Source organism: Andrographis paniculata, unplaced genomic scaffold (assembly GCF_009805555.1).
Source record: "Andrographis paniculata isolate CXL003 unplaced genomic scaffold, ASM980555v1 Contig70END, whole genome shotgun sequence".
In the NCBI taxonomy this organism is placed as follows: Eukaryota; Viridiplantae; Streptophyta; class Magnoliopsida; order Lamiales; family Acanthaceae; genus Andrographis; species Andrographis paniculata.
Genome location: NW_026137607.1, coordinates 928,159 through 1,068,703, shown reverse-complemented (window position 1 = coordinate 1,068,703; position 140,545 = coordinate 928,159). Strand labels below are relative to the sequence as shown.

The 140,545-nt window shown below is 33.8% G+C and overlaps 19 protein-coding genes and 1 non-coding gene across 29 annotated transcripts in view; 10 read left to right on the top strand and 10 right to left on the bottom strand.

Moving 5' to 3' along the window:
- LOC127264409 (histone H3.3) overlaps positions 1-943 on the bottom strand; it is a 1,390-nt gene extending 447 nt beyond the window's left edge. The window contains exons 1-4 of the mRNA XM_051293932.1: positions 789-943; positions 393-494; positions 170-246; positions 1-72 (exon numbers count right to left, since the gene is read on the bottom strand). The exon at positions 1-72 is cut by the window's left edge and continues 447 nt beyond it. Coding sequence (XP_051149889.1) covers positions 1-72; positions 170-246; positions 393-464 — 221 coding nt within the window. The 5' untranslated portion in view covers positions 465-494; positions 789-943. The remainder of the gene's footprint in view (positions 73-169; positions 247-392; positions 495-788) is intronic.
- Positions 944-13,680: 12,737 nt separating this feature from the next.
- Positions 13,681-15,036, top strand: LOC127264448 (B-box zinc finger protein 20-like). Its single transcript, XM_051293984.1, has 3 exons — positions 13,681-13,981; positions 14,114-14,542; positions 14,629-15,036. Exons 1-3 carry the CDS (start codon positions 13,796-13,798, stop codon positions 14,890-14,892), a joined length of 879 nt encoding a protein of 292 aa, XP_051149941.1. The 5' UTR covers positions 13,681-13,795; the 3' UTR covers positions 14,893-15,036.
- Positions 15,037-28,040: 13,004 nt separating this feature from the next.
- Positions 28,041-33,385, top strand: LOC127264487 (coatomer subunit alpha-1-like). The gene is made up of 3 exons (XM_051294037.1): positions 28,041-28,476; positions 29,272-29,766; positions 30,140-33,385. Exons 1-3 carry the CDS (start codon positions 28,269-28,271, stop codon positions 33,085-33,087), a joined length of 3,651 nt encoding a protein of 1,216 aa, XP_051149994.1. The 5' UTR covers positions 28,041-28,268; the 3' UTR covers positions 33,088-33,385.
- Positions 33,386-44,973: 11,588 nt separating this feature from the next.
- Positions 44,974-49,249, top strand: LOC127264486 (protein WALLS ARE THIN 1-like). Of its 2 annotated transcripts, XM_051294036.1 has the most exons (6): positions 44,976-45,454; positions 46,659-46,721; positions 46,818-46,934; positions 47,992-48,433; positions 48,500-48,651; positions 48,828-49,246. In XM_051294036.1, the coding sequence occupies exons 1-6, from the start codon at positions 45,219-45,221 to the stop codon at positions 49,009-49,011; spliced, it is 1,194 nt and encodes a 397-aa protein (XP_051149993.1). In that variant the 5' UTR covers positions 44,976-45,218; the 3' UTR covers positions 49,012-49,246. The 2 variants fall into 2 exon arrangements, with proteins under 2 accessions (XP_051149992.1, XP_051149993.1); XM_051294035.1 differs by having other exon boundaries at positions 44,974-45,454; positions 47,992-48,651; positions 48,828-49,249.
- Positions 49,250-49,398: 149 nt separating this feature from the next.
- Positions 49,399-54,597, top strand: LOC127264485 (coatomer subunit alpha-1-like). Its single transcript, XM_051294034.1, has 3 exons — positions 49,399-49,766; positions 50,677-51,171; positions 51,452-54,597. The coding sequence occupies exons 1-3, from the start codon at positions 49,559-49,561 to the stop codon at positions 54,391-54,393; spliced, it is 3,645 nt and encodes a 1,214-aa protein (XP_051149991.1). The 5' UTR covers positions 49,399-49,558; the 3' UTR covers positions 54,394-54,597.
- Positions 54,598-57,109: 2,512 nt separating this feature from the next.
- LOC127264415 (zingipain-2) lies at positions 57,110-59,974 on the top strand. Its single transcript, XM_051293944.1, has 5 exons — positions 57,110-57,660; positions 58,519-58,754; positions 58,836-58,976; positions 59,158-59,595; positions 59,696-59,974. The coding sequence occupies exons 1-5, from the start codon at positions 57,231-57,233 to the stop codon at positions 59,759-59,761; spliced, it is 1,311 nt and encodes a 436-aa protein (XP_051149901.1). The 5' UTR covers positions 57,110-57,230; the 3' UTR covers positions 59,762-59,974.
- A 544-nt stretch (positions 59,975-60,518) lies between these two features.
- On the bottom strand, positions 60,519-61,911 carry LOC127264416 (uncharacterized). Its single transcript, XM_051293945.1, has one exon. It carries the CDS (start codon positions 61,559-61,561, stop codon positions 60,701-60,703), a length of 861 nt encoding a protein of 286 aa, XP_051149902.1. The 5' UTR covers positions 61,562-61,911; the 3' UTR covers positions 60,519-60,700.
- A 4,546-nt stretch (positions 61,912-66,457) lies between these two features.
- On the top strand, positions 66,458-67,787 carry LOC127264328 (thioredoxin H-type 1-like). The gene is made up of 3 exons (XM_051293803.1): positions 66,458-66,609; positions 67,234-67,356; positions 67,446-67,787. The coding sequence occupies exons 1-3, from the start codon at positions 66,529-66,531 to the stop codon at positions 67,575-67,577; spliced, it is 336 nt and encodes a 111-aa protein (XP_051149760.1). The 5' UTR covers positions 66,458-66,528; the 3' UTR covers positions 67,578-67,787.
- Positions 67,788-73,027: 5,240 nt separating this feature from the next.
- Positions 73,028-78,294, top strand: LOC127264325 (uncharacterized). Of its 2 annotated transcripts, XR_007841659.1 has the most exons (14): positions 73,028-73,511; positions 73,747-73,889; positions 73,988-74,104; positions 74,311-74,425; positions 74,509-74,646; positions 75,324-75,419; positions 75,688-75,801; positions 76,074-76,142; positions 76,266-76,336; positions 76,423-76,516; positions 77,024-77,152; positions 77,239-77,328; positions 77,852-78,017; positions 78,094-78,294. XR_007841659.1 is itself a non-coding variant. In XM_051293801.1 (13 exons), exons 1-13 carry the CDS (start codon positions 73,131-73,133, stop codon positions 77,942-77,944), a joined length of 1,650 nt encoding a protein of 549 aa, XP_051149758.1. In that variant the 5' UTR covers positions 73,029-73,130; the 3' UTR covers positions 77,945-78,294. The 2 variants fall into 2 exon arrangements, 1 of the variants encoding a protein (XP_051149758.1); XM_051293801.1 differs by having other exon boundaries at positions 73,029-73,511; positions 77,852-78,294.
- A 526-nt stretch (positions 78,295-78,820) lies between these two features.
- LOC127264327 (peroxidase 9-like) lies at positions 78,821-80,524 on the top strand. Its single transcript, XM_051293802.1, has 4 exons — positions 78,821-79,056; positions 79,126-79,317; positions 79,666-79,831; positions 79,924-80,524. Exons 1-4 carry the CDS (start codon positions 78,835-78,837, stop codon positions 80,334-80,336), a joined length of 993 nt encoding a protein of 330 aa, XP_051149759.1. The 5' UTR covers positions 78,821-78,834; the 3' UTR covers positions 80,337-80,524.
- An 833-nt stretch (positions 80,525-81,357) lies between these two features.
- Positions 81,358-84,481, bottom strand: LOC127264478 (replication protein A 70 kDa DNA-binding subunit D-like). The gene is made up of 11 exons (XM_051294028.1): positions 84,000-84,481; positions 83,497-83,767; positions 83,292-83,409; positions 82,894-83,017; positions 82,700-82,778; positions 82,572-82,587; positions 82,224-82,384; positions 82,017-82,137; positions 81,813-81,954; positions 81,593-81,721; positions 81,358-81,496 (listed from the first exon to the last, which is right to left on the bottom strand). Exons 4-11 carry the CDS (start codon positions 83,015-83,017, stop codon positions 81,372-81,374), a joined length of 897 nt encoding a protein of 298 aa, XP_051149985.1. The 5' UTR covers positions 83,292-83,409; positions 83,497-83,767; positions 84,000-84,481; the 3' UTR covers positions 81,358-81,371.
- Positions 84,482-85,523: 1,042 nt separating this feature from the next.
- Positions 85,524-86,784, bottom strand: LOC127264349 (uncharacterized). Its single transcript, XM_051293830.1, has 3 exons — positions 86,718-86,784; positions 86,234-86,645; positions 85,524-86,162 (listed from the first exon to the last, which is right to left on the bottom strand). Exons 2-3 carry the CDS (start codon positions 86,360-86,362, stop codon positions 85,524-85,526), a joined length of 768 nt encoding a protein of 255 aa, XP_051149787.1. The 5' UTR covers positions 86,363-86,645; positions 86,718-86,784.
- Positions 86,785-92,000: 5,216 nt separating this feature from the next.
- On the bottom strand, positions 92,001-94,476 carry LOC127264505 (uncharacterized). Its single transcript, XM_051294064.1, has 2 exons — positions 92,702-94,476; positions 92,001-92,286 (listed from the first exon to the last, which is right to left on the bottom strand). Exon 1 carries the CDS (start codon positions 94,400-94,402, stop codon positions 93,314-93,316), a length of 1,089 nt encoding a protein of 362 aa, XP_051150021.1. The 5' UTR covers positions 94,403-94,476; the 3' UTR covers positions 92,001-92,286; positions 92,702-93,313.
- On the bottom strand, positions 94,468-95,905 carry LOC127264348 (uncharacterized). Its single transcript, XM_051293829.1, has 2 exons — positions 94,670-95,905; positions 94,468-94,569 (listed from the first exon to the last, which is right to left on the bottom strand). The coding sequence occupies exons 1-2, from the start codon at positions 95,903-95,905 to the stop codon at positions 94,468-94,470; spliced, it is 1,338 nt and encodes a 445-aa protein (XP_051149786.1).
- A 1,813-nt stretch (positions 95,906-97,718) lies between these two features.
- On the bottom strand, positions 97,719-106,714 carry LOC127264506 (probable ribonuclease P/MRP protein subunit POP5). 5 transcript variants are annotated; one of them, XR_007841730.1, is made up of 7 exons: positions 106,442-106,706; positions 104,371-104,558; positions 104,135-104,272; positions 103,214-103,396; positions 103,047-103,130; positions 98,144-98,200; positions 97,719-97,800 (listed from the first exon to the last, which is right to left on the bottom strand). XR_007841730.1 is itself a non-coding variant. In XM_051294067.1 (5 exons), the coding sequence occupies exons 2-4, from the start codon at positions 104,546-104,548 to the stop codon at positions 103,248-103,250; spliced, it is 465 nt and encodes a 154-aa protein (XP_051150024.1). In that variant the 5' UTR covers positions 104,549-104,558; positions 106,442-106,714; the 3' UTR covers positions 102,529-103,107; positions 103,214-103,247. The 5 variants fall into 5 exon arrangements, 2 of the variants coding, with proteins under 2 accessions (XP_051150024.1, XP_051150022.1); XR_007841731.1 differs by lacking the exons at positions 97,719-97,800; positions 98,144-98,200 and adding an exon at positions 102,529-102,916 and having other exon boundaries at positions 103,047-103,107; positions 106,442-106,714; XR_007841729.1 differs by lacking the exons at positions 97,719-97,800; positions 98,144-98,200 and adding an exon at positions 102,529-102,916.
- On the bottom strand, positions 100,459-100,539 carry LOC127264609 (small nucleolar RNA Z102/R77). Its single transcript, XR_007841792.1, has one exon. It is a non-coding gene; the product is annotated as a small nucleolar RNA Z102/R77 (small nucleolar RNA).
- Positions 106,715-110,232: 3,518 nt separating the features above from the next.
- Positions 110,233-114,843, top strand: LOC127264509 (uncharacterized). Its single transcript, XM_051294075.1, has 7 exons — positions 110,233-110,681; positions 110,815-110,957; positions 111,044-111,315; positions 112,074-112,228; positions 112,822-113,084; positions 113,910-113,972; positions 114,220-114,843. Exons 1-7 carry the CDS (start codon positions 110,402-110,404, stop codon positions 114,472-114,474), a joined length of 1,431 nt encoding a protein of 476 aa, XP_051150032.1. The 5' UTR covers positions 110,233-110,401; the 3' UTR covers positions 114,475-114,843.
- Positions 114,844-115,844: 1,001 nt separating this feature from the next.
- Positions 115,845-116,755, bottom strand: LOC127264347 (bZIP transcription factor 44-like). Its single transcript, XM_051293827.1, has one exon. The coding sequence runs from the start codon at positions 116,753-116,755 to the stop codon at positions 116,282-116,284; it is 474 nt and encodes a 157-aa protein (XP_051149784.1). The 3' UTR covers positions 115,845-116,281.
- Positions 116,569-123,331, bottom strand: LOC127264323 (mitogen-activated protein kinase homolog NTF3). Of its 3 annotated transcripts, none has more exons than XM_051293798.1 (4): positions 123,046-123,331; positions 121,629-122,052; positions 120,257-120,975; positions 116,569-116,707 (listed from the first exon to the last, which is right to left on the bottom strand). In XM_051293798.1, the coding sequence occupies exons 2-3, from the start codon at positions 122,049-122,051 to the stop codon at positions 120,283-120,285; spliced, it is 1,116 nt and encodes a 371-aa protein (XP_051149755.1). In that variant the 5' UTR covers position 122,052; positions 123,046-123,331; the 3' UTR covers positions 116,569-116,707; positions 120,257-120,282. The 3 variants fall into 3 exon arrangements, with proteins under 3 accessions (XP_051149755.1, XP_051149754.1, XP_051149753.1); XM_051293797.1 differs by having other exon boundaries at positions 116,593-116,741; XM_051293796.1 differs by lacking the exon at positions 116,569-116,707 and having other exon boundaries at positions 120,003-120,975.
- A 4,424-nt stretch (positions 123,332-127,755) lies between these two features.
- On the top strand, positions 127,756-132,416 carry LOC127264324 (bifunctional nuclease 1-like). 2 transcript variants are annotated; one of them, XM_051293800.1, is made up of 11 exons: positions 127,756-128,030; positions 128,769-129,065; positions 129,409-129,579; positions 129,658-129,707; positions 129,803-129,859; positions 129,945-130,010; positions 130,116-130,190; positions 130,965-131,080; positions 131,172-131,263; positions 131,954-132,031; positions 132,125-132,416. In XM_051293800.1, exons 2-10 carry the CDS (start codon positions 128,777-128,779, stop codon positions 132,004-132,006), a joined length of 969 nt encoding a protein of 322 aa, XP_051149757.1. In that variant the 5' UTR covers positions 127,756-128,030; positions 128,769-128,776; the 3' UTR covers positions 132,007-132,031; positions 132,125-132,416. The 2 variants fall into 2 exon arrangements, with proteins under 2 accessions (XP_051149757.1, XP_051149756.1); XM_051293799.1 differs by having other exon boundaries at positions 127,756-128,041.
- Positions 132,417-140,545: the final 8,129 nt, after the last annotated feature.

Genomic DNA, 140,545 nt, shown 5'->3' with positions numbered 1-140,545 from the left:
TCACGGACGAGTCTCTGGAATGGCAGCTTGCGGATCAGAAGCTCAGTACTCTTCTGGTATTTACGGATTTCACTGTATTGATCCAGGATTCATCGTTAGTACAGTTAATAATTTGATCGACGTTCGTAAGGATACTTCGCAACTGGAACTAAAGGATGTAAGGATTTACCGAAGAGCGACGGTTCCAGGGCGGTAGCGGTGAGGTTTTTTTACTCCTCCGGTGGTCGGCGCAGATTTCCTCGCAGCCTTCAAAAATCAAACAATTGCAGACGCCATATCAGTAAATATAGAATTAAACAAATCTAACATGTACATAAACCCGAGATTTCCATGGAAACCAAAAGATAACAGAATCAAACAAAACTAGATGTTAATTCAATTGTACCACAAACCTTAGTTGCCAGCTGCTTCCTCGGTGCCTTTCCTCCGGTAGATTTGCGAGCAGTCTGCTTCGTACGCGCCATCCTTTCCGAAATTCAATTAAAGCAAATTCACTGAAAATTACAACGAAACCAAAAAATCAGATCTAAAAATTCCAGTTGAAAAACAGAGCACCGCGACGCCATCCTTTACGAAATTCAATCAAATCAAATTCACTGAAAATTTCAACGAAACCAAAAAATCAGATCTAAAAATTCCAGTTGAAAAACAGAGCACCGCGACGCCATCCTTTACGAAATTCAATCAAATCAAATTCACTGAAAATTTCAACGAAACCAAAAAATCAAATCTACAAACTCCAATTGAAAAACATAGCACCGCGACACAACGTTGACACCGATTTATACCTTATCAGAATCTCTGAGCGAAACGATAGAGACACCCAAGGCTGCGGAGAATATGTTTCCGAAAGTAGGCTAGAATGAGACGGAAGCGAGTAATATATAGGAAGGGAATCTAGGTTAAGTCGGTTTTTAAAAACGCAGACTTGGACTCCAACGGCTTCAAAAGGAATATTCGGAGACGAGGATCCAAGACTAATGCTTATAACGATTTTCATTGGTCCGTATTTCAAAATGAACGGCTGTGATTAATTGTGTCTATTTCACGCGGATCGTGACCGAGTTGTGCTTCTTCTGTGTCTGTAGTTTTTCCGTTCTGGTTTTCGATCGACTCAGCGAGTTGTGATAACTTCTGAAATATGAATTGCCCAAAATGCCCTCTTCGGTTCTAAGAAAAAAGTAATCCATTTTCATTTTGACCTGTATTTTTAAGTCTAATTACAATATGTCAATGGAACTGTTAACAAAATAATTTTTTTTAAATTTAATTAATTATTAATTATTTAATAAGTCTGATTATATTTATATAATTTAAATATCTAAATTTATGATTGTGATATCTAAATCATACTCCTTCCCTCTCTCAGAAGAAACGTCTTGTTGAAAGTTGGCACGAAAATTAAGAAATAATAGTATTTAATTGAAAGTGGGTATAAAATAGAATATAAAAGACTAAAATGTCCTTACTTTTTGAAAGATTTTAAAAAATAGATTAGAGTAATAATTATGGGTAGGTTGGAAAAGTATGAATAATTTTGTTATAAAGTGGGGACCACGATTACTAAATAAGGAAACAGGACAATTATTTTGGGACGGACGAAAATGGAAAAACAAGACAACTCTTTTGGGACGGAGGGAGTATATAAATCATATAACTAGATTTTAAGATATAATCAAACTTCATATCCTAACAATCTCTCATTTGAAGACTGATTGCATCTTTCATATAACATTTTACTTCATCGGCAACAACAACGCTAAGCCATTTTACTTCATCGGCAACAACAGCGCTAAGCCTCCTTCTTCACTCATCGAAGCCACTTAAGGTTGAATACAACTTCAATTCATCTAAGGCCACCACCTTAGATTGTCTTTCAGGATTGTTCATATATCGGCTCACTACTCCAACTGCACGTGTTTTCCACCTCCTAGAGGTTATCAAAAGCATCATATTTACACTTAAAGAAATATACCTATACCTTCTTTGTAACGTTGTCAATGACCACGGTGTAGTATTTTGAGCCTTCAAGGGTCGATACAAAAGCTAGTTCCCGCAGGTCCGTATGAACCAATTCCAACTTTTCCTTTTTCAGGTCTCTCTCACCCTTTCCCGCAGATCTCATCCAATTGTCCTATGGAAATCAGATTCCGTTTCAGACCCGAGACATGGCTCACGTCATTCAGTCTCAACTCCCCACCATTTGGTGTTCTAATTTGAATCATTATTTTACCTACAATTTTCAGTGTCATATCATCTGCAAGATAAACAACACTAAAATTACATGCGGTATAAGATTCCATGATTCCCGAGTCACTGCATGAGTGGAATGATGCTCCTGAGACCAAAATCCATAAATCCATTGGACTGCTGACGCTCATAATCAGCGCATCGAAGATTTCCTCCGCTGTGTTTTCCGAACCTTTATCCTTCTCCGGCGCCTTGCACTGTCGTTTCTTGCAGTTCCAACATACCACCTGACTTGCATATTCCTTGTCCTTGTTCTTCGACTTCAACTTTGACCATTCTTGATCATCATTATTTCCCTTTGCCTGCACTAAGGGCAGACCCATATCCAAATTCAGTCGAGACATTCTTCTAAAGGGTTAGTCGAACCGCACTTATCGTCTTCCTATCGATCTTCTTGTATTCGACTTCATCCATGTCTTCGGGTTTCTCATTCAACGCCGTCTCTAGATCTTTACCACACAGATAGTCTTCTATATGCATCTTCCAGAAACTGAAGTTCATCCCATCGAATACCTTGACAGCACGACGATCACTCATCTTGACTTCCACAAACAAACCTAAGGCTCACTTGATATGAGAGCACATCGGATATCTCCTCCGCTGCGTTTGTCGAAACCCTTATCCTTCCATGCCCACTTTGTACCGTCTATCACAAAGGGACCCACTACCTAACCTACAAGAATTGTCGGGACCGACCCAACACTGCCACCGTTATACCGCCACCGTCATGAGACTTTCGACACAAGGGACCTCTACAGGTCACAAGGGATTTCCACGGCCACAATCAATATTCGATGTCTCTCAATCCACATTACGAACGAACCAGACTCTGATATCACTTGTTACGAAAATTTCAGGAAATCAAGAAGAGAATACACAATAATACAAGAATTTGGTAACCCGGTTCGATTAGAATGATCTACATCTGGGGGCGCTACCAAGCCATAAATTTTACTATAACGCAAACACATGTTAAAGTGAGAATAAATGGATATTTATAGGCTAAACGTATGCCAATAATATTCAAATCATATCTCTAAAATCTAGAATATAATATCTAAATCATATTCCTAAATTTTAGGATATAATTAGGCTTCATATCTCAACACCATTGAAAATTAAATTAATTTTTTTTTAAAAAAAAAAAAAAAAACTTGAAACTCCAATATTTTAGAATAATTTTTCTATTTTCTTTTTCTTTCCTTTAACTTATACCATTTCTAATCTTTACTTGATAAACCACACCTTAATGTTAAAATATTTTAATTTCTATATAAATTATAAATATATTATTACATATATATATAATACAAATGACAAAAATATAAAAATTATTTTACACACTTCTACTAACTTATAAAATATTAGTATTATTTTTAAATTTATTACTACAAAAATCTGAAATAGTACAGTTGTATGGAATGAGAGAAATAACTAAAAGGAAAAAACAAATACTTCTGTTGAAAAAAAAAATACTAGTTTTGATCTCAATATAAAAAAAAAAAAAAATGATCAATTTTGGTGTTATTTATAAATAATTCTAATTAGTTTAAATCCTACTATTAAAACTCTAAAGGAAAATATTGACATGGACACATCGGAGCTGAGATGACATCTTAAGGAATACGCGTGACGGATCGGAATCAAGCCGATTTTCAAACAAGAGTTGGAGACATCGGAGTTCAATAGGAGCTTGGGGTGGTGGCAGGTATAGATGGCCGTTGTATTCCAGTAGCTCTGCTGAAGATTGATTGTCGTCATCTGAGAGAATGTCGAGGCAGTTACGTCAGCGATTCTCGGGATAAAGGAATTCAACGGTGATATCGTCCACACCAACGGCTAAGAGAACAGCAGCGCCTATGACGGGAAGAAAGTCCTCTCCGTTGGATGTGGGAATTCCGATATAGAAGTTTGCCACCTCGACATCTGCAATTATAAGGTCTGAATTTTTAACACACGATCTCACGATCACAAGTTCAATCTCACACTAGTAAATCATCCTTTTTGGACTAGACGGTAATTAAAGTTTTTTAGGTCTATCGTTGTTTGATGACTTTTTTATGCAAGAGTATCATCATTCTCCTAGCATTTGTCATGTCACCTCAACTCTTCTTTGACATTTATCCATTTATTCAGTGCGCACTTTCGAGTAGCGATTGCGGGTTCTCACATCATTAAAATAATAATAATAATAATAATAATAATCCACTTTAAAAATAAAGAAATAATTCATTTTTATCCCGTCATTTGTGACTCATGTTATAAGGCTAAGCAAAAATAGCTTAAAGTTTCTAATCATGTGAAACTTTTGATGCTCAATTTATCTTTTTCATGTTAATATTTAAGACCATTTTATCTAGAAACTATTGATGGTTATATCTTTTCACCATTGTTGATGATTTTTCCTATTTTTCTTATAGCACGTTAATGCAATCCAGACCTAATGTTAAATCATTAATTTAGGAATTTCATAACATTTAATTACTCAATTGAAGTATCACATTAAGGTCATTCAATTTAGCAATAGAGACCAATTCAATTTGACATCATTTTTCTATAAAAATGGTATTTTACATCATCCGACATGTGTTAACACCATTCAACAAAATAGTGTTGTGGAACAATACCATATACTCCTTCCGTCCCATAACAAAGTATTCATTTTGTCATTTTAGTCTGTCTCATAACAAAATATTCATATCCTTTTTTTTAGTAACTGTATAATCTATCTAATATTACAAATACTCTTGCAACTTATAATATATTACACAAATATCATTACTTTTATATCACGCATACTAATAAAGTTATTTTAGTCATTTCTACTTTATTCCTACTATATCCCAATATAATACTAATATTTTTAAAACTACGTGCAAAAAGCAAATGGATATTTACTTATGGGACGGAAGGAGTACATTAAATATTGTTTACCGGGTGTGTGTTTCTTTTGATCAGTTTGGAAAAAAAATTGTTTGAATTTGTTGGATAATCGGTTAATCGATTATTTATCTAATCGATAAAATTTAATTTATAAATTAAATTCATAATATTCGAAACCGATTATTCGCTGAGTTGAAATGCAGATAAATTATAATATGGTTATTAGGCATGTGAATGCCGGTCGACATAGGCGCGCCGCCTGCCTGAACTAGATAATATGGTTGTGGATTTGTGCTTGGACTTGAGTTTGGTAAATAAATGGATTAATATAATCCATTGTGCTCAGAAGCTTAATAAAATGACAAATATATTTTGTCAAATCTAAAACCCAAGAAATTAAATTTATATACCAATAAATAGCCCCAAATTGAATGCATGCATGCATGAATATATAATGCATTTTAAATATAATTGCATGCATAATGCATTATACAACTTATGGTTGAGTTGATACACACGATGCATGCATAGAGGGTTTTTGGAATACATGCATGGAAGTCACTATTATATGCAATGATTAATAATACATGGTGATTATGCAATTCAAATTTTAAATTACATAATGGTGATTAATGCATTATATATTATGCAAATTAAATTGTATGAAAATGTTTGTTACGTGTGCAAGTTTTTAAAATTGCTATTTATTTTTAATTTAACCATTACATCCGTGGAAGTGCCTATAAAAAGAGTGTTGTGCATCTCATTTGGAAAAACAAGAACCATAGGAAGATCTCTTCTCTTTGCACTCCTCTCCTCCCGGAAATATTTTCCGGCGGAGTTTCCGATGAGTTGTCCGGTACAAATGGTAACTCTTTCTTAAATATTAAGCCTCTCGACATAGCTCATATTCTCCTCATTTTAGTTCACCGTAGCCCCGAAATATTGGGGTGCCACTTAATTCGAAGACAAACGTAGTTTATCTTTAGGAACGTTGCGCCATGAACCGGGGGCACTACCGGAGCGTATTCATTTTTACAGAGAGAGGTTCTACCTTGACTTGACGTGATTATCGAATTTATTTCGATAAATTATTGTGATTATCAAAATTATTTTGATAAATTGCTTATCGAATTTAATAAAATTATTGTGATTATCAAAATTGTTTTGATAAATTAATTATCGAATTTATTTCGATAAAATTTTCGTGATTATCGAATTTATTTCGATAAATTTTATTGATTATTGAATTTATTCCGATAAATTATTTTGATATCGAATTTTATATTTCGATACTTATTTGATATTCTTGCGATACAATAATTCTTTCTAACATAATTTGGTATAAAAATAATGTATGATGAGATGTTTTGTGAAAGGAAAAAATGTATATTTTTTTTTAAACGCAAAGTTTAAATAGTAAAATTTGAAAAAACTTTTGCTAAAAAGACAGACCCATAGTCAAATCCGCCAACACACCACACCACACACCGCATGCCCTTTTGTATAAACAACTTCCAATCTATGAGTGTGTTTCTTTAGAGGGATTTTGGGAAATTTAAATTTGAGTTTGATTTTTATTTGAATTTTGAGGTGGATTTGAATTTATATTTTTTTTTATTTTTTTTTTTTTTGTGTTTAGATTTGGGTTGAGTGTGGAGAGTTTTGATGTGTATTGATTTGATGGTTATGAATATAATAATATAAATGTTAATTTGTATAATTTGATTATAAATTTATATTATATATGCATATATATTTCTAAATTTTATTTATTTGTACTATAAAAAAATTTATTCTCTACAAAATGACATATACATTGTATATATTTTATTAAATTATAATTATTATAAAAATTTTAATTTATATTTATAATTTAATTTTTTTTAAAAAAAAACAAACGTATGATATTAGGCTGTCACCTTGTTTCCCAAAACTGAACAGTCCAGTTTTGGCCTGATTTACTGTGCAGGCTGGGCCGAAGAAACACACCTTATATTTATCTTTATGTTTGCACAGTAAACAAATTGGGCTGAAAAAACACACCGTGTATCGATCTTCATATCTTGTCTTCTTAGCTTATGCTTCTACCATGTCTTCTTATCAAACCAAGTTCGACCCCTAAACTCAAAAGTGCGTTTTTATTGAATATCCAATTGTATTATGTTATTGTAAGAGTGCTATAATATAAATAAAAACATTGGATTTGAAATACAACAAACATAATAATATTGATCATATAATATTAAAATTCACAAACATAACAATATATGTTACAATGTAGCTATAAAATATAATATTAAAAAATAAATAAATATACCAACATAGATAATCTAAATAATTAATTAAACAATGCGTTTATTAATTTGGCATTCAATTCTTTATGTCCGCATCCAAATTTTAATATATTGCCAACAATATATTAAATGTTTCAAAATCTTTTTGTTCGGATAAGATTAGTTTTCTTTGTCATTTCTTCTTCTCTAATATCAGCAATGTAACCCAAATGTAATACTCTCTCAGATAATTTATTCTTTTTTTTTTTTCATCCCACATAATTTGTAATTTCTTTTTTAAGAAACATAATTATACACTTTAATCATATTTTAAATTTTTATAATTTTTTAAATTTTAATTAAACTATTTAATTATCTTAATATTAATTTATAATTGTTTTAAATATACAATACTTATTTTTACTAATATATTTTTTAATTACTTACTAATTATACTTTACGTAAATTCTCATATCTACATTAATAGGCTCATTACATGGGACAGGGGGAGTATAATGATGATTCCAAATATGAGTATATTCTCCACTTAAAAAACTATGTATTACTTGAATTTTGGTATAAAAATTATCACAATACCGGGTTTATGGCACACTTTATTGATTTATTCCGTTTGGATGATTCATAATTGGTTTGTTGAGATTATTAACAATTTTTGTCATTTTAAGCGGTGATTTTGGTCCAGAAAAGCTAAGGCATGAGAAGCAAGCGATAGCCGCATCCGCTCAACAAGCGAAGATCTTATCACTCATGCCAACGACTCAGACACCCACCGTAGTGAAGCGACGACAATTCACTGCAATTAATGCCTAAGTGTCCAACCCGCAGCGGATTAACCATTTCACTACCAGCCAGCATAGATGACTCCACTCAGCTGCGCTGATGCCTTCCAGCCATCTGGGTAAGCGAGGAAGATCTGCGCCTCTATAAGTCAAAGCAAGCGAAGCGAGCACCCTGGGAGTTATGGTCAGCAACTGTTTCAACAGAATAACTACCTTCAACTGTCTAACTGCTCAGCGGTTGGAACCACTTCTCAACTGCTCGCAACTGCTACGTCTATCAGATATAAATAGGGCCAGATGTCTATTGTAAAGATATACTTCGAAAGGAGTATACAAACACTTTTCATTCACGCACATTCTTAGCTGCCTTTTTGTCTTCCGAGAGCTCCAGCTTTGTAAGGGAGTTCTCAATAGGAATGGCCAGGGGAGTTGAGATTTTTCTCCTTCCTTGGCCACCACTTTACTGTTTCCTTAGTCCTAGTTCACCGCTTTGATTTACAGATTTTGTAGAAATAGAATTTTACCGTTTTGATAGTAAATAATAAAATATCAATTGTTCTTCATCATCACTCTTCCTCCATTCTCACATTTGTATAAATCTTAGTTGTAAAGAACTCCATATCGCTGAGAAAGAACGCAGAAAAATCGATTATCCAAGCCTTATTTCTTTGTCACAAACAAATTCAGGGTAGTTCAATGTAGTTAAGTACGCGAGAATCTTGTCGACCTGCTTAATTACTGATCTAAATTCGATTTTTATTAAAAAGAGATGACAGAAGGGTAAAGCCACTAATAAGATTGAAATTGGAATAATTAATGGGGCATAGGCGGTGGTCTATTAGGTCACAGAATCTCCTAGTGACAGTAGTGTTTCTTTTTTATAATATTCTAATTATGGGCATCATTGAAGTCTTGTTGTAACTCCCTTAAGGTCAAGTATCAACAATCTAAGTTCCTTATAATTTGGTTTATATGATTATCTTACTCCATCCTGCCATTTTCGTATTATACATATACATTTTGAATAACACCAACATCATTCGCTCATTTCATCCAGGATAATCTAGCCATTAAGAAACACACAAATCAGACACAACACCTCTTTATCACCCTTCTTCGCTCAATCTATATAAATATATTGTGTCTTTTCGCTCATGTCCCTATCGCTCGCTCATCGCTGGCACCACCTCCGCTCATCATTGCTCGCTCACATCCGCTTACCCTTACTGCTTTCTTTAATTTTTCTAGTTTTCTCTAGTTTTTAGATTTAGACTTGCTTTCGAGCGAGTCTCTTTACTGTTTTATCGCCATTTTCACCAGATTAATACTCGATTTGACTTCGTAACTTAAAATCCCTATGTTCGACCTGGAAACTCACCAGTTAAATAGTATAAACAATTATGATAAACGATTTGGGGTCTACAACTATAAACTTTAATTTATATCTGATCGCTCACAATAACCCATTACACCTTAATTTTCAACCAAAATTCCATGTATTTGAATATATAAAATCGTTTGTGTCATATAAATTTTGTATTTTGAACTTTAATATCTTCAAAATCCTTATAAAAAATAGAATTTGAGTCTTGCTTTTGTATTCAATTTTCCTTATTTTTGCAAGCTTTGACACTAAGGGGATGAATAGAACGTGATTCATCAAAAGTGTCACTATATGATATTGGAGGATTTGAACCTAATGAATATCCATCAGCTTTGTTGATTTTACTTCTCTTTGAACCAACATTACTATCATGAGATGTTTCACCAACAATATTAGTAGCACAATAACTCATATGTCATTTTTGTTCATGTTTCAACTTACGGCCTACATGCTTATATGTGATACTTGTCATAATCGACAAAATATATTTCGTATACTTTGTTTAAGACATCATCACTAGACTACTTATTTTGTTTTACTTTGTTAGCGCTCATAACAACCAGCAAATTTTTATATAGCTTGACTAATGTTTTGCCAACGCTCTTTACATTATCTTTAATTTCTTCGTGTACTTGTATCCAATTTGTTTTCCCTGTAATATTAAGATGTTCTCTTCCAAAATGCTGAACCCTTTTTACCAGGGTTTGTAATGGCATCATTGCTTATATTAAGCCATGCACTAACAAAAAGTATATATTCTTCATGACTCTATTTTTTTTTTTTTTTATCTCCCAGTTTGGATTAACGATCTGCACATCATCACCTTATGTGCAAAAGTCATGAATTCATTTTGTATGTGTATTTCTCATTGAATCAAGTGGTGAAGGATATGATAAAATTTCAAATGTTTGAAACTTCGGCAGGTAAAAATTTGGTGGAATAGAAAGGTAGGGTGAATTGTTGAAATTTGGAGTGTTTGATAATTGAAAGTAGGATTTTGGTTTGACGAATATGGAGGGCGGCCTCGATGGACCGAGTGGTAATAACATTTCATCTGACGCGGCATTACGAGCAGCCCCAAGGGATGAGCATTGGACATGCGCCCGGAGGAAAAAGAAGACAAGAGCACAAAGACGAAGGAAGCAACATCGATGCCAGACAACTAGTTCCGGTCAAAAGGAGATTGGCAACAAGGAAGTGAGCTCTTAGCAAGCCATACATGGATTGATCAGGATAAAAATGTGTCGGACAAGAGTGGTTTGCGACGTCCGCACCAGATCTGACAAGAGTGGAGGCCAAAACGAGTGATTTCGGACAACAAAGCTGTCCTAGATGAGCAACCTCCTCTGGAGGATCCAAAAGCTCCAGATATGGAGCACAGACCTATGATTAGGCCTTTCGAAGATGATAGAATTTCATAGGTCAGTCTCGACATCATAGCAAATGATCGAGACTTGGAGTGAGCCCTACAGTACGAAGACAACTTCAACGTCGAGGCGGTAGGATTTTTACCAAGAAAATAAAAAAGCTTTAATCCCATCCGTCACAAATCTGACTATGAGATGACCCGGACTAACTCCTTACCGCTGAACGAATATGGCCATATAAAGCTAGCGCCGAAGTACCGTCGAAACCTCGTACAAAAACATTGAGCTTCAAAGTTTCACATTTAACGCAAACTTCTCGCCCAAATATTCTTATGATGGACATTTATTAGTCCCTAATTCATTTGTTAATCCCAAATGTTTTTAGGCCTCCGAAGGTGATTGACAGCTCAATTCGGAGGAGTGGATCGACTGGCCCAAATGGCCTCAATTTGGCCCAAGATGATGTACGGATAAACACCTTGTCAAAGTCCAACTTAATGATAAATAAGTGAGTAAAGAATCTTCGTAAAAACCAATGTGGAATGCAGAGACTCCTAAAGCAAGATATGACTATTTAAGCGGAGAGAATCATATACATCCACACCAACACCACTCAAATCCAATAATTTTATTTTTCTTTTTTTATTTTTTTTATTTTCCTGCACCATTTTCTTTCTTACTTGCATTATCTTTTAAATCAACCGAGCAGCAGGTCCAGTTTCTTGTTCTTCAATTGTTTTTGTTCATTATTATTTTTTTTTTTCAGATTTATTGCTCTTATATTATGCAATTTAATTCCAACCCAATTAAAGTTAATTCCCAACTTTTATTCTTTTGTTATTCCTTAGTACGTGGGACTAGGAGGGTCAACAGACTCAAACCCTCAAAATATATATATTTTTAAATATAAAAAATAATAAAATTATGTATTTTATAATAATATATTCTTTCCTAATTTTTTATTTTATAGTATAAAAAATCATAAAAATTTTATCTGTTTGTTGATTTATTTTTAATTTTTAAATTTTATTTTTTATAGTAAAAAAATATTAAATTTTATGTAATTTTATTGAATTTTTTTTAAAAAATATTTAAAATTTTCAATTTTTCTAGTTTTTGTCCGGATGTACTATGAATAAAAAAAACAACATTGAATCAATAAAAAAAAAAAAAAAAAAAATCGATTTTGCCCCCCTGAACTTTTACCGCTGATTCCATCACTGGTTGTGTGTTAACTTTAATTGCAAAACTAAGCTCAAATGTTTTATTGAGTAAATCGAAAAATCTGATCTAAGTCGATTTTGACCGGTCTAAATTTATTAGACCATCATCGACAAAAATTTTAGCAATAGGAGTTAGTTTTGATTCTTTTTAAATTTAATTTGGGTTATACAATTTCCTCTCCAGCTACTAGTATAGTTATGTATTCATAAGACCATATTCGAAACTCTTAATTTGCGCGCATACAAAGATATTTTTTTAAAGATATACTCCCTCCGTCTATTTGTAATATATACATTTACTTTTAACATGGTGTTTAAGAAATAATAATATTTTAATTACAGCGAGTGGTTAAAAGTAGTGTAATGATATTTTTGTCCTTATTTTTTTTGTGTAAAAGTAATAATGTGATGTAAAATAAAAGTATTTGTGAAAAAAAATATTATCTCCGTCTCATAACTAAATATCTATTTACTTTTTGCGTGTTGATTTTTTAATATTAATTATTATATCAAAACGTATTACAAATCAAGAAAAAATTGTAAAAATATTTTTATTAGTGTCTTATAATACTAATATAATGACATTTGTATAAAAAATTACAAATATAAAAATATTTTTAAAGTTAATATAATGATGCAAAAGGTAAATGAATATTTTATTATGGGACGAACGAAGTAGAATATTTAATAAAATATTTATTTTTAATTAAATATCCTAAAATAAAAATATATATACTTTTTAGCGGTGAGCCGGAAATAATGTATGTGACAAATAAATACACCAATGTTGTTATTATAGTCCCTAGTGGTGCATATGTATACGATCAACCCTTTTGCTATTAATAGCCGTGACAGGGAAGCAATCCCATTATGGGATTATTAAAATATTGAATCGTGTCTCATCATAACATTTTTTCAATATATTTTAATGATTATAATAATATTAAAGATTGTTGGTGGTGCATTTTTTAAGCATTGTTTGGGGCTACGTGTCGCTGTACTATACGAAATTACTGCTAAAATAATAAACAAATGTGCTTAACTAGAATCTTCTTAGGGTGCGTTTGTTTGGAGTTTAAATTTTGAGATGGATTTGAATAATAAAAATTTTGAATTTAAATAATTGTATGATGTTATATAAAATAGGTGTTGATATGATATTTTGAATATAAAATTGATTTTTAATATAATATAAAAAATAAAAAATAAATATTTAATTTGATATTCTTTTGAAAAAAAAAAATAAAATGAATAGTGAAAATCTAATCCAATCCTCCAAACAAACACACTTTTAATCAAATAATCATAAATTTATTACCTTTTTAATAAATTAATATATATAGGCGAGATTTCTCGTTTCTAATAATAGTAAACCAAGTAATATTTTATGTCAAACAGGGCCTTACCAGTCTCTGGACTTCCCCGCTCCTGGATCTTAGGTCCCGGGAGCGGCTAATTATGCTCCTTCCTTCTCTTGTCTATGTATATACTGTTCGCCGTTTTCCTTCGTCCCTCTTCTTCCATTAATGAAGCTCCTTACGATCCATTGGTGATTGGATTGCAATTTCTAGAGAATTCTTAGCTCCATCGGCAGATTTGGTATTCCGATCGGATGAAGATTCAGTGCGATGTATGCGACGAGGAAGAGGCGTCGGTGTTCTGCGTCGCCGACGAAGCTGCGCTCTGCGCCGCCTGTGACTGCCGCGTCCACCATGCGAACAAGCTCGCCGGAAAACATCACCGCTACTCTCTCCGTCCTCCATCGCCAAATCGATTTCCAATCTGCGATATCTGTCAGGTACTGCCTTCGCCATTAAACACCAGATCGAAATCATTTCCAGTAATACGAAATGCGAATCGTATGTATAAACTTGCTCGCCATGTGCTCGACAAATTGCCTCAACGAACTACTTCGATTTTCATCGATCAGGAGAGAAGAAGCTTCGTGTTCTGCCAACAGGACAGGGCGATTATGTGCAAGGATTGCGATTCTTCAATACACGGAGCGAATGAACACACGAAGAAGCACTCCAGATTTCTCCTCACCGGCGTTGAGATTCGTTCGAGTTCATCGTCACTTCCGTCTTCTACCTCTAGCTTGAATAGCAACAATAACTCCTCTGAAGATGCTGTTCCGAAGAACAAGCCAGGAGGTACAGGTACAATTCCCGCAGCATCCGGTACACCTTCCACTGCGAATGGTACAACAACGACAGCTGAAAGCACATTAATCTCCTCCTCAGAAAGCAGCTTCTCAGAATACCTAATGGAGACGCTACCAGGATGGCACGTTAAAGAATTTCTTCATTCTCCTTCACCTTCTCCTTCCCCAGCCTCTCTCCATGGCTTCTCCTTTAAGGTAATACTCTAATTTCCACTTCCTATCATTATATATATAATTTACACACAGATTGCCATGGTTGTATATCTGCTTCGATATTGTAGAATGGAGATGAGAGTGATTTGGTTCCAACTGGACTGGGGGTTTGGGTTCCTCAATCTGGGGAGACGATGATGATGTCGTTTGGGGCAGTTACAGATGGATTCATGGCGAGGGAATTTCCCCAATCGAAAGAGCTTTTCACAATCACTGACTGCAGCAACAGAAACAGCACCAAATTGAGAAGGAAGCACCATGATCAAGGCAAGTCTCTTGCAGTTGCAATTCCTCAGATAAGTTCTTCGAATCTCGTTTCTGAAAGATTCTGATTTCATCTCTCCACCCATTAGTCACCTGGTTTAATTTATCCATCTTTCTAGGTTTAATTTCAATTTGGATTCCGATTTGCTGTTGTTGGAACATTCATTTCCATTGATTTGATCAAGAAAAAATTTAGGGTTTGTTTGATTGTATTTTGGATTTTTTTTTTTTTTTTTGTAGTGGTTTGAAAATTTTGAAGAATAGTAGTTGGTGCTATGTTTTTTTTTTATTTTTTGTTTTTAGAATATTATTATGTAAACAAATCGTGTCAGAATTTATTATATTTTTTATATTATTTAATTTATTTTTGCTAAATTAATTTGAAATAAATTTTTATTTAGATTTTTTTAAAATAATATTTTAATATAATTTTTTTATTAAAAAATGTAAAGGAAATAAATTATTTTTATAATTAAATTGATTTATATTTATTAAGTATATTTAATATATGAATAAATTTATTTAAAAATAAAAATATGAGAGGGATGAAATATCAAATAATTCCTTTCATACCAAAGTATCTATTTTTTTCATTTTAATCCATAATATAACAAAGTATCTATTTTTTTTAGTAATTGTACTATCTAACCAACGTTACAAATATCTTTAGAATATAATATACAAATAGCATAATATCATACAATACTAATAAAATTATTTTAGTCATTTTTACTTTATTTTTACTTACATTCAAATATAATATTAATATTTCTAAAATTTCGTGCAAAAAGAAAATTGATTCATAGTTATGAGACGAAGAAGTACGATTTTTTTTTAATATTAATATTTCTAAAATCTCGTATAAAAAGAAAATTGATTCATAGTTATAAGACGAAGAAGTACGATTGTTTTTTAAAAAAAATAATATGAAGTGACACAAAAATGCACATGTTTTTTTTTTTTTTAAAAAAAAATTGAATTTATTTTGAAAGTTTTAAAGTTTGTTTGCTTAATTACAATTTTATGACACGATTATTATAATATATAATACTACATATTTTATTTTTTCATAAAATAAATAAATATTACTATTTAATATAAAATATTACTTTAAATTAAAACATTAAACAACAAACCTTTAGTTTTTATTAAAATAATATTTGAGAAGTATTATATGTTGTAAAAAAAATATTTTTTCCATCAACTTGATAAATATATATATTTTTTATTGTTTATTACAAATTATCATTCAAATATAATATTTATTAAATTTTATAAAAAAAATAAAAAAAATAAAATAAAATATAGCTATAAAATGGGCCATTGGAATATATTTTCTTTAAAAACATAAAATTCAGACATGTAAAGAATTTAAAAAGGAATAAAGCCTTTGTATATATGGTAGTATTTAATTATCTTTTTATTGATCTATTAAATAATTGATCTTATGCAATAATGATTTTAGCTCTATCCAATACACATGAAACATAAAACAATACAATACATATTGTGTTAAATAAAATAATATAATTATAATATATGAATGCATTTTTTTTTTGTATTGAAAATAATTTATACATTGGGTTGTGTTCGATTATGACATATGTTGTCCATTTATATATTGCATTTGTATCATGTTAATATAGAACAAATATTATAAATAATAATAAAAAGAAAAAAGAAAAAAACAATGTAGAGTTGATTTATCACATGAAATACATTTATACAACACAACTATGTATTTTAATTTAACACTTATGTGATATTTATATTAATATCGTGTAATATTTGTCTTTAATGTGTGTTGTCAGCATATATATTATTAGTGCGTTTACTATATGAGATTACGGTGGATAATACTATTTTATTTAACTTAATTTTATATTTATTTTAATGTATTAGAGTCATATATAATTAAAGATTAGTTATAATCAAGGGTAAACTGTCTTTTTTTAGTCTGAACTCCTTGTTATTTTAAGTGGATCATGTCGCAAACTAATCCCGTAATAAGTGAAAAAATTTCGTTGTTTTAGTCCTCCAGCGTTGGAGACGCCCGCGTGGCTCGCCGGAAGTCACGTGTCCTGCCAGGTCAACGACACCTGGCAAACACGTGAATTTTATTTTTTATTTTTTATTTTTTTCAATTGGACCAAATAAAAAAATTTAAAAAGGCAAATAAATTAAAAATAAATTTAAAAAAAATTAAAATAAATAAAATATAAATAAAATAAAATCTATGTATCCGCCAGGTGTCGCTGACCTGGAGGACACGTGGCCTCCGGCGAGCCACCTGGGTGTCTCCGACGCCGGAGGACTAAAACAACGAAAAATTTTCACTTATAAGACTAGTTTGCGACAGACTCCACTTATGAGACTAAAATGACAAAAGAGTCCAGTTACGAGACTAAAAAAACAGTTTACCTTATAATTAATTATACTAATTTATAGAATTATTAATGAAATCTAACCCGCTAATATTATTTAATTATACTTACTAAATTATCCAAATTATTCTTCTCTTTAAACACTTAGAAACATTTTATATAAATATAATAATAATTTTTTTATTTAATATATTTTGATTTCATTTGAAAAGTAAGTTATATATATATATATACTCCATCCGTCTCATTGAAAGGTTGTCATTTTTCATTTTTGTCTGTCCCAAAATAAGGTTACAATTTCCTAATTTAGTAATTGTACTACCAACCTAACATAATAAATACCCTTCCAACTTACACTATATTACACAAATGTCATTACTTTTATATTAAACAATACTAATAGGGGTACTTTCGTCTTTTTCACTACAACCTATTATAATACTAAAATTAAAAAATTTATGTGCAAAAAGTAAACGACACCTTTGCACCGGGACGGAGAGAGTAATTTTTTTCTTTTAAATTTTTTATCCAATAATATAGAGTTACAAGAATGCTATAAAATTATGTTACTAAAATTTAATTTATAATTTTGAAGACAAAATTAAATATATTTAATAAATAACAAAAATATATAAATTATATATATGCGTTATCAGTGAGTTCACTCTGTCATTTTTTCCAATGGAACAATTATTCATAAATATTATTTAAAAAATAAAAATACACATGCATTAATATAATATATATCATCATTCATAAAAATTCAATCATTCAACACAATTTCTCATACCACAAAAAAAAAATCAATTCATCCTAAGTGACAGATTATGTCATGACAATAACTCAGTTAAATTTTAATATTATTATATATTATTGTTAATGTATTTTTTTAAAAAAAAAAGAAGTAAAATTCGAAAATAGAGAAATATCTTCGAATTTGATAGATGAGTGATTGAGATTACGGATCTCTAAACACTGTAGAATATATAAAATAAAATAGGAAAAATAAAAATAAAGACTGGAAAATAAAGTGGTGATCCCCAAAAGCAATTCTCTTGAATTTTTTGTCGATTGAAGATGCTTTTTCAGAACAAACCTGAATCCTTAAATAACCTCTTGAAGAAACGATTTGAACCGTCGTCTGGTCGGTTGCAGCAACCGCTGTTCAACCACCCAGAAAATCCTCCTCTATCAACACGTGTGTTAACCGACTCACCAACCGCTCGCGCCAGTTACAGCACTCAACTGCTCAGCCGACCGCCTCTGAACACTTTTTTGCCTCAAATGGGTGGCTGGCCCGACCGGTTACTCAGCCGCCCAAAATAACCCCTGACTCCTTAGACGGACCGCAGTCCAACTGACCAGTCCAGATACTAACTAGTCGCCAGACCGAACGATTCATTGTTCGCTCAATCAAGCGACCACCATCCAGTCTCTTTAATCGGTTGAACAACCATTCGTCCGGACGCTTGATTGGTCGCCCCATCAAACGACCAACAGACCGCCCTTTCAAGCGACTGAACTACTGTTTGACCAAGTGACCGACCAATTGATAAAGTGACTAACAGACGACTAATTAACAGACCTTTCTTCGCCCGTCTTCCTTTTGCCCGACCTATATGCCACCCGACCAATCCAGAGACTAACTGATCACTAGACCAAACGATTTCTTGGCCGCCTCATCAAGCGACCACCATCTGGTCTCTTGTCCGACCACGTATCGTCCGTCTCATTCTTCTTCGCCCGACCTTACTTAGTTCGAACTCCACATCAACCGACCTCCATATCAGCCGACCTCCGTGTCGTCCGACTCAACCGACTGTGGACCGCCGACCTGCTCAACCGACTTTGGACCATCCGACCTATTTAACCGACTGAGAACCAACCGACCGCAGACCAACCAAATGTGGTCCCGACCACAGAGCAACCGACTGTGGTCCCGACTGCAGACCAATCAACTGTAGTCCCGACCACAGAACAACCGACTGTGGTCCCGACCACGGTCCAACCGACCTTGGTCCCGACTGCAGATCAACCAACTGTGGTCCCGACCACAGAGCAACCGACCGGCTTATTTGCCTTATCTACTTAGATGGACAGACTGTCCTCTTGACAGACATCCGCGTCTGTCCATACTTCTTCCTTGCCCGATATTCGTCTTGACAGACCTTCGCGTCCACCGATACTGTTGCTTTGCCCGACCTTATCACGCCTGAGCTCTGTGCCCGACCTTGTCGTGTCCGACCTCCGTATCGACCGATCATCCTACCTTTTCTGACTTCTTTTTTCCCGACTTTTGGGCTGTTTGGCTTATATCCAGACCCATCCAGAATTCTATTGCCATTATTTATTATTATTATTATTTTTTGTGCTTAACAATTCTATTGCTATAACTAGAAATCAATATATATATATAATAAATTATAGTATTACAATAATATATAATAACATTATTAAAGGTATTTTGGGTAAAAAAAAAACAATATCATATTCTCAAACAAAGTAAATATAATATAATTTTATCTTATATTTAATCACGCAAAGTAAATATAATATTAATTAGTTCATTGTTATATAATTCATTAAAATAATATAAGTATTATAATGTAATTTTTCAAACTAAACGCACCTATATATTCTTTGTCCTGTATTATGTTCTATATGTGACTAATTGCGGAACTGGACTAAAATTAGAGGGAGGGAGAGGACAATTTTTTTAAAAATTATACAATATTCTAATATAATGAATTACAAAAATATTAGACTAAAATTAGAGGGAGGGGGAGGACAATTTTTTTAAAAATTATACAATATTCTAATATAATGAATTACAAAAATATCAAAATATCAATGTCTATATATTATAGCTATATGTATATATATATTGTAAAGCATGTTTGTTTTGTGAAATGATTTTAAAAAATATAACGTGAAATATAAATAAACATATAAGTAGTATAAAAATAATAGATACGCGTGATATACTTTCTTCGTCTCATATGTATATATTCATTTGTTTTTTATACAAAATTTTAAAAATATTAGTTTTATATTGGGATAAAGTATAAATAAAGGTAAAAAGATTAAATTAACCATATTAGTATTGTATGATATAAAAGTAATGAAATTTGTGTAATATATTGTGAATTGAAAGAGTATTTGTAATGTTTGATTGACAGTACAATTGCTAAAAAAAGAGAAATTGATACTTTGTTATGCGACAGACCAAAATAAAAAAAATGGATAAATTGTTAAGGGACGGAGTGAGTATTATATTTCTAAAATATATATATATTTTTGTAAAAAAATTACACTAATAAATATTCATATATTTATTTTTAAATAAAAGATAATACAGTACAAGTTTTTTTTTTAACAAAGAAAAAAGAAATCAATATTTAATATAATATATAGTATATGTTTTTTTGTTTATTTCACATATTTTTAATATATTATGTACACACTTATAATTTTTAATAAATAAAAATAAAGAGTGGGGTGCGGGACAAAGGGGCTCCAAGCCATTCTTATTACTGAATCTGTTCTTTTCTGTATGTGCCATTAAGTATAATATTATTATACTTTCTCCGTCCAACTATAAAATATACATATTTTTTAAACATTTAATTACAAAGTAAATATTTTATTAAATATCTTATTTTTTTTTTCACAATATCCTTACTTTACATCACATCATTATTTTTACACAAAAAAATAAGGGCAAAAATGTCATTATACTACTTTTAACTACTCACTATAATTAAAATATTATTATTTCTTAAATACCGCGTCAAAAGTAAATATATAAATTGTAAGTGGACGGAAGAAGTACTACTTTGTTCCACTTAATTTGTCTATTATTTTTATTTTTGTATATTCTATATAATTTATCATTTTATTTTTTGAAAATACGATTATATATTTTAATCACATTTTAAAATTCATAATCTATAATTGTTTTATTTTAATTAAACTATTTAGTCATCTTAATCTTAATCTAAAATTATTTTTATTAAATTATAATTATTTTCACTAATACACTTCTTAATTATTCATTAATTACACAATAGTTAAAACTTCGTGTCTAAGCCAAATGAGACAAATTAGCTAAAACAGAAAAAGTACTATAGAACGAATAACATGTGTCGTAATCAAAACAATACAATCTATAATTCATTTTAGCATATGAAATATCTATAAATTATAAATGCATATTTTTATTTAGGGTAAACTGTTTTTTTAGTCCCGTAACTGACCCCCTTATCATTTTAGTCCCGTAAGTGGAGCCTGTCGCAAACTAGTCTCATAAGTGGAAAATTTCCGCTGTTTTAGTCTTCCGGCGCCGGAGACACCCGGGCAGCGACACCTGGCGGACACGTCACCTCCGGCGAGCCACGTGGGCGTCTCCGGCGCCGGAGGACTAAAACAACGGAAATTTTTCACTTATGGGACTAGTTTGTGACATGCTCCACTTATGGAACTAAAATGATAAGGAGTTCAGCTGCTGCGGGACTAAAAAAACAGTTTACCGTTTCATTCTATCACTTTATGTATTGTTTGTAGTTGTAACTTATGTTGTCTTATCTTTTTACTATACAAGTATATTGTTAGCACTTTTTGTGGTAATAAAATTTGTAGTATAAATTGTTCCTATAACATTTCTCATTGAGGATGTTTTTTCTTTTTGTTTTTAAAGCTCAATTTATATTACTGAAATTATGTACTTCTAAGAAAATTGATCTTCTCTCCATTGTTAAAAGTGTGTAATTATTATTATTATTTTTTAAATTTGTTAAATTTATGTACAATTTATAATAAAAATTTTATTCATGCACAATTTATTATCTTAATTTAATAAATAATAACTATTTTGCTAATATTTTTCTACTTTTATCACTATTTTTATTAATTATTTAAATAATATTTTTTTTTATAATATTCTCACTTCAATTTTTATCTATCTCATTTTAATATTAAAATATTATTACTCCCTCCGTCCCCGATCTATTTATCCATTTGCTTTTTGCACGGAGTTTTAGAAATACTAGTATTATATTGGGATAAAGTAGAAATAAAGGTAAAAAGACTAAATTAACCCTATTAGTATTGTATGATATAAAGGTAATGACATTTGTGTAATATATTGTAAATTAGAAGGGTATTTGTAATGTTAGGTAGATAGTACAATTACTAAAAAAGGAAACGGATACTTTGTTATGCGACGGACCAAAATGAAAAAATGGATAGATTGTTAAGGGACGGAGGGAGTATTTTTTTTGTTTCTATGCCCAACCAAATCTCATAATTTTACGGGATAGGGAAGTATAATTATATACAGGGCCGTCTCAGACTTTTTCCCTGAGCGAAAATAAATTATAGGCCCTACGTGACCGTCTGGACAATGTTAATTTGAGAAAAGAAGATGAAAGACGGCCTATCTGAAAATTCGAAAAGCAAGAAGGACTGAATGAGGGTGAAAAATATAAGAGAAAATGTGAGGCATGTTTGATCGAGTTGCTGGAGGCAATGTGATAGGATGTAAGGTAAAGAAGTGTAGACAATTAGAAAAAAAAATGATTAGAAATTAAAATTTAATTTTAAAATTAAATAGGATAATTACAAAGAAAAAAAATTAAAAATTAAAATTAAAACTTAAAATTTAATAATAATAATATATTATATTTAAAATATAGGCCCTCTATTAATTAGGGATCCTGAGCAATTGCTCACCCTGCTCCATGAGCCGGCCCTGATTATATATATATAAAATCACATGAAACATTATTTAGATGTAATAACTAAATCAAATCTTTTTAATAGAAATCGAAAGAGCCTTTACTAAATAATGCTATCTTTGTTTTGGAACAATTCACATATTTGGTTAGTGATACGGTACTCAGGCTTTTAGCAGAAGCGGGATGAGAAAGAAGCGGGATGAGAAATTGGTCAGAATCCCTAAGTAAAAAGAGGGTCATATGTTAAAAATATAATCCTATTATTATTATTATTGAATTTTAAATTTTAAAAGTAAATTATCAATTTTTAGTTTTTTTTTTCTTATGAATTATTCAATTCAATTTTAATTTTAAAATTAAATTTTGAGTTCTAATTATATATTTTCTCATTTTTTCTCCCTAACCATGCTGCATCTTGTTTTTTCAAATCTAATCGCCATCTAAATCTTTCTCCTTCAAGTTTCACTGTGCCGCGCCACCATCTAGACCAAATCTGCTCCTCTCTCTCTTTCTCATTTTCTCAGTCTCTTTCGCTTTTCAGACTTCTGAACACCACCTGAAGCGCCACCAGACCGTCTTTCATCTTCTTCTCCCAAATCGACACTACCAGATTGCCGATAGCGTTAGTGATATTATTTTGAAAAATACATTTAACCATATATTTATAGGGCCTAAAATCTATTTTTGCTCAAGGCCTTGAAAAAGTTTGAGCCGGCCCCGACAGTACTTGATGTAATGAAGTTTTTGCATGAACGATTTTATTGGTATTTTTAAAACAGAAATTAACATATATGATAAGAAAAAATTAAAATATGTGTTTAAATTTGTTTGCTTAGTATTTTTAGGTTAAGCGATTCTCATAAATATTATAAGGTAAAAAATTACTACTATCTTATACATAGTTACTCAAATTTCACTAGGATGTTGAACACTTCAAAATCTTCGATACTTATGAACTTAAAAGAGAATGAATTTGTACCTCGCACTTGTACCCCTGCTATCATATAATAGATTCTCTCATATAGACGGAGTCAGAAGTTTTGAAGCAAATTGACAGGGACTATTTTGCAAAGTTCAAAAGGGTTTTGTATACTAAAGTATCATATGATGTCTAGAAAATAGTGACGGTCTTAAGGATCATTATGCCTTGCTAGTGTTGGAATATAAAAATGAAATTCTCTATTTAAATAATAAGAATACGTGCATATTTATAGTGATATACAAATCATCTAAATAAGACAAGAATCCTATGAATCTTTTAAATAAGATAACTATCATAAATTTAATATATTATTTCTAAATATATTTTAACAGAACATATAGAAAACATATGGATATGTATATATATAATATATGGATATATGGATGCAAATTTTCTTTTTATTTTTTTTATTTTTTTAAATCTTTTTAAATTTTTAATAGTTAAGAGGACATTTTGCCATTTTTTTCAGAAATGTATTATAAATGGCATTGTCATGTCTTATATAGATGATATTTCCCGTGTTTTGTGGAATATCGTCACACTATTTTTTTTAATACAATATATATTATATACTACCTTCTTCTAATTCTAAGGGTCATGTTTACTTTTTAAGTATTGATATTTGAATATTAATTATTATATCAAAATATAGTATAAATTATAAAAAAAATAACAAAAATACTTTTACTAGCGTCTTATAATATTAATAGAAGGACATTTTGTACAAAAATAATTATACAAATATAAGGATATTTTTCATGTTATATACAATGACGCAAAATGTAAATGTGATCCTTAGAGGCAGACGGAGAGAATATATTTTATTTATTTTTTAAAAAATCAACAATAACATAAAATACTACTCACTTCGTCCTCTAGTAAGTTTTTTGTTTGATTTTTGCTCACGGATTAAAGTAAATTAGTATTTTATAGATATATAGTGTAATAAAGTAATGTAATATTTATTTTACCCATGAAAAATAATGTGAAAAGTTAAAAAAAGAGTAAATTTTTGCGATTTTATAAAATCTATAAAAATAAATGATTGATCAAATATTTATTGATTTATTTTTATTAAAAAAATTATTTAAAATATTTTATATATATACTCCCTCCGTCCCGTGAAATTAGTACAACTTTCCTCTTTTGGTTGTCCCGCAAAATTAGTCACATTTCCTAATATAATAATAATTAGTAAATACTAATCACAATTACAAATTTAATTATATTTTATTTAATTATTAATACCCTTAACTTTCATTGTTTGTTTTATTATAAATTTAAAAGTAGAGCAAGAATTTTGAATAATAAAAATGAATAAATATTCAATATGATATAAATAAGTGTTTATGTGATGTCTAAAATTTTTAATTAATTTTTTAATATAGTATAAAAAATATTTGATTTGATATTTTACGATTGAAAATTAGTTAATAATGAGATTTGATTTAAAATTTGATTTTTATATTTCATTAAAAAATCATTTATCACTGTTATTAAGAGTGAAAAATATCAATTTGCTCAAAATAATGCATGAAAACATACTAAAGTATTAAAATTATTGTATATCGTAAATTTTTATATGATATGATCCCGTACCAAACATTTTCAGTACGAAAATTGCATATACTTTTAGCATTGTTGGTATAATTAATTTTCTAATATATTCTTAAAATTATATAATTATTTTTAATTTTTATATTTCAACGTAAAATATTATATTCTGATACCATACATGTAATTCGATTAGAAATAACTCAATATTGTATTCAGATAATATCGAACTATATTGTATACTACACCAATTTTTTTGGTATATTAAAAAAAATATCGATACCATACAAAAAAAATCGGTATACTGAAATTTGGCATTTTCGATATTTTTTAGTACGGTAGATGTTATTTCTGTAATTCAGTATTTTTTCATCTATAAATTCGGTATATCAAATTATTGGTACAATATCTCATTCCGAGAAAATAACATACTAAAAATTTTGGTACTGTTAAACATGGGTCCAAAAGCATCCGAACGTGAAGCAGGCTTAAAGATAAAAGTGGAGCCATAACTCCTTAGCCACGGAGCTGCTGAACAGCAATGGAACTTCATGCCTTTGAGCCAAAGACTGCTGCCTCTACAGAGCCGAAGGCAACAACTTTCATTGGATTGTGGTGCTTCCACAGGATCAAAAGCAGCAGCCTCCGTGGACCTTAGGGCTATGGCGCCTCCATCCCGGAACAATGTTTCCATAAGGTTAGAAATTGTTGTCTCTATTGGATTGAAAACAACTACTTTTATTGGACTGTAGGTGCTTCCACAAAGTAGAGGAAGGTTACCTCCACAAGATAGAAGACAACAACTTTCATAGATCATGAGATAACTACTTCAATTTGCCCTGGGTTAATAATTTCATACTGAACATTAGTGGAGGGCCTATGTACTTTCATACTTTATTCAAAAAGCTCTATGGAACAAGCCAACAAGACAAAAATCGAAGATTCCATGTAACTCGAGGCTATTAGGGACACATCCCCGTGGACCGGCTAGGAGTACGATGGAAACAAGTCGGAGTAAGCGACAGATCTGGTCTAGAGGCAATTGAGGAAGTTCAGAGCAAGTGGAACCCGATCCAGAGGCAATGAAAATGGTTGGGAGCTGATGAAATGAGATTACGAGGTGGTTGATGAAAAAAGGTTGCCCGGTGGTTGATGGAAGAAGGTTACCAGATGGTTGACGGAAGGAGATTACCAGGTGGTTGAGAGATGATGGAAGGGGATTACCAGACGGTTGAGAGTGGTGGATGAATAATTGGAACTGCTCTTTTTAGTGGGAATAGACGGTTATTCTATCTTATGATTAAAACTAGGAAAAAATACACCACACACGCACAAGAAGATGAACTCGTATATTTCTATGTTTATTTTTCATGTTTTAGTTCCTATTTATGCATTTTAATTCAAATTACATGCTTTTATATTTCTAGCATATTTTTATCCTGCTTTCAAGTAGATTTATCCGAGGTTTAGTAGATGTTAGTTTAAATACATTGAAATCGGTCGTTTAGGCTCGAAGCCTCGTTTAAGATCGAAGCTGTACAGGCTCTCCACCGAAGGAGCCGCCCCCAATCCGGCGATGGACAGACTATTTGGAGTACTTTCAAAACCCACATCGAATAATCGACGAACAGTCTTGGAATCTCCGAATTTTATGATCCAACAGGTACGATATATAAAATATGCGTTATAAATTTTGGTATGTAATATCGAACTATCCCTACCAACAATTAAATTTGAAAATTTTGATGTTTTGTTTATATTAAAAATTTTAGTATTAGAATTATTAGAATTATTTTTTTTTTTATCTAATTGCATAATTTACAATCAATATAATAATATTTTTTTTAAATAAAAAAATTCAATAAATAAAGCATTAAATTTAAATAAAAAAAATATTTCAACTTTTATTTCAATATTTTATCAAATAAAAATAATTAAAATAACATTTTATTACATATATTGCATTAACTAATTAACTATATAAATCAAATTTTTTTAAACTCCGCGCCAAAATGAAATGCGACTAATTTCACTGCACGGAGGGAGTATATTTTCTTATAAAATTTGCCGTGATTTAGGTCGTTATTTAAAATAAAATATCGATTTTGGACAAAGAGAATATTTCATGCAAATTTAGGAGGTTTCACACCATAAATAATATATAGAGCATTTTTGTATTTTTTTACTTAAAACATCAGAAGTATTATATAATTTACCCATAAAAATATTAAGATTTAACATAATATTGAAAAAAAAATAGACGTAAACACATCTTAATTTTAATACTCCTTCTATCCCACATAATTTGTTCCTATTTTTTATTTTCGTCCATCCCACATAATTTGTCATTTCTATTTTTAGAAATATAATTATGTACTTTAATAGCATTATAAATTTTAAATTTTATAATTTTACTCTATAATTACTTTTACTAAATAATAATTATTTTTACTAATACACTTTTTATTTACATCCATATTAAATGGTACGAGGGAGTAACAATTACTCCACGAGACGGATCCAAGTATAGTATTGTACAGTAACAGATCCGGCTGCAAGCGCGTGCAATCGACGCGCTTCCTTAACTACAGCACCTTCCTTCTTTTCCTTCCCTTCGCCTTCTTCCTTTCCCACACCCAACCACCGTTGTTACGAAGTCCCCAATTTGTTCCCCACAGATCTAAGATTCGGTTCGTACCGCGACTCTCGATTTGGGGCTTTGAATTCAATAGTGAAGCTGGATTCAAATCTCTCGAATTCTCCTTTGTTATCCTGAGCGCGGTTCAGAAATGTTGACGAAATTTGAGACGAAGAGCAATAGAGTGAAAGGTCTGAGCTTCCACAGCAAGAGGCCATGGATCCTGGCGAGTCTTCACAGCGGCGTCATCCAGCTATGGGACTACCGAATGGGCACTCTCATTGATCGATTCGATGAGCACGATGGGCCCGTTCGAGGCGTACATTTTCATCACTCGCAGCCACTTTTTGTTTCCGGAGGTTCGATTAATTTGAATTTTGTCAATTCTGTATCTGGAACGCGATCTTTGCTTGCCTTTTAGCTTTATTTGGTGTTTGGGGGCGTTCGTAGTGTCTTAGGTATTGGATCTCCTGGTCGCTTTGTTAATTTTCGGTGGTTGATTTGATCATACAATCGGACTAGTACCTTCGATTTATGGAACTTTGATTTGGTGATCACACTTGAAGGATCAGAGTTATACATAGTTTTCTAATGCTAGTTAGCAATTCAGATTCATCAATGCAAGTTTTTGTCATTTAATCAAAGCAAATTTTCGGCCGAATTATAGTGTTCTCAAGGTTGTATGTTTCAATTTGTGCATGTTGAGTTTGTATTTGATTAAATTAAACAAAGGTGAGGAGCCATAGATGTAAAAGAATTTATAGATGGATTTATAATTATTAAATTGCGTTTGGTAGCATGTAAATTCCTTTCTGTTGATGATCATTGCTTGTTGGTTGAATGTTTGGTACAATTTTTTGGTGAAACATCAATTTCAGTGTTAGAATAGGTGATCACTATCCATTTCAGATTATAGTGATGGTAATGAGCAATTGTCCTAGTTTGATTTGGTATATTATAGATTTTTAAGTCATATTAAAAAAAAAATCATCTAAACCATCCTAATATTTTCTTGAAAATTTTCTTTAGAGAGAGTACCAGTTCATTTAAGTTACGAAAGGCAACATATAATTGGATAACATCGTGGTGTGTTTATTTGTAGATTGATATTGAACTGTATAGTTCTGATTTTTGTACACATTTGGTTTATCTAGGTGACGATTACAAAATCAAGGTATGGAATTACAAATTGCACAGATGCCTGTTTACACTTCTTGGCCATCTTGACTATATTCGAACAGTTCAGTTTCATCACGAGTATCCCTGGATAGTAAGTGCCAGTGATGACCAGACAATTAGAATATGGAATTGGCAGTCGAGAACTTGCATCTCTGTGCTAACTGGGCACAACCACTATGTCATGTGTGCCTCATTTCACCCCAAGGAAGATTTGGTTGTTTCAGCTTCTTTGGATCAGACTGTTCGTGTTTGGGATATTGGTGCCTTGAGAAAGAAAACTGTATCTCCTGCAGATGATATTCTGAGATTGCCTCAAATGAATACAGATCTCTTTGGTGGGGTTGATGCTGTTGTGAAATATGTTTTGGAGGGTCACGATCGGGGTGTTAATTGGGCTTCTTTTCACCCAACTCTCCCTCTGATTGTTTCTGGTGCAGATGACCGGCAAGTGAAAATATGGCGCATGAATGGTATGCTACTTTGAATTTCAATTCATTCTTGAGCTATATTATATCTTGTTAGTGAGGAATAATGACTTCCATGAAAACTGTATGTAGAAATTCCATTATATAGTTCAGAAAGTTTACTCTTGATAATGCTAAACAGAAAAATCAGTTACTATCGAATAGAGTTGTGTCTTGTCTCCCGAAATCTTGTGTTAGTTATACTCTTTGCTTGGACTTTTTTTTGTAAATTGTTGTTGAAGTTATAAGCATTCTGATTATTATGATTTATGTTGTGCCCAAAATTAACCCCAGAGTGTATATTGCTGTTTCTCTCTCTAGTATGTAAAGCTTCTAGATTTAAATTTAAAATGGCTGATAGTAGATTGCACATTCTCAGATACAAAGGCGTGGGAGGTGGACACGTTGAGGGGACATATGAACAATGTTTCTTGTGTTCTGTTCCACACAAAGCAGGACATAATTGTATCAAATTCGGAAGATAAGAGTATTAGAGTTTGGGATGCAACGAAAAGGACTGGCTTACAGACCTTCCGTAGGGAGCATGACAGGTTCTGGATTCTTGTTGCCCATCCTGAGATGAATCTTTTGGCTGCCGGCCATGACAGTGGCATGATTGTTTTTAAGTTGGAGAGGGAACGCCCTGCATTTTCTGTCAGTGGTGATTCAGTCATCTACGTTAAGGATCGCTTTATCCGTTCCTTTGAGTATTCAACTCTGAAAGATACTCAGCTAATACAGATACGTCGTCCAGGTTCTAGTGGCTTGAATCAAGGACCCCGAACTCTTTCTTATAGTCCTTCTGAGAATGCTGTTTTAATTTGTTCGGATGTGGATGGGGGCTCGTATGAACTCTATGTTATTCCAAAAGATAGCTATGGAAGATCGGATGTAGCACAAGAGGCAAAAAGAGGTGTTGGGGGATCGGCAGTGTTTGTGGCTCGAAATAGGTTTGCTGTGCTCGAGAAGACAAGCAATCAGATTCTGGTCAAGAACCTGAAAAATGAAATTGTGAAAAAGAGTGTTTTGCCTATTGCTACTGATGCTGTGTTCTACGCGGGTACGGGAAATCTTCTCTGCAGGTCTGAGGACAAGGTTGTCATCTTCGATCTCCAACAAAGGATTATTCTTGGGGATCTCCAGACGCCTTTTGTTAGGTATGTCGTTTGGTCTCATGATATGGAGTCTGTTGCTTTACTGAGCAAGCACTCGATTGTTATTGCTGATAAAAAGCTCGTGCACCGTTGCACCCTCCATGAGACCATTCGAGTCAAGAGTGGAGCTTGGGATGATAATGGCGTTTTTATCTACACCACACTGACTCACATTAAGTACTGTCTTCCTAACGGGGACTGTGGAATCATTAAAACGCTCGACATTCCAGTATACATATCGAAAATATACGGGAGCACAATCTTTTGCTTGGACCGAGACGGGAAGAATCGCCCTATTATCGTCAACTCAACCGAATATATATTCAAGCTATCCCTGCTGAAGAAAAGATTCGATCAAGTTATGGGAATGATAAAAAATTCCGAACTGTGCGGGCAGGCCATGATCGCATATCTTCAGCAGAAGGGCTTCCCACAGGTTGCGCTTTATTTCGTCAAGGATGAAAGAACTCGTTTCAACCTAGCCCTCGAAAGCGGTAACATTGAGAAGGCTCTGGAAGCTGCTAAAAATATCGACGAGAAAGATTACTGGTACAGGCTAGGAGTGGAGGCTCTTCGGCAGGGAAATGCCGGGATTGTTGAATATGCATACCAGAAAACGAAGAACTTCGAGAGGCTATCTTTTCATTACTTGATAACTGGTAACCTCGACAAATTGTCGAAGATGATGAAAATCGCCGAAGTGAAAAATGATGTTATGGGCCAGTTTCACGACGCATTGTATCTCGGCGACGTGCAGGAGCGAGTTAAGATTCTGGAGAACGTTGGCCACTTACCCCTGGCTTATATTACGGCTGCTGTCCACGGTTTCCGTGATATAGCCGAGCGTTTATCTTCCGAATTAGGGGAAAATGTTCCGACTCTTCCGGAAGGAAGAAAAGCTTCTCTTTTAATACCGCCTCGTCCGGTGCTGTGCGCCGGAGATTGGCCTTTGTTGATGGTCAGTAAAGGCATTTTCGAGGGCGGCCTCGACGATACTGGTAAGGATGAACACGAATACTACGAAGAGGCTGCCGACGCCGATTGGGGAGAATCTTTGGATATCGGAGAGGTCGACAACTTAAATAACGGGGACATTACTACCGTGCTTGACGTCGATGTCGCTGACGAGAATGATGATGAAGGCGGATGGGATCTCGAGGATCTCGACCTTCACGTCGACACCGAAACCCCTCGAGCATCTACAAAAGGCCCTTCTGTATTCGTTGCCCCTACACCAGGCATGCCTGTAACCCAGATATGGGTCCAGCGATCGTCTCTCGCCGCCGAGCACGCGGCTGCCGGAAACTTCGATACAGCTATGCGGCTACTGAGTCGTCAGCTCGGAATACGCAATTTCGCGCCGCTGAAGCCGCTCTTCGTCGATGTTCACTTGGGCAGCCACAGTTTCTTCAGCGCCTTTACTTCTGCGCCCGTGATCTCGTTACCCGTCGAGAGGGGTTGGAGCGAGTCGGAAAGCCCGAACGTTCGACGCCCGCCGGCTCTCGTCTACAATTTCTCGCAGCTGGAAGAGAAACTCAAGGCCGGCTACAAGACGACGACTGCCGGAAAGTTCTCCGAAGCTCTCCGAAACTTCCTGCTGATTCTTCACACGATTCCGCTAATCGTGGTCGAAACGCGACGGGAAGTCGACGAGGTCAAGGAGCTGATCATCATCGTGAAAGAATACGTTCTCGGGTTGAAGATGGAGCTGAAACGACGAGAACTGAAAAACGACCCGGCTCGACAGCAGGAACTCGCTGCGTATTTCACCCACTGCAACCTCCAGCTCCCGCACGTAAGGCTCGCGTTGCAGAACGCGATGACGGTTTGCTTCAAGGCGAAGAATCTGAGCACTGCCGCCAATTTCGCGCGGCGGCTCCTCGAGACGAATCCGAGCAACGAGAACCAGGCGAAAACTGCTCGACAGGTTCTGCAGGCTGCCGAGAGGAACATGAAAGACGCCGCCGAGCTGAACTACGACTTCAGGAATCCGTTCGTCGTGTGTGGGGCGACGTATGTCCCGATTTATCGAGGGCAAAAAGACGTCACGTGCCCGTACTGCACGACTCACTTCGTCCCGGCTCAGCATGGCCGGGTTTGTGCCGTCTGTGATCTGGCGGTCGTCGGGGCCGACGCGTCGGGATTGATGTGCTCGCCGACGCAGGTGAGGTAAGATGATTTTGATCTGTTTCGGTACGATCTATTAATTCAGATGAATGTAGTGTAAGTTTTTGGGTTTAACCCTTTTATCATACATTTGGTTTCATTTTCATCACTTAGCCCTCTGCCTAAAACCTCTATAATTTTAGTTTTATTTTTATTTTTGGGTTTTTGGAGGTTTGGGTGCAATAAGATTTATGTTAGGATTTTGAGACCATAGTTGGGTGGACTGTATATGCTCTCCTGTTTTTTGCAGATATTATAGTCGTTATATTATATCTTATAAATACGAGTTTTGTACGGATTTGCCACGTGAAAAGTCTATTCTACCCCTCATTTAAAAAATGACAATTTAGTCCTTAACCTATCTTTGTACTGGCTTGAAAAGACGAGATTGTACGGATCTGCCACTTGAAAAGTCTATCCAACCCCTCATTTCAAAAATGACAATTTAGCCATTAATCTACCTTTGTACTGGCTTGAAAAGACGTTTTGGAACCGTCGTCAGCAACCACCGTCAACCGCCCAAGACGAAACATTTTGAAACATCGTTTGGTCGGTTACATCAACCGCCTCGCCAAATGCCTCCACCAGTTCCAGAATTCAAATAGCCCAACCGACCAATCCAGAGACCAATCGCTACACCAAAAGACTTCTTGGCCGCACCAACCAAGCGACCTGTCTATCCGCCTGCGGACCAGCTGACTTGCCTATCCGACCGCAGACCAGCCGACCTACTTTATCTGACCGCAGACCATCAGACCTGTCTGTCCGACCTGCTGACCATCAGACCTGTCTGTCCGACCGCTAACTATCCGACCGAGGACCAACCGACCATACCAACCGACCGACCGAGGACCTTCCGACCTGCCAATCCGACCGCTAACCAACCGACCTGATCATCCGACCGAGGACCAACCGACCAGACCAACCGACCGAGGATCTTCCGACCTGCCTATCTGACTGCTAACCAACGCACCTGACCATCCGACCGAGGACCAACCGACCTGACCAACCGACCTGAGCGCAATTTTTTTTTTCCTTTTCCACCCGATTTCATGTCTATCTTCCTTTAAGATCCTGCTATCCTTATTATTATTATTATTATTATTATTATTATTATTATTATTATTTTTTGTGCGTAACAATTATCAAAGTTGAAATATCCTTGCTATTTTTGACATTTCAAAACTCATAAAGAGATGCAGGGTCACCCTTCTTATCTCAAACATTTCATCTACATTCTCCTCTATTTTATTTTTTATTGTTGTTGATGCAATTTTTCAACAATAAAAAGTAAAATCTGAAAATAAAGTGTTGATGTATTTTTTCAACAGACAAAAAGTAAAATTCAAAGATATGGAAAATATCCTTAAATTTGATTAATTAGCGCTTGAGATTAGGAATCTCTAATTCCTCCTTTATTGACACGTGCCTTGCACCGTCTCGCCAAACGCTTCCACCAGTTCCCAAACACAACTTGCCCGACCGACCATTCCAGAGACCAATTGCTAGACCAGCCGACCTACTTTATCCGACCTGTATGTCGGACCTGCTGACCATCCGTCTGTCCGACCTGCTGACCATCAGACCTGCAGACTTCCCGACCTAAGGAATTCCCGACCTGATCACTTTTCGTCTTGACGACCTCCCGACTTGAGGACTTCCCGTCCTGACCACTTTCTGTCTTGAGGACCTCCCGATCTGAGGACTTCCCGACCTGACCACTTTCCGTCTTGAGGAACTCCCGACCTGAGGACGTCCCGACCTGAGGACTTTCCGTCTTGAGGACCTCCCGACCTGAGGACTTCCCGACCTGACCAACCGACCTCAACGCAAATTTTTCTACTTTTCTGCCCGACTTCGTGTCCTACCTTCGTTCAAGACCCTGCTACTATTATTTTTATTATTATTATTATTTTTGTACGTAACACCTTAAATTTGATTTTTTAGCGTCTGAGATTAGGAATCTCTAAACACTGTACGGTACATAAAAGGAAATTGATTGGAAAATTAAAATTCTGAAAATTTAAAGTGGTGATCCCCAAATCTGACTTTGCTTTGTTGAAGTTGATTGAAGATGCTTGAAAATAAAAAATCTAAATCCTTAAATATTACTTGAAAAGACGTTTTGGAACCGTCGCCAGCAACCGCCGTCAACCGCCCAAGACGAAACGTTTTGAAACGTCGTCTGGTCGGTTACATCAACTGCCCACTAATTCCTCCTTTATTGACACGTGTCTTGCACCGTCTCGCCAAACGCTTCCACCAGTTCCAGAACTCAACTGGCCTGACCGACCATTCAAGAGACCAATTGCTAGACCAGCCGACCTACTTTATCCGACCGCAGACCATCAGACTTGTTTGTCTGACCTGCTGACCATCAGACCTGCAGAATTTCCGACCTATGGACCATCCGACCCACTAACCAACCGACCTGACTACCCGAGCGCAGACCTTCCGACTTGTCTGTCCGACCTGCTGACCATCAGACCTGTCTGTCCGACCTACTGACCATCAGACCTACAGACTTTCCAACCCGCTAACCAACCGACCTGAGGACTTTCCTTCCTGATGACTTTCCATCTTGAGGACCTCCCGACCTGACCAACCGACCTGAGCGCAAATTTTTCTACTTTTCTACCCGACTTCGGGTCCTACCTTCCTTCAAGACACTGCTACCATTATTATTATTATTATTATTATTATTTTTGTACGTAACAAGACCTTATGTATTAGTTGATTTGGGTATTAAAACTTGTATGTTGTTATACACGAGATTGTATGGATTTGTCACTTGAAAAGTCTATCATGCCCCTCATTTCGAAAATGACAATTTAGCTCTTACCCTACATTTGTACTGGCTTGAAAAGACGTTTTGGAACCGTCGCCAGCAACCGCCGTCAACCGCCCAAGACGAAACATTTTGAAACGTCATCTGGTCGGTTACATCAACCGCCTCGCCAAACGCCTCCACCAGTTCCAGAACTCAAATAGCCCAACCGACCAATCCAGAGACCAATCGCTAGACCAAAAGACTCCTTGGCCGCACCCACAAAGCAACTTGTCTATCCACCTGCGGACCAGCTGACTTGCCTATCCGACCGCAGACCAGCCGACCTACTTTATCCGACCGCAGACCATCAGACCTGTCTGTCCGATATGGTGACCATCAGACCTGTCTGTCCGATATGGTGACCATCAGACCTGTCTGTCCGACCGCTAACCATCCGACCGAGGACCAACCGACCAGACCAACCGACCGAGGACCTTCCGACCTGCCCATCCGTTCGCTAACCAACCGACCAGACCAACCGACCAAACCAAACGACCTGACCCACCGACCTGAGCACAAATAATTCGATTACATTTTTGTTTTACAGTTTATATTTCAAATAAATAATGTTTCACTACATTACATTATAGTATAGTCGCGCGGTATACCGTGCAAGAACGTGTTCTAATATATATATATGTTTGTTGCCTGTTGAGCATACAACTTCAGGTCGTATATGTGTTTGTGTCTGATTTTTATTTTTTTAAATAAATAATAATGTATAGAAGAGTGTGTACATATATGCAATTCATTAAATTAGAGTGAGAAATGGCAGATCATGTGTCAGCACATGTGCTGTTGGATTAGAAAGAAATTACTCCTCCTTTCTTAAAACAATAATTTTTTTTATTATTTTTGTTTGTTTCAAAATAATAATTTTATTTTTATAAATAATTATATTATTATAATTTTTTTTATTTTTTTATTATTATTATACAATTGTCACTATTTTTTATACTAATACACTTACAAAGGTAAAAAAATCTTTTATCCGTATTTTTTATCTACTATCAATATTCTTTAAATTTGTATCAAACACGACGCAAACTATAGATTGTTTATGAAATTTGAGAAGAAGTTATTTACTTAATTTTTTTATACTATAATTTTTTTAAAAATATATATATAATTAACACTTTAATCACATTTTAAAATTTAAAATTTAAAATTTTTTTATTTTAATTAAATTATTTAGTTATTTTAATATTAATCTATAGTTATTTTTATTAATATATTTTTTCATTATTTATTAATTATTCAATACCTAAAATTTTGTGTTTAAATTAAATAAAACAATTTAGCTTGGGTACCGAGGGAATATAATTTTAGTTTTGGTTGAGTAGTTTTCTTGTTCTTGTCTCCACTTCATGTCCCAACTTACGAATTCTTTAATTATTCTAACTCAGCTCGATATATTCGTTATAATGCTGATGGCTCAAGCATATTTTAACATCATATAATGTAATTTTACTTACCAATATATACTTTGTTCGTCTCAATTGAAAGAGATTTTTTGGAATTTTGTAATAACTTAAGAAATAATAGTCTATCTTTCATTCAAATCTATACTCATTTTCCTTTTTCGGTTGTCATTGAAAAATATTCTTATTTTTTTTTAAAATAAAAAAATAATTCTACTTTTTTATTGTTTTTTTACTATAAAAAAAAGTTAACAATTATTACTTACTTTTATTAAAATCCATGCCCGGTCAAATGAGCATACATTTGCATGACGGAGGGGGTAGTATTTTACTCCCTCCGTCCAGATAGAAAGTATGCATATTTCTATTTTGGGACGTCCAATTACAAAGTAAATATTTCATTAAATATCTCATTTTTTTCTACAAATACCATTACTTTACATCACATTATTACTTTTACACCAAAAAGTAAAGGCAAAAATGTCATTTTACTACTTTTAACTACCCGCTATAATTAAAATATTATTATTTCTTAAATATCGCGCCAAAAGTAAATGTTTACTTTGTGTGTGGACGAGGGAAGTATTTGGTAATAGAAATGTATAATAGATTTTAACAATTTTGATCTTGAACTTTATATATAAAATAATTGTACATGTAATTATACAATTGTAATTTAAGTAAAAGTAGTGAATTTTAGTATTAATGTATAATTACTTTACTAAAATAAAAAATAAATATTTTTCAGTGATACACACAAAAATAGTAAAAATAATATTTTGAGTTTGAATGAAGAGATTATTATTAATTTAAGCAAACTAAATATATTTATAGAGTACAACATATAATTTGCTGAAGATAGATAGAGAGTTTTGAACTAATTAGGGTGTGTTTGTTTGGGGGTTTGGATTTTAGATTGAGATTTGAATAGTAAAAATTTGAATTGAAATAGTTATATTATGTGAAATAAATATGGATTGATGTGATGTTTTGAATGTAAAATTAATTTTTAGTATAATATAAAAAATAAAAAATAAATATTTAATATTTTTGGAGAAAAAAATTTATGTAAATAATAAAAATTCACCAAAATATTTCAAACAAACACATTCTAAGTAAAACAAGGTATGCATGCATTTTCATGTTGGAGTAATGGTTCATGGGCGGCTAGAGCAGTGAAGACTGCGCAAGCCCCTCCTTATTAATAGAGAGGCTAAATTTTAAAATATTACCAACTATTATTATTAATTTTAATTGATAGTTTATATTTTTTTTTTATAATTATCCAAATAATTTTTAAAATTTTAATTATATATATATATTTTTTTTCTTCTTTTTATCTGGTCTCATTTCATTTTTTTAAATTTTATAGTTGTTTACAATTCTCTACATCACACCCAATCACACTGCGTCCACCCACCCAGACCAAACTCGCTCACCTTCTATCTTCTATCTCTTTTGCCTTCACTTAATCCTTCTCGCTTTTCGAACTTCAGACAGTTATTTTTTATCTTTTTTCTCAAATCTACCACGCACAGATTGACACATTAAAATTTCTTGTTCCAATCAGTGATATTATTTTAAAAATATATTTTAATCATGTGTTTATAGGACCTATAATTTATTTTTGTCCAATACCCAAAAAAATACGAGACGACCTATAGTACTTATTTTTCAGGGTTTTTTTTTTTTTTTCTTTCCTTCAATATTTAACAAGAATATATTATTATCTCTTCAAAAGCATCAATTTAAACACAAATATAAACTAAATATATACCCTAAATATTTCAATATAAAAAGTATTTAGGGTTCTCTCTCTCTACATCTTAGCTATTCTTTTGTTTCAGTCAATTTAATTCAAAACATTAGAATCAATCAATATTTTATATCAAAATTTTGAACATATAAACATATACATAAAATATAAAATATAAAATACAATATTTACTCGAGCACACAATATAGCTTTTAGATCACACATGTATATGTGTAAAAACATTGTGTTATTTTTAATAAACACAAAAATTTATACAAATTATATTTAATTTGAATTTAATTGGGTCTTATTTTTTAAATGGGTCATTTGATTCTCCTTTCGGGTCAATTTGTTTTCCAACTTGGTTTTCTATGGCTTCTTTGATTCGAAGAGATTTGGTCTTCGGTTTGATTCTGTCAGACTTTGGAGGGCTTTGGTCTCCGTGCAGACAATTTGATCGTCAGCTTCGGATTTGATGTCTATTTTGGATGATCCGAGGCTTTGATATGTGATTTGGTTTTGCCACCTTTTGGAGGTATTTGGTTTCTGTGTTGGCGATTTGACCATCAGCTTTGGATTTGATGTCTTTTTTGAACGATCCGCAGCTTTGATTTTTGGTTTGCCTTTTCCGCCTTTTGTGGAGCTTCGGTCTCCGTGTGGGCGATTTGATCATCAGCTTTGGATTTGATGTCTTCTTTGGACGATCCGCGGCTTTGATCTTTGGTTTGGATTTGCCGCCTTTTGGAGAGCTTTGGTCTCCGTGTAGGCGATTTGACCATCAGCTTTGGATTTGATGTCTTCTTTGGACGATCCGCAGCTTTGATCTTTGGTTTGGCTTTGCCGCCTTTTGGAGAGCTTCGGTCTCCGTGTGGGCGATTTGATCATCGGCTTTGGATTTGATGTCTTCTTTGGACGATCCGCGGCTTTGATCTTTGGTTTGGTTTTGCCGCCTTTTGAAGAGCTTTGGTCTCCGTGTGGGCTGTTTGATTGTCGGCTTTGGATTTGATGTCTTCTTTGAACGATCCGCAGCTTTGATCTTTGAGGAGGTGGATTTGGTGTTCCATAACGCTTTTGACGGCGTGTCCCTTTGACTTTTGGATCGAAGAAGGCCGAGTTGTTGCTTTGGTGAAGAACGCGATGAATACCTCGAAGCTTTGTGATGAACTTTGGATGCTCTTCATTGGCTTTGATGGACTCTTCAATGGCTTTTGGAGCTTTGATCCTTGAAGAGGTGGATTTTGTGCTCCATAACGCTTTTGGTGGCATGTCCCTTTGACTTTTGGATCGAAGAGGGCTTAGTTGATGTTTTGTTGAAGAACGCGATGAACATCTTGAAGCTTTAAGAGGAACTTGGGAGACCTTCCCTTGGCTTTGACGAATTCCTCAACGGCTTTGAGAGCTTTGATCCTTCCTCCGGCTTGGACATACGACGAAGAACGTTAACTTCATCGATTCCTCAACCAATATTGGATCATTTGTCCAAATCAGTGACTTTCGACGAAGAACGCTTCGAAGAACACGAAGAACATGAAGACCAATACTGCTAGCCTATCTCACAACTGCAAAATAAAATATCAATTCCTACGTCCCAGTATAGCAGTAGTGAGTAGGGTCGTCTCCGCAGGAAAACAGTAATTCTTTCTATGTTTGATTGATTATAATTATATTAATATATATTTGGGGGATTTGATTATCACAATAAAGAAGAATAAAATTTACTTAATAAACGCAAGTTAACTAGAATGCAAAATTAGCGGTTTATCAAATATGATTAAACCCTAGCATAGACATGAATTTTTCATTCGGGATATGAAATTTGATCATCGACTAAAAGTCAAATTCATCGACTAGTTGGATAAATTGGTTATAGTTGATCTACACGCGTTCACAATCAACCTTTCCTTACTTTTTCGATAGCTAAGGTACGACCGTTAGCTATTTCTCTAATCGCGAAAGAATCCTAGATACGACCGTAGTTTTCTAACTCAACAGCAATAAAAAACTAGAAAGGTCCAATTCAATTTAACAAGCTCCTACGATAATTTTTTAAAAACTTATTTTAATTCTTCCCTAGAGTGTTTTTCTCTAGGTTGCTACGCCAATTGGAAAATTACACAATTACATATGTCAATCCCAAATATAGCTATGAAATACTAAATTGATACGTGCGCAATAATCAATTCAAGATTTCTAAACTCATCAATTAGAATAATTAAAAATACCCAACATCGATGAACGCCAATTTTAATCGAAATCAAGTCTCACAATTTCAATCCCAAACATCAATTCATACATACACTAGAAATGAAACTACTCGCAATCCATAGCAATTAAAAATATAAAATAAATCAAAGAGTTCTCATGCCTTCAAGTTTAAAAATCGACAACAAACCAATTCTAGAAATAAAGAAAAAGGTGTCCGGAAGTTCTTCTGCGTTGCTCTCCAAAATTCCCGTACGTAGTATTCTTCCTTCGCTTCTCTTCTCTTTTAGAAATTGGTTGTAAGTGAGATCGTGGTTTTGCATTTCTTCTTCCCCTTCTTTATTGGCCCTAACTCACCTTTTCAATTAATCACTTTAGATCCCTTTTGCACTTTAAACCAAACAATTCTAAAATTGCTAATTAACCCCGGAGGAACCCTGGAGGACCTTTTTGCAATTTTCATTCTTCCTACTTCGTGATCACACCTAAGGACTTTCTGCGTTCTGCTTTTCTCTCCAATTTGCCCAAAATTTGGCAACTCTTCAACGCCTAGTAGAAAGTTCAAAAACACACAATTATGAGTATATATATACAAAATTCGCATTAAAAAACCGTCTAAAATATAGCAAAATATTTATCTAATATCGCATATATCACATACAGAGAGAGTTTAGAGACTTACCCTTTTGCTTGAATCCTCGATGCAACTTCGGTGTCTCAAATGAACTGACCATGGCTCCTATTTATAGGGATGGGTGGCTTCGGCTTCCTTTTTAACGGTGTCACGTGGCGCGTTTTGATTGACCAATAGGAAGATTTTATAATCTTTCCTTTTTCATATCGGATGCTCTTTTTCATTCTTGACGGATTTGATTGTCTATCTTCCTTTCTCGCCAATATCTTTATATCATTGCCCTTTTTCGAAAGATATTAATTTATATACTTCTTTTATTGACAAGATTAATTTATTTTGCTGCCAAATTTATTATGGCTCTATTTATGCACGTAATATTTGTACGATATCTTCCATTTTAAACAGATTTTTGCATTAATGGTTGATATTTATTGTACAAAAATTAACATATGTGTATAATTAAATACCATATATTTATTTTATTGGAACTTTATTTTCTTCCAAAATACATGATATTTAATTGATTTTAGACATATATTTTTAGTGTCTACAGTATATATTATAACTATATTATCGACATGAATATAAAATATTTACTCAAGCACACATATCCGTATATACAAACAATTGAACAACTTTGAAAAATCTTTTAAATATATATTAACATATATATAATTCTTTTATTTAATTTACTTGTAAAATCATTCCAACAATTGATTTTGTATATATCTGAGTCAAATAATATTAATTGCATGCGATATATATATGAATCTATACCAAATTATAACAAACATGTTAGCACAGAGCATGCCTCCTACCATACACGATAAGATTTGATATATAAATATGATCACTTATATACAAATTAAAATAAAAACACACACACAGAGATATATATACATATCGAAGCTGATGAGTGAGATTGACCATAGAGTGAGAAAGCAATTAATGTGTCTCCCTCTCCCTTGCCACAAGATTTTTTGTGGTGCATACAAAATCCACACATATATATATATATAGACCTAGCTGTCAAAGATATATATATATATATGATATATACATATACTTCCTCCGTCCCGGTACCGTTTACTTTTTGCATGTAAATTTTTTAATATTAGTATTATAATGAGTTGTAGTAAAAAAGACAAAAATGTCCTTATTAGTATTGTGTAATATTAAAGTAATGATATTTGTGTAATATAGTGTAAGGTAGAAGGGTATTTATTATGTTAGGTAGGTAGTACAATTACTAAATTAAGAAATGATAACTTTATTTTGGGACAGACAAAAATGAAAAATGACAATTTTCAATGGGACGGAAGGAGTATATAATATGTTTGTATTAATTAAGTATATATATATATAATTACACTGCGGATTCGGTACTGACTCAATCAAACCAACATGGTGTTGATTTGATTGAGTCAGCATATCACATAAACGTATTCAACATATATTATATACTATCATAGCATATTCATAATACATTATATATTATGTTGTAACTCAGCATATGATATCTTATACAAAATATATATTGATTACTCTTATATGATCGGTTGATCTTATTAAATCAGCACCATACTGATTTGATTAAGCCAACAACCTGATTCGCACCCATATTATTAAGATAGATGGATCGATCGGTCAGGATGTTGTCCGACCACTTTCTTCACTCTTTGGACAAGAAAGTAGAGACATTATAAATAATGGAAGTTGAGCTAAGTATGGTAGGGTTTTGAATTCAATAGGACCTCAAATACATATATACATATCGATCGGTGGGGGAGGGTCTAGCTAGGACCATCCCCTCGTGCGTATTATCTTGTCTCGTCTTGACAATGCCTCGCTACCAAACTAGAAAACCCCATCTTGTTGTGCACGCACGCGCCTATCTTGTGTTGGAGTCGAATATCCCAAGATGCATGAACATTTTCCTTTTGAAGATATCGCTTAAGAAGTATCGCTTGCCATCACCAACTAGGATTTGAGTTTTTGAGAGGATCAATTTTTTTTCTTAAGGACAAATCTAACCGTTATCTTTACATTTTGCTCGAAATATTGGAGTCATTTCAAATTTAGTGTAAAAAATATAGCGCAATATTATTCATTTAAACATTTTTCGAAGTTAAAATGTAATGAAAATTATTTGAGAGGTTTAGAGCAAAGAAAAAGGTAGTTATAGATTAAGCATCACATATCTTTATTTCTCCTTCTTCGAACTTTCTTTGTAGATCATATGGCTATTTATAATATAATATCTAACTATTTTGGGATAGTCAGAATATGAATTATCAATTTCATTTATAAGAAATTATATATATAAGTAAAATCTTACAAATATCTTGAATAAGTTCCGTTTACAAATAAATCTCTTGAATAAATTTCGTATATAATTATAATGTAATATGGTGGATCATGTGCCAAATGAAGAAATTCAGCAAATGTGTTGATGAGTTGATTTAATTCAGCACCTGATCCATTTCCTTATAATATATATAAAAATATTTCGTAACAAAAATATATTTATAAGCTTGATCTTATTTAGAATTAGAAAAACCTTTTTTTCTTTAACATTTTCTGTTCTTCACTAATTCTAGTAAATTTTATTAAGTTTTCACATGAATTAATTTCATATCTAATTGTTCCTTATAGTATATCTATATCTACTTTACTTGTTGATATCATCTCTATATGTAATATTTGTCACTTGTTAACCATTTTGTTTGGCATATATATATAGATAAGAGGTTATTAATTTACATTAATCATTTGATTTCTTAGTTTAAATCGATGTACTTTTTTTTTGGTCGATCGGTGTACTTAATGTAATAGAGGTTTCAAAGTTTGTTATAGATATCTATTTGCTTCAAATATCATTCACCAAAAGGGGTGTTTGGAACTTGTCGGGCTCGACCCATAAGGCCATAACTACCATATGAGATTTCAAGTATCACGCGCTCGTGTGTGTGTGTGTGTATATATATATATATATGAACTGACAACACATCTAGTTGTGTATACCCAAGAAGAATGTAGGAGACACTACAATATGGGCATGCATTTTCATTCATGGCCCTCTTGTGGGATCACAAAATGCACATGTACAACCCACCCAATCTCTTTACATATACATACATATATACATATATATATATATATAAACACCATTCCCAATTCAAGATGATCACAACTCATCAATACTTCTTACAACAATCCTTCTTACAAATAACTTGTACTAGTCAGTCATCACATTGATCTATATATACATATTTAGCTTATAAATACAGTAATTATGGCAGATTCTTCGTCGTCGTTGTCGTCATATACGAAGATTAGAAGAGGGTGTTCGATGATTCCGGAGAGGTTTCAACTGCATTTGTCTATGGTAGGGTTGCAGTTTGGGTATGCAGGGTTCCATGTGGTGTCGAGAACTGCCCTTAATATGGGCATCAGCAAGATTGTGTTCCCTGTTTATAGGAACATTCTTGCCCTTATTCTCCTTCTGCCCTTTGCCTATTTCATGGAGAAGTATGTATACATACATATTTTTATATATGAACTACCCCCTCCCCCCCCCCCCCCTACCCTAATTCACACACCCTTTTCAATATGCATTTTTTGTGTTCTTTATTTTACAAGTTACATAAATACATGCATACATATATATATAGGTATGTCTATGGTTGATGTTGGACATGGATCAGCATATGCTATAAAGGTGACTCAGATGCATTTATACATATTTTAGTATATTTATAATATATCATATATTATATTATGATTCAATATATGTTATCTTATAATACAATATATGCCGAGATATGTATAAATATATTTTAGTCACCCATATAGCATAGGCTGACCTGATCAAATCAGTACAATGATGACTTGGTCAGATCAACATAAAATCTATCGTCGTTGATGTTATATTGATCAATGTAATATTTAGACAGATGGTTTCGGAATTATGAAGGCGTAGAAAATTTTATAAATATATATATAAAAGAAAATAGTATTTAATATGAGTTGTTGACCCTAATATGTTGTATTCATAAATGGTTTTATTTAACTATACATTTATGTGTCTTTGGATAATAGAAATATGCTTAAGGTTTGTTTAGATAGAAGTTTTTGGAGGTTTTTGGAAATTTGAAAAAAAAAAAAAGTAAAAAATTAATATTTGATTTGATGTTTTATGAGAAAAAAAAAATATTTGATATAATTTTTTTTTAAAAAAATAAACAGTACCAAATGAATAAAAGTGTACTATGTAAACAAAGTAAAGTTGTTCAACAATAAAATTCTTACTAAATTATAAATTTATACATCCTTCTATATTATTGAATATGTTGTAATACTGACACTCTTTCCTCTGTCCTGATTTGATTCAAGAGGGGTAGAAGTGTGTAAGATGATTTTTAATATTTTTGTTCTTGTATTTTTACCATATGGTACATTTGTAATTTCTATAAAATTAATGTATAATTATTTTGATTAAAATAAAAATAAATATTTTTTTAGTGAAATTAAAAAAAATAATAATAATAAAAATTCCTTTCTATTCAACTGGGACTAGGAGAGTAGAAATTTATATGCTTAATTGTACTCCTATATGAAATAATTTAATCTAATTAAAAGATAAATCCAAATTAACACACATATATATTTATATATATATATATGCAAACAGTAATGATTAATTTGGCTGTTACATAATTATAATTTACTGCAGGAAAGAGCGACCACCTCTTACATGGAGTTTCATCATCCAGTTTTTTCTCCTTGCAATTGTTGGGTATATATAATAATCATGATCCAGATATTATTCATTCGTTTTCTTGGGAAGTCCCGGGACTTCCCCCATGAATCATGATCATTATATATGTTACAGGATTACAGCAAATCAAGGGTTTTACTTGTTGGGCCTGGACCACACTTCTCCAACCTTCGCTTCTGCAATTCAGAATTCAGTTCCTGCTATCACATTCCTCATGGCAGCCTTGCTCAGGTCAGTCGGTCCGGGACCTTGATCACCGCTAGCTTCACTGCACATATATATATACGATACATACATATCTGTATACCATTAGTCTACAAGAATATGTTTATATATACAATAATACATTCAAAATAGTATTGATAGCATCTCAAATATAACTATACAAATAAGCAAATAGTACACAATTTGTATTTATAATAAATAAATATATTTTATACTCTCTTATTTTAATGCTAAATTTCTCATTTTTGTCATTTTAATATGTAAAATACTAATTTATTTTAATTGGCAGTCAAATAATTTAAGAAAGAGTATATTGTATCGTTATGTAATCTTCTTTTATCTTCATTCAACTTCAAAGAGTCTCATTTAATTTTTACGTATTGATTTTTAAATATTAATTACTCCCTCCGTCCAAGCTAAAAGTATACGATTATTTTTGGCACGGAGATTAAGGAATAATAGTAATTTAATTATAGTGAGTAGGTAAAAATAGTAAAATGACATTTTTGTCCTTACTTTTTTGGTATAAAAGTAATGATGTGATGTAAAGTAGGAGTATTTGTAGAAAAAATGGGGTATTTAATGAAATGGTTACTTTGTAATTGGACGTCTTAGTTATCTTGTAATACTAATAGAAGGACATTTGTGCAAAATAGTATACAAGTATAAGAATATTTTTAATGTTAACTACAATTACGCAAAAAGTAAATATAACTCTTAAGAGCGGACGGAAAAAGTATATTACAATAGGTTGATTATTATAATGAGCTGACTCACCTAATTAGCATGGTGCTGAACAGAGCACAACACAAATACAACACATGTTATAGTCTTATAACACACGAATACTAATTGATTTCAATACACCACATACTGTTATACAAGTATGAGGCAACATCATTTGTCATTATTATACACAGCATGCGTTGTATATAATAAGTCTTTGTGTTATTTCTATATATTACCGATGTTGATTTGATCTGATTTTTCCAATTCAGCACCATAACTGTTAATTAATTAATTAATTAACTAATTATAATTTCAACATGCAATGCACGTGTAGAATAGAGCAAGTGCGGCTGGACCGCAAGGACGGGATCTCGAAGGTAGTCGGAACAGTGTTCTGCGTGGCCGGCGCCACGGTCATCACCCTCTACAAAGGCCCCACCATCTACAGCCCGTCCTCCTCCTCCACCACAATTACTGGATCGACGGCAGCGGCGGCCATCCTCCGATTGGGCGATGATGAGGGATCTAATTCTTCAGATAGAAATAAGAACTGGACATTGGGGTGCTTGTACCTGATCGGACACTGCCTCTCTTGGTCGGGCTGGCTCGTCCTTCAGGCGCCCGTCGTTAAGAAGTACCCCGCTCGCCTCTCCTTCACTTCCTACCAGTGCTTCTTCGGCATCATTCAGTTCCTCGCCATCGCCGCCTTCCTCGAGAGGACGCCGCAGGCTTGGCTCGTCCGCACACGCACCGAGCTCTTCAGTGTCTTCTACGCTGTACTCTCTCTCTCTCTCTCTCTCTCTCTCTATATATATATATATATAATGAATTCTAATGTGCAGGGAGTGGTGGCGTCGGGGATTGCTTTCGCGGTGCAGATATGGTGCATTGACAGGGGAGGCCCTGTCTTCGTCGCCGTCTACCAGCCTGTTCAAACTCTCCTCGTCGCCATTCTCTCATCTTTCCTCCTCCAGGAACAGTTCTACTTGGGCGGGTAATCAATTTTCTAATTCATAGCCATACTCACTCATCAAATTACCAATTACCAATACCTAATTAATTATTGTTCTAGCTAATACCTAATTCTACCATAATCGAAGCTATTCAATTTCGAACTAGAATAGAACATCACCTGCTAACTTCAATCGTCGATTGTATTGCACTGCACAGGATCATTGGCGCTGTTCTCGTCATAATCGGATTGTACCTCGTCCTTTGGGGCCACAAATTGGACACCATTCAACGCTCCGCCGCCGAGCAAGGAGGCGATGCTACCGCTTCCTCCGCTGCCGCCGCCGCTCACATTAAGGCGTCGTCCATCACTCAACCACTTCTCTATCACTCGACGGTTTGATCGCCAATCGCCTTATGCATCTCTGACTATATATATAGTAACTATATATGGAACCGATTTGGTACCGAGTGCTCTATCATATTAGGGTTTGCTTTAATTTTATATTTTTTATTAATTCCGAATTAAAAAAAGAAAAGGGTTTGGGTTATGTATTTGGTACTGATCTATAATATGTGAGTTTGGTACGTGGATTTTACCCAAATTAGGGTTTTGGGGCTTTTTATTGGGCCTAAGCCCAATATTGCAAAATGAAGATATATATGTTTTTTGACGTAATATTTTTAGGATACATATATAAATCTCTCAGTATGAAGACGACGCGCTTTCAAGCGATTGTAGATAACGCGCTTACTTAAATTCCTGTACCATCTATCTTCCAACTACACAGTCACCGTTGCTACAAAAATCCCCAATTTCCCTTGACGGATCTACGATAGGGTTTGGATCTCGAGTCTCGATTGGGGTTTCGAATTCGTTTTCACAAAGCTGGATTCGAATACCTCTGAATTCTCCTTTGTTGGAGTGAGCGAAGGGATTAGTTTCAGAAATGTTGACGAAATTTGAGACGAAGAGCAATAGAGTGAAAGGTTTGAGCTTCCACAGCAAGAGGCCATGGATCTTGGCGAGTCTTCACAGCGGCGTCATCCAGCTATGGGACTACCGAATGGGCACTCTCATTGATCGATTCGATGAGCACGATGGACCTGTTCGGGGCGTCCATTTTCATAAGTCGCAGCCACTTTTCGTTTCCGGAGGTTTGAGTTCGAGATTTCAATTATTGGTTTTTGCCCGAGTTTTTTGCGATTACGTGTTTGGGGAGGCTATGTTGTTTTAGGTTTTGGATCTGCTGGTTGTTTTGTTTATTTCTGGTGTTTTATCATATAATGTTGGAATACATAAGTTAGATATACTTCGGTTTATGGAAATTTGATTTGGTGACTACACTTGGTAGACTCAGAGTTGTATATAAGTTTACACTGCAGCCTCGATGCATAGTTAGATTTTTTATTTATTTATTTTCTGTTTTGAAATTTTGGTATGATTGAATCAAAGCAAAGCTTGGTTGAAATATGATGCTTGGAGGATTGTATTTGTAGAGTAGTGGGGGGTGGTCTAGGACTTAGTCCTTTGTTAAGGTTGTATTCTTCAATTCATAAATGTTCAGTATTTGATTAACTTCATAAGGTAGGGATCTTTAGCCATGGCTATAAAGCACTGTACTTGATGAATTAGTGATCATACAACCGAGTGTTGTAAATGTTAAACTAGTGGTTGGTATCTTGGGTTTTCCTTTGTTAATTGACTACTGCCGGTTGGTAAATTTGATTTATTAATGGAAGGCATATATCTGTTTGTTTTAGGTTTAGATACTGTATCCATTTAAGACTTTCATGATGTTAATGTCTAATGAGCATTGATAAAATGTAATTGTTCCGTGGGGCATGCTATATAGCTTATTCAAAAGAATGTGTATGTATATATATTAAATATATAACATCATACTTCAAAAGAAGCTCTGGAGATTAGTTGTTCACTAATGTTATTGAAGGCACTGATCTGTTGAATTGCTTTATGATTGAGCTGGGTTTTTTTATATATATTATTATTATTTTTTAATTGATATCGAATCATATTCTAATAAATGTCAATTTTTGGTTGATCTAGGTGATGATTACAAAATCAAGGTATGGAATTATAAATTGCACCGATGCCTATTCACGCTTCTTGGCCATCTTGATTATATCCGAACTGTTCAATTTCATCATGAGTATCCCTGGATAGTAAGTGCCAGTGATGACCAGACAATTAGAATATGGAATTGGCAATCAAGAACTTGCATCTCTGTCTTAACCGGCCACAATCACTATGTCATGTGTGCCTCATTTCACCCCAAAGAAGATTTGGTTGTTTCAGCCTCTTTGGATCAGACTGTTCGTGTTTGGGATATTGGTGCCTTGAGAAAGAAAACTGTATCCCCTACAGATGATATTCTGAGATTGCCCCAAATGAATACCGATCTCTTTGGTGGGATAGATGCTGTTGTGAAATATGTTTTGGAGGGTCATGATCGAGGGGTTAATTGGGCTTCTTTCCACCCAACTCTACCTCTGATTGTTTCTGGCGCAGATGATCGGCAAGTGAAAATATGGCGCATGAATGGTATGCCATCTTGACGACTAATACATTAGCATTTTACATGGCTATATCATATACGGTTAGAAGATTCATAGTGGCTTGCAAGAATATTGTATATTAAGTATGCATTCATTTTTGTTATGTTTACTTTTTATGATGAGAGATTGGAAATCTATGTTGTATTCGTCTCTTGAAATTTTCTCGGCATTATTGTACTCTGCTTGCATATTTTCTTCAAATTATGTTTAAGTTTTGGCGTTCTGATTCTCATCATTATTCATATCCGATTACATTTTCGTCTCAGATACAAAGGCCTGGGAAGTGGACACATTGAGGGGGCATACGAACAATGTTTCTTGTGTTCTGTTCCATTCAAGGCAGGACATAATTGTATCAAATTCTGAAGACAAGAGTATTAGAGTTTGGGATGCAACTAAAAGAACAGGCTTGCAGACCTTCCGAAGGGAGCATGACAGGTTCTGGAATCTTGTAGCCCATCCAGAGATAAATCTTTTGGCTGCCGGCCATGACAGCGGCATGATTGTTTTTAAGCTGGAGAGAGAACGTCCTGCTTTTTCTCTCAGTGGTGATTCAGTCATCTATGTTAAGGACCGTTTTATACGCTCCTTTGAGTATTCAACTCAGAAAGATACCCAGCTGATACAGATCCGTCGTCCAGGTTCGAGTGGCTTGAATCAAGGACCTCGAACTCTATCTTATAGCCCTTCTGAGAAAGCTGTTTTAATTTGTTCTGATGTGGATGGGGGTTCATACGAGCTCTATGTCATCCCAAAGGATGGGTATGGGAGATCCGATGTAGCACAGGATGCAAAAAGAGGTGTTGGGGGGTCGGCAGTTTTTGTGGCTCGAAATAGGTTTGCTGTGCTCGAGAAGACAAGCAACCAGATTCTGGTCAAGAACCTGAAAAATGAAATTGTGAAAAAGAGTGTTTTGCCTATTGCTACAGATGCTGTGTTCTATGCGGGTACGGGAAATCTGCTTTGCAGGTCCGAGGACAAGGTTGTCATCTTCGATCTCCAACAAAGGATTATTCTTGGGGATCTCCAGACGCCTTTTGTTAGGTACGTCGTTTGGTCTCATGATATGGAGTCTGTTGCTTTACTGAGCAAGCACTCAATTGTTATTGCTGATAAAAAGCTTGTGCACCGTTGCACACTTCATGAGACAATTCGAGTCAAAAGTGGAGCTTGGGATGATAATGGTGTTTTTATCTACACTACACTGACTCACATTAAGTACTGCCTTCCTAATGGCGATTGTGGAATCATCAAGACGCTCGATGCTCCACTATATTTATCGAAAATATATGGGAACACGATCTTTTCCTTGGACAGAGATGGGAAGAACTGCCCTATGATCGTCAACTCAACTGAATATATATTTAAGCTTTCCTTATTGAGAAAGAGATACGATCAAGTTATGGGGATGATAAAAAATTCCGAACTGTGCGGGCAAGCAATGATCTCTTATCTTCAGCAGAAGGGCTTTCCGCAGGTGGCACTTTACTTTGTAAAGGATGAAAGAACTCACTTCAACCTAGCCCTTGAAAGCGGTAACATCGAGAAGGCTCTCGAAGCTGCTAAAAAGATTGACGAGAAAGATTACTGGTACAGATTGGGCGTGGAGGCTCTTCGGCAGGGAAATGCCGGGATTGTTGAGTATGCATACCAGAAAACGAAGAACTTCGAGAGGCTATCTTTTCATTATTTAATAACTGGTAAGCTCGACAAGTTATCGAAAATGATGAAAATTGCTGAAGTGAAAAATGATATTATGGGCCAGTTTCACGACGCATTGTATCTCGGCGACGTGCAGGAGCGAGTTCAGATTCTGGAGAACGTCGGCCACTTGCCCCTGGCTTATGTTACGGCTGCTGTCCACGGTTTCCGTGATATAGCCGAGCGTTTAGCTTCCGAATTAGGGGAAAATGTTCCGAATCTTCCAGAAGGAAAGAAAGCTTCTCTTTTAATACCACCTCCTCCAGTACTGTCTGCTGGAGATTGGCCTTTGTTGATGGTCAGTAAAGGCATCTTCGAGGGCGGCCTGGACGATACTGGCAAGGAAGAAGACGAGTACTATGAAGAGGCTAGTGCTGATTGGGGCGAGTCTTTGGACATCGGCGAGGCAGACAACTTGCAGAATGGTGATATTACCGTCGTGCTCGATAAAGATACGCCCGAGGCGAATGACGAGGAAGGCGGATGGGATCTCGAGGACCTGGATCTGCCTCCCGACGCAGAAACCCCGAGGGCGTCTAAAGGACCGTCCGTATTCGTTACCCCTACGACGGGTATGCCTGTAAGCCAGATATGGGTCCAGAAATCATCGCTTGCTGCCGACCACGCGGCTGCCGGAAACTTCGATACCGCTATGCGATTATTGAGCCGTCAGCTGGGGATACGCAATTTTGCCCTGTTGAAACCGCTATTTGTCGATGTTCACTTGGGCAGCCACAGTTTCTTGCGCGCGTTTGCTTCAGCGCCGGTGATTTCACTCGCAGTCGAGCGGGGTTGGAGTGAATCGGAAAGTCCGAATGTTCGACGCCCGCCGGCTCTCGTCTACAATTTCTCGCAGCTGGAAGAGAAACTCAAGGCTGGATACAAGGCTACGACTGCCGGAAAATTTTCGGACGCACTTCGACATTTCATGTCGATTCTTCACACGGTTCCGCTCGTCGTGGTCGAAACGCGACGGGAAGTCGACGAAGTCAAGGAGCTGATCATCGTCGCGAAAGAATACGTTCTCGGGTTGAAGATGGAGCTGAAACGACGGGAACTGAAAAATGACCCGGCCCGACAGCAGGAACTCGCTGCGTATTTCACCCACTGCAACCTCCAGCTCCCGCACGTAAGACTCGCGTTGCAGAACGCGATGACGGTTTGCTTCAAGGCGAAGAATCTGAGCACTGCCGCCAATTTTGCGCGGCGACTTCTCGAGGCGAATCCGAGCAACGAGAACCAGGCGAAAACGGCTCGCCAGGTTCTGCAGGCGGCCGAGAGGAATATGACGGACGCGACAGAGCTGAACTACGACTTTAGAAATCCTTTTGTCGTGTGTGGGGCGACGTATGTCCCGATTTACCGAGGGCAGAAGGACTTCGCGTGCCCGTACTGCACCGCACGTTTTGTCCCGGATCGACATGGCCAGCTCTGCGCCGTCTGCGATCTGGCGGTTGTCGGATCGGATGCATCGGGATTAGTGTGTTCGCCGGCACAGGTAAGGTAATGTATAGAGAAACTTTTTTCTTGAGTTCATCATACATAGATATATATATATATATATACACAGATATACATAGATACATTTGGTTCGTATATGATTAGATGTGTAGTGAATAAAATTTGGTGTTAGATTTTGATTTGGAGTGTATATTGCCGTAGTGTTTTTGCAGTGTAATGCATAGTTAGTTTTATACAGCTCTTGACTTTATGTCGTTCGTGTGAAGGCTTTGTTGAAATATTTTATTTTTCAAATATTCAATTTTTTATATAATTCTAAACAATTTTTTATTTTTTAATTTAAAATGATTTTTAAAAAATTTAGAAAAATAAAAAATAAAGTTAAAAGTTAAAATAAAAAATTTAAAAATTTTATAAATAAACAAATAAAAAAAAAAAAAACAACGCCATTTTTTGGGCGTTTGTGTTTTTTTTTTTTTGTTTTATGATAGATTTTTATTATTTAGGTAAAAGATATTTTTGTCTTGAGTGTATTACTGTGTAAAAGAGAGTGACAATTGTGTAATAATAATGAAAGAGTAAGGGTAGTTATACATTTAGTAAACAAGTGATGAGAATTTATTTTATATTTAAAATATCACAATTTTTATTTTTATCACGTTAAATAATTATTCAAATTCAATTTTTTATTATTCAAAACTTAAACTTAAAAATTAAAATATTTGTGATGAGAATTTTGGAAAGTGCAGTTTGACAATGGTAGCAGAAAAGCATATAAAGAGCAGAAGAAAACAAGCATAGCATAGAGAGGTTGAGTGAGGCAGTAGCAGATGAAAGTGAAGGATCGAGATGATTAGCACAGGAGGAGACAATAACTAAAAAGGCTTGAAAATAATAATAATAATAATAATAATAATAATATTTGTGTTTTCGGTCATCACCCTTGAAAATACGATTACAACACAAATCATTTTTTAACGATAAAAACTTCTAAAAAGGCTTCCAGCGGTAACAGGTTCATTATGTTTTTCTTTATTATTATTACGGTAAATTGTTTTTTTAATCTCGTAACTGATCCCTTATTATTTTAGTTTAGTAAGTGGAGTACGTCGCAAATTAGTTTCATAAGTGAAAAATTTTCGTTGTTTAAGTCCTCCGGCGCCGGAGATGCCCGCGTGGCTCGTCGAAAGCTACGTGTCCGCCAGGTCAATGACACATGGCGGACACGTGTACTTTATTTTATTTTTTAATTTTTTTAATTGGATCAAATAAAAATATTATAAAAAAACAAATAAAATTAAAAATAAATTAAAATAAAAATAAAATCCACGTGTCCGCCAGGTGTCGCTGACCTGGCGGACACGTGGCCTCCGGTAAGCCAACCGGGCGTCTCTGGCGCCGGAAGACTAAAATAGCGAAAAATTTTCATTTATAAAATTAATTTGCGACAGACTCCACTTAGACAACTAAAATAATAGGAGTCCACTTACGGAACTAAAAAACAGTTTATTATTATTATTATTATTATTATTATTATTATTATTATTATAATATAATTTTACTATTTTTATTTCTTTTATAAATAAGTTCACTATTAATTCTTTATAGTCTCTCTGCTATCTAAAAATTAGATTATACATTTTTAACACCAATTATAATATAAGTATGTTTTCTTTGTATTTTATAATAAAAATAATAATAAAGGAGTATATTTATTTATTATAAAATAATTATTATTACTAATATATTTTTAATTATTTATTAATTATATTTATCTTTAGAAAAATGTTTTTGTGTCCAATAACCTAGACATAGATAGAATAGAAGAAGTATTAACATTGAAATTCTATACACCAAAAACAAATGAACAACCACACTAGTATATACGTCCTTCGTCCCTTAATAAAATCTATTTCTCTTTTGCATATTATACTCAACATTAAATAAAGTATTATGTTTTTATTATTATTATTTCATGATATTAGTATTATAAGATATTAATAAAAATATTTTTATTATTTTTTTAATTTGTAATAAATTTTGATACTCCCTTTCGTCCCGTTAGAAGGGTAACGTTTGTTTCGCACGTAGATTTTTTAATATTAGTATTATATTATATTGTAATAAAAAATACAAAAATACCTCTATTAGTATGGTATAATATTAAAGTAATGACATTTGTGTAATATATTATAAGTTGAAAGGGTATTTATTATGTTAAGTAAGTAGTACAATTACTAAATTAAAAAATGATAACAACTGACGGAAATAAAAAATGGTAACCTTTCAATGGGACGAAGGAAATATAATAATTAATATTCAAATAGCAAATAATAAATAAATACTTAGTTACGAGACATATGAAGTATTTTTTAAAAATCACTTTGGGTGTGTTTACTTGTAAAATTTTGATCTAAGTTTGAGTTGAAATAATTATTTGATATGATATAAATATATATAAATATGTATTTATATAATATTTTGAATATAAAATTTAATTTTATTGTAATATAGAAAATAAAAAATTATTATTTAATTTAATATTAAAAAAATAAAATAAAATATCAAAAATTAAAAATTAAAAATCTCACAAATAAACACACACTTTGAAAAATATCATAAATTCGAAATATAAACAAACGCATAATAACTGCCTACGGAACCGAACCACCAGTCTCCAAAACTGATCAACAGTGGTCGTTTACAACGTGCTCCACCAGTCCCTTTTCAATTGGCTATCTCATTTACCAATCCCACACCATTTACGTGTTCGATCATCCATGGCTACTCGCCTCGCCCATATATAGGCTCTCCACATTTCCAGGAACCACAGCTACGGATCGGATAATCTTTTTTAAAAAAAGCGAGAGAGAGAGAAATCAAATGGGTGGTTGTTCGTGGCTGTTATCGCTTTTCATAATCCTGCTGTTTCTTCAACTTCCCGCCTGCAAATCTTCATCCATTTCCGATCTCTTCGACAGCTGGTGCAGAGAGCATGGGAAATCGTACTCTTCCGAGGAAGAAAGGGAGCGCAGGCTCAGGATATTCGAGGAGAATTACAATATCGTCACTGCGCACAACGGGAAGGGTGATTCGACCTTCACTCTCGGTCTCAACGTCTTTGCTGACCTCCCTAACCATGAGTTTAGGGCAAAGTATTTGGGGCTTTCAGTTCCTGCTACGGATTCAGTGATCAGACTGCGCAGTGAATCGGATGAGGATTTGAGTGTTGTGAAGGATTCTGATATTCCATCTTCTCTCGATTGGAGGTCAAAGGGAGCTGTTACCGAGGTGAAGGACCAGGGTAGTTGCGGTGAGATTTTTTTTTTTCACAGTTTTTACTTCATTTTCTTCCTTGAATTTGCTTTTCTTCCATTGATGAGCTTTTGGAGTTATTATTCTGCTTTCAAATTTCAATGGTTGAATTATTCCTTGTTTGACTGATAATTGCCTGCAGTTTCTCATTCTGATGTTTGATTTGTATCTGCTTTCCTGTGTTCTTCAATCCTGATCTAATTGATTCACTGATTTCCTTCACTACATATTGGCTGTTCTTCCTGCGTAGTCTAGTCGATTATCCATTTTCAAACTCACCTGAATATCTGTTTTCAAATTTGATGCTAATTTTTATTGGGTAAAACTCAGGCTCTTCGAATTACATATAAACGAACTTGAGATTGTTCTCATTAAGAATTTAGTTCGAACATTATCCATTGTATATATATCATCAAGCTAACTAGCTGAATTCGATCTTTAATGAGCCAAGCTTTCGAGCTTAGTTCAAATAACAGCTCTAACTGGAAACTGTTCCGACTTATAGTCGAACAAGACTTCTTAGGGATCTCGTTAGGTCTAACTTAAGAAGCCGAGCGATTACTACAAACTAACTAGCTGAATTCGAGCCTTAATGAGCCGAGCTTTCAAATAACAGCCCTAATCGAACAATTTGTAGTCTAACAAGACTTTTAGGATCTTGTTTGCTTCTTAGAATCGAATTCTATCTATCGTCTGTATAGACTCGAATCGTATGAATTGCATCTAAATGTTTACTCTGATGTTTTCTGATGCAAGTTTTTCGTCGATGGAGTGGTTGTCCGTAGGTTTCTTTTTCTCGAGAAATTATCTTGACATATTTGAATTTTGATCCGCTGTGCTATTTTACACCTTGAAGGTGCGTGTTGGGCGTTCTCAGCAACGGGTGCGATGGAAGGCATCAACCAGATTGTCACGGGATCGCTCGTCAGCCTGTCCGAACAAGAGCTAGTAGACTGCGATACATCATACAACGACGGCTGCGCGGGAGGGGTCATGGACTATGCTTTCCAGTTCGTCTTAAAGAATAAAGGGATCGACTCCGAGAAGGATTATCCCTACCGCGGTCGCGATGGACGATGTGTCAAAAACAAGGTAGAGATTCGAGTCGTTAAGTTCTATTTCAAACGCCTTCTAACAATGGTTCCTTTTCTGTTTCTTTCGTCGATATTGCAGCTCGAAAGGCGCATCGTGTCGATTGATGGCTACACCGATTTACCTCTCTGGAACGAGAAAAAGCTCCTGCAAGCCGCCGCAGCTCAGCCTGTCAGCGTCGGAATATGCGGCAGCGACTCAGCATTCCAGTTGTACTCCAGGGTAGGTTGTCCAAACCTCGTACCTTAATTCATCGACTATATATATATATATACTCAAACATAACACATCTCGATTTTCATCACCTAAAAGTTTAAACTTTAAAAGAATACTTATTATTTGTTTATATATATATATATTATGAAGTCAACCAACAGACTGACCGATGAATGTTCGAATGCAGGGCATATTTTCCGGGCCGTGCTCGACTGCTCTAGATCACGCCGTCCTGATCGTAGGCTACGACTCGAAAGACGGAACCGATTACTGGATCTTAAAAAACTCGTGGGGAACACAGTGGGGCATTGACGGATACATGCACATGGCGAGGAACACCGGCAAGGCGGAGGGAGTCTGCGGCATCAATACAATGGCGTCGTACCCCATCAAAACGAGCCCCAACCCCCCGACTCCCCCGCCCACCCCTGGCCCAACCCAGTGCAGCATTTTCACATTTTGCGCCCCTGGGGAGACGTGCTGCTGCTCGTGGTGGCTGCTCGGGTTGCTCTGCATGGAATGGAAGTGTTGCGCGACCGAATCTGCCGTCTGCTGTAAGGACAACCTCCATTGCTGTCCGCAGGATTATCCCATTTGCGATACCAAGAGGAACTTGTGCCTCAGGGTCGGTTTGTTTCTTACCCTTGGACAAATTCCGGTTGTTTTCTTTTCCTTTTTTTGTCAATCGCAGCTGATACTTGTGAACAATGTGGTGGTTGTTGCAGCGGGTCGGCAACACTACGGTGGCGATGGGAAAGCAGCTTGGGAAGAAAAGCGTCTCTGCGAGTTAGATAGCTGAAGTTACTCTTACAGGTATTATGCTTTACGTTAAACTGATTCTGTAGTAATATTTGGTTCTTAGATCTGGAGTCAGTCCTTGTGTTACTACTTGCTACGACCATATGGATATGATGTCCTATTGTGCTAGAGAACGTTAATAAACCTAGTTAGTAGTAATAATGCAGAATCGATTAGTTAGATGAATCGATATATGATTCACCGTAGTGATTACCGCACTTCAAATATAGTCGAACAAACACATGATGAATAAACATTACATATTCAGTATGGTCCGATAGCACCTCAAATATAGTCTATAGACGGACAATATAAACAGATTAGACATAAATGTAGCCCACTAACAACAATACTCTATTGTAACCGTAAAGTCATGAATTTAAACCCTCTAATGGCTTTGGATCTTGTTTGCTATGCATATTTTACCTAATATGATTTACTTTGTCAGGCCAAATTTATAAGTTACTATGTTCAGTTGAAATTTACCTACTACGCATTTGAAGAATAACGACCGCGAATTTTCACATCATATAACACAATAGTCTATGCAGCACATATAATCATTGAGAAAAGGTTACGACGCTCATTTGGAAAAATTAGCACACGTAGAAGTATAGAAACAATATTATATGTGTATTGTGTGTAATAAAAACATGTTTGATATAAGAATATGTCATTCGCTAAAATCAATTCCGTCGTTAGTTTTATTGTTAAATATTTATATAAAATGATATGTTGTCAACAATAATATCGTGTGCAAATTAGCACTATAGCTGCCGCCATAATCATTGATGTCAACGTATATGTTAGTACAACAACATTTCAACAACTAATAAATAACCAGAATGGTATGTATACCATTACAACTTTACTATGTAGAAGTACATAACAAAAAATGAGTTTGTAGACAGTCCAAGTCTAACCTTGGAATGTCACAAGGAGGAAGACGGGAAAACATCCTTAACGGCGGACGCCGCCGTGAGGTAATTCAAAGTGTGCCTCAATGTCTCCTTCTCCCGCCTCAGCCTCGCCGCCGTGTCCTCCATTTCCAGCAGCGCCTGCTGCTCCCTCGGCGCCCCTTCGAACGTGCTCCCCACGAAGAACGAAAACGGCGTCGGAAAAAGGTTCCGCCGGAGATCCCGAACCGCCGCCGCGGCCTTCCCGGTCAGCCGGTTCGACAACCGGATCACGTCTTTCATGTGCGCTTCCACCTCGCCGGCCAGCGCGTCCAGATCCCCGACCTCGCCGGACGGCGGCGGCGACGACGGCCGGTCCTCCAGCCACGTCACCGCCGCCACCGGATACGGTTTGGTGCGGACCAGACCGGCGATGCGGAACCGCTCCTGACCCTTGCAGATTAGGAAGAACCGGTCGTCCTTCAGGCGCTCGTGCCTGATGACCTCGCCGACGCAGCCGACCTCGGCGGCGGAGCCGCCGCCGCCGCCGCCGGCGTAGACTACGCCGAACCGGAGATCGGAGTGGAGGAGCGTGTGAACCATCATTCGGTACCGGAAATCAAAGATTTGGAGGGGGAGGACGGCGCCGGGGAAGAGGACGATGGGGAGGGGGAAGATGGGGAGCTCGACGACGTCGTTTGGCCTGGGGAAATTCGCGCGGCGCTTCTCGGCGGCGGAGCAGGGAGAGAAGGTGGACTGGTTCTGCCTCCGCGCACGGCGGCGCGTGGAGATTGGAATTAAGGGATTGTGCAGACCTTCGGCGCAGCTTAAATGGGGTTTCTGAAAAAGTAAATACGACGGCGGCGGAGGCAAATGTAAGAGGTGAGGTAACGCCATTGCCGACGAAGATTTTATTTGAATCGGAGCTACGATTTGGTAATGGATTTCAGGAATCGATTGACTGATGGTTTGAAAATTTTGCGAGGAAGACGATTGAATCGAGGGGTAGTCGAGGGTGGAATATAGGGGGCCAAAAGGGTTTGACACCGGATAGATCTGGACCGTTGATATTCCAAGGTCGATGATATTCCGGGATCATCTGGAAATCATTTGGGATTTGAGGATAGAGTTGTTAAACGAAACGTCTCCGTTTCGGTTCGGCTAAAGTTCGCGGATCTTAACGAGCTGAGTCGAATATTTATTTAATTTTTTATTTTAATTAAAGTTTTATTTTATAAAAATTGCACATTAGTCCCTCATTCATTAAGAGTTTGTTTGTTTGGGGATTGAATTTTAAATATACTATTCATTCTATTTTCTTTTCCCAAAAATATTAAATCAAATATTCATATTTTATTTTTTTATATTATACTAAAAATTAATTTTACATTCAAAATATCACATCAACATCTATTTATATCACATCATACAATTATTCAAATTCAAAAATTTTACTATTCAAATTCCAACTCAAAATCTAAACCCCCAAACAAACACACCCTAAGTCCATCGTTCTCGTAATTTCTCTGTGTGCAGAGGTTGAGGTAACTTTTTTTTTTTTTTTTGATTGCTAATTATATTAAGAGTAAACTGTTTTTTTTTTTTAGTTATGTATCTCATCTCCTTTATTATTTTAGGATTTTAAGTGAACTATATTTGAAAATAGTCTCGTAAGTATTTTTTTTTTTGCTAAAATAGTCCTCTGGTGCCGGACTTGTCACGCTAGCAATGACGTGGCGCTGACGCGGATAACATGTCATATCCACGTAGATTCCGCGTCTCAAAATCATTTTAACGAAAAAATTTTACTTATAAAACTATTTTCAGATAGAGTTCATTTAAATGTCCTAAAAATGATAAAGAATGTCATATATAGAACTAAAAAAAATTACCAAAATATTTTGTAAAATAATTTTTTTAAAAAAATTCCACATATGTGCTGACGTGACATATACATGGCGTGACATGTTAGTCACGTTAGCGCCACGTCAGCAACAACGGACCAGCGTGACAAGTCCGGCACCGGATGATCATTTTACCGAGAAATTTTTACTTGTAGAACTATTTTCAGACATTGTCCACTTAAAATTCTAAAATGATAAATAAGGTCAGATACGAGACTAAAAAAAAAGAGTTTAGTCTTAATACTAATAAATAAAGGACTAATGTGCAATTTATATAAGATAAAAACTTTAATATAAATAAATAAACACGTGTCATATGTGATTGGTTGGTATAAGAGCACACACTATGGTCTTGCTCTAAAATGAGCCTCTATTGACAAATTATCTGAGGTGACAAGGCAATTGTTCGAAGCCAAGCAATTTTTGTCACAGTGCTCTTTTAATTTCATTCTCACTTTACACTTTTTACATTTTATTTAATTTTTTTAGATCTCAATTCTTTTTTTTTTTTGATATGTCTATTTTATTTTATTTTTTATACTATATATATATTTTAACTCTAAGCTAAGAACATAAAAGAAATTATGATAAAAGGATTAAGATTTTTTTTTTATTTTTCTCATCTATATGTATGGAATTCTTAAAATTTTATTTTAATTTTTAATTTAATATAGTAGTTGAATATAATATATATATATATATATATATAGATTATAGACTAGAAATACGAAAGATACATATAAACTGTTTTCAAATGTATTTCAATTTTAATTGATGTAGATTTGATAAGTAGTTGTTTTTAATATATTTTTAATTAAAGTTAAATTTGAATATGAATTTTGTGAGATTTTTATTATTTCCATCAATTAAAGTTTTATGTTTATTTTTGTTTTAGTTATTACATATCATTTATTTTATACTACTTTTTTAATAGTATTGTAATGATAATAATAATTTTTTTAAAAAGTCAAATTATGTGATGGGGTGGAAAATTGGGTAAAAAATAAAATAATAAACAAATCAAAATGTGTTTTATAAAAGTTAAAAGGTAAAAATAAAATAAAATACTTATTAAAAAAATTAAATATTCAATTTAAAATAATATATTTTATAATTTTATATAATTCTTCGTATCATATATAAAAAATCAATTTATTCAGAAATGTTGAGTGAACGGAATCTCTCTTTTTTTTTTTGGTATATTTATTTTTATTATGTATTTTTAAAATTGTTTATTATATGTTTTAACTAATTTTATGCACATATATTTTATTATTGATCTATTTTGTTATTTTTATTTTTTTTTTAATTTTTATTATGTATATTATTTTTTTGAAATAATTTGATTCGAGTAGTATATTTTATATATATATAAAAAACTATAACTATTATTTAATTAAGAAAATAAATTATTATATAATTTAATATAAAAATAATACTCCTCTATCCTATCGGAAGGGTTGTCATTTATTCTTTGTACATAGATTTTTTTTAATATTAGTATTATATGGGTTAAAGTAAAAAAGACAAAAATACCCATATTAGTATTGTTTAATATAAAATTAATATTATTTGTGTAATATATTATAAGTTGAAAGAATATTTATTATGTTAGATATGTAGTATAATTACAAAATTATGAAATTGTAATCTTGTTTTGGGACGAACGAAAATGAAAAATGAAAATTTTTCAATAAGACGGAGGGAGTATGTATATAGCACGTGTTACAAATTAATACTCCCTCCGTCCCAAAACTATAGTCTGAGTTATATGTTTGGCAATTATATTGATAGTGGGTAAAAATTATGGGTAAAAGATTTTTTTACGAGTGTATTAGTGTAAAAAGTAGTGACAATTGTGTAATAATAATGAAAAAATAAGAGTAGTTTTATAGTGATATGTTTATTCATGGAAATAAGAATATTGTTTTGAAACGGACAAAAATGGTAAACGAGACTATTGTATTGGGACGGATGGAGTATTTTAATATTAATACATAATTATTGTTTGATAGAACAAATAAAATCTACCCAAACATAGTGCTCCTTAAATGTCAATTTTCAGATAATTTTCTAATTATGTTTTCATTTTCTTATTACTCTCTATACATTAATTCGATCTTCTTTAATTTTTATTTTTACAAATTTATTCTTTTTTACTCCTCATTCATGTAAAAATCTCATGTACTCTCATTTAATTTTCTTAATCATTATTTTTTACATGCACTATAAAGCACTAATTTTTATATTTTAATTCTATTTTTTATTCATTTAAATATAAAATAGAAAATTACAATAACAAAAATTATAATTGACAATAAAAGAATCATATAAATAAATAAATAATAAAAAAGTACTGCTAACTCTTACATTATAATTATATAAAATATTTATAGAAAAAAATATTGATCTAAATTAAATATAAGTATGATTAATATAATAAACAAACTGAAAATAATGAATTTTTATTAAATGAAAATATTTTTCTATTATAAAAACTAATATATTGTAAAAAAAATTGCAAATATTATTGAGTCATAAGTAGATTGATTTTATATATAAAAATTCATATCATAAAAAATAAATAAATTGTTCTATAAATAAGCAAATAACAAAATTAAATATTATTCATATAAGTGTTTCGGATTTATTTGCGAATAAAAATATGAATAAAAAGTTATTTAGATGGTAAAATAAAAATTTGATAGGTAAAAATGTGTAGTAATTATAAATAAGGAGTTATATAGAATAAATATAGACCTAAATGAAAAAATAATATGGATAGAAACCGACAGAAAAATAATTTAGGAGTTAGAAAATTTTAAGAGAATTAACCCATCCTTAAATTGTATATAAAGAATGAGAATAAACGAGAGAAAATGGGATAAAATCCACTGCTCTGATTACTTGTGAAATTTTATCAGTAATTTTATTATTCAATTTTTATTTATTTTTAAAAATCTTAAATTAAATAATTATTTTTTTAATTTATTTTATTAAATAAAAATTTAATTTTATATTTTAAAACATCATATAATATATATCTATATTAAATTAAATAGTTATTTCATTTAAAAAATTACTCCATCCGTCCATTTACGAGGGTTATATTTACTTGTGTTTAAAAAATAATAATATTTTAATTATAGTGAGTAGTTAAAAGTAGTGCAATGATATTTTTGTCCGTGTAAAAGTAAGGGTATTTGTGGAATAAAGTATGGTATTTTTAATAAAATGTAAACTTTGTAATTGAACGTCCCAAAATACAAACATATAAACTTTGTAAACAGAAGGAGGGAGTATTTTGTTTAAAGTCAAAACAAAAGATCATATTGTTTAAAGTAAACACGACAGCGATCCTTAGATTATTGTTTCTATGCATAAATAGCGCGTCGCGCCGACAGTAGCCGCGTTTGAGAATCTTGTTACGGTGTGATTGTTTGTGCTTAAATTTTGAGTTGAAATTTAAATAGTAAAAAAATTGAATTTGAATAATTGTATGATACGATATAAATATAAATAAGTATTGATGTTATATTTTAAATGTAAAATTAATTTTTAATATAATATAAAAAATAAAAATAAATATTTGATTTGATATTTTTGAAAAAAAAAATAGAATTAATAGTCTATTTAAAATTCAATTCCCGAAGACAAACGGACCCTTAATATCTCCCACGTGTGGCCGCATGGCGACCGTCGAAATTTGACCGTACAGAATCCAACTAATGGCTACACGACAACATCATGATAGCGTTGCTCCCTTACTCGTTGACTCACTTTGAGTGGCATACATGTAATTAAATTCAAAGACCGGCCCAAACTCGTCAATTCGGCACCGCCTTTATTGGCCCTATATAAAGAGACGATGGCCAAGCCTCATTCTCATTGCATTCCTCGCTTGCAACGAACGCGTACTTTAAAGAGAAAGAAATAGGTGGTAAAAGCGGTTCATTAGTAATGGCTACTCCGGAGGTGATTGCCTGCCAGACTGTGGAACAATTTGAGGAGCAGAAAAACAAGGCCACGCCGGGACAAGTGGTAATTTTGATGAACCTTCGATTTTTGGAGTGATTAATAAACTGTTTTGCCTGTTTATGTTGCGTTCTGTCGATTGTATTTCGGTTTTCGCAGTCTTTGTTTCTTTGATTGGCGTATTCCTAGGGTTTGCACCGGCCGGTGCTGTGTTCGTCGTTCGTGTTGAATACTTTTCATTTTTTTACCTCCTACGTTTCGGTGCCTCTGTAGACTGTAGAGTGGATGAAGAGATTTCAGTTCATATTCATGTAGGAGAATCGATTGCTTGAGATTAATTAGTTTTCTTGTTTGTGTATTTCCTGGTTTTCGGTGATTTTGATTTTCACAGATCCAAATTGCTTATCTGTTGAGGAAATCGATCCAATTTTATACCTAGGAAGTAGAATTTAATATTTGTTCCGTGTTCACTTTCCCTAAAGTGAGAAAGTTGTTGATGGTGAATCATTGACAATTGTTGACCCGAAATATGTGTGATTGGGAACAGGAAACTCCCTTTTCTTTGTACATTGCTATTCAACTAAGTCACTGTTCTTAATTCTTCCTGCATCGGCATCTTCAGTTGTTTTTTGTTCATGTTATGCATTAAAGCTCCAAAATTAACACGAGAAACCAAAAATTCGTGCTCAGGTGGTCATTGATTTCACTGCTTCATGGTGCGGACCATGTCGCTTCATTGCTCCACTTTTGACTGAGCTTGCAAAGAAGCATCCTCAAATCATATTCCTGAAGGTTGATGTTGATCAGCTAAAGGTACATTGATGTTGCAAACCTTTTTCTTTAGCCCTTGTTTGGTAGAATCAATACTAATTTTTCTGACTCCATTAAATCGCCTTTTGCAGCAAGTTTCTGCTGATTATAAAGTAGAGGCAATGCCTACCTTCGTGTTCCTCAAGGATGGGAAGGAAATTCATAGGATTGTTGGTGCTCGGAAGGAGGAACTTCAGGCCAAAATTACTGAACTTGCTGCTTGAGATAATGTCAAGATGTAAGTCTATATCGGCACCATGCTTTTATTTTATGTATTTGATCTTTGCTAAGACTTGATTCCCTGCCTTGTTTGGGTATGTATGTTGTGTTATTACATATATTTGCCGACTGTAATGTGGCCTTGCTTGAATGGTTTCATGATGTAATAAAACTTGTGTGTGAAATTTAAGGGAATGTTTGGTTGTTGTTTGAAATTAAGAAAAAAAATAAAAATTGTTTCTTTATTGAAAATTGTAGAGAATGAGTTTGATTTATTTTTTTTGGAAAAAAGAACTACTCAGCCTTAAGTGTGTAAGGCATTAGCTGCCGATTGCGGGACTATTGTTTTTGATTGATCCTTCTTCTTAGTTTGGTATATTGTCTTTTTAAGTTTTTGATTAGCATCAATTTATTGTTAATGTTGATTTGGTTATATGTCAATATTTAGTATTTATCAGCTGTGCATAGTTGACAAGAGTGTGTGATATAGAAAATCACACGAGATGTTTTTGTATGTTAATATGATGAAATCAATAAGTACGTGATTTGATTAATTATACTCTTTCCTTCCTAAATTTATAGTAGTATTAGTTTTGTTACTTTTGTGTCTCTCCTTCAAAAGTATTGTATTTTATATTTTAGTAAAAATAATTATATATTAATACTAAAATATTATGATTATTATTATTTTTTATCTAAATTATAAATATACTATTACTCATAAGTAAAATCAAAGGGTAAAAATGTTTACAAATTGCAAAATTTTCTAGTGGTTTCATAAAATTGGGCGAAATTTCTCATATTTTCAAAACTGCTTCAAATAGTGGTTTCACTTTGTGTTTAATCTCCTCGGCTGTCTTTATTTAAGTTACATGCGCTCAAACTTCAAATGAATATTGGAATATTAATTTTTAAATTTTTAAAATTATAAATATATTTAATCTCAAAAGAACATTAAAAAAATTTGTAAAATTAGAGAAAAATAATTATTTTTGTTTACACTTACTGATTCTTGAAGTTAAATGATAAGAATAATGAATATATTTGTAATTTGAAGGATTTAGAAATGCATATTCGCATTTCGGGCGCATAAGTTAAATACAGTTAAGTAAGGACGGCCAATAGGGTAAAATGCATATTTTGTGAAACCACAAAGTAGTTTGACATGGTTTTGAAAGTACGAGGAGTGTTGCGCAATTTTGTAAAACCACAGGTATTTTGTACAATTTAGCTACTCAAGCAACGCAAAGTCGAGTATACCGGGATCATAGTTTGTTGTGACACCTCGATTCGCACGTCACGCAATGTCGGGTATATCGGGATTGTAGTTTGGCCCAATAATGTAACACTCCAACATGCAAGCCACGAACAAATCATTTGTTTGCGTTGGGAATATTATGGAATCGACATGCTTGAAGTGTCAGGGGTTTGAATTCATGATCTTGCGGTCTCAAATTCAAAACCCCTCCCCACCCGCCCATTCATGACATCATATATATGCGTATTTGCTCCCCACCCGCCCATTCATGACATCATATATATGCCCTCCCCACCCGCCCATTCATGACATCATATATATGCGTATTTGCTCCCCACTCGCCCATTCATGACATCATATATATATGCGTATTTGTGAATGCCTATTAACACACCAACTCTCAAGACTCAAATCTTTTATTTATATTTTCCTACTCTTTCGGATATATATATATTTTAAACGAATCGTATCAGTCATATAAAAAATAAATAATATTTTATATTGAATACTCAATTCGTCTTCAAACTATGTTTTTATTTGGATTGAGCACGAGATTTAAGAAATATTATATTTGTTTTGTTCCAAACACTCTGCAATATTTTCAAATTTAGAAACAATTAATGCTCACTCAGTCCAATTTCTATTGTCCTAAAGTATATTTGCACGATTTTTTAGGTAATTGTCTTTTTGTTATGAATTGACAAATTTGCCCTTAATTATACGGTAGAGATTAAAAATAATAAATAAATGAAGGGTAAAAAATGTAAAATTTGTGTTTAAAAAAAAAATAGGACAATAGTTGTTGGACATCTCAAATAGGAAAATAGGACATTAGTTTGTGGACGGAGGGAGTAATAGTTATATATATCTTAATATATACTTCATTTTATCTCATCATATCACTTAAATAAAAAAATAAATAATATTTTCCTCTTCAATTACATCACTTAATATCCAAATTATCTCAAATTATCATACTTAATACTTCCGTGTTTGGAATGGAAGGAGTATTATATTGATAGTTGATAAAAAAAACATGAATAGAAATTTTTTTTGCCTTTTCGAGTGTAAATTTTTTTTGCCTTTTCGAGTGTATTAATGTAAAAAGTAGTAACATTTGTGTAAAAGAAAATAATTTTACGATAATACAAGTGTTTTTTGGAAATGAGACTATTGTATTGAAACAGACAAAAATGGTAAAAAAAAAAAAAAAAAAAAAACTATAACGAAATGACTTTATTTTGGTGAGATAATAATGTATATATTAAATCATGTAAAAGGAAAAAAAGGTGGCAAATAACCCATAAATGATATGCTTAGTTTTTTTGTTTTTTTCCTTATTATTTATTTTTGAAATTTCTAACAGCCTTATTTTTTTTTTTTCAATTTTTTAATACTATATCCTATAAATAAATATATCAATATAACAACTATTTTATCTTAAAAAAGAATAATATTAAAAATAAATAAATAAAAAACTCTTGAGATCATACAAGAAGTTATATATATGTCGAGCTAATAATTACTATGCTTGACGTTTCTTTATTTATTTATTTTTTCTCTCCTAACTTCAATAAAAGATAAATAAATAACATAGAATTATATCCAAATTTTTGATTAATCGATTTAAATCTCAAGTTTTTTTTGTGAAAAATCAATCCAAACCCAATTTTGAACCAACTTGAAAATTTTGTATGATCATAAAGTTAAATTATATAACATCTTCTTTAATTTAGTAAAAATACATAAAATATTTTATATTTTATTTATTCCGTCATAAAATTTTCAGAAATATTCTCTTGACTATCTGGTTTTAATTAAAGATCCAAGGGGCTGTTTTGGTTCATGAATTTTTTTGGTGGAATTGGAATTTTACAGTAGGAATTATATGGGATGGGATTTATTATATTTAAGATTTGGAATCCCATATTATGTTTGGTTGGTAAAATGTGGTGGAATTTATATTTCGTGGATTTGGATGTTTTATATTCTAATGACATATTTCTCCTCAATTTTATTTATTTTGACAAATTAAACCTGTAATTCATTATTAATATAAATTGAAAAGATATCAATAATTTTATAGGATGACAATAGATTCGCGTAAACTCGAGACTTGACCGAGCCCGACCTATTTATTTGAAGTTGAGTCCAATTATTTGATTATTAGGCCTGGATCCGAATCATGATCAGGGTAATATAATAATAATATATCAACCATACATATCAAAAAAATAATTTCGAATAATATAATTATATTAAAAATATTTTTTGAGTTTAACGTATTCATTATTTTATTATAATATTTTTTTAATAAAATACATAAATTTTAATATACATTGGATTCGGTGCATGTGTAATTTTAAATTAAAATTTAAGAATTGTAAAAAAAATGGATTTTTTGGATCCATCAAATCTTACCAGGTATAGTCTCCGTCGGATCTAGTATAATTGGATCCAACTTGAATTTCGGATTTAACAATATATATTTGAGATGAATATCAGTTCCGACTGAACCCGACTTATGGTCGTCCCTATAATTTATAATTCAAATAAAATATTGTACAATAAAAAATAAATAAATTTAATCAAGTATATAATTCAAATAATAATTAATGTTAAAATTATTTAATTTTTTATATAAATATAATACTATTATTTTCTTTTATAAGAGGATATAAATGTAAAAATAAAAATTTCAACAATGGGATTTAAAAGTAATAGGGGTATCCCGTTACAAAAAAATCCCTTATTTATAGGATTTTAGACCCATTTTTCAAATCCCATCATTTTAAATTCCACTTTAACCAAACATGGATTTCACGGGATTTTAAAATCCAAATCCATGAATCCCATAAATCCTTGAACCAAACAGCGCCTAAATGATGTAATTTTATACAAATAAAATAATATAAAATATCTTAAATAATTTTTAATAAAATAAATAAATAATAATTGCTAATCTTTTATTTTATAATTTGTTGAGATAAATTATCTTTTTTTTACAAAAAAATATATATAAATAATTGATCAATTGTTTATTTATTTATATTAGTTTAAAAAATTATTTAAAAAATTTTATATTTCCTATTTATATAATTAGATCTTGAAATATCAATTTTGGACAAGTGTTTCACACAATAAATAAAGTCGTAGCGTGAATAAAGTAGAAAATACTTTAATATTGTGTAATATAAAGACAATGATATTTATATAATATATTGTAAATTGTACGAATATTTTTACTATTAGTACAAAATACATTACTAAAAAAGAAATGGATAAATTGGCATGCAAAAGACCAAAATAAAAAAATTTGATAAAGACACGAAGAAATATAATTTACAGTGATAATAATAAACCAACAAAAGAGCTAAATAGTAATTTGATCCTCTATACCCAATTTTCTCTATTCCTCTATTCTGCCCAATGAAATAGCGTCACATGGATGGTAGAGAACGGTAATAAAATTTATGTGTTTCTTTTTATCTATAATTCTATAGATAAAAATATATTTTTAATAAAATTTTATTTATAATTTTTCTATTTTAATTTTTATTATATTTCTATTTTACCATAAAAAAAATATATTACTATATTTTAAAAATATAATATTCAAAAATACTGTTTAAACACAATTTTAAAATAATATTTTATAGGAAATTTAATGAAAAAAATTTAAAATTTATGATTTAAATATTTGCTTTATTTATTAAAATATTTTCTTAAAAATAAAATAAAAAATAATATGAAATTTTAATTCAATTTATTTCTTATAGTTACTTTTTTAAAAAATAATTATTATTTAAATATAAAATATTATATCTAAAATAAAAATCAATATCAAATTCAAATAATATTTTTTAAAATGTTATGTAAATATTGAATCTAAATAGTAAGTGTCATGTCTTGAGAAAAATAATACTTTCTCCATCCCATGGGTTGGACACTGAAGAAGATATTATATTAGTAGTCGTATAATATGGATAAAAGATTTTTTTACCTGTGGTGTATTAGTGTAAAAATAATAGCAAATGTGTAATAAAAATAAAAAATAAAAAAAATAATTTTACTAGAATAGAATTATTTATGAAAATAAAATTATTGTTATATATTAAACTGATGATAGTAATTTTTACAATAAAATAATATAATAAAAATTGAAGGGAATAGACGGAATAGAAAATTGGGTATAGAGCATCAAATTACAATATTTTCAAGGGCAGGAAGAAGTGGATGGTTATTGAACACCATAGACTGACTTTGCCCAGAATCAACGAGAGCTACGCCTACCATAACCATGAGCTTGTGCTTTTGCTCAATGCTGAAACCTTCCTACCTCCATCGCCAACCTTGTTTCCTTTCTCCATGGACTGCCAACCCTAATCTCAAACCGATTCAGTGCTTCAATTTCCAAATTCGCGGCAAAGATTGTACTTTCAAGGCTACTGATGCGGATGGCGTGGGAATACTTTACTCAGACTACACCGTTGCTGAGCGGACACCTCTCGATGTCGACTCAAACACTCAGGAACTTGGCGCAGTCAATGGAGTCGCAGGTGCGGCGACCGAAGAATCTCTCGGAACAACGCAAACTCAGTTGAAAAAATCAGAAGGAAAGACACGAATTGCGGAGGAAAGTGATGAAGAAAATCGGTACAAGCTGCGAAATGGACGTGAGGTCTGTTTTTCTTGCCCAATTCTGGCTAGTACGTTTTTGTTTTCATTTTTTGATGTAGTAATTGGATATGTTTGGACTTCCATGTATCGCGACTTCATAGTTCAGTTCAATTTCTTGAAACAAGCTATTTGTGTGATTATGAATTTCAAAGTTCTACATAGAATTTTATATAGTTTTATATACATATATATATATGTATGTGTGTGCGCTTTTATGGATGAAGAATTCGATATAGGTGTTTGAAGAGAAAGCTTATTTAGTTGGTGTGGCAAGAAAAGGCGACACTGATGGAATCTTTGGTATAGAAGATTCTCTAAGCGAATTAGAGCAGCTAGCTGACACTGCTGGATTGGTTGTTGTTGGATCTACTTATCAAAAGTAAGTTGTATGATGTTATAATCTGTGGTTTGGTATTCTTGATGATGATGCATACTTTGGTTGACACTAATAATTCTGGTAATTATAAATTTCTGCAGGCTTGCAACACCGAACCCGAGGACATACATAGGATCGGGGAAGGTTGCAGAGATTAAGAGTGCTATACATGCATTTGGTGTCGAGACAGTGATTTTCGATGACGAGCTGTCACCAGGGTTGGTTCTTAAGTGCTTGATGAAGTTCTTATTATGCATGTGGATTGTTTACTAGGTTATATTTCATCCTTATCATTGAACAATTGATGAACTTGGGTTTTAATTGGAGTTTTATCTTTTCTTATTTTTGTTTAAAAGTCTTGATGTTGTGTTGGATTGTGCTTGTTATACTCTTGTTTTAACTTTTTCTATATATTCGAAGACAGGCAACTGCGAAACTTGGAGAAGACCTTTGGTGGCGATGTCAGGGTGTGTGACCGGACTGCCCTCATCCTCGATATTTTTAACCAGCGAGCAGCCACGCGTGAAGCTTCTTTACAGGTAATCCGATCTTTGAGGCAAAACTCTCAAGTCTACAAGTGTGCATCTTTTGGTGATTCTACTAAGAAAACAGTTACTTTCAGGTTACACTGGCTCAGATGGAATACCAATTGCCTCGGTTAACAAGAATGTGGACCCATCTCGAGCGCCAAGCTGGAGGGCAAGTGAAGGGTATGGGTGAGAAACAAATAGAAGTTGATAAGCGTATATTACGTGATCAGGTGTGTTGTTTGCTTTTTGACATTATTGTTATATCTTTACATGCCAATGGAAGCTCTAGTTTTCCGAGAATATGCCCTTTTCTTTTCTTCATCTTATAATGTTCTTTTTTGTGTCTTGCTACTTGCAAAGCATATTTTTGCTTGGTGTCTTGTTAATATAAATATTACATGGAAGTTTGCAACTAGATATTGCTGTAAGTGCACAGATCGTTTGTGATAATTTCAAAAATTGATGAAGTCGTGGTTGGATTAGGTGAATGAAAATTTTACAACACTGTTACTGCTAGTGAATTGTTTATTTTGAGCTAGCAAAGTTGAGAGAAAAACAGAATCGCAACTGCCGCACTTGTTAAGGCAAAATGAAGTAACTTTAAGAATTGAACTTGGTATAATCAAAACTGAAATTTATCAAAAGCGAAAGGTAAATGGCATGTAGTCTATATTGGATTCTGTAAAAATCAAATATCTATTACTATACTTGATTTACATTGTGATTTTTTGTTCCAGATTAGGCTAAATTACTCTCTTCCTTCACTGCCAGAACATTCTTGCTGTGTACTTTTAACTGTGTGAAGCATGTCCACAGATGCATTTTACTGCCTCTGTGTTTGACTCTTTTTTTTTTTTTTCTCTCTTTTATTGGCCCATTTTTTATATCCACTCTTTGGACTTCTCAGATTGCTGCTCTCAAGAAAGAGATAGAATCTGTTCGTAAGCATCGCAAGCAGTACCGAAACCGGCGAGTTGCTGTCCCAGTTCCTGTTGTATCTCTGGTAGGGGAGTAATTTTGTTTAATCAGATTTCAATGTGTGTCCAAAATGTAACTCAGCATTTAATGTTTCCCAAGCATCATAATTATTGTCTTACCCTAGTGATGTATTGCATTTCTCTTCAATTGATAGCTTGGCATCTCGATCATAACAACCCCTCATTAAAAAAAAAAAAAAAAACCCTCTATTGAGTATTGGATACCATATCTTACAATTATTATTTTGTTTACCTCAAATATATTTATGATCAATATGACTTTCAAACCCACAGGTTGGGTACACAAATGCTGGAAAGAGTACACTTTTAAATCGATTGACTGGAGCTAATGTTCATGCTGAGGATAAGCTATTTGCAACACTTGATCCCACTACAAGAAGGGTGCAGGTAAGCAAAATATCCCTACTTGAAATTTCCCTTGTTTAAATCCTGAATTTTTCACTTGTTTAAATCCTATTGCCAATGCATCATGTGATTTATCTGTGTTCTCTGGAAATTAGTAACCATGCCTGATGCTTTTTTGTCCTTTTGTATTATGATACAATACTTCTTGTCAACTATAATTAGATTAATATTTTAAAGTTGGATTTTCATTTATAATATACATTTTTTAGAAAGCTCTAATTTTTTGGCAATTTTGTTATTTTCTTTTTGCCCAGATGAAAAATAGGAAGGAGTTTCTTTTGACAGACACTGTAGGCTTCATTCAAAAGTTACCAACAACACTGGTACGAATGTTTCCCGTTGCCATTGTGTTTTTTTATTTTTTTTTTTATTTTTATTTTTCTGAATCTTCTGAATGTAGAATGTAATCACCTGACTTACTCTGGATTTGGTTTTTACAATACTAGGTAGCTGCTTTTAGGGCAACTCTAGAAGAGATATCCGAGTCGTCACTCTTGGTGCACGTGGTTGATATAAGGTATATGATAACATTTCAAGTGTGAGCACCAAATCATCACTCTGCTCATCATACATTTTCTAATTTAGCTTTTCTCTTTTAATCAGCCATCCTATGGCAGAACAACAAATTGAGGCTGTGAATAAAGTCCTTGCAGAACTCGACACGACATCAATTCCACAGTTGATTGTATGGAACAAGGTACTAAAAGATATTTGGTTTCATTTCCAGGGTTACAGCACTGGGATGAACTGTTGATGGTTGGCTCAGTTTCATATACAGTGAAGTTACCTTTATAGTTTCCATTTTTCTATTAGTAAGCTGCAAACACCGATCCATTAAAACAGTGTGAAAACCTGAGGCGACACGATTCTATTGTGCCATGTTAACCTCTTCAACTTCACATGGTTGTCTTAAATGTGCCATAACCTGTTAATACTTTGCAGAATTTGAATTATTTGCAACATTGGAAGAAAGTCATCAGCATTACGTAATCTGCTAATCCATATGCTAACAGTGACCTAGCTGCTCGACAATATTCAAATTGGACTATGTGTTATCGTATTCCTTGTTTATTTATTTTTTCCTTTAGTCATCCACTATTGAATCCTTTTATATTTTGTCTTTATATGCTTCTATTCACAGTAGATTGCAGCAAACTGTAGGTCCATAATAATCCCTTTTTAACAGCATGTAACATATTCACAGGTTGATAATGTAAAGCACCCAGAAAAAATCAAGTCAGTAGCTGAGGAAAACTCCGATGTCGTGTGTGTGTCTGCTTTAACTGGTGAGGGATTGGAGGATTTCTGCAATGCAGTTCAAGAAAAACTAAAGGTAATATCTGATCTTATTATATTTGAGTATTTGCCCTCCACTTATTTTGTCCGGTAAATTCACATTTTGTAATTCCTACACGGCAGGATATGATGGTATGGGTGGAAGCTCTGATTCCTTTTGAGAAAGGAGAACTCTTGAACACCATACATCATGTTGGCATGGTTGAAAAAACTGTAAGCAATTTTCTTACTGCTATGTTTATCGTGAGAGTCTTTGTGAGTTATTGAGGATTTATAATTGTATATGAAACATATATGCTTTCAAATTTTCCCTAATTTTATCAGACAATTTTCTCTGGAGATTTTAACAAAGAATGGATGCAATTCAAACTATTTATATACATTTTCCTAAACATTATCCTTAAACACGAGGAAATGGATCGGACATTTTTGTATCCAATGGTGTCGATGCAGTTTAAGTAAAGACCGGTTTGTTTGGTTGTGGTTTGAAATTGATTTGAAATGAAGTACTAGATTTGGATTTTGTGATATTTTGTGAGAAAATAATATATTTTTATTGAAAATCGTGCCAAGTGAATAGCATTGATGTCGGCTTAAAATCACAACCAAACACACCCCTAGCTTTGTCTATTCTAGTACAGTTTTAGAATTTTGAGGTCTTTTCCTTACTATACAGTTCAATGGCTCATTAATACATTATAGTATCGAAAACTGAAAATGTCTAATTATTTCATAGGAATACGTTGAGAGCGGAGCTTTGGTTAGAGCTCATGTCCCGCTCCGGATTGCAAGACTTCTCACTCCAATGAGACAAGTTTGCCATCCATAGCATGCTTGCAAAAGCTTTGTAAAGCTGAAAATGTTGTAAGAAGACTAAGATGTCCCTGTCCATGCTATTTCCGGTACTTAATGATACAGAGGCAAAATAAGGCAGCAATCATCACCCAACATTAACGATATCCCACTCTTTCCCAACAGATGCTAAAAAAATTGGTCTCGGGATAAAGGTACCAGAGCAATCTCTTCTCTATATTTAGCCAGTGCTTTTGTATATAGTAATCGTACAGCTCATCTCATTTGCCTTTTGAAACGATCGAAGAATGTGAATGTAATGATATGTTGTTAGCATATTTTTTTACACTGAATTTCTTGTGAAATATAGTCCCATCATCCCTACTACTTTTTTCTTACCTTTGTTTTTAAGTTTCTGTCAATATTCTCTTAGAATATCTTCATACATTCGAAAGTACAATCGATCGGCATCCCAGTTAGAATTCCCGACTACATACAGTTTTAGCTCGTCTTGAGGACAAGACAACATGCTATTCCAGGTTAGTTATTCTAATTTTTTACCGACAAGTGTGAATTTAGGACTACATAGGGAGAACACAGATAGTCTACCCTACTTCTTTAGGCAAGTTTAGCCACAAGGGAAGTAGTTTTTAATAAGGCAAAATGCCGAATTTGGATAAGTAGACTTATCAATGGAGCAGGTGAAACTAGACCAGAAACACTTACCCAAATTTCAAAACTGTGACCTAAATGGTCACCAAATATCTATGAAAAGCATGTTCTCTTATGTAAATCAAATGGGATTTGGTACATGGCAGATTAGTTGGTCTCGATTTCTTTCGCGCTATATATAAATCATTACCTCAGTGGCTTCACAGGTAAGAAATTTTTCTGAGTAGGAAAAATTTACTAACACTTGTTTGATACATGGCTTTTGTTAAGCTCTTTTCCAGCTTATTGCTTGTTGCTGTACTTTCTTGGTACCGTTTGGAAGCTTTCCCGGGCTCGGGCCTCGACCCGGAATTCTACCAGTTCTCTTGCCCACAGGCTAATGAAATTGTCATGACTGTATTGGAAAATGCCATTGTTAAAGATCCTAGAATTGCTGCTTCTTTGCTCAGGCTTCACTTCCACGACTGTTTTGCGCTGGTACGTTGTTTGTGACGTGTTTGTTTGTATAATTACGTTATCTGCTGTTCTGATTGTTCGCCTTTACAGGGATGCGATGCGTCTGTGCTGCTGGATGACAGCAAAAATGTCGTAAGTGAGAAAAACTCGAAGCCGAACAAGAATTCCCTCCGGGGATTCGAAGTGATCGACGAAATCAAGGCAAAGATGGAGCAAGTCTGCCCTCACACTGTTTCTTGCGCCGACATTGTCGCGCTTGCTGCCCGCGACTCCACTGTTTTAGTAAGCAAAGATCGACATAATATTATATATATATTTTTTGTTCTTGAGGTCACCTATCATAGTATTATTATCGATTTTACTCACGGAATTACTTACGAAATTTGTTCCGGGAGTAAATTACCTCACAAGACAAATTCCGTGTGCAAATTACTCACGGTCAGAAATTCATAAGTAATTTACTCACGGAATTATTCATGAATTTTGCTAATGAGAAATTACTAACTGACAAAATACTCACGGACGAAATTTTGTATCTAATTCTGTGAGTCGGCTTAACTTCAAAGTTCTGGTGCGTTACTGTATTTGTCGTAAACTTGCTGTAAAATCGCTAAATTGATTGCCGTGCAGAGCGGCGGACCGCACTGGGAAGTGCCGTTAGGTCGACGGGACTCGACAAAAGCCAGCCTGAGCGAATCGAATCGAAACATTCCCGCTCCGAATTCGACGATCCAAACACTCATCGCAAAGTTCAGTCGCCAGGGCCTCGACGAACAAGACCTCGTCGCACTATCTGGTACGATCACTTCTTTCTACAATCATCGTATAAAACTCACATCCCTCGACGTGTCTGAACTTAACATCGAAAGATAATATCCTCGTTTCCAGGCGCGCACACCATAGGTTTGGCGAGATGCGCGACGTTCAGACAAAGATTATACAACCAGAACGGGAAGAACCAACCGGACGTGACCCTCGAAAGAAATTACTACAACGACCTCAAAAGTTCGTGTCCTAAAGTCGGCGGCGACAACAATGTTTCGCCCCTCGATGTTTCGTCGCCCGTCAGATTCGACAACACGTACTTTAAACTGTTGCTGTCGGGCAAAGGGCTGCTGAGTTCCGACGAGGTTTTGTTCGCTGGAAACGAGCAAAAAGCCGCGGAACTTGTAAGAACCTATGCTGACGATGAGGATCGATTCTTCCATCAATTTGCGGATTCTATGATCAAGATGGGGAAGATTAATGTTCTTACAGGGTCCAAAGGTGAGATCAGGAAGAACTGCCGTAGGCTTAACTGAAAAAACTGTATCAGTGATTTGTCTGTTTGAATTATGTTTGTTTTTGTTTTTATTTTGTCAGACTTTTGTTTGAGATGTTAGTGTCTTGTGTTTCTGAAATCACGTGTATTGTTGTATAAGATTATCTTCAATCAACTCTTTCTTTTTTCTATATATATATATATATTAGAACCCGCTTTTGCGCGGTATACCGCGCGACTATTCTGTAATGCAATCTGTTACGCACAAAAAATAATAATAAAAATAAGGGTAGCAGGATCTTAGAGGAAGTTATGCACGAAGTCAGGTGGAAAAGAAGTAAATTTTGCGTTCAGGTCGGTTGGTCCGCTGTGGGATAGTCAAGTCGGTTGGTCCTCGGTAGGTTCGGCAAGTGGGAAGGTCTGCGGTCGGATAGTCAGGTCGGTTGGTTAGGGGGTCGGATGGTCCATAGGTCGGAAAGTTTGTAGGTCGGACGGTTTGCGGTTGTATAGTGAGGTCGGTCGGTTGGCGGGTCGGATGGTCTATATATCGGAAAGTCTGAAAGTCGGTTGGTAAGCATGTTGGACAGGCAGGTCGGTTAGTTAGCAATCGGGTAAGCGGGTCAGATGGGATGGGATCTGATAAGCAAGTCGGTTGGTACGTAGTCAGAACAAGATAAGTCGGGTGCCCACTAAGTGAACAGTAGTTTGGTCTCTTAGTGGGGGCGGCGAAGGAGTCTTTTTTTTGTCTTTTGGTCCTATTTTCGGATTTTACCTTTTGTTTGTTGAAAAAATACATTAACACTTATGTACCTTACAGTGTTTAGAGATTCATAATATAATTAATCAAATTTAAGGATATTTCCATATCTTTGAATTTTATTTTTTGTTTGTTGAAAAAATACATCAACACAATCGAATTATGAATTTATAGTAATAAGAAATTTGATAAATATATGTAGCCGATAGATATTCAAAATGTTGTATGTACACATCGGATAGTAATATTACAAAAAGGTAGGTAGTTTAGTAGTTGGATGTAGTACAAAACAAAAGATGTTGTAGAAAAGCTTGACAACTATTTTTTGGATTCTTTCGGTGGAGCGACAGAATTCTTGACCGTTGATGCTTGATCCTTTGATTTCTGATCATTGATAGATTCCAACTCATTGAACAGTGGAAGCAAGTTCTTTGCATATTTACCTAAATAATGTTTTTTGTATAAGTATAGTTGAAACTATGAAATTGGACTTATGTTTATTATTTTATATTGTTAGGATGATATATTGTTGTTCTTACCAGGAACAGATGATTCTAAGGTAGCAGTTGTGCAGGTTGCCTTCTCCTGCATTTCAGGTGTTATCCCAGTGTGTTTGGGTACAATAGGGTAGTTATTTGACAATGTTTCTTCGGCATCAATTTCCTTATCTGTACATGAATTTTATTTGTTATATAAAATGAGTGGTATATGATTACACCCTATGATAGTCATAGTTGTTTTCATGATAATGTAATGTACCTTTGTTTTCTTTGGAAGCAGACATAAGTGTGTAAGTATGTGTTTCTGTTTGGGATGGTGCGGCGGCCTTTTTCTTTATGTGAAAGAGGTATGATTGGTTTTCAAGTTCTTGATTGCGCAGATTGCATAGTGAAATGATTTCCTGTGTAATATATATATATAATGAGACAGTATAGTACTTTGATGAAATATTTAAAGTTTTACCTGTTGTCCTAGTTCATTTGACTCTGGTATGTCAAAGTTCAGAATTTGTTGCGCTATATTGTCATAAGCAACGCAGGTAATTGATCCTGTCTGATCAACAATCTGTAAGCGCAGAATTGACCTGTTTGTATATATGTACTGTTACGTGTATATAAATATATATCAAATTTTAAATGTGTAAAAAGTAGAATAAGTAGTCTTTCTTACTTTTGCTCTGACGATTGGACAGATTTGCACCTTAAACAAAAAAACTGCCGTGCTGTTGGTGCTGGAGTTGATGTGTAACACTTATCGCAGGCGTTGTAGTGGAGTTGCACTTTCTTATCCACTTTGATTGACAAACATCCCTTGATTTTGTACTCACCTTGCTATATCAGGCAAGTTTTTGATTACTTTATTATGTTTTATTTGTATATATACAAATATACATTATAAATAACTCACGCGAGTAGATTGTGACATGGTTGCAATTGTTGAGAGAGTTACTACAGCTAGCGGGCTTCCTTCGGCTGTGTTGAAGTATGGTTTTTTTATTACGAGTTCATCAATGCATACCTTATTATTGAGTTTCCTGTGATGTAAAGTGTTTTGAATTAAAATGAAATTTGTAATTGATTTTCAATGGGAGTGTAGTGTTGTGATATGAAAAATATAAAATATTGATTTGATATAGAAAAGAATACCAGCTCAATAGATTGTCAGCTTCAGGATATGGAGGATCAACAATAAAATTTGCCATGGAAATTGCAGACAACGAAATTCCTTCACATACGAATATAGAATCAAATGAAGTGAAATGGTCATTAGGTGGACTACGATACAAGTATTGACAATAATTTATATGTGTTCAGTCAAATACGGTTGATGCATAAACTACCTGCATATAGTGTTGCTTTCAGGTGGAGGGCCGCAATGATAGGTCTTTCCTTCACAATGGATGTGAAGTATTTTCCTTCAGCGTCCACCAATTCATTCCATAAGGTCAGTCTTGTCGGTAGCATCTATTATGATGAAAATTAATGGAGAAAACTGTGTGAAGAACATATGCTACTTTAATTTGGTAAATTTAGTGTACTATTAAAAGATGTCGAATAGAAATGGAAGCTGATAAAAATTTAGTATATTTATTTAAAAATATAGTTGACAGGCATAATTATTGACATAACTTCTTTTAGAAGAAATAAATTGTGATTAAAGATGAATACATACACTGATGTGAAAAAGGTGATAAAAATATAATGATACCAAAATAACTGTACTTGAATCTATGCTTACTCCTCAGTTACGATTACAATCTCTTGAACACGATCTCCTATAATGTTGGAAGAGGTCGGTTGTTGACGTTTGTTTCTTTGCTTTTGTTCTGCAACATCTATCAGTACACCGACCACATCTGTTTGATATGTATCATATATTAGGTATAAATGCAAAAATATGGACAAGCAAATGAATTAAAGCATAAACATAATAGGAGTTATACCGATGTACTCATTTGTTGCTAGGCAATCAACAATGCATGAGAGCTTTTTGAAAGATGGCTTTCCAGTTAGAGAAGATATGGGATCAGATTCAACAGGGACGATGCTGCAGTGTTTGTTGAGATAGAGCTGGATTTGAGAGTTGAAGTTTGGTAGATCCGTCTTGTACTCTTTGCCTTGTTTAGCAAATATCTCGTAGGTCTTAAAGAGTTTTAAACAATGATCATATGCTTCCATGTCCGCAGAAAAGGCACACGTCATGAGTTTGGTGCCCTACAAAATAAGTAAATAAGATAGTTAACCCCAAAAAAACTAATTAGTAATGTAGAAAATTAATGTATCAATTTTCTTCTACTATAAAATAACTAATAGTAAATTATAAGCATAGTAAATATGATTAATTTTAAATTTTATTCCATATTAAATAAAGTATATTAAATGTAAAATTTAGATAGTAGTACATAAATTCAATCAATTATTTTTATAAGCAGGATTGTTTGAATACCTGTGTGTCAACAAAGACGTATCGTCTGTAGGGCTTTCCACTGGTCTTGGCTGTTCTGATAGCGGACATCTCTACGAGTAACGCACGGACTGTCCAGTTTCTATTTTCCATGGTTAAATCAGTTATGGGTGTTATGTGGTTGGCCATTGGCTTGTAGTGATTAGCAGTAAGGAGAATTGATGGAAGAGTGATGAAATGTGTGAAAAAGAAAAGCTAAGGAAGAATGTAGCACGTATTGAAAGTGAATCTTGTCTTTATAATTAAATGGATGTTGTTGGCGTGTTGCTTTGTTAGAGTGGTTGCTGTGTTAGAGTGGTAACTTTTATGTAAGAAGTGATAGAAGTTAGTGAGTGACACGTTTTTTCATGTAAGAAGTGATAGAGGTTAGTGAGTGGCAGGCTCTATGTGTTTATTTTTGTCAGGTAGATTGGCTCTGGTAGATATAGTTACGTATGTAGATTAACTTTGTAGCTGAATTCAAGGTAAGGGATGTGATTGCAGTTAGTATTTTTGTAAATTGTGTGTTTATTTAAATAGTTGGTTGTATGAGAGTCTGTTTTTTTGGGTATTCATTATCATAAATGCATTACTTTTTTTCTATTTGAACCATTATTATTATTATTATTATTCTTGTTGGGCGGAAAAAATAATAATAATAATAATTAATAACCGTAGTACGGTTTTGGATGGGTCTGAATATAAGCTAAACGGCTCAGAGGTCTGTTGAAAGAGGAAGTCTGGTGAAGATGGAGATGGAATGTTACGCAGTCGGATAGGCAAGTCAGTTGGTTTGGAGTCTGACAAAAGGAAGTTGGTCCGTTGGTCTGTAGTTTGACGAACACAAATGGACTATTTTTAGTTGAAGAGGAAGTATTAATTAAAGATGTAATATAAGGCTAACTCTACAGTTCCAAATTAATGCATTCTGAATTTCTACTCTTTCTTTTTATTTTTAAAAATATATATATATATTTTATCAATTATTATTTTATTCATCCAAATTCCAAGGGACATGTCACCTAATAACTCATTAAACTCCATTGGGACAAAATTTAATCATCTTCTATTTTATTTATTTTTTAAAGAAAAATAAAAGTAAATCAATTAAAAGTTTCTTTCTCCCCTTTAAACAAACATCATGGCTATGTAAAATAAAATACTAATATTATTAATTAATCCCATCAATCAACAATCACCAAATTAACATTCTTCAACTATAGTTAATTATGTACTTCTAGAATATATTAATTAGGGCATAACTTAGGCATGCATTGGGCCCACATATTCAAATATATTAAATTCAAGTACCATACAATTAATAAATATATATAAATATGTATACTATGAACAGTGATTGTAAACTTGTGACCGTAAAGTAATAAGTTCAAATGTCGATACTTTCAGACTGGGAATTCCTACATTATATATATATATATTAATATGAGGGGAAACATTAAGGAAAGATAAATATAATATTCGTTTAAATAAGTATTCTAGTTTTTAAGTTAGGTGAATATATTTGTATTACAAGGAGAGAAGCGCCCGTAAAGCAGTTTTTAGATCGGCCCATTTGAGTTCTGACTTTATGGCCCGACGACGTTGGTATGCTTCTTGGTATCTCTGGACGAGTCTCGTTTGAATCGCTGCCTGAAGTTGGTCGCAAAGACTGGCTTGGTTAAGGCAATGTGTTTCAACCAGACGACTTCCCTCTTGTATGCTATCATCTATGGCTTCCAATCGTTCTTGAAGTCGTCGTAGTTCTTCAGTCTTTTGAGCGATTTCAGTAGCTAATGTTTGTCTCTCCTGCCGGAGCTCGTCTAGTCGGGCCCTAGTCTCGCTAAGATCTTGGTTAGCCTTCTTCAAATCTGCTTCGATATTATTAGGATCTGCTGCCGGACGAGAGGAGGTCGCTTCGGATAATGGGGGTCGGATCAGAGGAAGTTCAGCTTGAGGTTCAGTGATCCTGGCCATCATCCGATCGAGAACTGGTGAAGCTCCCGACTCCAGGGCAGGTTGAACCAATAGGGATATTGCGACTTGGACTAACGCCGAAAGGTCAGCCAGTTCTAAGTCGGCAAAGTCCAAATTGGCGCATCGTTCCACAATGGTTCTGACGTGTGTCGGGAGATTTATTCGGGTCAAAATGTTCATCTCCTGAGCAGCCTGAACCAGAATGAGATTAGCAAGCTAAAAGACATGGCAAAATTGTTTAAGGAATAACGGCGGAAGGTTACTTGATCCAGGGCAGCTGTAGTCTCGGAAGGGGCCATAAGTTGGAAATTTGAGGGGTTGACTGGTCGGGTAATCGGACCAGCAACTGATTCATCCCCTGGTGGAAGTTGTTGGGCGGCTGCTAAATCCATACCCTGAACAGAAGATAAAAGTTTTCGTCACCGTTGGATGGGCAAAAATAAAATCCGAAAATGGATGAGAAAGGGTACCAACCGGATTCAGCGGGGCAAAATTAACAGAAGCTTCACCCGATCTTGAGGAGGAAATTTCCTCTACTTCATCGGGTGGTTGGACTGGTTCGGGTTGGACTGGTTCGGGACCAACAATAGAAACCTCATCAACTTGCTGAACAAGCGGGTCGGGTAAAGCCACGACCTGGTCGGGGTCGGGCACTACCACATCTTCAATAGGAGCCTGGACCAAATATGTTTTAGGTATCATAAGTTTTATCAGGAGGATGTTGTTGAAGGAAGGTTTAGCGCTTACTTGTTGAGGTTCCGCAACTTGGTCGGGGAGGACAACAAGTTGGTCGGGCATCACCGCAACGATATCCGACGTTGCGGGGGGAGGTACCCTGCCCATCGATTCGCCTGGTCGGTGTGCCTACAATAAAAGGTTCGAAGTTGTTGTTTAAAATTAATATATTTTGTTGGTCTTTAAGGAATGTCAGAAACTATCTTTTACCTCTGATTGTCTGTGGGTCGGTTGTGTGGTAATCGGGACTATGGCTAGTCGATCGGTGGTCCGGACCATAGATGATTGTTCTATGATCGGGACGGCTGTCGATCGGGATGAAGATAAATTGATGGGAACTTGTGGTTCGGGCGATTGTTGGTGGGTCGGTTGAGACGTGGTAGGGCCAGTGGTCGGGAGCATTGAAGGATCTTCTGAAATAGACATATTAGAGTTACAAACGGGCAGCATGAAAATAACATAAGGAAAGGAACAAAAACTTACCAAATTGTTGCCTTAGATACTTTGGCATCCCGCTAGTATCTATTGGCAGAGAAGCCAGATATTCCTCGATGGCCTGCCTATCGATAGCAGGAGTGGCCTTTGCTTTTTGTCTTTTTGCTCCCGACCCACCTGCCGTAGGGTCTGGCCTTTTCCTTCCTCTGACTGCCAGTCGGGCGGAGCCAAGAGCCAGAGCTGGGGGTGGGGCAAGTCTCCCGACCAATTGGTCAGTCGAAGGGGCAAGTAAAGACCAGGTGGTCGACCACCAGGAAGGGAAATCTTCGGTTGTCGAAGGTTTTGGGCAGAACGGGAGATATGAATTCGAGGTGATGTAGGTGGTGAGTTGAGAAATATAGGTCGGGATGAGTTCGGGAATCACCAGACCCTCGGGGCTTTGAAATATGAGGTGAGGACTGGCTAATGGCCCTGGTATGCCCTGGCAGCAACCAAATTGCCTCGACAAAAATTGAGGTTGGTAATTGTAAGTGAAAAATGTTCTACGATTCTTCTTGTCCGACCTTCTGCTAGAAAACAAAGATCGGGGTTTTATTGCGGCGTCCCAGGAAAAAATAAAGGTCGGGTGAGGGAGAGGATCTGGGCGAGTTAAAGGATAGGTAGGGTCGGGATAAAGGAAGAAAAGATCGGTCGAATATTGTATTAAGGTTGTATATACAAAAAACCGGGAATTGTTCCGATCTTCGGTCAAAATTTGGGTTATTATAGAGTCGGAGGATTTTAGACAGGAAGAGTTCGGGGTTAATCTGGCTAAGGCATAGCCAATAGACCTATAAGGGTTAGGAGAAATTGGGAGGCGACCAAAAAATGCAGAGGGGAAGTATAGACGGAACCACAGTTCCAGGAACCAAAATGGTCCTGAGGCTGCAGTATCCGCCTTTTTGATATCTGTAAGACGGGAACTTACTCGGGATAAACCTTCAAAGAGGTTGGCTAGAAATAAGGTCCCTAAAGAACAGAAATGACCACATGCTAGATAAATGGCTAGGTCAATATGAGTTGAAAGGACAAGTTTAGAAGGGGAGAGAATGATATATCTGTGAAAGATAAGAAGAAAGAAATGTAAGCTCAACATTCAAACTTTGTGTATATCAAAGAGGTTTAAAAATGGGGAAGAAAATATACCTGCAGAGCCAGAAGAGGAGGAAAGCAGTATGTTCCAACTCGGAAACAGGGGTATCCTCCTTACCCTGATATTTATTGACAAAGTATGTCCACCCTCTTTCTCTTTTAGGCAGTTTGGCCAGAGCCCAACCTTGATGGTTGGGGGGAAGTTCTTGATTCCCGAGAGAAACCAGAACGGGGTCCTCTCCAGTGATCGGCAAATGTGCGATCACTGCTACATCCATTAGGGTTGGACCCATTGGACCTGAAGGGAGGAAAAAGGCACCTGTTTGCGAATGCCAAAAAGCCGCCATGGCCATCAAAACCTTGTCATGGAGGTAAAGGGGTTGCGTCGAAAGGAGAATAGCTTTATCGATCCCTTGGGCTTTCCATTGATTTTCAAAATGTGGAAGGAGCCTCGCGTACCATTTCCGGTAAGCATCTTTTGGGTCGGTCAAGTGAGTCTTGATGCTATCTAGAAGGCGTTCCGGTTTGAACGCTTCATTGTTCACGGTAATGGGAGAAACTTGAACAATGACTGAAGTCATACGCTCAGCATCGGGAGTGGTAGTGCAGTAAGGGCGGATTGTAGGGGTAAGAACTTTGGAAGATACAAGGGGTATTGAGGGTTCGGTTCCGTCAAAAGGGAGTGCAAGAACGTATTGGTTAGCCATTTACGCGAGGGTAAGGAAAGGTTGAAGGAGAAAACGAAGGAGGGAGTTATACGAGTGCAGAAAGGGTTTCAGAATTGTGAATGTGTAAGTTTGAGAAGTTGAAGTGGGGTTTAACATAAACCCTTTGATTTGACGCAGCGCAGTGCAATGATCATATTGTAACCCTAAAACGTCACGTCTTCCGTAGTTCGAGGAGTGACGTTTCGGCGGGAGGAGGCAATTTGTTGAGCAGAAAATAATGGATAGGTTTTAGGAAATGGGCCTGGCAAGATTAGGTCATCCGAAATGTCCAATGGGCTTTTGAAAGTCCGAATATAATTTGCAGTAACCAGGTTGGATGAGTTTTGAATTTGTCCAAAACCGGTCGTGTGAATCCCCTAGGTCCGGCGAATGAGGAGATTGGACTCGCTCGGGACCAAATAGTTCGCACGTCTAAATCGGACGTAATCAGGTCGGAATCCGAGGGTCAGATTGAAGAAAGTAGGACGGTTGATAAGATTGGACCTGGTCAGGACCAAATAGATTGGATATAGAAGTCGGACTTAGTCGGGACAAATTCCAAATGGTCGGTCATAGGAAGGTTAGGTATTCAAAAATAGTTATCCTATAGGTCGGGTAAAATGCAATTTCTGGCAGTAGGGGGTAGTTTCGACTGGTGAGCGGTTTTTAAAATCGGACGTGACGTGATGGTTCTCGTATGTGTCGATAGAAGAGGATTTTTTGGGGAGTTAATAGCGGTTATGGTAACCGACCGGATAGCGGTTCGAACCGTATCTTCAAGGGGTTATTTAAATATTCTGTACGGTAAGGAGAGGGCATCTTCAAACGACATCAAATTCAAGAGAATTGCTTTTGGGGATCACCACTTTATTTTCCAGTCTATAGTTTTAATTTTTCTTATTTTATTTATGTATCCTACAGTGTTTAGAGATTCCTAATCTCAGGCAGTAATTATATCAAATTCGAAGATAACTTCCTATTTTCGGATTTTATTTTTTATTGTTAAAAAAAAAACGCATCAACAGGTATATTAAATAATATAACTGTTGACGCAGTTTTTCAACAACAAAAAGTAAAATTGGAAAATAGAGAAATATCTCCCTGAGATTAGGGCTTTCTAAGTAATGTAGAATACTAAAATTGTTACATATGAAAATTTTATTTATGTTAAAAAGCTTAGGATAAAAAGAAAAATGTGTGTACGAATACACTTGATGAAACTGGCGGAGGGGCCCTGTTGGAAACTCAGGAATAGTAGAGATATATTTCTAATGGAATTGCGGGTCGGACAGGTCCTCAGGTCGAGAGGTTCACAAGGCGGAAGGTCCTCACGTCGGGAGGTCCGGAAGTCGGGAAGTTCGGAGGTCGGAAAATCCCCACGTCGGGACGTTTGGAGGTCGGAATGTCTTCCGGTCGGGAGGTCATCCGGTCTGGAGATACGCAGGCCTGAGCTCTGCAACTCCGTAAGTGCTCAGGTCGGAAGATCCCACGTCTTGAGGTCCCCAGGTCGGGAAATCCTGCGGTCCGACGGTCGTCGGGACGGTAAGTCCGTAGGTGGGAAGGTCATCAGGTCGGGAATTACTGAGGTCGGGGAGTTTGTAAGTCAGTTGGCTTGCAGTTGGATCAATAAAGCGGAAAGTCTGCGGTCGGTCCAGAGAGTTAGATATTGAAGAAAGTGAGAATGACAATGTGGTCGGATGAGGACACGTGTGAACACGAGAAGTGTTGGCTGACCAAGGAACTGTGGGCCCCTACACAGGGCAACCGACTGCGGTCCCGGCTACTGAGCAACCGACCAGCTTTATTTGTCCTATCTCCTTAGATGGGCAGACTGTCCTCTACACAAACCTCTGCGTCTGTCTATACTTCTTCCTTGCCCGACCTTCCTCTTCATAGACATCTGCGGCTGTTCGACATTTTTTTTCCGGACTTTTGGGCCATTCGGTTTATATCCTGACCGATCCAGCATCCTACTGCCATTATTTATTACTATTATTATTTTTTTTTATGCTCAATAATAATTATATTTTATATTTCTTCTCTATAATTTTTATTTTACTTTTTATTTATTTTATCTTATATAAAGATATTGGATAATATAATATTGTTCATTATATATTGTTTGAAATTAAATTTATATATTTATTAATTGAGTACAAATTTCAATGATAGATTCAATTAAAATTAATTTTGTATTTTATATTTTTATTTTTATTTTATTTCAATAGTTGAATAATAAATATAGTTAATTATTTTAATTATTGTCAAATAAAAATTAACATTTAAATATACATGTATGATATAATACTATTTTAGAAATAGTTATGATTAATAGTTGATTAATTCATTTCTAAATATTTTAATTATGTATGCACTCGTGCATAGCACGGCTTGAAATGGTAGTTATTTTAATTATTATCACGTTATTATTTTGTTATGGTTAATTATTATCTCTAAGTTGGTCAATTGATTTTGGTTTTGGATTGTAAATGTTTTCTGTTATTAGTATTTGTTAGGGTATTGAGTGGTAAATGCTTGCTTATTGAATAGGAAAGTGGTGATTATCTACTTTTAGACTTATTCAGGGCAACATACCTTGCATTAGGGAATAGGCACACGAGCGAAACTTTCTATGTTGAAAAACATAACAGGTTATAATCTTTTCTTCAGTCGGATTCTACTTGTTCAAAAATGACGAAATTGTTGCATAAAAATCGTTAAAAAACTTTGACACACTGAGCGGGGATAAAAAACACATAGACGCAGAGGTGATAACACAGTATATAAAAACAAAGATATCAGTTGTAATCATTCAATATTAATCTTAACAAGGATGAAGCTGATGAGATAATGCATGTTTCATCATTATGAAAGTGATGTTGCACTAAAAATCTTGCCCCCAGAATTTTTGGAGTTGCAGCTGTAGAATCGATTTTATTCTATCATACAAAAATCATGTTGAGATGAAATGGTTCTAGGCATTAAGACCACATTAGACTTTGTTGTATACCAAATAAGTCTGGACTAAATTAATGTAAGGCTGTAATGGAACAGCATATGCATCATATATGTAAATAAAAGTTTTCTGTCGTTAAGTATATGTATTCCAGTTTAGCAAAGAGTATGCTGTTGGCAGCAAGAATCTTCTGCCTGAAATCCGGTACTGTAGGCAGTTATCTCCCATTAATCTAGAGATTAGTGCTGGCAAACAACAATGGTAATATATCCACATACTTGATCTCTAAACCATTAATGGACTTTGAAACATCTATGGCTGTGTATATGGATTGATTCATTCCCAGCATTTCCTGTACAACATTGTCCAATAGCAGGTGATAAGCAGGACATTTACAAAGAAGATTAGCTTAGGAAGATTGAAATATAATTTCCATATTGCTAAATAAATCAATACATAACACAATATAAAAAAAAATGTTTACTGTATAGTCATTTGAAAGCAAACATAGTGCATAAATTATTGATTGTTAACATTAAGGGGAACAATCTCGTTACGAAGGGAAATTGGAATCACGATAAAAAATGTCATGTAATGACAAGTTTGATCACCACTACAATACGAATTTAGATTGAAACTATTGTTGATTTCTTTGATAAATTACCGGTTGATACTATATCTTAGCAGGATCTTCGATGCTCAATTCTGATCTTAGATGTTCGAAAATGTTTGGATCAAAGCTGAAGAATTAAATAGAAGATCATTACCTAATTTGAAACGCAATAATATAATATAAACTGCAATGAATGTCCAACGTAGTTATGAACACTGGATTCTTTAGTTTCAAATAGCTTCTGAAAGCGCATGCCATCTCCTACTTTGGTGTGGTATATAGCCTTCACATATTTTGTCAGAGGTATAACAAACTCAAAGTGTTGACATCTGACAACAAATAGGAGAGCAATCTATAAGAGATAATATACGTACATAAGGTGCAGATGATAGAAAGTCAGTTTACATATATGCTACATGAAAAAACCATAGATGCATAACAATATAAATAGCTAAAAATCAGCTTGCATCAAACAGTAGGAAAAAGCAGGACTGAAAATTCTGACAGAAATAGAAGATTCATGAATAAATAAATGCAGCATAACTGTAACTCACACTAACAAAATTAAGTGTATCATAAAAATATTAGAGAACTTACCATGTTTGATTTAAGCCTCCATAAAAATATAATCCATGAAAAATCACCCGAAACAAACTAAAGACGGCATGAGATGTGACCAAAAAAGGCAAAAACTGAATAAAAAAGAAATAGATTGTTGACAATAATGTGGGAGTAAGGGTAGCAGGTGGGCTCTTATGGATGCGGACTATGTGGGATTTGGAAGTGGAGGTATATTAATGCCAGCCAATTGTAAAAGCTTCTTGTAAACTATGTTTCTCGTCCAAGAACAATGCATTCCAGTGTTGATGTCTGAAGGAATGAGGACATGCAAAGAGTCAAAAGATTTTGCTCGTGATAGTGCAACATATAGTTGGCCATGCATAAATACCGGTTGTTTCATGTACACTCCAACAACGTCTAATGTCTGCCCTTGTGATTTGTTAATGGTCATTGAGAAGCACAACTTCACTGGAAATTGAGTACGTATGAACTCAACAGAGCATTCATGTATATTGTTAGGCTTTAAAGGTATTCGTGGTATGAAGCATAAAGTTCCTTTTTGCGGGCCAGTTGCAATCTCTGCTTGTAAGAGATTGCGTGTAATTTGCTTGCAAACAAGCCGTGTACCATTTGAAAGGCCATTTGTGGGGTCTAAGTTACGCAATAGCATTATTGGTGCACCTGTCTTCAAAACTAATCTATGAGGTGGCATACCATTAGGTGTCAAAGTATTTAGGTAATCTTCATAATGTGCTTGTTGTGATGGATCTTTAGTTACATCTCTTGCAATTAGTACGATTGGTTCTCCAAACATGCTTTCAATTATTTGATTGTTAATAGTATCAACTGTCTCGTTGGTTGGTGTCAATATAGATCTACCAATTAATGCAGCAGAGGAACTTGGATGGAGTAAATTATGTGGGTAGATCTTGTCAATTAGTTGCAACAAGTCATTATTTTCAGAGGTAATCAATGAAGTTGTTGGGATCTGAATCTCTCCTTTGTTGTTATTTACACAAGAGTTGTTCCCTACTTCCTCAAGAAATGCTGCAAATGATTTATCGTTTTGTGCTCGCATGTTGACAGTTAAGTGAAACTTATCTGCATGTGTAAATAGAGGAGACGATACACAACTTGCTTCGATGTACTGGTCCTTTGTTCCGTCTCTTATGACAGGAGTAATTTGACGGAAATGCCCCCCGAAGATTATAACTTTACCACCAAAACTGATGTTGTTATCCATAATATCTCTCATAGTAATGTCAAAAGCCTCAATTAGTTCACGTCTTGCCATTGAAATTTCATCCCAAATAATTAGGTCGGTATGTCGTAACTCATTTGCTAAGGTAGACTGTTTGCTTATCTGACAAGTCTTATGCTCATTAATATCCAATGGCAATTTGAATTTTGAGTGGGCAGTTTGGCCATTAGGAAGGAGCGATGCAGCAACTCCAGATGTTGCTACAGCAATAGATTTAATGGTATGATCAGATGTGTATGACAAAATAGCAGTGTATAAGAAAGTTTTCCCAGTACCAGCTGGTCCATCAACAAAACAGACATAAGGTTTCTTGTTATGCAGTTTCTCAATAATAGTGTTAAAGACGAAATGTTGTTGTAAATTAAGTTTGTCAATAATTCCTGGGAGTGTGACCAGGTTAAATTCTGCAGGCGATGGCTGTTGTGAAGTTATTTCAATTAGGCCATTTTCGGACTGTTCGGGCATGCATATTCCAAAGTCATGAATATGCATACCAAATGGTTCAAGGAATTTTTCTACAATTATGGCAGCAGCACGATCAATAGGAAAAAGTGGAAATGAAGACGAGATTGTGGTAATTGGGACACAATATTGTTTGAACATCTCCCATAGTTGTATAGGTTCAGATGGTGTACAAAAAACAAGTATGGTAGCAAATAATTGTGCAAAAGCATGGGGCATTTGAAAAAGTGCAGCTTCTCGCAAACAATCCACCAATGGAATATCACTCTCTAATAATCCTAACGCGACGCATGCATTTCTAAATGAATCATGTATAACACCATCAACTGTTCTTAAGTCCTCGTATGATACAGGAGCACGACGGTACTGCAAAAGAAGGCGAAGAAAATATCTTTCTTGGTCAGTTGGCCTTGCTGTAACAATCCTCCCTACTATTGAACCTTGTTTGCGAAAATTCCAATTATTGTGTGCCCGATCCCATACGAAATGTTTTGGGAACTCTTTGTAAAGTAGATTAAGTGCCTTGGCATATGCGTTGGTTGCATTCATGACAAAGAATTCAGTAAGCATAGTTTTGTGGGCACGTGCATTTGTTACAACATCTTGTAAAGAGTCTGTTACTTTGAATGAAGTGTACTGAAAATTAGGTAAATGCAATTGCAGAGCAAGTACAGGAGGGTGCATATCTGTCAAGGGGAATGCAAAAATACGCCAACAAGCTTCAGGTGGAGCAACCCAACGGCCAGTTTGGAAATCAATAATCTCATCACGAGGTGTGTCGGGTGTTACTGAGCCCACAGTATAGGCAACCCGATCATGACCTTTATACACATATTTGTAGAGATATTTTACAAGTTTGACACTCGAGCATACTTCCAAGTTTATATGACAATCAAACTTAGCAAGTAAATATGGATTATATGGTACCACCCAACGGTTGTCCAAAGTACGTCCACGCACAATAACAAAAATGCCATTATTTTGTCTTTTATACTTAGGATATCCATTTGGAGTATGAATTGTTTCATCCACAAATTCCTTTGGGTAATGATTCTTACATTGTCCATCAACCATGCACACATTAGTTGGGTTTTGAGAGCCACAAGGACCATGCATCATATGTTTCAAAACGAGTTGCAATAAGTAGGGGTTTAAGTTACTATTAGGAAGTTCTGCAGATATAAATTTGTCGTAGCTTGTGGGGTTGTGTAATTTAAATTGTGGATACATGATAAGTAACATATGGGCATGTGGCAATCCTCTTTTTGAAACTCAATGACATATGAATACGCCTGCACTTTACCTAGCAAGTGTTGTTTGAAAAGTTCGTTTTTTAGTTCTTCTAGTTTCATTCTAAACACACGAGCAACAATGTCAGGTCTATCAGTTGATAATTCAAATGGTTCTAAGAGTTCTTGAATCTCTGGCCATTGTGGATTACAAGTGATTGTAAGGAAAAAATCAGGCTTACCAAATTCTTGTACAAGAGCCATAGCATTCATATATCTTTGTTGCATGTCACGGGGACCACCAATGAAAGAAGATGGAAGGACAACTGGTTGTCCAATCATAGATAACGGTTCATGTTGGGATTGGTTAAAAGCGTCTAGAATACCCTGCATGGTGTCGTGACGGTGTTGTTTTTGCACTTGTTCAGACCTGAAAAAATCTAGCCTTTGAGTTTCTATTTTTATGTACTGGTCAGTTATATATTGTTGTAACAAACGACCAGTATGTAATAGTAAAGTAGGACTTGTAGGCCGTATTTGGAGGCGACATGCATAGTATTCTCTAATAGAGACATGACTCTTGTCCATCCGGCGTTTATTACGTCCTAATTGCATACTGTAATCTGAGGAGCTATTTATTGATAGGTCAACTTGTTCAGTATGAAACGACTCTGCTGATAAATTAGGTGTGGACTGTGTAGAGGAAGACGAAGATGTAGCAGAACTTTTGAGAATGCCGGGATACCAACCTGACTGGCCAAAAGGATGGATCAATGGATATTGAACAGGATCATAGGCATAAGAATAATAATCAACCTTTTTCACAGAACCATCAACCGGATATACTTGTATCTCTCTAGATAATTGGGGACAATCTGAAGACCCATCTTGCCATATAATTGATATATCATCAACCCGTGGAAGATTATACACTCTTCGATCTAATCGATTGAAGGTTTTTAGAAATATTTTATAGTTATCAAGACAAGGCATTGTATACAATTGACGGAATAAACTTGCATAAGGGTTCAGATGAGACAACTCAATCAAGATTGTAACAATAGATGGATGTAAAGTAGGGTAATTACTCAAACGTGTGGCAAGCTCTTGTGTAGGATCATAGTAATAAAGTTGCAGGTTTCTCGGTACATTTGTTGAGGGAAGTAATGAGTTAATGAAATGGTGAATTGTATTGTTAACACGAAATATATATAAGTTGTGATCATTATTACATAAAGATACGTCATAGTGAACTCCTAATGTAGAGAAAGCAAAAGAGTTATTATAAGTTCTAACATAGGTACGAAAATGAGATGATAGTTCATGGCGATTAAGGAAAAGGTCTTGCAAAGGAGGTGGCATGTCCAATAGCGGTAAGGAAAACTTCCCACCAGCACAACATAGGGTTTTATGCTCACGGTGGAATAATAATGCACCACAGTAACGACATTTTGTCGGTTGGGGTGCTACCCAAGGCGACACATAAATGGCAGACAATCGTAGTAGTGGAGAGCATGCTGGCAAGATGAGTAAAGTTTCAATAGATACGAAGATACATAATAAATTAAGTAAAGTAACAACATTTAAAAATTTAATAAACTAAAAACCGAAAGTAGAAGACAGAATGTGCATACATGTTTGGTTAACCGGCTGACTATTAGTTGTTTGGTTAGCTGATCGGCGATCACATGTTTGTTGCCGACGTCTAATACATTGCAATGACTGAGATTGTGTCATGGGCTGTAAAAAGTAGTTGTAGGTAGAAAACAAATAAATAATAAGAATTTGAGAAAAGTAAAAGACACAAAACGAAAAAAAAAAGTAAATAAGAAGGTTACTTATGCCCGACAAAGTAAATATAAATTGATAACAACATACAAGTTTTAATACCCAAATCAACTAATACATTAGCTTTACTTTTAAAGTCAACTATAGAAAATTAGTAAACATGTTTAATCCATTTTTTTCGTGGTAAAAACAAAACTTTCTCAAATAATTCAATAACAATGAGATATAAAGATAATTTCTTTGCACTATAAAATTTAACTGGGGAAAAACAAGCATGTTTAAACAGAAAATATACCTTTTTTTTGCACAAGATTACTCTATGTTTTGACCATTTCTTCCACAATCAAGAGCCCTGAATATGAAAATCAGAAATAACAAAGAGCAAATTTATCAACGTTATTGCCGAATAAGTCGTAAAAATAAATATGCTACTCTAAGTCCAATAGTTTACATAGAATGCAATTTATAAGGTCAGAGAGCAATTCTTAGGGCCATTTGCATCATAACATATTGAAATATGACATCATAGTCCAGAAAAAATAGAACCAATTCTACCGTAAGCCTCGTATTCCAGCTGCCCGAAAGATCATGCAATAAGTTGTGGCTCTTATTCTTCCCAAATTCAGTGGGTAAGAATTAAAACGTTGACAAAACAGAATAAAAATAGCCCTTCTTTTAAAAGACGCCAACAATAGCAGTAAGTAAATTCTACGGAAGCAAAAACGAGTCAAAACTTACACTAAAAGTGGTTGAGGCAGAGATCTGTACTTTCGATGGCGAATCAAAATTGCGCTTCTGGTTCACAACAACACAGATTACACACGGGAAAGCCCAACTGTTTAGGAAAACTACATTGTGATGAAGATGATGATACAGAAAGGCGTGGCTGGACGCCAAGAACGGCGGCCTGACCTGCGATTTCAGGAGGTAAGCGGAAGAGCAGAGCAAGTGGGTGTGTGAATAGACAGTTGTGAAGGGGTTGTCGATAAGCAAATCAGTACAGAGGTAGGTTGAAGGGCTAAATTGTTATTTTCGAAATAAGGGGCAGGATAGACATTTCAAGTGACACATCCGTACAAGCTCGTCTTTTGAAGCTAGTACAAACGGACGGGAAATTGTTATTTTGGAAACGAAGGACAGGATAGACTTTTCAGACGCTAAAAAATCAAATTTAAGGTGTTACGTACAAAAATAATAATAATAATAAAAATAATGGTAGCAGGGTCTTGAACGAAGGTAGGACCTGAAGTCGGGCAGAAAAGTAGAAAAATTTGCGCTCAGGTCGGGAAGTCCTCAGGTCGGGAGGTCCTCAAGACGGAAAGTGGTCAGGTCGGGAAGTCCTCAGGTCGGGACGTCCTCAAGACGAAAAGTGGTCAGGTCGGGAAGTCCTCAAGACAGAAAGTGGTCAGGACGGGAAGTCCTTAGGTCGGGAAGTCCTCAGATCGGGAGATCGTCAAGACGAAAAGTGATCAGGTCGGGAAGTCCTTAGGTCGGGAAGTCTGCAGGTCTGATGGTCAGCAGGTCGGACAGACATGTTTGATGGTCAGCAGGTCGGATAAAGTAGGTCGGCTGGTCTAGCAATTGGTCTCTGGAATGGTCGGTCGGGCAAGTTGAGTTCGGGAACTGATGGAAGCATCTGGCGAGACGGTGCAAGGCACGTGTCAATAAAGGAGGAATTAGAGATTCCTAATCTCATGCGCTAAATAATCAAATTTAAGGATATTTTCCATATCTTTGAATTTTGAAAGTGGTCAGGTCGGGAAGTCCTCAAGACAGAAAGTGGTCAGGACGGGAAGTCCTTAGGTCGGGAAGTCCTCAGATCGGGAGATCGTCAAGACGAAAAGTGATCAGGTCGGGAAGTCCTTAGGTCGGGAAGTCTGCAGGTCTGATGGTCAGCAGGTCGGGATAACTACCCGAGTTTATGTTCTACAACATTTGACATTCTCTGTTATAATGAGGTTTCGCGTGGAATAAGATTCTTGTTTCCTTACTTTGATGTTAATTGTCTTTGTTTCGACAGAAGAAATTTAACCTCTTTTGAAATACAATTTTTTCAATCCATTATTTGAGAGGTGTGTATCATTGTCGAAATGTCTTCTTTTGACTTTTTTATCATTCATAGAATCGATTGAATTTCTTGTGGCTGCATTGAATCCTACATCGATTACAAATGTCATTGTAACATGTTTTGCATTCTTAACATGTTTTACACCTAAACTGCTGTAGAGTCAATTATAACATCGCATAGGCATTAAGAGCGACCGTAAATCCTCAGATATCCATGAAAGTTCAAATCAAACACTTCGTTGGTTCAACGAATTGTCATACGGCACTTGCAATTTTATCTGCACTCATCATTGGATTACGGTAAATGTACCAACACCATACACACATAACACACATACGTATACAAAGTCCTACAAATTTTGTAGAAGAACTGAAATTACAAAACAATCAATTACAAAAAATAAAAAAATAAAAAAATAAAAAATAAAATATCACCTAGCCGGATATAATAAGATTCAAAATCCACCAGGCGCAAGAGAAAGAAGACAGATACTTCAAGTTCAATCAAAAAATCCAAATCCAAATGTAACAAAGGGGCGATAAGAATGATCAGGTAGAGCTAATACATGATAAACAGCCATCATATGGGCTATCAATCCATCTTTATTAGTCATCACTTCATTCTAACACACCAGTTACGGATGAACACAATCATCAAAATCCCAGGGGTTCTCAGATAAGCCCAAAAGAAAAAATTAAATAAACTATTTGTACGTTTCACAAAATGACACAACCGCCGAAGAAGAGGAAGAAGGAGAGGAGAAGTCGAACCTTACAGCAAGCGGATGGCAGACGACGGCCGGACAAAGACGACGGCGACGTCGGAGGGGACGATGAAGACGAAGCCGAAACCGGAGAAAACGAAGACGGATAAAACAAAAAAAAAAAAAAAAAGAAGGGAGAGAAGAGAGGAGGAATGAGTAGAGAGGTAGAACAAAGATTTAATAAGAGAGGATGTGGAAGAGGAGCGGCGGTGGGCGGTTGATTTAGGGTTTTGGGGCTGTGCGTGGTGTTTCTTTAGGGTTGTTTTAGGGCGGCGGCGCCGGGCGGTTGATTTAGGGTTTTATTTTTAGGTTTGTTTTAGGGCTGCGGCGGCTGTTAGATTCAGGGTGGATTTGCTTGGGCCTTTTATTTTGAGTCAGTGATTTGAATAAAGATATTATTGATATTTTGAATATAAAATTTATTTTTAATTATAATATAAAAAAATTATGTATATTTGATTTGATATTTTTTTAAAAAATATAATTAATTAATAATAAAAATTTTGACAAACTTTCGAAGCAAAATTTTTCTGCAATTTTGTAATTTTTTATTTCACAAATCGCAACCTTTGGCCGCAACGTGCATCGCAGGAAATCCATTTTTGCTGATACATATTCGCGAAAATCCACAAAGGAGTTTTTTTGGGTGCCCACTCTGTCTCGATGGACAAACTGACCGTCATTCGTATGTCGGGTCTCGAATTCGCTGTTGCCTGCCGGGACCGACATCGACAATGATCCTTTCGAAGATTCGCCTATAGAATCATTGTTACGTGTTCTCTTTTCTCTAAACGATAAGGCTTACTGGTCTTCTCGCATTGCGCGGGTTCGTCGGCGCCCGTGCGCGAATCCTCGTTCGCAATATACGGTCGGACGACGGGTCCGTGAACGGCGGACAAGGTCGTCGTTCGCGACTTTGGTCACAACGTGCATCGCAGGAAATCCATTTTTGCTGCCTACATATTCGCGAAAATCCGCGCAGGAGTTTTTAGGGGCGCCCACTCTGTCTCGATGGACGGCCTAACCGGCATTCGTTCGTCGGGTCACGAATTCGCTGTTGTCTGCCGGGACAGACATCGACAATGATCCTTTCGCAAATTCGCCTATAGCATCCTTGTTATGTGTTCTCTTTTCTCTAAACGATAAGGCTTACTGGTCTTCTCGCGTTGACGCGGGTTCGTCGGCGCCCGTGCACGAATCCTCGTTCGCAATATACGATCGGACAACGGATCCGTGAACGGCGGACAAGGTCGTCGTTCACGACTTTTGGTCATCACGTGCATCGCAGGAAATCCATTTTGCTGCCTACATATTCGCGAAAATCCGCGCAGGAGTTTTTAAGGGCGCCCACTCTGTCTCGATGGACGGCCTGACTGGCATTCGTACGTCGGGTCACGAATTCGCTGTTGTCTGTCGGGCATTCGTACGTCGGGTCACGAATTCGCTGTTGTCTGTCGGGCATTCGTACGTCGGGTCACGAATTCGCTGTTGTCTGCCGGGACAGACATCGACAATGATCCTTTCGCAGGTTCGCCGACACTCGTGTGTGAATCCCCGTTCACAATATACGGCTGAACGACAGATTCGTGAACGACGGTCATCATTTGCAACTTTTGGCCGCGACGTGCATCGCAGGAAATCCAACTACTCACTCCATTTTTTAAATACTTGAGCACAATATTTTTTGTGTTTCGAAATATTGTTTATTTTTGTCAAACTATAAGAAAAGTACTATTTTCCCTTATTATATATATATAAACCAAATGAAGTATTTCAGGAGAGTAATATTTTATTCACCACTTAATCTAATAAAAATTAACACTTTGCAATAATTTAGATGGAACAGATATAAACATAAAAAAAGAATCCTTAAACAATCATAAATCACTTAAAACATCTGTTCTATTCCAAAAACCACTAAAACATACATATATGAATTACCAAAGTTTCGCTCGACAGAACTCGTCTGGCTGTTGCCTGCAATAATATCTCTACTCAGATTCAAATTGGTACGATGCAATGGCCTGCTAATGCTCTAATCAGATCAACCCCGAAAAGAGTCGATACGTTAACAAAATTCCAACAACCGAAGCCTATTAACCTTACTGGCAGTCGAATACACAGCAAAATTTTTGGGGGTCGATTTAGTGTTTAATTCTTCGAAATCGCCTCACTACAAGATTTTTGTCCGATGGAGAAGAAGCCTTCCATTAACGGATTTAAGGCAATACTCGGATCTTGTGTTTTGTCCGAGGAGACAACAAAGAGAGGGCAATTTAGGGTATCATGTGCTTGGAAAGATAACATTTTTGTAAGCGTAGTGACAAGGGATTTAAAGAAATTAATCTTGACTAACGGAGCACTTACCAGTATGATTCTGCGCTGTTTGATCCGCAAAATATCCATCTGTTTGGCAAAAGCCCGGCTCCTGTGTGAGAAGATGCTACGAAACTGTAATTGGAGATTCCTGTCATTATTCGAACACGCAAGAGGATTGTTGAATTGAATCAAGAAAATTGTTTTATGTTGCATACCAGAGGCTGCTTAAATTCTTCGATCCATTTGGTTTTAATGCTCCAAGTGTTTTATCTTCTCAAGAAAGTTTTGCATTCTTTGGTGGGCATCAGCAGGGAGGCGATCTGCGGCTGATAATTTATATTGTTCGAATTTCATCTCATCACACTTCAACGCAGCAGTTTTGCAAGCCTTGATGCTTCCTAACAACAAGAATGAACATATAAGAAAATTGTCGAAACAAAAGCATAGGATCATATCGTAAGACACAGCAAGCTTAGAAACTTCCAAGATCAGAAAATTAATAATAACAATAAACCCTAGAACCCGCAAACACCGAGAATTCCAAGAAACACATTTCATGTAAAATTAGAAAGCTGGAACTTAGGAGTTTAAAAACACAACTCAGATTCACTTTTCTTGTTATGCAATTCCTAACATCGAGGCAATAAATTTCCCAAATACAAAAACAACAATGGCCATGCCGTGGAATTTTGACCTCACTAAAACTAACACATGAAGAATGCATCAACCTCACATGAATTGAAAATTTGTGGCTGAAAACATTATGGTTGTGTTCTTTTGTGGATTTTTTGAGATTTTCACTATTCAAATAATCTTCTTCTCAAAAATACATCAAATCAAACCCCTATTTTTCATTTTTTATATTATACCAAAAATCAATTTTATATTCAAAACATAATATCGAACACTTATTTATATCAAATCAAAATTTTCAATTTCAAAAATCCAAATCCAAACCCTCAAACAAACAAATCTGATCAACATAGACCATATCTGATCAACATCAGAACCATCAAATCAATGTAGCATATTATGAGTTGCCCATATAATTAAACACCCATATACGGAAAACTTTTAGTTTCGAAAAGGTTGGAAGCCAAGAACTAGAATAAAATGGAATAGAGACATTGGCTTACCACTAAGGTCAAGAAGGTTGAACACCACAGGACAGTTTCCAATAGTCCTAACCAAGGTAACGGCTGCCCATACTTTCTGGTAATCCTCCTTTGAAGTTCGGAATATACAGAGTTTTGTAAGTGGATTCACATACTTCACTGCAGATATCAAAGTCGCAGCATCAAACACAACACATTGCAGACAAGTGAATTCATACAGTGATAAAGGGATAAGTGGCCCCAAGAAGTAGTCTCACCTTGGAATGAGTTTGTCGACGATGCTAGACCACATTCCCCAAAGTTTGAGAGAATGCTATCTTTGACGGCTTTCGATAAATTGAATTGAGTGATTATAATTGGGTCATCCGCCGAAAGATCTTTATTGGGATCCAGGAAAACCTCCATCACCATATATCTATTCTTAAATCCTACCATGGTGCTTCACCTTCAAAGTCGATCAAAATGTAAATTGTCAAAGTTCTACACATTCTTTTTTTATAACAAAAATGTACTCATTGTTAATTGTGTAGACAGTTGGTTGCATTGAAGATTATATACACAGAAACATCCGATTATAAATTTAACCAAAACATAAGGCAAAAAAAACCCTAATCTAATTCCTTCCATGTTTTGGACCTAGGCCTACAAACAACATACGTTTTTATTACACACAACATAATTAGTACTCCCTCCGTCCTAATACAATAGTCTTGTTTACTATTTTTGTTCGTCCCAAAACAATAATTTTATTTCCATAAATAACCATGTCACTATATACCTATTCTTACTCTTTCATTATTATTAAACATTTGTCATTATCTTTTACACTAATATACTTACAAGAGCAAAAACGTCTTTTACCTATATTTTCTACCCACTATCAATATAATATCAATATTCCTTAAATCTCGTGCCCAACACAACCAAGACTATAGTTCCGAAACGGAAGGAGTATACTGTATAAAAGTATGTTGTGTGCTAGTGTTGGTACTCCCTCCATCCAACCAAAATTGAATCATTTGATTAGGGACACGGTATTTAAGATAAAGATGTTTAATTAGGTAATAATAATTAGTTCTAATATTATTTTTTATATAATTAATAATATTTATAGTTTGAAAGTAAATTTAATATATATGTTTAAAAAAATCAAAATATATGTTTAAATATTTAAAAAATATATAGCAATTAAAAATATATGTAATATGAATATTATTTTGTAGAGAATAAAATTTTCTATAATATACATAAATAAAAAAATATTTTTGTTTATTTATAATTAACATAAATTTATGTAGTTTTAAATATAGATAAAAATATTTATTTTTTTTGAGGAGGGAGATAGAAATAAAAGGGTTTTGAGTGAGTCCTACTTCATTTATGATGTTATATGTTAAGTTGATTTATATATTTATATTTGTTAAATATGTTTAGATTTAATAATTTTTACAAAAAAAAAAAATGTGTCAATTGTTACGGAACATACAAAAATGGAAATAATGTCAATTGTGGTGGGACGGAGGGAGTATTTGTATTATATTAAATGTTTGTAGTAATCAAAGGCTGAACTCGGATGCAAACTTGAAAAATAATTTTGACAAAAGAAAATGAATTGTAGATGGATTTCAAAATTAGAAGATTTTCATTGACACCATAAAATCAAATTAAAAAAAACAAAAAAAAAATTCAAATTTGGGAAAACTCCGAGAACATTTGAATGTGTATCCGAAAAAGCGTTGGTACTCGATAACTCAAATATAATGGATGGTTAATGGTGAAGGTTCAAATATTTTTACACCTAAACTGCTGTAGAGTCAATTATAACATCGCATAGGCATTAAGAGCGACCGTAAATCCTCAGATATCCATGAAAGTTCAAATCAAACACTTCGTTGGTTCAACGAATTGTCATACGGCACTTGCAATTTTATCTGCACTCATCATTGGATTACGGTAAATGTACCAACACCATACACACATAACACACATAGGTATACAAAGTCCTACAAATTTTGTAGAAACCGACATATCCAATTTCACGAATGTTCACCAACAAAATTTCAGATCATACCAACATATCGAATTTACACAAATTTCTATCGCAGTAAAATCAAAGAAAAAAAACGAACAAAGAACACTACTATCACATCCAAAGCCAAGACCAAACAAAAAGGGGGAAATATCGAAACCTCCACAATAAAACTAACACAAAACTTCCGCCGTACATAAAATCAAGCAACCGCAGGCGAATCAATTTCAATCATAGAACAAAGAAATCATAAAATTCTCAAAAAAAAAAAAAAAAAAAAAAAGGAAGAAATCTTTTACCAGAGGAAGGCAGAAATCCCGATCAGCTACGACTGGTTGCGGAGCTCTTACTGAAATCGAACAAAGACTACCGAAAATCGACTGGCGTAGGATTCCTCCGGTCTGGAATTCCGAAGTATGCTTCGATTACGGACGTCTCCCTTCCCTGAGTCGCCTGTGTTGTCTTTTATTCTTTGACTTCGCCATCAACCCTCGAGTAGGTTTTTTAATGGAGTCACAGTATTTCTCAACGACTCCGTGGATCTCGACGCCGAATCGGGTTACGAAGCGGGTCGTGTATTACGAATGGTGTAGATTTATCTGGTTCTGAGATCCCGGTTCTCGTAATGGTTTGTTCGCTTTTTGAGATAAAATTCATTATTAATTACAACCATAAATGCATTTGCCTAACTCTAAGATCAAAATTTTCCTTCAATACGGATGCTATATACGTCTTTTTTATTTAATTTTTTTATTTTTAAATAAAAATTAGGGATCTATTTATTGTGCGTATAAACGGTCTCTTTACTTAAGGGGCGCTAGAGAAATGTATTTATTTTATTTTATTTGGTCCTTCTCTACAAATATTTAATTTTATTTTTTTTAATTTCATGAGATAACTAAATTTTTTTATTTTTTTATATAATACAATTACTCTTTTTTTTTTCATAAAATAAAGATATTTTTGTTTATTCTATATAACAAGTGAATGGTGTGAATCAAATGGTAAATAAAATTATTCAGCACTCTAACATAAAATTTAATTATTCTAATTTATGTAATTAAATAATAATAATACATAATATCTTTTTAAACATCAGTACACGTGTTGAAATTTTTTAAATTCAGCATTTGATCTATTCTGTTTAAAATAAAATTATGCAAATGACATAAAGTGATGTATAATTAATTATATATTATTTCAAAAATATTACAAAATACAGAAAAAAAAATTGTAAGTGTATTACGAAGGACATGATAGATTTTTCAGACGCTAAAAAATCAAATTTAAGGTGTTACGTACAAAAATAATAATAATAATAAAAATAATGGTAGCAGGGTCTTGAACGAAGGTAGGACCTGAAGTCGGGCAGAAAAGTAGAAAAATTTGCGCTCAGGTCGGGAAGTCCTCAGGTCGGGAGGTCCTCAAGACGGAAAGTGGTCAGGTCGGGAAGTCCTCAGGTCGGGACGTCCTCAAGACGGAAAGTGGTCAGGTCGGGAAGTCCTCAAGACAGAAAGTGGTCAGGACGGGAAGTCCTTAGGTCGGGAAGTCCTCAGATCGGGAGATCGTCAAGACGAAAAGTGATCAGGTCGGGAAGTCCTTAGGTCGGGAAGTCTGCAGGTCTGATGGTCAGCAGGTCGGACAGACAGGTTTGATGGTCAGCAGGTCGGATAAAGTAGGTCGGCTGGTCTAGCAATTGGTCTCTGGAATGGTCGGTCGGGCAAGTTGAGTTCGGGAACTGATGGAAGCATCTGGCGAGACGGTGCAAGGCACGTGTCAATAAAGGAGGAATTAGAGATTCCTAATCTCATGCGCTAAATAATCAAATTTAAGGATATTTTCCATATCTTTGAATTTTACTTTTTGTCTGTTGAAAAAATACATCAACACTTTATTTTCAGATTTTACTTTTTATTGTTGAAAAATTGCATCAACACCAATAAAAAATAAAATAGAGGAGAATGTAGATGAAATGTTTGAGATAAGAAGGGTGACCCTGCATCTCTTTATGAGTTTTGAAATGTAAAAAATAACAAGGATATTTCAACTTTGATAATTGTTACGCACAAAAAATAATAATAATAATAAAAATAAGGATAGCAGGGTCTTGAACGAAAGTAGGACCCGAAGTCGGGCAGAAAAGTAGAAAAATTTGCGCTCAGGTCGGGATATCCTCAGGTCGGGAGATCCTCAAGACGGAAAGTGGTCAGGTCGGGATGTCCTCAGGTCGGGAGGTCCTCAAGACGGAAAGTGGTCAGGTCGGGAGGTCCTCAAGACAGAAAGTGGTCAGGACGGGAAGTCCTTAGGTCGGGAAGTCCTCAAGTCGGGATTTCCTCAAGACGGAAAGTGGTCAGGTCGGGATTTCCTCAAGACGGAAAGTGGTCAGGTCGGGACGTCCTCAAGACGGAAAGTGGTCAGGACGGGAAGTCCTTAGGTCGGGAAGTCCTCAAGAAGGAAAGTGGTCAGGTCCGGAAGTCCTTAGGTCGGGAAGTCCTCAAGACGGAAAGTGGTCAGGACGGGAAGTCCTTAGGTCGAGAAGTCCTCAAGACGGAAAGTGGTCAGGTCCGGAAGTCCTCAGGTCGGGACGGCCTCAGGTCGGGAGTTCCTCAAGACGGAAAGTGGTCAGGTCGGGAAGTCCTCAAGACGGGAAGTGGTCAAGACAGAAAGTGGTCAGGACGGGAAGTCCTTAGGTCGGGAAGTCCTCAAGACGGAAAGTGGTCAGGACGGGAAGTCCTTAGGTCGGGAAGTCCTCAAGACGGAAAGTGGTCAGGTCCGGAAGTCCTCAGGTCGGGACGTCCTCAGGTCAGGAAGTCCTCAAGACGGAAAGTGGTCAGGACGGGAAGTCCTTAGGTCGGGAAGTCCTCAAGACGGAAAGTGGTCAGGTCCGGAAGTCCTCAGGTCGGGACGTCCTCAGGTCGGGAAGTCCTCAGGTCGGGACGTCCTCAGGTCGGGAAGTCCTCAAGACGGAAAGTGGTCAGGACGGGAAGTCCTTAGGTCGGGAAGTCCTCAAGACGGAAAGTGGTCAGGTCCGGAAGTCCTCAGGTCGGGACGGCCTGAGGTCGGGAGTTCCTCAAGACGGAAAGTGGTCAGGTCGGGAAGTCCTCAAGACGGGAAGTGGTCAGGTCGGGAAGTCCTCAAGACGGGAAGTGGTCAGGACGGGAGGTCCTCAAGACGGAAAGTGATCAGGTCGGGAAGTCCTCAAGATAGAAAGTGGTCAGGATGGGATGAGGGACATGATAGACTTTTCAAGTGGCAAACCCGTACAATCTCGTCTTTTCAAGCCAGTACAAGGGTAGGTTAAGGACTAAATTGTCATTTTTGAAATGAGGGGCAAGATAGACTTTTCAAGTGGCAGGTCCGTACAAAACTCGTATTAAACGTCTTTTCAAGCCAGTACAAGGGTAGGTTAAGGGCTAAATTGTCATTTTTGAAATGAGAGGCAAGATAGACTTTTCAAGTGGCAGATCCGTACAAAACTCGTATTTATATGATATAATATATATATTAATAAAACAATATGTAAAAATATTATTTAGATTTAAATTCAAATTTTAAACTAAGCTAAAAACCAAACAAATGATTTTTGGTGGTTTCTTTAGTTTATTAGTATTATTATTATTATTATTACCTTTTTATATTTAAATTTTATTATTTGGATTTCATGGTTGTGTTCATTAACTATTTTTGAGTGATATAGAGTACATAAATTTTCTCATTTTTAATTCAACAGCCATAATTTACTGTCTATTTCAAAATAATAATTTTATTACCAATAAATAATCACCCGTTCTTACATTTAAAATAAAAAAGTGTTTTTAATTTATACCTTTTACACACTATTAAAAAATAGTACTCCAAACAAATATGTCTTATATATTTTAACAATTATAAAAACTTCATTAATAATTTTTACTGTTTATTTACCTATTAATTCAAAAAGTTATATATTTATAAACCAAATTTATATAATATTGATAAATTACAAAATCATAAATATACTTATCCAATTTAACTATATTTTTTTATTTAATTTAATTATATTTTATATGACGTACAAAGTGGAGTAATATTTATGATGTCAATAAACGGTGTCGTTTCACTGCGATGGAGGTGCGAAGTGCTTGAATCGGCGTCGAGAAGGTTCAGATCTGTACAGTGAGCATAGAGCAAGTGACAATTCCCTCGAAATCCCAATTTTCCAGATTCGAACCTGAGTTTGATCGTTGATGGATGATCTTTGGCCGTGAAAAATATATATCATGGCGAAGCATTCAACCGTGTCATCAATTTCAGGAGCGAAGAGATGGCCGTTGGTGATATTGCTATGCGTGGCTTTCTCATCCGCCATTGCCTTCTTAGTCGGAGCAGCCTTCAATTCCTGCCACTCTCGCGACTTCGGTGAGCGGAATACCTTCGTGACTCCAATTCGTTCCTTCAACTCCGATGGCGGGGTCGCTGAGAAAGAAGAACATGAAAATCCGCTCGGTTTCATGTCATCGAAGCTAGTTCTCTTTGTTTCCCACGAGCTTTCTCTTTCTGGTACTCTACTGCTTCCGTCTATTGCTTTTTTCATATCGAAAGATTATTGGGAAGTTATTTGATTGATTTTGAATGCATTTATAGGCGAGACTGCAAATTGATTATTCAATTTTTTGTTCAAAATTGTGCATAGGTGGCCCTTTACTATTAATGGAGCTTGCCTTTTTGTTAAGAGCTGTTGGCACAAAGGTCGTGTGGATCACTAACCAGAAGCCAGCTAAACCTGATGAAGTGGTTTACAGTTTGGAACAAAAGATGACTGACAGAGGAGTGGAGGTTTTGATGAAATTAAAATCTTGGTTCCATTAGACTCCTTTGCATGAATTCATCGTCATCGATAGATTTTATTGTTGTCATTTTAGGTTTTATCTGCCAAGGGCCAGGGAGCTGTTGAAACAGCTCTTAAAGCTGATTTAGTCATTTTAAATACTGCCGTGGCCGGCAAGTGGCTGGACGCTGTGCTCCAAGAAAATGTTCCTCATGTACTCCCCAAGGTTTTGTGGTGGATTCATGAGATGCGCGGGCATTACTTTAAACTGGAGTATGTTAAGCACCTCCCTTTTGTTGCAGGTGCCATGATTGATTCACATGTTACTGCCGATTACTGGAAGAACCGGACACAGGAACGTTTAGGGTATTACTACTTTGTGTTCTTGGATATGAAATATGAATGATTCATCTGTTTGACACCATCTATATGTATCTCTGAAAAATTAAGGACTCTTACAGATGTTTTTAAACTATAAGAACGTGTAGTAGTGGCAGAAAGCATGTTCACTAGCCCCAATTTTCGGTACATATGTTCTCATTTTTCAGCATAGCTATTGTGTTGGTTAATTTGATTCTTCTTGCATCTTTTTTCAATGTTATTAGTAATATTTGAAACTGCTTGGACATGAAAATATAGTTTACCCAGCTGATGATTGTCATTTTACTGATGATTACTGAAAGAGCCGGACTCAGGAGTGATTAGGGTATTACTACTTTGTGTTCTTGGAATACGAAGGACTCATCTGTTTTCAAGACCATTATTTTAGCTGGACTCCATCTATGTGTATCTCTGAAACATTAAGGACTCTAGGGTGTAGTAGTGGCAGAAAGTTTGTTTACTAGCCCCAATTTTCGGTACACTTGTTCTCACAGCATAGCTATTGTGTTGGTGGATTTGATTTCTTCTCGCATATCTTTTTTTAATGTTAGTAATTATATTTGAAACTGCTTGGCCATGAAAATATAGTTTACTAGCTTATGATTGTCGCGTTTCAATTAGCTTCCCCCTTCAAACATTTGATTTACTCAAGATTTTGTTGAATATGTTTTCTTTGTGTAATTTATAGTTTCTCATTGTAAGAAATGCCCCAAAGTATCATGTTTCGACTTCCAATGGTGCAGGATTAAGATGCCTGATACATATGTTGTTCACCTTGGAAATAGCAAGGACTTGATGGAAGTAGCTGAAGACAGCGTAGCGAAAAGGGTCCTTCGAGAACATATCAGAGAATCACTTGGGGTGCATAAAGATGATCTTCTTTTTTCCATAATCAACAGTATGATTTGCTAACAACCAAAGAGTATTTTGCTTTATCCGTTTCTTTGCTTTGTTTTGGGAACATACTCCACAAACATCGTATCTTCCCAGTAAATATCACAACTTTAAGATTTATTAAGAGTGCCACCAAATCCAGTCTTGATTGAGCTTTTTCTGTCAAGTTAATTGAATTCACCATGACCTTTGCATGCATGCATTACGACTTGGTCGCTGTTAAAGTCTCTCATGAAAATTTGAGACCTCTAGTTCATTTACTTCTCTCTTTGCTGCTGCATTCCTGAAAAGAACTTGTTAGGCTAATTTTATTTTTTTTTAGGGTGTTTTCCCTTCTAGTTATCAATTCTATTGTGCTAAATGTTCGATGAAAATTTTCCTGGAACCTTTCTTTTAATAGAGAATAATCAAGATTTATACTTCAGAATAAATCCCTGAAAAATATTATCGAATGTGTGTCATTTGTTATGACATTTTCTCAATTCTACTTTTTCTTTTCTCTATTTCAGTATATGGGCTCTGTAAGCAAGACACTTTTCTTATCAGTGATTCCACTGACCACTTTGCTTCCGAACTCAATATTATTTGCTGCTGCAGGTGTTTCTCGGGGGAAAGGCCAGGATCTATTTCTTAAAGCTTTTGATGAAGCACTGCAACTCATCAAAGAGAGAAACCTTAAAGTGCCCCCATTGCATGCCGTTATAGTCGGAAGTGACATGAGTGGCCAGACTAAATTCGAAACAGAATTGCGTAAATTTGTTGCAGACAAGAAACTGCAGAAGGACGTGCACTTTGTTAACAAAACACTTAATGTTGCCCCTTATTTGGCTTCAATCGATGTCCTAGTCCAAAATTCTCAGGTACTTGTTTATTTTTAAGTTTCATATTTTGGCATGTAATACTGAGGGTTTGCTTGGTTTTGGTTTGAGTTTAATGTTTTTATTTGAATTTTGATTTAAATAGTATCTTAATATAATATTTTGTAAAAAAAGAAATAGTCCCTCCATCCCAAATCAAAGGGACCATTTGGGATTTTGTAGTAAATTAAGAAATAATAGTATTTTATTAGTTAGTGGAAGTGTTAAAGAGTTTTTGAGATGTTTGCCCTTTGATTTTATGTGTAATAATATGTTTATAATTTAAGGAAAAGTAAAGGGTACTTTGATATATGAATATATGGTTACTTCTTTTAAGATAGAAAAGAGATACTTTGGAGTGAGACGGACGAAAATAGTAAAAGGAGTACTTTGAATTGAGACAGAGGGGTAGTATATATTTATTGCGAACCGTGCAAGGTGAATATTAGTATTTTTAGTTTGAAACCAAAAATAGAAAAACCCTGAATCTTCAAACATCACTCATTCCATTACATTCCTACACTCTTCTGTGAAGCTCCTATGCTAGTTTCTTAAGTATTGAATTGACCTGCCCATTGATGCTATTAGCCACCGCGGGAATTTAAAGAAAATTTAAGATGTTTATTCTTGATTTATGCATATGAAGTGATGGCTTTTTTTCCCTCTTATTTGGTATAAGCCGGTGACTTACTAAGCTTAAAATGGTGATAGCCTAATAGAGTAGCATTGTCTAGAACGAATATATATATATATACTATAAATGTATTTTTATCTATGAGTTATTACATTGTGCCGAAGAGACCATTCACTTCTTTTCGTGAAATATAGGCCCGGGGAGAATGCTTTGGTAGGATAACAATTGAAGCTATGGCATTCCAGCTGCCTGTCCTGGTGAGCTTTATAATCTTTCTTTTCGTCTTCCTTGCTCGAGACTTGAAAGAGAATATTTACACTTTTAAAATAATAACTTCCTTGTAAGTCCATGTCTCATTTTTCCATATGAACCAAACATTTCAAACAATAAATTGCAAAAATCCCCTTCAAACTGGCTAATCCTTCCCTCTTCCACTCTTTTATTTAGTTCATGAAAGTAATTTAAATCATGCCTTATCATATATATATATATATATATTATCAGGGCACTGCAGCCGGTGGTACAACAGAGATTGTAGTGAATGGAAGCACCGGATGGTTGCATCCGGCCGGAAAAGAGGGTGTAACGCCTCTTGCTGAAAATATTATCCGACTGGCGACTAACCGAGAGATGAGAATGACAATGGGAATGAAGGGTTATGGTCGGGTCAATGAGATGTTTCTGGAGCATCACATGTCGAAGAGAATATCTTCGGTTTTGAAGGAGGTTTTGCAGAAGGCGAAGAAAGGAACTCATTGATTCGAAAAAGATCACATAATATCGAAAAGAGCCCGAAAATACCGCATCTATGTATCTATCCATGTATCAGGTACATACTCTACTTCTTACTATTACTGCAAGCTGATGGAAAATTACAACTGCTGTTATTTTTTCAATGTTGAAAATATCAGTTGGCTATGCAAATTTGTCTACTGATTTAGAATTTTTAATTTTTTTTTTTCAATCGATCCCACTATTGTAGACATTTTTATGTTATTCTTAAGTTTTAGATACTAGTGTAGGTAATCTATTGATTTGTGTGTTTGTTTTGTGTTTTTAGTTTGATGTGTTTTTTAATGCTTACGTACGAAAAAGTCTGTCATTAATATAAATTTTCTTTTTGTTGAATTACCTACTTTTTTTTTTTTTTTTTTTTTTTTTGGAGTGAATAAAATATCGGATTATTATATTAAAACGTTGTATATGTTCACATAAAATGACTATTTTTAATAGTGTCCGAAGAATATTTGTATAATTTTACAAAAGGTAAAGAGGGGTATAAGCATGTTTTGTATTGTTTTTATAATATTAATTAGTAAGTGTTTTGAAAATTTGGCTGAAAGAACACATTTATATTTAATTTTTCTTTTTTGTTTTTTTGTTTTTGTTTTTTTATTTTTTTTTTATTTTTTTTGTCTATATGTAAATTGATAATTATAAGTGAATTTTATATGATTCGCCTAGTGCGATTCCTCTGTCAGACGTAGTTCGGCATCAAATATGTGTGTTTAGGGAATTATGAGAATTAGAATGATAAAAATTAATATTTAATATACTATTTTTATATAATAGTTTAAATTAAAAAGAAATGCTACTATATCTTTATGACAAAAGAAAACTTATTATGAAAACAAAATTAAAAACATAAGCATAGCTAAATTTTTTTTAAAATGTTTTTGGGTGTGGGTTTTCTTTTATTTATTTATTTTTTTTTTATTTTTATTATTATTATTATTATTATTAAGTTCGAAGAATAATTTGAATGTGTTGTTTGTAATATGAAATAGTATTTTTATTTTTATTTTTTGTTATCACACACGCATGTGAAATTAAATTCAAATTTATAGCAGATGTCTCACCGCATATCTACAACAGATTGATATAAAATAATATTTAACAATTGATTTGATTGTATAGTATAGATAAAAAAATTTTAAAATAAATAAATAATATCTTTTAAACTGTTTTATATTTGAATAGTTCAATGTAATATTATAAATTTTGTATTAGGATTTTGAAATAATGTTACTGCTACTTAACAAATGCGTTTTAAATAAACTATCGACCGAATCTAATAGTCTGTAAATTGTAGTAATCGAACTATATGTTACATGCCAGACTTGAAGAGTGTCGAAGTTTGAACTCAATGCATACAAACCCTTTCATTAATATTTAAGAATACATTCAATTCCCAATCTACATCAATACAAATATATATATATATATATATATACATAAACACAACTTAAAAGCTCCATACAAAAATTTAAAAAAAAGACCAAAAAAAAGTCCCAAAATATTATACATGTATTCAATATTGCCACGAGAAGCCATGTTCACACATGAAAGCCACTTGTCCATAATTCTTCTATATATATATATATATATATATTATTAAGGTGGTTTTCATATATATTCCCCATCAGGAACTCCATCTAAACCCTAATTTAATTTTTATATTAATTAAACTAAAACAAAATTACCCTATACATAATTATATTTCCACAATTCACCCTTTTATCGAAACAAAATCTTTAGACCCCCCCCCCCCCCCCCCCCCCCCGCCTCAACAATCAAACCTCTCAGCAGCAGATGAGGCCATAATGGGATACTGTTTATTAATCTCCATCAAACCCCATGGATAGTTCACCAACCCCTCCCCATATTCAAACTCCTCTTCCCCAACAGCCATGCAGCTTCCGGCGCCGCCGCTGCCGGAGGCGGCGGCATCCGCCGGAGAACTGATGTAGCTCAAAATCCCTCTAAGGGATTGAAGCCTGTGTGTGAGCTCCACCAGCTGAGCCTTCAACACTGAGTTATCAGCCTCCACACTCACAGTTTGCTCTTTGGTGGCGCTTAATTCGATCGAAATCCGATCTTTTTGTCGCCGGAGCTCCGCCAACCGAGCCGTCAGATCATCCAAATGCTGCTGCTTTCTCAGCCTGGACCGCCTCGCGGATTCCCGGTTCGATTCCATTCTCTTCTTCTTCTTCTGATTGATCAAATCCGAACCCGAACAAGTCCCGCTTGAATACACCATTATATATATATATATATATATAGTTCTTTTATATATAATCAGATTCTTTGATTTGAATTCCAACAGGACAATGATCAGTTATTTATGAAATATCGTAGAACCAATATAGAAATAAAACCGAAAAAGATTGAACAAGATGAATCCCACAGATGCTGAAAAAGGGATTGATCATAAGATCAGAGGAAAGTTTGTGATTATATTCACTACTTCAACCTCATAATACATCATAATTAAACTACTATTTGTACCATCAAGAATTCAAGATCAAGAAACAATCCAAGAGAGAGAGAGAGAGGAGTGAGAACAAATTAAGCCAAGAGAGAGGAAGAGGGAGGTTTTGAAGAGGGGAGAAGGGTCTGATTTATAGGGGAAGGCTTGGAAGAAGGTTACAAGAAATTAAACAAGAAAATACATTTAAAATTGCAAGAAAGTGAAAAGGGTTTAGGAATCTACTGTGAGAGAAAAGAAAAAGATAGTGACACATAAATTGAATTAATTTCAGGTATCACTACCACCAAAAAAAAATTAAAAATTAAAAATTAAAAATTAAAAAAAAATTATGCATATAGTCAAAGATCCAATGAAGTTGTCTTTGTTTTGAGTAAATTTTGCCCACCTTCAGCTATCAAAGAATATTCTGCTTTTGCACTATTTTTGACTAAAAGATTAGGTAAAATAATAATCAGTTTTATTTTTATTTTTTTTAACCTTTTGTTTTACTTGTATATTTTCAAACCTCATATCTATAGCTATAATTGTGTAATTTAAAATTTTAAGGTGCAACATATAACACATGTTCACTTTTTCAACCAGAGATATATATATATATATATATTTTACATAAGATATATACTATAAAGAATTGTTGAAGTAATTACCACAAAATTGCATCTTTGAATTAGGTCTCTTTTGTTTGTTGTTTTTTAATTGATTGTCAAGTTAGGTCATATTTTCAGAGACAATTTCCCAGAATTTATTTTGTTACCTACCCCAGATTCAGCAATAATATATATTTGTCTAATTAAAAGTTAATGGGGAGAGATTATTTTGACTGCATAATACAAGTGACAACAGCAATTTTTTATTATTTTTTTTATTATTATTTTACTTTTTCCTTACTAATTTTTAAGATATAAATATTGACAATTTTTGCCATTGTAGCTATTAATCAATAAGCAATTTTTGCTTATTTTGTTGGAATATAATATTCATGCAAGTAAAGAACGAGAAATAATTCAATGAATTAACATTACATTATTTGTTCTTGCATTATCAAATAAGTAATTTTTCATTCAAGATATCACAGTAAAACACTTATTTATATCACATAAAATATTGTCACTAATTCAAATTTTTACTATTTTTAAACCTCAAATTCAAACTTTAAATAAACATGAATTTGTTCACTTTTGTGTTTTTAGATAGATTTATTTGTATGTTAGGTATAATAATTATACTTTAATATAAAAATAATATTTTGTGTTAAATTATTGACTTTTTATGAATAAATAAAATATAGATTTTGTTAATATATGTATATATGTATATCATATTTTTAAGAATATTTATAAAAATCATTCAATCCAAAAAAATTAAGAGTGTGTTTGTTTGAAAGTTTGGATTTAAATATTAAAAAATTTGAATTTGAATAGTTATATAATGTGATATAAATAGGTATTGATGTGATGTTTTTGAATGTAAAATAAATTTTTAATATAATATAAAATATAAAAAAAACAAAAAATAAATGTTTGATTTAATATTTTTTGGAGAAAAATTTGAATAAATAGTTAAAATCTTTGCAAATCCTATAAACAAATACACCCTAAGAGAACAAACTAACAAACTCATAATTGTTTACCTCCAAAATGATTTAATATTAAAAAAAAAAAATCAAATTTTTCGTTCAAAATCTCTCATTAAAAATACTTATTTATAACATATAAAAAATTATTTTAATTCAAAATTTTTCTATTTTTAAATCGAAACCCCTCATTCCCATTTACAAACGGGGACAGTGCCTAAGGGTCTGATCAAACTGTTAAAAATATACATCATTTATTCATAAATATATATATATATTAATTATGTATTATAAGAAAATGTTAATTAATCAAGAATAGTTAAGAAGCTCTAAATGTGGTGCATATAATCGCGTACAAACCTCAATTTTTATAAGGTTAGCGCAGACAAACTACACAATTAGGTCCACAACTGATCTTTTATCATTTTGCTTACATGAAAACACCAATTACTTATCATCATAAACAGTTCCTCAAAATTCTTTTTGGACAATAATAAATCCAAAAAAAAACCCTACAGTAATTCTACAGAGTTTTTGAACAAATTGATCAATTATTGTCCACAAGAAAATTTATTTAAAAAAAAAAAAAAAAAGTCTTATGGTCGGTTTAGTAGGCCCTAAATTCAGAGCCTACACATGATTAAAGCAAATTTGGACTTGTCACCATTCATTCACAAATTAATGACAAATGTATAAACTTTTTCAAGAAAAATAAAAATTATTCTGCATAACTTTTGTCTGTTAGTCAATCAACTTGCATACTGCCCAACAGAGTTAATCCCAACCGTTCATGTTGTAGTAGGGCCCACATAAATGAATGGTGTAGATTCACCAAATGTTAATCCATCAGTCAGATCAGACCAACAATCTTAAAAATTAATGCTGACACTCATGGGCAGTTAGCATATGCTGTAATATTTAATAAAACTTCAAATTTATAGTACAATTATTATTAATCTATCTATTTCCATTTAGCTAAGGAATTAATGGTCTCTCTAAGGTACTGTAACACATAAAGACAATAATAGAACAGCGGATAATCAACTATAACACATATTTAAAATCCTCAAATTTACATATGGCCCCTACTAGCAAAGCCTCTGTAAGCATGTGAGATATTGTAATAAAATGGAACCCCACAAGAAGAGCAAACAATCCCATATTTTAAACATGTTTTTACATCAATTGCTCCAAAAACATGGGATGCAAAGAAAGAAAAATTCAAACTCCAGAATATGCACAAAAGTAGAACTAAAAAAACAGAGTATAAGAGCAGCTTAAGCATAAGAAAAGGGTTAAAGAAGCCGTCGAAAAAGGTAGACAATCACAGCTGCTCCAGCCAGATAGCATTCATACAAATAGCACCTCATTTAGTGCTAAAGAAATGATATGGTAATTGCTGTAAATTTTAATCTGGTGAAATGATATTATATAGTTTCGATCTTCTTTTTTTTTTTTTTTTAATGAAATTTTCATATATATATATATAATAGTAGCTAATGTACAGAGCATGAGCATAACGGCATACAACAGCAGCACAAGCAATGCAATAATCAGTACCAAAATTAGGTAAGTAGTCTAGCCACATTAGCAGCACAAACTGATAATGCATATTCATTCATTACTTCTCATGATTATTGAAATAATTAAGCAAGAACATACTAACACAAACATCGGTAACATTTAAAGCAAAATACCTGGCTAAAGCCTCAGCTCGGGCTTTTTACATTCCAACTCCAATACTGCTAGCACCTTCAGGATGGTAGTGCAGAATTTCCTCCCACATCATTTCCCTAATCATCTCTTCCCCTAAATCCTCGTCAATGTCAAGGTTGATCGGGACCTGAGCTGGAGGATCACATCTCGGGTCGTACAGAGGAGACATGTAAGGGTGCTGAAGAGCTTCTGTTACACTAATCCTCTTTGAAGGGTCGAAGACGAGCATTTTCTGCAGCAGATCAAGTGCCAGAGGGTTGGCATGTGGGTAGAGGCGGGTGAAGGGGGTGCCGAGGGTGTAAGGGAGGGATTTGATATATTTCCTCGCCTTGGGGTTGTCGATGAATTCGAGGTCATCTTCCCTTTGGCTACCAAGGATGTTGATAATTAACTTGAGCTGGTTCAGACATTCGGTGCCAGGGAAAATGGGCTTCCTACCGAGAAGCTCAGCAAAGATACAACCAACGGACCATACATCAATTGACGTCCCATAGTTCTCACAGCAAAGAAGGAGCTCTGGGGCTCGATACCAGCGCGTCACCACATATTCAGTCATGAACTGGCCTTTACTGCTGTTGGTACGTGCAAGCCCGAAATCACATATTTTGAGATCACAATTTGCATTGATGAGTAGGTTTCCGGGTTTCAAATCACGGTGTAGAATGTTTGCTGAGTGTAGATACTTCAAACCTCGTAGTAACTGGAAAAAAACATTCACAACAGTGGTATAAAAAATGTCTTCAGATACAAGTAAAATAAGATTTTCATCGATTCTTCTATGAGATAGGATGCCTAGATATAGAATGATCTTGTTCTTATCTTCGACATTACTCCACCACCAAACAAAAAAGGGATTGTGACAACCATGAAATATTTTCCAAAAACATGTTTTTAGTGCATGTAGGCCAAAAAGGTTTTGTAGCTATCACAAAAAGTTCTTGATGTATATGAAAACAAAACAAGCAAACAGATGGAATGCCCATGACCACTCAGAGGCCATCATTGGTATAAGATATTATTCGAAAATGCTTTTTGAATAGTTTTCATGATTTTTCAGTCGTATTCATAATAATAATAATAATAAGTGAAGACAGAAGCACTATTGTAAAGGTATTTGACCAAATTCATCGCATAAGATCATTCTATCATGAAAACTCTTGCACCGCGGTAAAGCCTTGTAGTTTTATAGTTAGCTTTTCCAATGCACAGTGACCGATCACATTTAGAGCAGGAGATTTAAATCCTAGTGGTTCTACAAATGATTATTTGCGCACATAAATGAAATAATCAAATAAAGCAAAACAAAACTAATGGTTCATATAAAATTCTTTGGTCACTATTCATAAGAATTACCTGGAAAAGGAAGTACTGGCAATGGTCATTCGTAAGTGCCTGGGAAGACTTAATGATCTGATGCAAATCGGTATCCATAAGCTCATAAACTAAGTAGACATCTTTGAAGCTTCCTTTGTGAATAGGAAGCATGACATCTTTAAGAGCTATCACATTTTCATGTCTGAGATGCCGAAGAAGCTTCAGTTCACGCAAGGTTCTTAATGCATCAGTACGGTTTTCAAAAGCATTGTGGATCTTCTTGATTGCAACCTTATCATTTGTTTCCCTGTTGACAGAAGAACATACGATGCCATAGGCTCCTCGACCAATAGGCTTTATTGGTACGTACTTTGTATCAATCTCAAAAAGAGTTTGCCACATGGAGAAGTAGTGCTTTCCCGGAGTTCTAACCCCATTTGGAGGTTCCACTGGAGTTGCCATCCTGTCAAAACCCATAAAGAAACTATTAAGTTTAACTAGCAAAGAGTTTGCAGGCAATTATCTTCGAACTGATCAACTAAATAGATAATTCGACACAATATGTACTAAGAACAATGTTTTCTCATCAAAACAAAATATTGTGCACAGAATATGATCCTACAGTTATGCAGGTGAAATCAAAACAGTAACATAGAAACTATTTCTGTTATTATGGCAACCAAAACTGCTCCTTCCTTATTATACATTTTCTACTTTCAAGCAAAGAATCATTTACAAACCATCACCATTTGAATCTTTCCCAGGAACACCCTATTGTCATTTCCTTCTTAATTGTATTGAAACAATAAGACTACCAACAAAGAGACTCGTGGATGCATCCAGTAAAAGATCTTAGAAAGATAGTTTAGATCAAACAGAAGAACCAGTAGGAAAAGGTCACCAATCATAGATTCTTCCCTAAAACCCAATTTCTTGTAAAAACATCGATTATCTTCCATGTAATGCTCAATAAGGTAAAAAAGAATACACAAAATCCTAGATCACCTCGTGAAGATACATCCAGATATATTTGGTAAGTTTCCAAAAATCAATTAACAATCCAGAAAAAAGTAAGGAATTTTCCTTTTTCTTTTTAATAGTTCGAAATCAACTCTGAGACATTTACTCATATTAATTCAAGTGAATTCCAAATTTAAAAGCGTTAGAAACACCACTGTTCAACGCCCAGTAATTAATGCTAAACGTAAAAGGAGTTAAAAATCTGAAACAGGGAAAAACAATATGGGGAAAGGAGCTTTTACTTCAAAACATGGCAAAAAAATTGAACCACGACAAAGACCAACAACAAATTAATTTTTCCTTCAATTAAGAAAAAGGAAGATGAGGAGGCAAGAATCAAGTACAATTACGCACCAAGCACGAAATTCTTACCGAAGGACAGAAACTAGTGAACATAATTCGAACAAACTCCTCAAGAAATCGAAAACGCACATACCTTTAACGCTGAATTATCGCAAGCTATCTTCAAATCTCTCCGCGGAGCTCGAAATTCTTCATTCTTCCACTCTCTTCTCAAAATTACCTCCAAATCGCTCCATAAACAACGTTTTTAACTTCTCCCCACCTTAAAATCGTCACCCAAACTTCCTCAAAATTCGAAAATTCGCTTGAATTTCTCCGATTCGGATCAGAAGGATTCACGGCAATATATTACCTCACATGGCGGACGATCTCTTTTCACTGCGAATTTGATAAATTTACAGATATTATCAAAAAAATCGTTTTCTTTTTGTAAAGGAAAAGGACATAATAGAGAGGAAACCGTATGATTCCTGGATTAAAGGTCCCGGACCAATGATAATAAAAGTGAGCTCCCGCCTACTATTTTAATATTCCTATTTTCTATAAATTAGAGAAAATTATTTGACTGGTTCGGTGTAGGAACACCGGGTGCAGACGGGAATATGTCGTACGACGTCGTTTCGAGAAGACGGCACCTGAAACGGCGACGTATTACTGCGGGCATCGTTGTCAAGCATATTCCACAAAAAGAAAGGGAAACGTGGTGCCTGTGATTGCAGCTAAATTACCTTATACTGCCATGTTTGCTGTTATACAATTTCTTTATTTATGGTAAATAATTATTTTTATTTCCATGCTTAAGTAAAAATAATTATTTATTTATATATATATATCCTTAGATTCGAAGCTGTTTCAGTAATTATTGATTTGCTCAGAAGGAAATATAGAATAAAATAATCAGAAGAAACTTAAATAAAAGTGTATATATATATATATATGTTTAATATAAATATATTAAATGTAATATATTATTTACGTGTGTTTTTTTAGGAGTTTGGATTTTGAATTTGAATTTAATAGTAAATAATATAAATACATGAACAATGTAAAATTAATTTTTAATATAATAAAAATAAATAAATATTTGATTTTTAAAAAAAAAATTGAATAAATAGTAGAAATTTTATAAAATTCTTCGAATAATTAATTCAAATTTATTTTCATTATTATTTATGAATTGTCATGAAAATAAATAATTTTTTAAGTGAAAAAATACCATTGATTTTATAGTTTTTTACTATAAAAACTAATCATTATTATTATTGTTATTTATTTTTATTAAAATTCATACCCAAACTTAAATAAAAGTGTATATATAGATGTTTAATATAAATATATGAAATATTCTATATTATCAAGGTTAATTCAAATTTGTTTTTATTTTTATTTTTGAATTGTCATAAAAATATATTTTTTTTAAGTGAAAAAATACATTAATTTTATATTTTTTTTACTATAAAAACTAAAAATTATTATTATTTATTTATTTTTATTAAAATTCATACTCAATTTTTTGAACACAAATTTTGATAACAAATGAAATATTTACACATGAATACTGCTCCATCCGTTCCTTAACAATATATCTATTTTTTCATTTTGGTTCGTCCTATAATAAAATATTCATTTTTTTTAGTAATTGTACTAATATCTAACGTTACAAATACCCTTACAATTTATATTATTTTATTATTTTCTTAGATAATTAATAATATTGAGTTAACAATAGTTATGATAGTATTAAAATAAATTTAATATATATGATTAAGAAAATTAGAATGTTTATTTAAATATTTTTTAAATTACATCACAATAAAAAATAAAAAATAAATATGGATATTATTTTGTAGAGATTAAAATTTCTAAAATACAAAGTAAATAAGAAAATATAATTATTTATTTATAATTAATATAAATTAATTTTATAATATAAGTAAAATTTTATATGTAGGTAAAAAAAAATTTTTTTTTTTTAAGGAAAGAAACAGATGTAGAGAGGTTTTGAGTAATCACTACATATTATACCTTATATATTTAATTAAGTTAGATTTATTAGTTAAGTATATTTGGATTTACTAATTTTACTAAAAATAAAAAAATGCTAATTTATGGAAAAAAATATATATATTTATGTCAATAAAAATATACACGTATTATTTTGTACAGAAAATATATGTATATTTACACAAATTCATATAATATACTCTATTCGTTCATTTATAGAAGTATACATATTTTTATTTTGAGTTATTCAATTACAAAATAATTAGTTTCTATTTTTAGTAACTATGAATTTTTTTTTCTACAAATACTCTTACTTTATTATTTTTACACTAAAAAAATAAGAGTAAAAGTGTATTTATTATTTTTACCTACTCATTACAATTAAAATACTATTATATTTTATAAATTTTGTGACAAAAGTAAATGTATATTTATAAAATGGACGAAAGGAGTATATATAATACATATAACGTATTCATTTATAAAAAAAATCAATTATTCAACACAAAATATTATATTTTATATAAATGATACGAAAAAATTGTATATATACATAATTTATAGTTGGTTTACATAATATATATAACACAAATTCATATGATGTATATATTATATTCACTTCTAAAAAGTCAATTATTCGATACAAAATATTATTTTTATATTAATGTTACAATTTTTTATATTTAATATAAAAAAAAAATACTTCTATTTAAAAATACAAAGTGAAGTACTTCTCTGTCTTATAAATATGTTTTTAAAAATTTTAGACAGAAATTTAAAAAGAATGTAGTTTTTATAAAACACACAAATTGAAATACTTTATCCATTTAATGTAATCTTATTCTGTTGGAATTAGTTTAATATAATTGGTAGAACAAATTGGTAAGGGGTTTAGTGACGGATTTAGCAATAAAATTTGCGAGGGTATTTAGTAGGGGAATTAATGAAAAATTTGCGTAGATAATTAACATTACATAGGTTTTTATTATTCAGATTCTATTTTTCCTCCAAAAATATCACGTCAAATAATTTTATTTTTTTTTATATTATATTACAATTTTCTTTTATATTTAAAGTATCACATCAACCTCTATTTATATCATATCAAATAACTATTTAAATTTAACTTTTTACTGTTTAAAAATCAAAGTCAAAAAAACTAAAACCCACGAACAAATACACCCTAGAGGATTCAATGAAAGAATTAGCATTAAAGAGTAACTTAGCAAAAGTATTAGAGAGAGAATTAGCATTAGGCAGTGATTAGATCCCTCCTAAAAATTATTACTCCCTCCGTCCAATTTATATTGTCCTAAAGTATATTTGCACAGTTTTTTAGTTGATTGTTTTTTTTGTTATGAATTGACAAATTTGCCCTTAATTGTACGGTAGAGATTCAAAGTAATAAATAAACAAAGGGTAAAAATGTAAAATTTGTGTTTAAAAAATGAAATAGGACAATAGTTGTCGAACGTCCTAAATAGGAAAGTAGGACATTTATATATTTTTATAAAAATATTATATTAAAATATTATATACATACATTAAATAAATAAATAATACACTCAAATAAAAACCAAACAATCTTTTATGTGGGAATGATATCATTTAAATAAATTGTTTAAAAGTACAATTTTCTTCTAAACGAAATAAATATTATTTGCCGACTTAAAAAACAATAATGTTGAACTAAGAATTTTCTAACAAAATAAAATAAAATTTGAATATTTTCTAAAATCGGGCTCCGAATGAACTTAGCTGATATACAAACCAAACTACGTCTTTTAATGTTTTGGGCCGAGCCCGTGTCCGATTTTTAGGGCTCAAAATAAGATCATTAACTATTTATCTATTTTTTTTTATTTTATAAGTCTCATAATAATTCATTTCTTTTGTAGTAATTTTATTTTCTACTAATATTAAATTTTTTTTTACAATTTATAAACAAATGTTATTATCTTTATATCACACATACTAATAAAATTATTTTAATTTTTTCTATTTTATTCATACCAATTCCCATATAATACTAACATTCTTTAAAATCCGTATAAAAAACAAACAAATATATAGATAAGGGAGAGAGAGAATCTTTTTAGGTATAGTTCATTTATATGTTAAAATTGTGTCATTATTTGATTCTTTGATTGTTTATTAAACTTATTAACAATTTTTTTATATTATATTAAAAAAAATTATATTTAAAATATCATATTAATATTTATTTATATAATACTCTTTCCGATAAGTATAGAAAGTATATTGTTGCTTTTGTTGCGTCTTTATATTTAATATTTAAAATATTTTTACATTATATTTGTATTATAAAATATTGATAAAAATATTTTTGTATTTTTTTTTATAGTTATATTTTGATATATTATTAAATATTCAAATATTATTAAAAAAACAAATGTGTTTTTACTTTTTGTCTTGGACTAGGAGTATCAAATAACTACTTAGATTTAAATTTTTTATATTTAAAATTTTAATACAAAATTCAAACTCTAAACTAAGACAATCTTACGATATTTTAAACAATTTTGATTTTTTTTTTAATCAATTAGAAATAATATTGATTAAAATTAAAAACTAGCAAAATTGCACCAAGGGCAAATTCGTCTTTACGTGAACCCTCCTCCAATAACAAAACAAAAACAAATCGTAATCTGGATCTGGTTATGCGGAAATGAAATCAATCTAGACTGTACATAGTGGGTCCTACATCATTCAACGGTAAAGATCATTTCTGGAGTCTCACTCCCCGGAGTCCCTAAACTGAAACGACCGAAACAGAATGGCGTATCAACAAACTCTATTAATGGCGTGATGCATCAAACGCACTGACACTTGACCTCTCTCTTCCGCTTTCTTCCTGCCAAAGGAAAAATCTCTTATCCACTTTCTCTCGCTTTCTCCATCCAATTTCGCCTCTGGTCTATCCAGTTTCATCGGTTGCAGTTATTTTTTCAGTTTTTTCGAGTCGGTTGTTGCGTTGATTTCTGGTTTTTGGTGATATTTGTATTGTGGATTTTGACGATTTGTTTCCGCGCGGATTGAACTGTGGCTTTGGCGTTTCTGATCTCGGCTATTGAAGAATTCTGAGGATCGAAGGTTTGATTGAGGTGTTTTCCAGTTTCCTTGAATACGTCTTCGTGAAAGAGTATTTGTTCTGTAATCTATGGCTTTTGATTGGATGATTGTGTAATTACGGTTTTGATGTTAATTATCGGTGGGGAAACGAGTCAGATTGGGGAAATAATAGTAGAATTAATGTATTAGTATGGAGTTTTAATGTTTGGAAATGATCGTCGTGCCTTGGGAAATGTGGTTGATACTTGATATTGAATTTGATCGATCTGTGCTTTGTGTGTTTATTACGGTAATGACTTTCATTTTGGATGAAAATTAATGTTCTTAGACCGTTCTTAGATTAATGTTCTTAGATCGTTCTTTTCAAGAAAGTATACCGCGCTTAATACAGGATAAAGTTCCTCGATCCACAAGATGGAAGAGAATGCTTTGTTTTGGTGCATTTGTTATGAGGATTTTTTATTCTTATGTTTTTCCATGTTCCTACGAGAAAATATTGTGTTTACTTTGTTTTGGTTTTGTTTTGTCCGTCTCGGATTTGAGTTTTGGAGTTTATGCCGTGAAAATGAATGCATTGTGGATTTGATTTAGTGAAAAATGAAAATTAAGAACACAAGTGAACCCAATTCAAACCTGTATGTTTAGCATTATTGGAAGATAACAGGTTCATTCATGATGCTACTATTCCACCTCCTTTTACAGTCATTTATTTATTTATCATTATTATTATTAGTTTATTTTTATTTTTGTTTTTTTCAGGACCTGAGATGGCTACTCTACCAGGCCCTGTCATTTGCCCAGTGATGAGTGCAAAACAAACTGGAATGTGTGTGCCTGTTAACTCTCCTCTGCTGAAAGCTAAATTAGTCAGAAGTGGATTTCTGGGACTCGCAGGGCTCCGCTGTGGAAAGACTAACTTTGGATGCCCGCAACATTTGAGGAGACATGTAACAGTTGAATGTAGTTTCAGTTCATCGTCAGATGGTAACGGCAGTAAGGCTGGGAATCCTAGTGAGAATGATGCTGAGTATGTCAATTCAAGTGTGGTTGAAGCTGGTATGCAACATTTGTACATTTCATTTTCCAGTTGCTTTGTTAATGATCGGCTATTCTGGCATCCTGCATTTAGTTATATTGTGTATATCTTATGCATGTTCTTACTGTCCATTTGTCCCACAATTACAAAACCATGCATTTCAAATTTTGCACTGTGACACTAGGTATACAACTAAATAGAACACTAGAACTATCGAGGGAATATATGCTTTTTTTATTTTATCAAAAATGGGATATTTTGTGGTGCTGCTATTTCTCGTTTGCTTCTTATGTGTATTCTATGCATAATAATACACGTCCGAAGCTCCAACTTAAACCTTATGTGTTTAATTGTTCTGGACAGTTGAGGTAAGAAGCGGAGCAGAAGGTTTTATAATCAAGATGAGGGACGGTAGGCTTTTGAGATGCATTCACAATAACCCCCCTGGAGGCCACCTGCCGGACTATGCTCCGCATCCTGCAATTGTACTAAAGATGGAAGATGGAACCGGTTTTCTTCTCCCAATAATAGTTTGTATGTCCTTTATCCAGTCACTATGTTTCTAGCAAGTTAAACCAAGTGGTTTCATAACAAATCTGGCTTTTATTACAGTGGAAATGCCTAGTGTGCTGCTGATGGCTGCTGTCCGCAATGTCCAAATTGTATGGCATCCTAATTCTATACTTTACCCGGTTTATTTAAATACTTATTTCTATTCCTGTCACAGTAAGGTGACTAGTGGGTTATTACTTTTTAGGCTAGACCGACCATTTATCAAGTGGTGAAGGATATGATTGACAAAATGGGCTATGCTGTGAGTTTTGGGAGTTCGTTGTTTTCATTACCAAACTGATTTACTCTTTAGTTTTATGATTTTTGTGGGTTTGCATTTTCTACAGGTTAAGGTTGTACGCGTTACTAGGCGGGTACATGAGGCGTACTTTGCTGAGTTACTTCTGACCAAGGTAACCTCCTATAAATTGTTGATGAATAAATATTGGATATTTAAAGTGTTCACAGTATATTATAGCCCTTGTTTTAGAACTGAAATTTCTTTGTGATGGTTGAAGGTGGGCAATGAACCAGAGTTTGTCAGAATTGATTTACGACCGTCAGATGCTATTAACATTGCAGTGAGATGCAAGGTAATAATTCTATGCTCACTATGCTCTGTTTCAAACCAGCACCCATAATATATACAATTATCACATATTCTTATTACACACAGCACATGCTATGTGTAATAAAGAAATGTGTTGTTTGTTCGTAATTACATGTGTTCTATATAAGAGTATGTCATATGCTAAAATAAATTGTTGTGTGTGTTGTATGCGATTATAGCATGTGCTGTTGATTCATGTGCTTTATTTGTATTATATACAATCTGCTGTCTGTAATAATACTGTGTTTTGTCAGACCGCACCCGATGTATTTTTCACCATAGTGCTTAATTTTAAATTCAGCATTGTAACCGCCGCCCACTTTTTATATTTGTTGTCGTACCTTCACTGTGAGTGCTTATATCGCAATATTGTAACTAGTATGCTTCATTGTGAAAAATGGAATAGTGCAGTTTTATTAGACGATGTAATGTTGGTGAGTTACCAGTGAGTTGTATTGGCTAGGCTCTGTTTATACTACAGTCTTCACTTATAATTTATAAATTGTGACCGACTTGAAAATCTCTACGGATAAGTTATGTGCTTATTTTGAAGGTTTTCTTGCTTTCATATGTCTCTTAAAACATTCACTCGGGTTTATGTCATTTGAGCATTAGAGTCATGGCCATTGTGGTAAATATAGCCGACGTATTGTGATGGTATTCTTACATATCTACACATATTGTGCATTGAACTATGAATTGCCCGATTACTGATGTCGTTATATTTGTCTTCAAAATCCTTCCATGCCGCCCACAGGTGCCAATTCAAGTCAATAAGTTCCTTGCATATGCTGATGGCATGAGGGTTGTTGAGGCTCAAAAGATTCCAGTGATCAGCTCCTCTTCAAACCTAATTTTCACTGAACTGGACAGGTGATAAATCAGTTTTCTTAATGGCCTGTTATTATTTTGGCATTTTCTTATTAATTTGTATTATCGTATTTTGAAATTATTATTTACTCAGACCAACCGGTGAGCCGTGCATTGAAACAAAGGAGTTTGATTTACTCCGTAACATGCTCATTGCTGCTATCGAGGAACGCTACAGAGATGCAGGTTTGTCATCAATCATCTATTTGTGCATAGTGGTATCAAAATTAAACTCGACCAAAAAAATCGAACCTGTTTGTCTTGAAAATTTTCAGGTTCGAGTTTGGATATTTTGGGTTTTCAAAAAATTGGGTCGATTCGAATCCAAAACAAAAAAAACTCGTGTCGTGATCGGGTCGGGTTTCGGTTGACCTGATAACTCGAAATATAAAAATTACGCTGTTTTTTAATTTCGTATTTCGGATTGACTTGAAATTATTTTTATTAGTAGTTTTATTTATAATATTTATATTATTATAAATATAATAAAATATAAAAATTAAAATTAAAATTAAAATGAATTTTTTAAAGTAAATTTAATTATTTAAAGTTTCCATGTCGGATTTGTTTGGTTTCGGGTGATCTGAAACTAAATTAGGTCAATCTGAACCCGATTCGAAAGAATTTGTGTGAGTTTTAGGGTTTTGAGTCTATTTTCGGATTCAGATTGATAATTTTTTTGTTATTCTCATAGCTCAACTCGACACGAACACAATCCAAAAATACAAATGAGCACCCCTATTTGTGCATACAGTATCTTAAAATGTGTGGCTGCTCTGCTTGTTTAAGTTCAAGGTTGATCTATATACACACATGTATTTTTGCCGAATTTTTCAAAATTACTCATAAGCTGTAGTTTCTAACTTTATATTGCAGCATTATGGAGGGACAAGCTCATGAAGCTCCGGGCAAGAAGGAATTGGGCTTAGATTTCCTAGTCTGATGGAATTCTAGGTATTGCTGTTCGGTTTCGTTTCAGTTTCATCAGCACTGTTTTCCTAATCCCTCTTTTTTTTTAAAAAAAAAATGGTGATCTTGTCGTCACAGATGATACAAACACAGGGAGGGAGGATTGGTTACTGTACATAAACGCCGCAGATGCATATATGTATGTGTCATCGGGCAATCGATTTCAAGGCACTGGTATTCTTTCCCCCCTTGGATATAAATGTGCAATATATAGATATGAATGATATATATATATATATATACATAGCTTTGTATGTACATTTGTATAGAAAACACCATACCATGCTCTATGTTCAAGTAAATCTCTCATGCTTAATTGTTGTTTTTAGTTCCCAATAATGAACAACCCCTAATTGTTGGTTTTTGAAAATTTGAAATTGTGAATTTAGTAACTGCATGCACACACGGCACCTACCTACCCACCTACGTACCCTATAAAAGAAAAATTATTTTATTTTATTTTGATTTTTTTTTATTATTGAAACTTTTTGATGGAATCTAGTGAGCAGAGTAGAGTTAGAGGGTGTTGTGTTGTATTTTTAGTTGGGGAATACTGATGATTGACATTTACTGGTTCCATTTTGGAAGTTATTGTTGTTATGGATACTATTGGCTATCTTATCTACCTCGTTTTAAAGCTGCTACCATTTTTGACATTAATGTCATGTCGAAATCTGGCTGGATTCCCTTTTTTTGTCTTTTTTAAACAAAAACCCAAGTGTAAAATTATATATATTTATGTATTGTTTGGTTGGGGGGTGAGGGGGAATGAATGCTTTGCATTGAAGGTTTTATTGGCTAATAGCGTATTGGTAAGTTTAACATTTCTGAGTGAATGAATACCCAGAAGACCGAATCTAGACACCTGAAATTACGTGTTGCGACACTTCTTTCTCTCAGTCTATTCTGTTAATGCGATGATGGGTTGGGTGTTTTATTTATTTGTCCAATGTAATTATTAAGTGTGTGTTTTTATTATCTTGTTTTGGACTAAAATAGTGATTGGATTGGATTGGATTACAAATCTCATCTCCTCTGTTTCTTTGGGTTTGGTATGTTTGTGAAAGAAGAAAATTGGATTACAAAACACACCCAATTAGAGATTGGGTAAAATAATGGTCGCTCCATAAAATATGGAATTAAATTCTAAGCAAACATGCTCGTGAGAATATATTATTATGCATTAAAGATCTCAGTGTAGCTGGAGGTGATGATAATGCATTGGGAATTTGATTTGAAATCTGTATATAATACAAATATAATATATATAAATTAACAAAATGTGATCATTATTTATGAAGTGCAACACTATAACTAATTTTACTACCAAAAAAATAATAATTTGTTCATATAATTTACACTATAAATTTAAATGGTCACTTTCATTAAATTAAATTCTATTGTATGTCTAACTTTACTTGCTAATTAAGACAAATCTAACATATGTGGTATTTGTATGTTAGTATTTTCAATACCTAAATACTATTTAACCAACTATTACACTTAAAAGTCTTATATGAGGGCAGATGAGATCTACAAAAAAAATTTGAAATGCAACTATGATAATTGGTATCTCACCAAAAATGAATTAACAGCAACATTTACTTCTACTTAAATAACTATTTTATATATATACACATATAATAAATGACAAAATTTCATCTTCGGTTGTGTTCTTAAAACATATGCTAGTACATTACTTGTAGTGAAAGCATTTCTCCCACCTGCAACCACATGGAGGTGGTTACATTAAAATTCTATTGGTACAAATATTAATCTATGTTCACTACAGTATTTAACAATGCCCATCATTTTCTATCTGCTTTCTACTTATCCATCCAGTCAAAAAACCACAAAGGAGGCCTTATTGTCTACTAATAAATAATGGCACTTACCTTCTACTATAATACACATATGTTTTTACCATTATCTATTATGTTTACTTGGAGTTGAAGGCCTTACCCATGCATTAATCAAGTCTATCATCCCATTGCGAACAATTAAGGTTAATGGAATAAACAAAATCACAAGGTTTATACATATATATATATATATATAGAGAGAGAGAGAGAGAGAGAGAGAGAGGAATTCAATGAATATGAAATTCAAACTGAGGAGAGTTAATCAGAGAATTAGAAAAATCAAAGCATGAGATGTTAAATGTAATGAAGAAATCCGTGGTTATGAAGGAGATATTTAGAACTGGAGTTTCTATGTTTACCTATTTCATTTTCAGTAATTGAAATTTGTCACCTGTGACATGATTTCGCGTTGTTGGCTTAATCCAGTGTTTGTCGATGAAAGCGTCGACTCTTCGCCGGAACTCTTCGCTGCTCAGTTTCTCCATCTCTGCTGCGTCGTCCGCGGACCACGTGTTCGCTTTTCTCCGAAGCTCCGGCCGTCGCTTTGTCGCAATCTCAGGTTTGAGTTTCTCCGACTGTATTCTCTGAAACCTGTTGAGTAACTTCGTCGCCTTCTCTATCGCCGTCGTTACGTCATCGCATTGCGTCAACGCCTTATTCTCCGTCGCCCGTGCTGTAGTCTGTTTCTTCTCACGGAATCTCTCCGCTTCCTTGTCGATCGGCGAATCCAGAGCAGGCTCGCGCTGATGGATCCCCTCGCTGAATTTATCATAATCGTCGTACAAATCACCGCCGACGGAGATATTCAAATCGTAGTTTTGGCGGCAAAGCAGAAACAACGTGACGATGATAGCATTTCCAAGGAGAAACACAACGTGGTGGTTCAAGAGACAAGCGGATAACTCAACGAAATATCCACCAGTTCTTTTCACAACCTCCGGAACACGAGCGGAGGACCAGGAAATCATTCCAAACCCTACCAAAACCTGAAAAACTTGCCACGCCTTGACGATTACCCCAAACCGATTAAACCTCGCCATAGCCTCTCTCTTCTCAAACCTCACATCATCCAAAACTCGAGATTCCATATCCACCAAAGCAAGCAGCAAATCTGCAACTCAAAAACGCATATATTCATCACCATTTCTCAAAACACATAAAACCATAGAAATCTAAATTAGTAACAAAAAAAAAATCCGAACAAAAATTAGGAAATCAAACCTGCAGAATTACAGCAGCAGCAGCAGCAGCTTAAACCACAAAAAATTGCAGCAGCAGATTTGGAGAAGGAGGAGGAGAAGACGAAGGCGTGGGTGGTGGTGTTGCGGAGAAGGCGTGCGTACAATGTGAGCAGCGCCTTTATATATATAGTGGCGAATGACAAGAGTTAGTGGAGGCGATGCAAAACCTGCCTGCATCATCAGAGTGGCGGTTATGATGCTGCTGCATAGCCCGGTTGTACGAGGCGCCATGTTTGTTGTACGCTGAACGTCACTTTGGACACGCTGCTTTAAATTTGACTTATTTATGAAAATCAAAACCACGTTATTCATCAATGTAGGTAAATTATTCATTGCAATGTTGCTCGTTTAAATTTTTGGAGCACTCTTACTTCATTATTGATCGACTTATTCAATTTTAGATTTTAAGAAAGAAAATATTAATTCAAAATAGCAAGTGTAAACTTGAATTATATATAATATATATTATGTAAATATATCCATGTTATTAATTCAATTTTTGATTTTATAATTTTAATAGTTGAATATATTTTAGAAATATATATATATATATACATATACAGGGCGGATGTAAGTGGGGCAAGGGGGGTCCAGCTCCCTCTCACCCACCCCACCCCACCCCTTTTAATTTTTAATTTTTAATTTTTATTTTATAATATATAATATAAAAATAATAAACAAATTAAAAAATTGTTAAAAATTGATAAAGTATTTATGTGAAAATTTAAATTTTTTGAATAATAAAAAAATTTATATCATAATAATTGTTTGATGCTATAAAAATAGATATGAACAAAAAAGTAATAAATAATTTTTGATATTTTCAAGAGCTATTTTTTAATAAATATTTTTATTATTTATCAATTTCATATAATACAAAATTCATCTGCTAATATGCAGTTGTCATTGTAGATTGATATTTTGCAAGATTTTCAAAATATGATAACTCCGTTGATAAAATTATTGGATAACAAATAGATGATGATCGTTTGAAAATTTGAAAAATTAACCCCCTCTCATCCCAGTCTGATTCCGCCTCGGTGTATGTATATATATATATATATATACATTGGAAATAAGTATCGAGTATATTTCCTCTGTCCGAAAAATTTAACCCTATTCGTTTGTATTTTTAGAAAGAAGTATAATGATTGAAAGAAATAATACAGTATTCCATTTGAAGAGATGTGACAAGAAAAAAGAAAAATTTTGAAATGACCAAAAAAAAAAGAAAGTCAATAACTTTTACTCCTGTTATTTTTTTTTTAAAGTTTGATTCTGATTTTTTCATAAATAATAATCTAAAAATGATGTTTTGTAAAAAAAAAAATTATTGTATTTTTATATGGAATTACTATTATATATTGTAAATAGTAAAAAACATTAAAATTAAAATCCAAAATTTTTATAAGTTTAAGTAAAAAAATATATATATATATTGTATTGAAATTAAATTTAAATAATACTACATCCGACCCATTTTGTTTGCTTGATTTGCTTTTAACATGGTTTTTGGGTGATATAATTTTAAATACTCTCTTCGTCCCACATATCATGTCCACGTTGCTGTTTCTATTCGTCCCACATATCATGTCACTTTCCTTTTTTGAAAAATGATAACACACTTTAATCTTATTTTAAATTGTTTAATTTTTTTAAAAATTTTAATCTTAATTTATAATTATTTATATTATATGATAATTATTTTCACTAATACATTCTTAATTATCTACTAATTATACTCCTCCTAAAATACCGTGTCTAGTAGCAGACACGATATGTGGGACGGAGGGAGTATTTGATAATGACATTTTAAATGAAAATTTTGTATTATAATAGATTTCTTCTACCATCAAATTTTGTGCTTCTTTTGTATTTTACAGAAGAATTGAATTAATAAACAAAAAAAAAAAAAAAAAGTTTGAAATATACTCCCTCCGTCCCAGGTAATTTTGGCGTGTTACTGTAGAAGATAAAGTATGATTAGTAAGTAATTAAAAAGTATATTAGTAAAAATAATTATAGATTAAAATTAAGATAACTAAATACTTTAATTTAGATTTAAAAAATTATAAAATATAAAGTTTAAAATATAATTAAAGTGTATAATTATATTTTCAAAAAATAAAATGACAAGTTATATGGGAGAAATAAAAATAGAAAACAGGGACAAATTATGTGGGAGTGAGTGAATAGTATGATACTCAAGCCAAATATTATAAAACAACTATATTTTTTTTAAAACAAAATTACATATAATTATTATTCACTTAACATAACACATTCAACATATAAGTGTTTTTTTACAGAAAAATTATACTCCCTCCGTCCAAACTAAAAGTATACAATTATTTTTTACGCGGAGATTAAGAAATAATATTATTTTAATTACAGTGAGTAGATAAAAGTAGTAAAATGACATTTTTGCCCTTACTTTTTTTTTTTTATAAAAGTAATGATGTGATGTAAAATAAGGGTATTTATGTAAAAATGAGGTATTTAATGAAATTGTTGCTTTGTAATTGGACGTCCCAAAATAAAAATATGTATACTTTCTAACTTGACGGATGGAGTACTACTTTTTTACTATTTTTAACAATTTTTTTTTTTTTCTTACTAGAAAAAGATAAAAATTCATATAATATTAAAGCTCATGTTAACACTATAAAAAAAATAGTATAGTTGTAACGGAATTCCGTCCCTAAAGATCACGTAACTAACATAATTTCATTATTACTTCCATCTCTAATATCATTAGTAATGGAAAAAATGAATTTAAAGACGAAAAAATCTCGTTACAAAAATGATATTTTGTTGTAGTGTAATCAAAAAAAAAATATTCTTACACATAAGATGAAGTATTTGTTTGTACAATTCCTACAATGACATAAAAAATGGAGATATTTTTCACGACTCATTTTAATTGGAACATATGATATAAATATAAAATACCTCCTCCGTCTCCATACAATAGTCTTATTTACCATTTTTGTCCGTCCCTAAACAATGGTCTTATTTCCATAAATAACCATACCACCATAAAATTATCCCTACTTTTCATTATTATTACACAATTGTCACTACATTTTACACTAATATACTCACAAAGGCAAAAAAAGTTATTTATCATTACTTTTTACCAACTACCAATATAATATCAATATTTCTTAAATCTCGTGCCCAATACAAAAAAATTATACTTTTGGGACGGTGGAAGTATATATTATAGATGTGTATAAATATTATTTTTGATAATTTATTTTAAAATTTGTTATATGTTAATTTTATTTTGTAAAATTTTTATAATTTATATAATTTTATATTCTATAAAATGATATCAATATTATTGCATATATTTTTATTATTTAAAAAATAATATTAATATGTTATATACGGAGTAATTTTTTTAAAAATTAATACATATATAGTAATATGAAAATAAATATAAATTAAAAAATCTGAGATGAATAAATAAAACAATGTGGAAAATAAAAAATATCGAGCTAAATAATTTTTTTTAAAAAAAAAAAAGAAAAAACAAAAGAATTGTCTGGCTTTTGAACATCAGAGTGCATCATATATTTGAGGACTGTTAAAAGGTCGCATTCAACGCTCACGTATTAAAATATAATAAATAAATAAATAATAAATAGAATTTGTTAGGTCGTTTGAAATTTTGTTGACCTTCATACAGGAAAGCAAATAAATGACATGTATATATACTCCTTCCGTCTCAGAAAATATGGGACTATTACGGTAGATACGATAATTTAGATAAAGTATAATTAGTAAATAATTAAGAAGTATATTAGTAAAAATAATTATAGATTAAGATTAAGATAAGTAAATAGTTTAATTAAAATTAAGAAAATTATAAAATTTAAAATTTAAAATGCGATTAAAATGCATAATTATATTTCCATAAATAAAAATAACAAGTTATGGGGACGGACTAAAATAGAAAATAGGGATAAATTATGTGGGGGAGAGAGAGTATTATTTTAAATTTGGATCTTAATAGCAAATTATTTTCCGTTTATATTTTATATGTTTGGGTTATTATTATTATTAAGTGAAACAATTATTCATTTTAATATTTATAAAAAAAATAAATAAACTCAAACAAAAAATGTAAATGTATGTGTTTTTATTGAAAATTAGTGTAGTGAATTAAAAAATAAATCATAAAAGTACTAAATGAGTGAAAATAGATAAAGTAAACAAATATTTCAAAAGTAAAAACAATTATTCAATGTAATACTTTTGTATAAAACATGAAAGTTAAATGTGATACTCCCTCCGTCCATTTAAATATTATTATTTTTTATTTTCGTCTGTCCCAAAAAAAGGTTATCATTTCATAATTTAGTAATTGTACTACCTATCTAACATAATAAATACTCTTTCAACTTACATTATATTACACAAATGTCATTACTTTTATATTACACCATACTAATAGGAATATTTTTGTCTTTTTTTACTACAATCCAATATAATACTAATATTCAAAAATTTACGTGCAAAAAGCAAATGTCACCCTTCAAATGGAACGAAGAGTATAATTAAAAACTGTGGGTTCAAATTATATTTTTTTTTATAAATGTATGCTAACATTAGATATGAATAATCGTATTAGTAATATAAAAAATAATATTTTATATTAAATTATTAAATTTTTTCAGGCGAAAAGAGTATATATTGTATATTTTTTTTAATATTTATAAAAAATCATATCACCTAAAAATAAATTAGATGACAAACTTATGTATCAAATGAAAAAATCTAAAGAGAACAAGATATATATATATAATTACTAATATTATATATAATTAAAAGATATATATTTTTATAATGTATAATCCTGAAATTTTAATTTATACTCCCTCCGTTCCACATAATTTGTCCCTATTTTCTATTTTCGTTCGTCCCACATAACTTGTCCTTTTTATTTTTGAAAATATAATTATGCACTTTTATCACATTTTAAATTTTAAATTTTATAATTTTCTTAACTTTAATTAAACTATTTACTTTATCTTAATCTTAATCTTAATCTATAATTATTTTTACTAAATAATAATTATTTTTACTTGTACATTTCTTAATTACTTACTAATTATACTTTACCTAAATTTCCGTGTCGAATAGACACATATATTACATGGGACAGAGGGAGTAATTATTAACAAATCATTAGACCATGTGCAATGCAAAAATTGTAAGAACCGTTCTTATGTTTTCTCTCAAATAGATCATGTCCTATCAACTTAAGAACTCATCTAAAATTTATTCAACTCTTACCTTGTAGAACTCAAAATAAAGTTCTTATAATTTTTAATCTTCCACTTCAAAAAATTTATTATTTTTATTTAATATAAATCTTACTGTATAAT

Excerpts from the sequence above, each read along its gene's own strand:
- LOC127264448 (XM_051293984.1), top strand. The coding sequence starts at position 13,796 with ATGAAGATTCAGTGCGATGTATGCGACGAGGAAGAGGCGTCGGTGTTC. Across the intron at positions 13,982-14,113 it reads CAATCTGCGATATCTGTCAG|GAGAGAAGAAGCTTCGTGTT; the intron begins GTACTGCCTTCG and ends TTCATCGATCAG. Across the intron at positions 14,543-14,628 it reads TCCATGGCTTCTCCTTTAAG|AATGGAGATGAGAGTGATTT; the intron begins GTAATACTCTAA and ends TCGATATTGTAG.
- LOC127264487 (XM_051294037.1), top strand. The coding sequence starts at position 28,269 with ATGTTGACGAAATTTGAGACGAAGAGCAATAGAGTGAAAGGTCTGAGC. Across the intron at positions 28,477-29,271 it reads GCCACTTTTTGTTTCCGGAG|GTGACGATTACAAAATCAAG; the intron begins GTTCGATTAATT and ends TGGTTTATCTAG. Across the intron at positions 29,767-30,139 it reads GAAAATATGGCGCATGAATG|ATACAAAGGCGTGGGAGGTG; the intron begins GTATGCTACTTT and ends GCACATTCTCAG.
- LOC127264486 (XM_051294035.1), top strand. The coding sequence starts at position 45,219 with ATGGCAGATTCTTCGTCGTCGTTGTCGTCATATACGAAGATTAGAAGA. Across the intron at positions 45,455-46,658 it reads TTTGCCTATTTCATGGAGAA|GAAAGAGCGACCACCTCTTA; the intron begins GTATGTATACAT and ends AATTTACTGCAG. Across the intron at positions 46,722-46,817 it reads TTTCTCCTTGCAATTGTTGG|GATTACAGCAAATCAAGGGT; the intron begins GTATATATAATA and ends TATATGTTACAG.
- LOC127264485 (XM_051294034.1), top strand. The coding sequence starts at position 49,559 with ATGTTGACGAAATTTGAGACGAAGAGCAATAGAGTGAAAGGTTTGAGC. Across the intron at positions 49,767-50,676 it reads GCCACTTTTCGTTTCCGGAG|GTGATGATTACAAAATCAAG; the intron begins GTTTGAGTTCGA and ends TGGTTGATCTAG. Across the intron at positions 51,172-51,451 it reads GAAAATATGGCGCATGAATG|ATACAAAGGCCTGGGAAGTG; the intron begins GTATGCCATCTT and ends TTTTCGTCTCAG.
- LOC127264415 (XM_051293944.1), top strand. The coding sequence starts at position 57,231 with ATGGGTGGTTGTTCGTGGCTGTTATCGCTTTTCATAATCCTGCTGTTT. Across the intron at positions 58,755-58,835 it reads GACGATGTGTCAAAAACAAG|CTCGAAAGGCGCATCGTGTC; the intron begins GTAGAGATTCGA and ends TCGATATTGCAG. Across the intron at positions 58,977-59,157 it reads CATTCCAGTTGTACTCCAGG|GGCATATTTTCCGGGCCGTG; the intron begins GTAGGTTGTCCA and ends GTTCGAATGCAG.
- LOC127264416 (XM_051293945.1), bottom strand. The coding sequence starts at position 61,561 with ATGGCGTTACCTCACCTCTTACATTTGCCTCCGCCGCCGTCGTATTTA.
- LOC127264328 (XM_051293803.1), top strand. The coding sequence starts at position 66,529 with ATGGCTACTCCGGAGGTGATTGCCTGCCAGACTGTGGAACAATTTGAG. Across the intron at positions 66,610-67,233 it reads AGGCCACGCCGGGACAAGTG|GTGGTCATTGATTTCACTGC; the intron begins GTAATTTTGATG and ends ATTCGTGCTCAG. Across the intron at positions 67,357-67,445 it reads TTGATGTTGATCAGCTAAAG|CAAGTTTCTGCTGATTATAA; the intron begins GTACATTGATGT and ends CGCCTTTTGCAG.
- LOC127264325 (XM_051293801.1), top strand. The coding sequence starts at position 73,131 with ATGAGCTTGTGCTTTTGCTCAATGCTGAAACCTTCCTACCTCCATCGC. Across the intron at positions 75,420-75,687 it reads CAGTTCCTGTTGTATCTCTG|GTTGGGTACACAAATGCTGG; the intron begins GTAGGGGAGTAA and ends TCAAACCCACAG. Across the intron at positions 77,153-77,238 it reads CAGTTCAAGAAAAACTAAAG|GATATGATGGTATGGGTGGA; the intron begins GTAATATCTGAT and ends CCTACACGGCAG.
- LOC127264327 (XM_051293802.1), top strand. The coding sequence starts at position 78,835 with ATGGCTTTTGTTAAGCTCTTTTCCAGCTTATTGCTTGTTGCTGTACTT. Across the intron at positions 79,057-79,125 it reads TCCACGACTGTTTTGCGCTG|GGATGCGATGCGTCTGTGCT; the intron begins GTACGTTGTTTG and ends TCGCCTTTACAG. Across the intron at positions 79,318-79,665 it reads CCCGCGACTCCACTGTTTTA|AGCGGCGGACCGCACTGGGA; the intron begins GTAAGCAAAGAT and ends ATTGCCGTGCAG.
- LOC127264478 (XM_051294028.1), bottom strand. The coding sequence starts at position 83,017 with ATGCTACCGACAAGACTGACCTTATGGAATGAATTGGTGGACGCTGAA. Across the intron at positions 81,955-82,016 it reads CAAATGAACTAGGACAACAG|GAAATCATTTCACTATGCAA; the intron begins GTAAAACTTTAA and ends TATATTACACAG. Across the intron at positions 81,722-81,812 it reads TGCTTCCAAAGAAAACAAAG|ATAAGGAAATTGATGCCGAA; the intron begins GTACATTACATT and ends ATTCATGTACAG.
- LOC127264349 (XM_051293830.1), bottom strand. The coding sequence starts at position 86,362 with ATGGATTTAGCAGCCGCCCAACAACTTCCACCAGGGGATGAATCAGTT. Across the intron at positions 86,163-86,233 it reads CTACAGCTGCCCTGGATCAA|GCTGCTCAGGAGATGAACAT; the intron begins GTAACCTTCCGC and ends ATTCTGGTTCAG.
- LOC127264505 (XM_051294064.1), bottom strand. The coding sequence starts at position 94,402 with ATGGCAAGACGTGAACTAATTGAGGCTTTTGACATTACTATGAGAGAT.
- LOC127264348 (XM_051293829.1), bottom strand. The coding sequence starts at position 95,905 with ATGGTTGATGGACAATGTAAGAATCATTACCCAAAGGAATTTGTGGAT. Across the intron at positions 94,570-94,669 it reads TGCATAACAAGAAACCTTAT|CAACATCTGGAGTTGCTGCA; the intron begins GTCTGTTTTGTT and ends CTATTGCTGTAG.
- LOC127264506 (XM_051294067.1), bottom strand. The coding sequence starts at position 104,548 with ATGGTAGGATTTAAGAATAGATATATGGTGATGGAGGTTTTCCTGGAT. Across the intron at positions 104,273-104,370 it reads GTCGACAAACTCATTCCAAG|TGAAGTATGTGAATCCACTT; the intron begins GTGAGACTACTT and ends TGATATCTGCAG. Across the intron at positions 103,397-104,134 it reads CAACCTTCTTGACCTTAGTG|GAAGCATCAAGGCTTGCAAA; the intron begins GTAAGCCAATGT and ends TCTTGTTGTTAG.
- LOC127264509 (XM_051294075.1), top strand. The coding sequence starts at position 110,402 with ATGGCGAAGCATTCAACCGTGTCATCAATTTCAGGAGCGAAGAGATGG. Across the intron at positions 112,229-112,821 it reads TCTTTTTTCCATAATCAACA|GTGTTTCTCGGGGGAAAGGC; the intron begins GTATGATTTGCT and ends TTGCTGCTGCAG. Across the intron at positions 113,973-114,219 it reads CATTCCAGCTGCCTGTCCTG|GGCACTGCAGCCGGTGGTAC; the intron begins GTGAGCTTTATA and ends ATATATTATCAG.
- LOC127264347 (XM_051293827.1), bottom strand. The coding sequence starts at position 116,755 with ATGGTGTATTCAAGCGGGACTTGTTCGGGTTCGGATTTGATCAATCAG.
- LOC127264323 (XM_051293798.1), bottom strand. The coding sequence starts at position 122,051 with ATGGCAACTCCAGTGGAACCTCCAAATGGGGTTAGAACTCCGGGAAAG. Across the intron at positions 120,976-121,628 it reads GCCAGTACTTCCTTTTCCAG|TTACTACGAGGTTTGAAGTA; the intron begins GTAATTCTTATG and ends GTTTTTTTCCAG.
- LOC127264324 (XM_051293800.1), top strand. The coding sequence starts at position 128,777 with ATGGCTACTCTACCAGGCCCTGTCATTTGCCCAGTGATGAGTGCAAAA. Across the intron at positions 130,011-130,115 it reads CTGAGTTACTTCTGACCAAG|GTGGGCAATGAACCAGAGTT; the intron begins GTAACCTCCTAT and ends TGATGGTTGAAG. Across the intron at positions 130,191-130,964 it reads ACATTGCAGTGAGATGCAAG|GTGCCAATTCAAGTCAATAA; the intron begins GTAATAATTCTA and ends TGCCGCCCACAG.